Below are 123,303 nucleotides of genomic sequence, written 5' to 3'. Positions count from 1 at the left end.
AAAGCTAAGCAACTGACAAAAACATGTGTTGGTCACTGCTTTCATAGTAAAGTTAATTTAAAACGCATTGCCAGGGATAGACTAAGTTAGCGTCTCTCTTGGTCGAGTAAATTTGTTAATTACTACACCATGCCAGGCAGTTTGATTTGTTCTCAGTCACTGCAAGGTTTTTTATTCCATCCAATACGACTTGGTTTTGAATAGCGTTCAATAAGTAGGTTATTATGTTTTTGAATACTTTACACTAGAACTTAAGTGTGGTGGTAAATTGCTGTTTGTCATTAATCTACCAATCAACAAATTAGTCAGTCTTCGTCGTCTGTTATTTATAATTTTTTGTACTCGTTGCGCTACCTAGCGGATGAATTTTTTTATTCTTATACTCGCTTGTATTTTTTACTTTGATAGTTTTCTATTCATTCCAAATATTACTAGAGAATATTAATGTGTGGGTATAACTCCACAAAAATGGAAAACTATGTTTCAGTTCAAGTCAGGGCTGCGAAGTCGGACTCGGGGATTGACGGAGTCAAATTCAAAAATCCGGACTCGAGTAAGACCACTTAAAACTATCCAAATATGACGTGCGCATGCGCATTACCAAATTTCGAAACTATGGCCTCAAACCGCAAACTCTAAATGCGTAACAGCATATGGTGGAATATTTTCCAACCATATTGTGCGTGGTTGAGACATATGTCACCCCTATAAGTGGACTCCTAAAAATCTATTTTATTTAGAGACGTAAATTGGCGGAATACAGACTGTAGAGTCCGAGCCGGACTGGGGATTCGACGAAATCGCATATTTGGCCGGAGTCGGACTCGGGTTTATTTTTTTGGCTGGAGTCGAACTCGTGTTATTTTTAATCGACTCCGCAGTAAAAAATTCTCAATTATCTTGAAATCCTGGAAATGTTTTTTTTTTTTTTTTGTTTTTTTATTGATTTAACGACAATCAGTTGGCAGTCTTACGATTGAAGAAAATCCTGGAAATGTTTTTTTTTTTTTTTGTTTTTTTATTGATTTAACGACAATCAGTTGGCAGTCTTACGATTGAAGAAAATCCTGGAAATGTTTTGTTGCAGTCAACTGATTGCAGGTATATTTTCTTATTGGATACAAAATTAAATTTAAAACGTCTAACTTAACTCATTTTTAAATAAAACTACCATCTCCGATAATAGAAACCAAAAAAGAAAAACAAAGCTATAAATGCCTTCAATTTAAAATGGCAAACACGTTTTTAACATAGGTATAAGAAGTCGTTATCACTCATTAAAGAGATTTATTTTACTTGTTACGGATGTTAGGCTTAGTTTAATGATTTGCCGCACACGGGCGCTCGTGAGCTTTTTTGTACCGTTCGAGTAACGTAAAAAAACGGCGAATTTTGTGCTTTAAATTTATGAGTCGGCAACCTTTTGCTAGTCGCGGGCCAAAACCAAACTCAGCTTTCAGCGGGCAGTTACATTTTGACTAACAATTTTGTTTTTAAAACGTTTAGTTTAACGGGTGTTATTGAAACAACGGTTAATCAAGGGTGGTACCTAGCATTTTTTTTTGGACATTAAAAATAGCTTTAATTAAGTTTAAAAAAAAAACGAAGCACAACAAATTTATATTAAAAATTTTGTAATTTAAAATGTGTGTTTATCAGGCGTTTATTAACAAGATTATTTTGATTATTACAACAGTTGACACTTTTTTTTTCTTTTTTTTTTTAAGTTTTTTAAGGTTTAGTAATAACTTGGAAATGGCAAACGTATAACATCTTGCAAGTGTCTAACATTAAGTTGTGTGTTCAACTTGCTCTTGTTAAATTTTATTGACGAAAACTGCTGTTCGCACACATAAGTGCTACCAAAATCAAAGCCATCTTTTGTTTACTAAGTTAGGACGATATTTCTTACAATTAGGATATATTTAAAAAAAAGTCAAGCAATGATACATCTTGATTGTAAAAGTTTGATTTGTATTCTGCGCTGCACTGCAGCTCAACTAACTTTATGAATTAAAGCCACAACGGTATTTTTTTCTACCTTTGATGGTGCTCCATCAGTTGTTATTGGCACAAGTTTCAAGTGATTCACCTTCTTGGCTTTAAGGCGTTGAAATAATATCTTCAAAATATCTCCACCTATATAGTGGAGTTCTTCATAGGATTCAGTTCTACAAACTCTTCGAAAACATGAAAATATTTTCATATTCCGCGCAAGAATACTACCAGCTGACTGTATCGTGCCTGTGCTCTCATTTATATCCATTGAATAGATTTTATATTCTCGGAAATTTTCTCAATTCGCCGGGTAACGTTTCTTGCAGAAAAATTACGTCTAAAAATACATCTTTTTTATCAGGACATATGGCCACAACAGATATAACACATATTTTTCGCTAATTTACCATCGATAAACCCTCTATTACCTACTGATTTCCCGATGCTATCCTGTGGCTAGCCAGACAATTATTTCCCGATTTAGCCGTTTGTTTTTTAAACGCTAAACTCTGCTGTTTTAAATTGTTTTAAGTCGATTCATTTTGTCTATTCTCGCCTGTCCCGTATCCCGTAAACTTGCACAAACTTGGATGCTTGGTGCCATAATGACGCTTTATATTACACTCCTCGTTGACAGCAACAGAAATGTTGCAAATCAAACATGTTGGCTTTCCAAAATGGTTCATAAAAAATACTTGCTTTTCAATTCCTCATTAAAAACTCAATTCCTCATTAAAGGTCTAGAATCTTGCCACAACGCACATGCGGGTTAGCGTTTAGGTTTGGGAAGGTTGAGCAATTTTATTAAATAATAATACTTAACCCACCCACACCCAAACGCTAACGCACCCTAACCCAAATATTGTGCGTTGATTTAATAACTCTTAATTAACAAAAATGCTGATATGGTTGCTATATGTTATCAAGTACAAAATGGCGAACTCCACTATCTTCTTAATAACGCGCAACCGTTCTCTATTACATCACAATGGTTTAGGGTCGTGAACTTTGAATGATCGAAGCATAATCACAACGATTAAAGCGAAATCGTCGAGCGTATTAAGTAGTTAACTAATGCATGATTGACTGGTTGTGATAGTTTATACCAGTCAACTGATACAGGACTGTGATAGTTTATACCAGTCTATACCAACTGATGCAGAATTGTGATAGTTATTATTAGTCAGCTAATGCCGGATGATTTTCGTTGGCGGGCCTGGCCGTAGGTTGCCGACCCCTGTTTAAATGCTCTCGTTTGGCTATCATTAAAATCCTTACTGGAATAGTTAGGCATTGGGTTTGGCGATTTCAAGGACGCACTTTTCTTGTAATTTTCAAGGACGCACTTTATTTGTAATTTAACCGTGTTTCGCCCATTTCGATAAATAGAAATATTTTAAGATTTGCTGACAGTGTTTTTTTTATTTACTACCTATAAGCAAATCTGACAATTACCAGCTCATATTTAGGTGATATTGGTTTACTGGAGACGCTTACAGGCAAATATTTTTCAATTATATTTCCTGTGTTTGATATGAGATTTAGTTTTACAAAACAACATTCATATAGCCAATATTGTCATGTATAATAAAAATGTGATAGTTGATCAATTATTAATGTGAAAGCTTGCTTGTCAGGTTACTGAAAAAGCTGGGTATTATTTTTCTAACGGTAATTCCACAACAAACGCCGTAATAACAAAGACGTATTTTAATAAGATAATATTAATAGATGTTGTTTTAGTTTGTTAATCTCTGGTGATAATTTGGAATTGGCCAAAGGCATAACATCTTGCAAGTGTCCATGATTAGGTTGTGTTCTTCACTTACTCTTGTTAGATTTCATTGGCGAAAACAGCTGTTCGCACACAAAAGTGCTACTAAATTTGATGCCATATTTTTGTCGTGATTTGTTAAGTTAGGACAGTGTGGTCCAACTGCAGGCTCGCGGGCCAAAGTTGGCCCGCGAGCTCCGCTTTTTTGGCCCGCGAACTGATAGTCAGTTTGCTTCTATCTAGCAATATCCCTTCAATTTTTGTTATTGTAATTAACAAAAAAACTTCGTAAATGATCCTTTGTGATTTCATAACTACCGTAGCTGAACAAAGGTGTACATTTCATAAAATTAGTATATATGCCATAGGCCAGCGGTTCGTAACCTGGTGATCTTTTGAAACAAGATAACGTACTGTTTAAATCAATGTGTCGAGCACGAGCAATTTGTTGTGTGGCCAATGCGAAAAGCCTCCTGAATTTACAGTTTAGCGCCAATTCAACCAATTAAACTAAAAAAAATTTTCGACCAACAACACGCTTTACTATTTTCAAATTGTCTAAGTGATATTTAATTAAAAATTCCGAATTGCTTTTTGTAGGGGGTGAAAGGCATTGGAAAATTACCAAAGGAGGTGCGGCTGAAAAAAGGTTAACCACTGCCATAGGCTATGTATAATTTGTCAGCAATAAGCCTAAGAATCGCTATTTAAAAACATTGGCCTGCAAGATAAAAAAAAATTGTTTTTGGCCCGCGATGAAAAGAAGTTGGACCACGCTGAGTTAGGATATTGCTTACAACAAAGATACCTTTTAGAAAAGTCAAGCAACAATACTTTTGCAACCGAAGTCGCGAAAACGGTTTTGTGCGAAATCCCCAAGGTAGGCTATTCAAATCCTCTCCGTTGACTTACGTGTAATTGCCCTCGTTAAACATCCCTGTTATATGAGCATTGTCAATTGTCATTACCTTGGCGCCCCTTGAGATTAAGCGCCCAGGATCCCGCGAAGCGCTTCCGATGTTATTGTTTTTGCCACGAGCGACAGAGTTGGGTTCGAAATTGAGAAAAGAAAAAGTGGGTCATGCACGGTCACGGTTGCGTGACCACACCAACGCCTGGTCGGCCAGAAGTTGAGGCACCCAAAGCCAAAGCAGTCTTGTTGTCTCGCACCACATCTTAGGCTTATAGCAAACAGCCTTTCAGTTTTTCTACTTTAGCCGGTCAATGCGAATAGCATGAGTAGATACGGATAGGTTAGAGAGGTATTAAGACACTTACTGTGATAGTCGTGGCAAACATTTGTTTACTTTCGCCGGCGTTAGCGAATAGCATGAGAAGACATGGATACTGGATAGGTTAGATAGGTGTTAGAATACCTACTTGGGTGATAGTGACAACAAGGGCGCTTTAGGGCAAAGGAAGTATACGGTTTTATATATATTACTTTTTTAATGTAATATTTAATACTTTATTAGAATAGCATGAGTTTTAAATTACGACATATAAAGTATAAAGCAAATATTTAGCACGAGAATAGACTTCATTTAATACATATTATTATTACTATGTAGCGTTAAAAGATGTCGTAAAAAATAAAAAAAGCTACAGGAAGTGTACATGTCCTGATAAATACCATTAAGACAGAGTTAAAATATCATTAGGGGCAAAATAGTAGAATTGTTTCATAATTCGTACATTTATTTGGTCCCAAAAATAGAGCAAACAAAATGCAGTTTATCCTTGATTTCTCGTAAAGTTATAGGCTACTGTTGAGCAAGATAAGTCAATGGGACTTACTTCTAGCTCTAGTTAAGCGCAGTCATTTAAAGGCTTTAGCGAGGATTTATGTGTAAGCAGGTTTCAAGTCGGAACCCTTGAGGTGCATTCAGAACGTTTAAGAGATAAGAGCCGCGTTACAACTGAGATTAAGTCTATAATCTTCTGTATGTAGATAAGAACTGAGCACCTGCCGCGTACGAATGAGTAAAGAGTGCTGCCCAAAGCTAACCATTAAAAATGCGAAAATTAGTATATTTCCTCAGCAAGATACTGTACATAATAACGTAGTTGTCCAGTAGTGTAACAAATTTAATGAAGCGGAGGCGCAATTAGACGTTGCATTAGGGATGAATAAAGATTTTTCAACGTATAAACTGTTGCTATATAAAACTCTTGCTACCAGTCATAGTAATAATTCTGGAAAACAGCTCCGCTGGTGAAATGAATTCCGCCACTGTGAGAAGTCGTTTTGAATAGGTTGCCGAAACGTTGGTTGACAACTACAATAACCAGAGAAGCTGTTTTTGATTACAAACACTAATTGTATGTGGTGTTGATTGGGTATACCCCTAGAATAAAAAGGTTGCCTTGGGTCTTTAACTGATTGTTGTAGCACCTTCATCTTACTTACATACTCAGCTCATCAATATTTTAGCGTGACAAAAATAGAGTTGTAGTGCAGCAATTTGCGGTGTGCAACAGGGGTGAAAATTGAGCGAAGAACGAACAAGATGGGGACAATTGATAAAATAATATTATTAATATGTTTATTTATATTGGGATCTAAGCCTGTTCCGACACTTCTAGTTGTTGATATTTTATCCATATCGTAAAATCCAAACAGAACCACAAAGGTTTATATAAATAAAATCTAAACAAAAAGCAGCAGCATATTATAGTTCCGCATCATCAGTTCTGTGATGCATTTTGCGTTGCCTAAAGTTGTTTTGGATCTTTTCTATAACCTTTTGCTTTGTGGTTCTGTTTGGAAGATTAGGACAACTTTCGAGTCATGCTTTCGGGCCATTTAAGAAGTGTCTTCAAGCGTAGGACGCCAGACAAACAAAACTAATCTTTATGTGTTTTTTAATTTCGCAGCAAACATGGAAGTTTTGCTTTTACTGTGCTTTGCTGCAATTTCGTCGATTGGCGTCGGAGGTAACGCGTTTTAATTTATTATTGTTGAACAACTGTCGCGTTCTATACTTAGGACCGAGAAGTTTATTTCGTAAAATATGTAACTTGACCAGATAATTGTACAGTGTTCTCACATTTTTTGTTATCCTTTTACTTGAGTTACAGATAATAATGTAAATAGGACCGATGCTGTTACAACGTTAATCATTTCGTATTTTCTCAAGGTTTTGAGAAGCTTTTTGAGGGTTTTAAAATGCCGTTGTACGTTTTTTATTTTTAAAGCAAAACGCTTTAAAAAACATTTATTAAACGACAAATAGTAAGTTGCTTGCTATTGAAGGTTACGTGGTTAAGTTCGAATTATTTTAAACTTTTAGACACTTTTATGTGATTAACGGTGAAGTTGAGCGGAGCCTTCGCGCGCATATTTACGGGGCACCTTTTAAAAAAATATTTCGCTTAGTTTAAAATGGAATGTTATTTTTTCCGTTTCAATTTAAACAGAACAACATTTAAATCTTACAAATCTGTGCGATTCATAAATCGGACAACATTTTGTTCCAATTTAGGTTAAATTAGACAGTATTTAAATTAGAAAATAATTCTGTCTGATGTACGTTAAATCAAAATATAATTTGACGCTCTAAATTAATTCGGAAAATTTATTTGACCCTCTAAATTACATCGGATAGATTTACATTCCTATATAACTTCAACTTCAGTGGTTAACAGGGCGCATTGAAATTAGTCAGCGCAGCTTGAGTTTAGTCTTCGCGTTTATTCCTATTGATTTAATAACGAGTGTTGGCGTTTGGACAACAAGCAATGTTTTAATGCTGAGCGTTATCGACCCATTGTGCTTAAAAGATCGGCCTTTGGGAACGCCCCTGTCATAATGATGACGTAAATGCGGGCAGGGGGCGTCACGCACCGTCTGCCTCGCTCACCCGTTTTGCCAAGGGCCCGATTTTTTTTAGGCAAATTGATTTGTTTCGGCCGAAAATTCTAAGTGAAAGGGCGAGTTTGAATGATTACGCGCGAAATGTCACTGAACAGCTCTGGCCCAAGAAATACTTCAGCGCGAATAATTTTTGGTCATTGGGCATGACGGTTGGAGGTTGGAGTATGTCCGACGCTTTGTGCTTTATTCCCATATCGATCCGTGATATCTTGGGCAAAAGATACGACCCGAGCCAAATTAGCTGATGTTTCTTTTAAAGCTTCTCGTGTCCGAGGCATATAACAAAGTCCTTCCTAAATATCGCTATCAATATCTTTGGAGCATAATGGTTGGAGGTTGTGGTAAGACTCAATAAGAATATCCAAGCCTATACAGAAGTAGGTATTTTTCGAAACGTTCAAAAGATACTTTTGTATGGGCTTTGATATTCTTATTACGTCTTATTCGTAGACATGTTTGAAGGAATGCCACGTTTCACGATGTGTACAACATTTAAACATTACCAGACATCGCCCACGCAAAATCGGTCAAAAAATGCAGCATGTGAACCATTGGTGTTGCAGTTTGATAAGATGGGAGGTGGTGACATTCTATAACCGTCATCTAAGAACGTAAATTTGCCCAGGTCACGACCAGTTTATTTCCTAACGTCTTTGCGCCAACCCGGGCGGGTTTCGTTCCCCAATTCTTGTGTATTTAGGCCGCTTGAGTATTTACGCGACTTCCTTTTTGTTTAAACTTGCACATTCAAACACTTACGAGGCCTCTTTTTGACGCGCAGCCGTTTTCGTCAACAAGGAAGAGGCGAGTCAGTTCCTCCGACCTCACCGCGTTGCCAGGAGCAACAGGGCGAACATCTTCGAGGAACTGAAACCGGGGAATACGGAGAGGGAATGTATTGAGGAAGATTGCAACTATGAGGAGGCCTTCGAGATTTCCGACAATACCAACACAGCGGTGAGTGATAAACAATATTTCCTCAAGTGTTGTTGACCGAAGTCAATGACTGGGATTTAGTGCACTTACGTCACTGTTTCAACTGACTTGACTTGACTTGAGTCATTTGGGCAAAATGGCTTGACTTGACTTGAGTCATTTGGGCAAAATGGCTTGACTTGACTTGAGTCATTTGGACAATATGACGTGACTTGACTAAAGTCTTTTGGACAATATGACGTGACTTGACTTGACTTGAGTCATTTGGGAAAATGGCTTGACTTGACTTAAGTCTTTCGGACAAATGGCTTAAGTGTTTTCTTTAAGTATTTTTAATAAAATTAAGCCATTTATCCAAATGTTTGCACATAAATCAAATCGCTTGCTATATATCCTTTGAGAAATTTCATACTAAGCGAACGTTTCTTTTGGTGAGAATAAATATTTGAAGGTTAAGTTTGTAAACTTCAACATGAATATTAAAATTTGTGAATTAGTAATATCGGTATTGTTTACCAAAATACAAATCTAGGCAATTTCACTGCGCAGTCTGCTTGGCAGGTGTGGCTAAACCACGGATTCTAAACGTTTAGGTTTTATTCAAGTTTTTGATATGTCCGGTGAGAATTTTGCATGTACTTAAGTTTGTATTGAATTCCTTAGGTTGAATATTTATGTATTTATGTTGGGCCGTCCGAATTCACTTGGTGTGATGCCGTATCTGTGCCGTGTTGGTTTTCAGCACAACATAAAAAAGGCCAGCTCACAGATACATATATGTGTATAAAATATTCGACTAAAAATTTTCTACCTCACGCGAGTGTTGTTTAAACGAGAGAATTGGTTCAAAACACTAGATTATGCAAAAAAAAACTAATTAATATTTCAACAATTTAATGTTCAACCGTTCCTTGAAATTAACACTTATTTCTTTTGTTTCCAGCAAACTTTCTGGCTAAAGTACAAAGGTAAGATTGTTGGATTTCTTTTTAGCATGCAAGTTCGATCAAGGCAACTATAAATTCTGTACCAACTACAAAGACCGATCGATAAATGTTTGCGCTTACCGAATAAAAACAATTTAATCCCTACATCATTAAAAAATCGATATAAACCTTATCGCAGGTTGAAATTTTCTAATACAGTCCCTTTGGCGCCTGTAAAACGCAATTTGTTGCAAATTTTATAGTTTCCACCAGTGAATTAACTTGAAATGAGATCGTAAACTATATTTTAAAGCAGTGTTTCGCAACCTTTTTTTGCTTGTGGTACCCTACAGAAATTGTAAATCGTTCGCGACACCCTTGCTCGTGTTTTTGCTCAGTGGTTAACTGTAACGTTACAATAAACGATATTGAAACAGCACTTTAGCTGTGAAACAATGTTGAAATTTTTTTTTTTAATTTTTGCACTTTTATCGTACACAAAAATTGTATCAAGAAGCTTAGGAATAGAGCAAAAACAGGAATCCTTAAGAATTTGAAACATCTCTAGGCACCCCTAAGCGTTAAAAATGACACACTAGAGTGCCGCGGCACCCCGGTTAAGAATCATTGTTTTAAAGGTAATCTGTAAAGTGAAAGCATTCTGCGTGTGAGAATATATTGGTGACTGGAAAACTAATGAAAGTGATCATTCATCTGATGAATGCAAACTTTCCTAAATACGATGTTGTACTTAAACAATTATGCACTAAAACAATGCGTAATGAGTCTAATTGATCAAGTGGCAACTGACAGTGTATTTCGTTAAATTTAACAACACGTGTATTACGTACGATGTCTTTCGGTGTACTAATTATACGTAAGCCGTAATTGTTGGTAAAAAAGCAGCTTTATAAGGGCTAGATCACAGTGGTTAACACACATGTATGTGTTTGTAACTTTCGCTGCACGTGTATTACGTTATGAATTGACCGTTCCATTTCCTTTTATCGTTAGAGCACTGGAATGTATCCGCTTTAATGTATCTGCACTTTGTAGGGTGCAATAAAAGGGTTTTCTCCCCTAAAAGACGAGGAAGGGGCGCAACGCCGAAAGACCAGAAAGACAGGCTTCGACTTTGCCTTGCAGGTGCATATCAGAACAGCGATTTTATAATTTTTTCTTGCTGAATTTATTTATAGCATGAAACAGTGGGTTCTGTACGTTGAATGTATAAAGTGGATGTTTGCGCATCAAAAAACTACGTAAAGCGTAAATAAAATAATATACTATTAGCCGAACTATATTTCTTTGTAGATTGCCAAATTAGGTGGAACTGTATATATAAAGACAAATTGTATTGTATTCTCGACAAGCTTTCCCACAACCGTGTTTTATCAGGTCAAAGTATAAATGCCGATAAATACGGTTGCGCGAAAGCTTGTCGAGAATACAATCCAATTTACTCAGAGTTCCACAACCAGAGTAAAAACAGGATCAGACATTTTTTTAAGTAATCTATATTTCGCCTATACTGGCATCGTCAGTTCCTTGATTAATTATTAATAAGGGACTGACGATGCCATTATGAGCGAAATATATATTCCTTAAAAATGTCTGATCCTGTTTTTCCCCAGAATTTTAGACTTCGAGTTTTATTGTTGATATAAGCGTCAGCGGATCAGTGATCGACAAGCAGAAACCTGCTGCTAATGGTTTTGGATTCAATGAAGTTACGCCCTTTTGTATATATTAACCTTCCTGGTATACGCAGATGTTAACCAGTGCGAGCCGGCGCCCTGTGTGAGCGGCAACACGATGGTGTGCAACGATCTGTTTGGTGATTTCTACTGCGATTGTCGGCCAGGATTCGAAGGGAAAACTTGCGAAAGGAGTAAATGCCAAACATCACATTTGTAACCAAAGGGACTCGAAATTTTATCTTGTAATATCTCCTGAAGTAAACAAGATATCGATTTGAAATTTGTACACATTACTCAAAGCAACCTAACTTAGCCATCAGACTTCTTTCGAGATATCTTGTTTACTTCTGGATATATTACACGATGAAATTTTGAGCTGCGGGCTTCCCTTCGCTAGATTTTTACGGACTGTGGCCTGAACTGGCCTTAGTTGGGTTACCATATTTTGGAAGCAGTCAGCGGATCCAATATGTTTTTGTATGAGTACTTAGACATGGCGTAACAATAATTTGTTACAGGGTGACGTTCAAATTATGCAAATTAAGTAAGCCTATCATACCTGTGCGCCATGTGCAATTCAAAGTTAATATCAGTGTTTTTGGTTGGTTATTTTTCGGTGGATTAACTTGGACATCTGGCCAAATCCTTGAAATCCGAAACTGACCACTTCGGAAATAGCCACATTACTTTTTAAGTATTGGTTTGGCGGCACCACTAGAATCTTGAAAAAAACTCTCATTTTTCTTAAGGAATCGACCGCTGCGCCTCAAATCCGTGCGATGCCATCGGGACAAGTCGATGTGAAAATAACAACGATGCCTACCGTTGCGTGTGCAATCCCGGTTTCACTGGAGACATATGCCAGACGGGTAAAAAGCGTGATAATAATCGTATCATCGCCAAATCTTTCCTTTGTAACGAATCAAGAATCGATAGCGCGAAGCATGCGCCACGGGCCTAATGGAATTGCAAATTTATTTTAATCCTGATAAAGTTTCGGTGGAGATAGTGACAATGTGCTTTTTGTCGTCTGAAAGTTTTGGAGCCTAATGGTTGTAATAAAAGATAGTAAGAATATCAAAGCCCATACAGAAGTAGGTGGCATTTTGTGAACGTTTTGAATAATTCTATTCATTTTCAGCATCTGAGGAAACTTTCAAAATGGTACCTACTTTTGTATGGGCTTTGATATTCTTACTACGTCTTACTGCAACCTTTAACCATTATGCACAACCGAATGGAATTGCAAATTTATTTTAATCGCGATAAAGTTTCGGTGGATTTATTGACTTAGTGCGTTTCTCGTCTGAAAGTTTTGGAGCATAATGGTTATCACCGCCCATTTTAAACGTTTTAAATAACTCTATATTCATTTTTAACATCTGATGAAGCGTTTACAGTGATATCTACTTCTGTAGGGGCTTTGATATTCTTACAACGTCGTCTGAAATTTTTTTCAAGCGTTAACGAATATATGCCTAAATTATACGGAACGTGTTTTTCATTTTTTTACAGCCATGGATCGGTGCTTGCAGGAGCCCTGCAATGCTGAAGGTACCAGTCAATGCATAAGCGTGCAAAGCTCTTTCCAGTGCGAATGCAAGCCGGGGTTCAAAGGATCACTTTGTCAAATAGGTAAACAGAAATTACAGGAAACAAAGTAATACAAAAAACAAATGAATTATTTATGCCAAAGCGCGTCATTAATGTATATGTGTAGATTTCATTCTAAACGGCTAAAATGTTGGTGTACCTTACAATTAAATTGCGTTCTTAAAAAAAAAAATTTTCGTTTCCAATGGTATGCCAATAATGCGTTTTTATTTGTGTTTATCAAAAAGAAGACTCTCAAAGCACAAAAGGCCAGAAAGGCCATTTTTGTGGCGATACTACTGTTGTAGATTCGTCACAACAGAAGTGCTTGCTTTGCTTTAGAACGCAGTAGAATTTATTCATGACTTAGAATTGATCTAATGAAAAAAACTTTTTGTGTACTTATGGAAAAACACTTGAAACACTTCTACTATCTAGTATAAAGTGTTTCGTAAACCTACGTTTCAACTTCCCATACAGATATAGACGAATGTGCGAGCTCACCCTGTCAAAACGGTGGTACATGCCTCAATATGGTGAACCGCTTCCTGTGCGTTTGCGACGAGATTTACTTCGGCGCGCTGTGCGAACAAGGTAAGGGAGCGTTTCAGCATGCGATATGCTTATTGTTCGGCGGCTGTAGTAGTTTTGTATGTTGCACTAAATATGTGATAATAGAAATTACCCTGATCCTTGCAAGATAAATGGCGACCTTGATTCCTCATCTCATCAGTAACAGCAGGATACTCAAGCAAAGCTAGAAAAATTAAGTCTTTGCTTGCCAAATGTATTATATATATATATATCTTTTAAAATCTTTTAATTGTGTCTGACTTGAATTGTTAGCTTTGCTAGATTATTCTGCTGTGAAGATTTATATGGTTATACTTATTGAGATTGGTTCTGAGACAAATTTCACTAAAACTTGAAAAGATTTCAGAAGCACTACTTAGACATGGCTCATATTGATTAAGCTTGCCCTTATTAATGCTGCTTTCTCGTGTTTGTTTTGCTTACAAAACGTTCAGTGAAGAAAATTGATTCGCCAAAGCTTTATTGTTGCACACCTTTTGGTTTTTTGGTCGCCCCACATAAAATGGAGAAACACTGTTTTAATTGAAACGACAGAAGCAAGCGAATCTACTAAATAAAAATAGAGGTAGTAAACGAAAGCAACAAATTATCAAATATTTAAGCAAAATTTGTGCACAACATCTGTTTTACTAACAATCACTTGAGAATGAATATCAAAGCACATATATAAGTATAGGTAGTATTTGGTGAACGTTTCAAATGCTGTTTTTATTTTTTTCAACAAATGCTACGCCTATACTTCTTTATAGGCGTTGATATTCATTCTACGTCTAATTATAACCACCAGCCTTTATGCTCTAATAGACGGTTTGACAAGTTACTGATTTTTGTAGCCGTGGACGATTGCCGATCAAAGGGTTGCAACGAAAACGGCAGATGTGCCGCTAGTGAAACTGACGAAGGGGTATTTTCGTGCATTTGCGACAAAGGACTGACAGGTCCCGATTGCGACATTGGTAAGTGTTTTACTTGAAACAAAGTTGAGTTGAGTTGAATGGGGAATCAAATAATATTCGTGGCCGACTGAAAATAGAAGGTTTGACTAATAAACTAAAAACATAGTTCCGATGGGGTTCGAACCCATGACCTTCTGCGTGTAAAGCAGACGTGATAACCACTACACTACGGAACTACGCAAGCCCTGGTAGTTATACGCTTTTAAATGTGGTTCTTCGTTGGCTTTTACCTTAACGCAGCGTTTCTCAACCGGTGCGCCATGAAAGGCTGCTAAGTGCGCCGCGAAAGAAACAAAATGTCGAATAAATCCAACATTAATAGATTAGATTCTATTTGAATAAGGAACTGATGATGCCACTTGGCGAAATATATTTTCCTTTTAAACAAAACATCTGATCCTGTTTTTACTCATGTTTTTAACTATGAGTTTTACTTGTTAATATACGCGTCAGCGGAGCAGTGATCGACTGGCTAAAACCTGCTGCCGATGGTTTTGGATTCTATAAAGATACACCCTATTGAATTATATTTCAGTGATGTCACTATAAATTGACTTGCTTAAATCCTTATTTGAACTTTAACGTATCTTTTAATTAATATGTGCAAATCTTTGAGTCCGATTGAAATATCGCGGCTGTTATTTGCAGCCACACGCTTATGTTGTCCCCCCAAATCTCGATTTTATAAAGTACAAAAGGCCTTATCAACACTGTACCTGTCCAACACCCGAAGGTGCTAAATAATGGCCCAACTTTCGAAACTCAGACTATTAACAATTTCGTCCCATCTCTTATAAGTGATGCTTGAAATGCTTCTCAGTCACATTAACTAAAGATAATACAAGCTCGTATCGAAACGTCTTAATCAAGGTGCTGTCGATCTACTCGACCTTTTTGGCTTTGCCATTTATTATCAAGCTACATTACAGATCCGTGCATAGTGTACACAACAGAATTTGTTTTAATATTTAACACGACTTTAAAAATCTCGCCAAATATTTTCGCGCAGACATCGACGAGTGCGCTCTGTCGCCACCTTGCGAGCACAACTGCACCAACACATTCGGAAGTTTCCGGTGCTTCTGCCAGGATGGTTACTTGGTCGACATACCGAACCTGAACGCCTGCCGAGATATTGACGAATGCCATGGCGCTCACGGCTGCGATTACCAATGTATCAATTCGCCCGGAAGCTTCAAGTGTACCTGTAAGGCGGGATATGAGGTCGACGACGCGTTTAAGTGAGTGTGGGGAAAAGGGGCCGCTCTCGTTTCGAAACTATTGAGCAGTGATCCCCAACTGTGTGCCTCGAAAGATTGTTAAGTAAGCTGCGAACTTTTTGTAAATTTGGAAAATAAGTTATTTTTATTACCAAGATTCATACACGCAAGCATTTTAGACTTAAATACGCCCTATTCATTACAAATTATTAACATTGATATATTTACATATATATTGTCGTGTGTCAAGTGCGATTGTAAAATTACTCTATTGTTGTTCTGTTTAAAGTGTGCCGCAAGGTAAAAAAGTTTGGGAACCACTGCAATAGAACTTCCACGAATGTCTTGCTAAAAGTTGTGATCTAGAGTTGAGTTTATAAAAAAATTAATTTTGTAAAACATAAAGATATTTTCACGCCCTGACACGTAAATAATGACAATCACTTCAAATGGAGCCAATATTATTTAGAATTTCCTGTCTTAGTAAAAGTCAGTTATTAATAAGTTCTAGTCATTTAAAGAGAAATATATTTTTTCGCCACAAAATAATGAGTTTTTAACAAGTTTCATTAAAAAAGTCATATTTAAAATTAGAAAAAAAAATCTGTAGGGTAGTTATTTAGCCCTTTTTTGATATCTGTCGACATTTTTTTTTACAAAATGGTATTGTCGGGTGATTTTTTTCAGGCGACACTGCGTCGATATCAACAAGTGCAAGACTAACAGCCTTTTTTAATATCTGTCGATAAAGTACTTTTCTGGCTTTTGCCCATCTGGCACTTAATGTATGTTCATACTCAGTTAAGCATCATTTTAGGTTTTCGCAAATAATACTTGTTAACGATAGTTGCAAAAAAGAAAAATAATTACACTTGTATGCATTTTCTTTTGGAAAAATTTTGGTAATAACACAAAACATTATTTTTGGAGTTAAGAAAATTGTCTAAACTAAGCGTTATTAAATAGGAAATATTAACATATTGTCGGGTAATTTTTTCCAGGCGATACTGTGTCGACATCAACGAGTGCAAGACTAACAACGGAGGATGTGATGCTAAGTGTCTCAACAACGAAGGATCGTTCGCCTGCTACTGCCACAAAGGCTACGAATCGCGCGACAATGGGAGAACATGCGATGTGAGTTTGGTGTATTTTTATGTGCTCTTTGATTGTAAGTTTGACAGAATTGATTGTATATTAAAAAATGATAATATATCGTAATGTTCTTAACAATATGATATTGCAATTATCTCAAGAATATGGTATCGAAACTATTTTTCTTGTTAGTGAATGTTTTACATTTTTTTACTTTTTTTAGTTATGCGATATCTTTTAGTTGACAATATTTCGTATAACATACACGTTGCAATGGTTTATTAAAATTCGATTACTAGACGCCGACTTTCTTGCCTGGGTTATTAATGAAAATGTTTTTATTCAGACTTCGCTTTATACTGATAAACAATTAACATGATTAATGCCCCAATCAACGTAAGTCTACGCTTTTATTAAACTTGATATAGTGGGTTTTGAACCGGATACTATTCACTTTTTAAGAAATATCATTATTTAGGGGGTCTGAGCACCCCAAGTTTCTGCTGGCCCAAAATCGACGTTCATACTTCCTACCTATATAAGCTGCGTAAATAAAGTATTTTAGCATTAAGTAATAAACACACTTTCCATGTGGACTCGTTGTCATTGAATGCCTATCAACCTGGAAATATACTTTTAATAATTTATATTTCAAACCAAAGTATAAGGTTTATTTCATGGGTGCCATGTGGTATGATTTTTTGGTATTAACTTTATATCATTCTTTCAGGATATTGACGAATGCACTGGTTACCATGGGTGTCAGTACGATTGCATAAATTCCCCAGGAAGCTACAAATGCAGTTGTCCAGAAGGATTTCTGATTAACTACGATAAAAAGACTTGCAGAGGTTCGGCAACAATTTATGCTAATAAAGTTAAAGCATCACCTATAAAACCAATCTTCCAATCGGATAAGGGCAGCTACGTTACGGTGTCAAGAGGATTGTAAACAAGTCATTTCTAAAATAACTTGAGTCCACGTCAAGTATTTTCCAAAAACAGCAAGTCGAGTCCGAGTCAAGTCATTATTAGAGCAAGTCAACACAAGTTAAGTCATTGACATAAAAAAGCGCAAAACTATTAAAATTGGTGACTCTTCCAAATATAAACCCTTAGCTCAACTAAAAAAAAAATACTAATATACAGCAGCCTAATTGTTTTATGTGCAAAATTTTATATCTTAATTCTAATAACAAATATTTGAAACAATGACTTGAGTCCAAGTCCAGTAATTTGCCAAAAAACTTGAATCGAGTCAAGTCATTCTGGTCAAGAGACTTAAGTCCAGTTACTTAAGTGCACTTAAGTCAAGTCATTGCAACACTGCAAAGAGTAAGTGAAGTTCATGTAAGAAACACTACCTGTTTTTGTTTAAAACGTGCTAGTGTGTAAGAACATATTTTGTTTTGTGTATCGTTTTTTTGCTATTTTGTTGTCGTTGTTTGACAGGAACGAAATCGGAAGGGTGTTGTGTTTGTTGATACCGTGCGTGTGCTGCAGACAGAAAAACTTCAGTTTCTGGCAACTTCTCAGTAAACGTATATCTGTATAAATGTTGCCTTTGGCTACCCGCAGATGTGAACGAGTGCTTTTTGAGCGACCCTCCTTGCGACCAAAAGTGCTTTAACTCACCTGGAAGCTACAAGTGCTCATGTAACAAGGGATACGTTCGCGACGAGGTAGAAGCGAACAGTGTATTTACTTCATTTAAGATAAAAGATAAAGTACTCTTTTTAAACGATAATGTACTGTTAAAATGTTGGCGGATGCAATTCCGTATTATTTTTTTATAAAACTGAACAACAATTTGTTAAGGCTTATAACAGTTTTTGTAGCAATTGTCTTCGTTTTGACAATATTCAAGTTGATAAAGTTTGACCAAAAATTTTACACCCGGCCCGCGATGGTCAGGGTTTTGCAGTTATCCAGACCTTTATATAAAAAGCTTTAATCGATTAAGTCATAGAAAAACCTGCAGCCAAAAAAATGTATAACTATTTTCATTATCACTTCAACTGTTTTCATTAGCTGATAACTGTATAATGTTGCATTTAACGTAAAAAACTTAAGCATTGTTGATAAATCGGCCTTGAAACATTGCCCAAACGTTTCGAATGAAACATTTTTCAATTTTAGTATCAGCTAATCCTACACATTATAAGTTACGGATAAATCGCTGTTCAATATCGTAAACTGTCAACCCTGGTTGGTCAGAAACACATTCAGTGACGACAATAAACTTTGGAGCATAATCCTTAAAGGTTGTAGTAAGACGTAATAAGAATATCAAAGCCTTATGGACTACGTTGAAAATGAACAAGGAGTTCTTCGAAGCGTTTAAAATAATACCTACTGGTATGGGCTTTGCTATTCTCATTACGACATTCAAGGATGATTAGTCAGAATCACATTCAGTGATGTTTAACTCATTCATTTGCTATTTTGTTTCACTCTTTCTTCAATTCCCCGTTTTATACTTATAGGAGCTGAACAGTTGCGAGGATATTGACGAATGTACGGATAAACCGTGTTCGAGTTCTTGTGTCAACACTGATGGCTCGTTCAGGTGCGAGTGCGATGCCGGGTTTGAAATCATCGGGACCAAGTGCTTTAGTAAGTGAAATTTCTAAGATTTTTTCGTTGTTTTCTTATGTTTGCTTGTTTAAAATAAAACTGCGGCTTAGCTTTAAATGTTTTTACCGTTAGCGTAGCGATGTTACCTCTCGTTAAAATTGCATTTTCTCTCTTATAGTTGGCCTTGTTTCGTACAAAACGGGATAAAATGTGCAGGACTAGCATGCATAAAATGAAAATCACAGTTTCCAAGTTATCAAAGCTTCTTTTTGTCTGAACAAAAAGAAGCTCAAAAACATATTTATAGCATACCCAAATATAGCAGCAAAAATGACATAATGCCCAAAATATAGCGGCAAAAATAACATAATGCCCAAATATAGCGGCACGTGTGAACAAACTACTTATCTAAAAGTTTATCGCTTGATTAAAGTTTGTTATCCTTAGAAGTGTTATGATGATTTGTGCAGCAGTCTGTTACAGTGTAACAGTGTTGTAAACAAGTTATTTAGAAAGGACTTACAGTCCAAGTCAAGTCTTTGCAAAATAATTTAAGTCCAAGTCTTTGTCAACAAATCACAAGGCAACCTCAAGTTATAAAAATTAAGCGTTAAAATGCTAAAATTTGTAAATTAACTCAATTATGAGCAACAACTGAGCTAAAAAATACCAAAAACGCAACATATAGCAAGCCGATTGTTTTATGTAGAAAGTCATTACCACACTGCCGTCTAACTTGAACGGATCCTACCGCGTTGCTCTAACCACCATTACATAATCCAAATACTAGACATCAACGAATGCCGCAGCAATCCCTGTCAGAACGGGAGGTGCTTGGACGGAATCAACCAATTTTCCTGCTCGTGTTATTACGGCTACAGTGGCGACATGTGCGATGTTCACGGGGACGTCTGTTCCAGTAACCCCTGCGTCAACGGCCAATGCCAGGCCGTGGACGAAACGTATGTATTAACTGCGTAGCACTGAATAGGTGATATTCGAACTCATCTTGACCCATGCAAGATAAATGTCGACCTTAATTCCTAAATAGTAACAGAAGCATACTCTAGCAAAGCTAGCAAGGTAATACACTATGAAAAGATCTTAATGATATATATATATATATTTTGCCAGCAAAGGCATGGTCGGTATACCTTAATTCGAATGAAACATTAATAGTGTCTGACATGAATTTCTAGCTTTGCTCTGCTGTTCTTAACTGCGTAAAGTCTATTTATAGTAAGCGCGACGTTGCAGTTTGCGCGTATGTCAAATCGGCCTGAGTCTGTTTTTCTCGAAATACGCGTGGTATGACACAAATATGTCGCTGGCTTGTTTGACATTTTAATGAACCTGTGTCGATCAGAGACAGTTAACTTGGTACAAAGTATCAAATTTGATTCTTCATTTTTATGCAATTGTTTTTTTTTTGAACAAATATATGTAAGAGGCTTAAATATATGCTAAAATATGTATTCTTCGTTATAATGCGGGAGAACACAACCATCCAATATTTTACTTTTTAGCCTGTTCAACTAGAATTTTAGGATTTCATTATGACGTCAGAGACCTGCCTTGTCACGTTCCGTGACGTATTTTTCCAAAAGGTTAAGGGGGTGGGCACTGGGCAACACGTCTTAAAATAATCCAAAGAAGAGGGTCACCACCCATGAAAGGTTGTGAACCACTCGGCTGCCCGATTGCATTCCAGTGCCTTCCCGTCGGAGATTTTTGGCGTAGGATTTCAAACGAAAAAAAAGTTTGGCACCAATCTGTGGCGGGCACAAATTATTATGGAATGCAGTCAGGCTGGGCTTAAGCTTATGTTTATTTTTACAGGTACTCATGTAACTGCGATCCTGGTTATACCGGTCAAGACTGCGATTCAGACATCAATGAGTGTGAGCACAACAACGGAAACTGTAGCGATGTGTGTCAAAATACGGAAGGTTGGTAAATAAAAACTATGTTTTGGTTATTTAGTTTTGTGCTGTTATTTAGTTCTATTTTTTTGGTATTTAGTTATGTGCGTTACAAAGGTGACAAATGTTATGAACCATGGATAATAAATTTATTAAACACTATAGCAGCCATCCAGTATTACTGTAAAGACATTGCTAATAAATCGATAGAAGCGTAGTCCCGATGGGGCTCGAACCCATGACCTTCTGCGTGTAAAGCAGACGTGATAACCGCTACACTACGGGACTGGTATTCAAACCATACAAATATTTGTTCCTCTTGGCTATTCGTAACATTCTGAAGTGCAGGGAGAGCGATTGGTCGATCGATGATCCAAATCAGCGTGGCCAACTACAGGCCCGCTGGTCAAATTATACAGGGAACTCTTTTTATTGACCTGCGTCATTATTTTTATTGACCGGTCATAGAATCAAAATCAAAAAAGTAATAGATTAAAATTATTTTTTTTATTAGCCCGCCACTATATCGATAACGACTTTTCGCTATTAATTTCGCTGTTGTGAGTGCTGTTGGTTAGAACCACAATAAAAGAAATATTTACTGCTAATGAACAAACGGTAAATTTGTACTTAGGCCTACAGATTTACATATGATAAGTTTAATAATTAATTTCAACTTAGAAAACGTGCGCGACCAAACTCCACGCACTTGAACTGTAAACTGAAAAGGTGGAAATATCTCCCCTCACGAGTGGATAAATTTGTATGCCCCTGAGTTCTATTTTCCGTAAACCACCCAAAGGTAACGTTCTAACCTTCAGGGTGGATAATACTGTTTACACCCTATTATAATCAACCCCAAAAGGGTAAGAATTGTACGAATCCACCGTGCACTGCTAACTTAAAAGGTGGAAATATCTACCTTTGCTAGTGGATCAATTTTTATGCCCCTGGGTTCTATTTTCCGTAAACCACACAAAGGTAACGTTCTAACCTTCAAGGCGGATAACGCCGGTTACACCCTATGGTAATCCACCCCAAATGGGAGGAATTGTACGAATCCACAGTGTGAATAGTATGTTGCTGCTGATTTTATGATGCAATTGTAAGCGCCTAATACTTATACCAGATGGCGGTGACTAGTATTTCGTAACAGCGCGATTAAACACAAAACAGGAAACTCTGGACAAATGACAAAGCGCGCCCAGAAGACAGTTAGGATAATACAGATAGGCAGACGTCATGTCGTTACAACCGGCTATGCTATTGACCAAATTCTTCAAGCAGCTACACTGCCGCCCAAATCTTATTTTGGTCAACTTTAACTGGCTACGGAAAGGCATAATTTCGAATATTCCACGATTTTATGGAGTTTTACATTATGGCATGCCAAAGTTTTCAGCATTAAGGTACGTTATATAAAATTTTCACATTTTCTATGTGTCCACAGGCTGTGTGGACTAAAACTCTATATAAATGCATTTCTGTCAAATTATCTCGTTAATGCATTTTTACAATAACATTGCATCGTCAGTAACAGCTATCCAACCTGTAAACCAAAATAATCACAGTGTAATAGCGCTTAGTACGAAAAAAAAACATTTAACGTAATTTCGGTGCTGGGATTCAGGCGTGGAAATAATACTGTTCTTTTCTTTTATATGCGCCTATTTAATATTGAGTCAAGTTTATTTATAAGGCAAACGTTTTGCTAACTGAAATAAAATAGACGCATTTTTTCAACGTATATATAATTTAATCGCACACAAGGTTGTTGGAGAAGGTTCGAGAGGGGGTAACAAGGTGACACTGTATTTTCGTCCCAAAACGTATCGTGGCACTGTCTAACTCTAAAATGTCAGTTTTGCAAAATAAACGATAGAAAGGTGCTTTTTTGTCATGCGAGCAAATTGTACCATAACAATAACAAAACCATCTTGCTATAAGTATCATTATACCGACTAATCTGTGGATCTTTTGTTCTTCGCGTCACCTTCCTAATTAAAAGTTTGCCGATTTTATTCAAATGCGAGATCAAACAAAAATCTTAAAATCATTCTATGCGCTACTGCACGTCGCTTTATGTATAGGCAAATATCCTACGACGATAATTATTTTAGATTAGCCTAATAAATTTGTTTACCAACCTTAGGTACACTATGCACGGATCTGTAATGTAGCTTGACAATGGATGATGTCGACCTACTCGACCTTTTTGGCTTTGCAATTCATTATCAAGTTATTTACCACAAGTTTCCAAATAAAAAAACATGTACACAAACACGAAAATACTAAATTAGAAGCAATTAGTTGGAACCAATAAATATCCAAATGAAAGATTGATACTATTACGTTATTCGGGAAAAAACGTGTAAATGTTCTGCTAAACTGTTACATCCATTCCAATACTCAGACAGTCCTTCCAAATGCATTTCAGACCCTTTCCACCGCTAACTGCATTCCATAGATGTGGCCGCCAAATATTCACGCCAACATTTTTTCAACTGAAATTCATTAGGCCCGCGATACTGTATGCCAAGTGTCGACACTGGCGTGATTTTTTGCAAGCATTCCACGTGGAATGCCATCGTGTTTCCGCCAAAGATCTTTGTGGCGTGAAATGCTATCGTCACTGACGTCTTTAGCCTACAGCAGTGGTCGGCAAACTTTTTTTGTCGCTGCCCAAAGTACTCCTTTCAGAGCTATTGAAGGCCCACTACGTAAAACCAGTAGGCCTACAAAAACAGTGGTGGATTCAGGATAGGATCTTAAGTTGAAATATTACACGGCGAATTGATGACCAAAACACGACCATGCCATATTGTAAAACATACTATAAAACAAAAACAATAGCGCGGAAAATTGTACATTTACACAAAGTTAAAGTTGGCAAAAAAAAATTCGACAGGCACTCTCATGACCACATTTGTCACGTGGGCCTTTCCAAGTTGAGCCAATTTAAAAATTCTATGCCACACTAACTTTTAAAATAAGGAGCATTGAATTTACGGCTATCGCGCGGCCCGCAACTACATAACACTTAGCTATTCAAAATTAACTCGCGGCCCACTGAAAATGGCTCTGCGGCCCACAGTTTGCCGACCACTGGCCTACAGCATGGTGATTTTACAATATTTAAAATAATTTTGCCGTGGGATTTACAAACTTTTGGTGAGTCAATCTTTTGGCCAATTTCTAGAATGCAGTAGGGGCACACAGTAGAAAACTAGCAATAATATTGAAATATCGCCCACTGTAAAAAGCGTTTAAAGCGACGTTTTGACGAGTGCAGATTTGTCGATGAGATTCCGATTTAATAAAAAATATTTATAAAAGCTTATACGAATCCATATGTCATTTTTCTAATATTCTGAGTGACGGTCTATGAATACGAAAATGCAGTTATCCGTTACTTTAGTTAAAACTCGTAAAATTTGCGAAATGTAAAATCTTAATTTTATACTATTTAAACTCGTGCGTAATAAGCTCAATAATGATTTATTAAGAACCGTTAAAGAACAGCATAAACAGCAAAAACCTTAGGCAACAACTCCCCATAATATTATACACACGACAACGATGTTTAAAAAAACGTAGTTCCGATGGGGTTCGAACCCATGACCTTCTGCGTGTAAAGCAGACGTGATAACCACTACACTACGGAACTCCACGTGGCAATCGTGCGAAAAGCGCTTATTTGAATGGCAACAGTCTAAGTATATACGCCTTAAAGAATGTTTGCACCAAAATATGCAGTAAGATAGTGTTCTCCACTTTGAAAAATTCTAAGCAAATAATATATGGTTAGGTAATTTTGCTTTAAGAACAGCCAGACAAAGCGCATAGTAGAAACACAATATTTGCTTCGCCGCCTATATCTTGCGTAGCAAACTTAGTAGCGCGATTATCTCGCTAAGAGTAAAACCGTTGGTTAAAATTTCACAGCAGTTATGTTTTCTCGCGTATTTTTTAGAGCCGCTAACGAAATACAAATTTGCCAACTGGTGAAACTAGCAAAAACGAAGCATTCATTTTATTAAAAAGCTTCTTTTCGTTCTGCTTTTCCAATATGTTACACCTTGCCCAAAATCATTGTTAAATCTAGTTAAATAGCCTACCGGTACCTTATTTACCTTATTTTATTAATTGTGATTTTACTGTGTTGCCTACTTGGGGTTTTAGAGGAAACACTGCATGTGTATCAGGCGTGACTTTTCTACTTTTTGCCTTGCCTTCGTTTTGATTCCACTGGATTAAACATTGATGAAATAAATTTTTGCTTATTTTTTCAGGTACCGCTATCATCGTAAACCTCTTTATATTTTCCATTAATATATTGTGTGGTTTCTTGTGCTTTAAATCAGGGGTCGGCAACCTTTTTTGCACTGCGGACCGGTTTAAAACTAAAATTTTGTCGCGGACCGGCCTTTAAAAACAACAAATGTGCAGGAAAGGAAATTTATTACAACTTTCAATGCGAACTTTATGGTTGTTTTGTCGCAAAGTGAGGCTCCCATCTCATAGGCGTAGCCAGGGGTCGGCCTGAGGGGCCATGCCCCCCCCCAAAATTTATAAATATTTTACTCTTAATAATTTGTTTTGTAGCATTTATGAGCAGTACCACAACATTTGATCACATCAGAGGCATGCCACGCCTTTAATTGTCAGGCATTGTTACGTCACAAACGATGTAGTTAATATAACATTTACTATACATTAATGTACTTTTACTACTTTCAGACAGTTTTTGCTCATTGACTGTTTTTTGAGTATTGCGTTAACACTCAGTCAGTTGCTGCTTAATTATTTTTGACTTTTTACCAGGTTTTTACGTAGCCTACAGTTCGTGTTTAAACAAAATTTTAATCTGACAACCCTGCTACGTACCGGTAACCAACTCCTCGCGGACCGGTGTTTGCCGACCACTGCTTTAAATGACACATATAGGGCACCAAAGTCTTAAGTGATTAGGGCAGGGCCTCAAAAAAGCATAATTCGTCCCTGTCATTACACAATAATCGAGATTAACGCCAATCATCATTTTGTATACAGGTTCTTTTATCTGTGTTTGTGGAGAAGGATTCACTTCGATGGGCGCGTTGTGCTCGGATATTGACGAATGCTCGATAGCCAACCAATGTGAACATAACTGCACCAACACGATTGGCTCTTTCCATTGTTCTTGCCAGTAAGCATAATGTAAATACCCGTTTGCTAGGGTGTAGCCTAATTGCATTCCAATGCCTTCCCGCCAGAGATCTTTGGCGTGAATGCTTTGCAAAATCACGCCAGTGGCCCATTTGGCGTGAAACATGGCTGGCCTAGTGAGTTTACCAAAAAAAATTGTCGTTTTTGACGTATATATCGTCCCATTTTGGCTTAAGATTTCTGGAGAAAACTATTTTGGCGTATATCTTTGGTGGCCACAAATTATGGAACGCAGTCAGGGGCCGTTTAACGTCTCGGCCCAATACCATGTTTCGACCTTGATTGGCCCCTGTAACTACCCACTATTGTTTAGGGACGGATATTCCGGTGAGCCACCCAACTGTGTGGATATAGACGAATGCGCACATCAACAAGGTGCTCAATGTCAACAGGTAACGTAAAAGGCAGCTAAAACTCGTTTGAAGTAGCTGTGTTATACACCAGTTAATTGGACAGTCTTGCGATACGAAACTAAAAACTTTTATATTTTTTCTTGAATATTTAGAAGCAAGCCCCCCTCTGCAGAATTTTATATTTTACGTCCATAATATTTTATACGCTTAGTTTTTTTTTTTAAACGACTAGTAGTGTGACTTGACTTGTTATTTTTGTAAATATTTGACTTGGACTTAAGTTATATTGCAAATGACTTGACTGGTAATTAAGTCACTTCAATGATACTTGTTTACAACACTGCTAATAACTGACAATTACAATATTTGCAGAACTGTGTTAACACCCCTGGTTCCTTTCACTGCGGTTGTTCGTCGGGATTTCGTCTCCATGGAGATGGCATAGCTTGCACGCCCCTGGCACCTCTGGCCCCTGTGGAACCCATGGAATCCTTGGAACCTGTTGAACCCCTGGCACACCTGGAACCCTCAGCACCCTCGGCGCCTTTGGTGTCGTGCAGCGGCAACAGAAACGTGAGCTTCGGAGGTCACAAACATCTTTTGCTTGGGGCCAGAAGCGACGATTATATTACGATCAAGTTTGCCAAAAAATCACGTAAAAAGTAAGTGTTTAATATAAATATGCACAGTATAGTTAATGAAAAGGCAGTCTACATTCATGGATATATATATATATATATGTTTTTTGAAGGGACTCATAGGACTAACACCTAATAGTCGTAATGCCGTCTAAATCGGTAAGTCCTAAACCCGTCGGAATACGACCTAAATGGCCAGAATCATGCCTATAAACAACACTTTACCTAACCCCAAACCCCACTCCTAATTAACTACAGCCCTAACCCATTTTCTACCCCCATCACCCATTACCTACCAATAACCGCACGTATAGGACCAAATCCAGTGCCAAAACAGCAGCGCCTTAACCACGCCATTTAAACTTTAAATGGCGCCCAAACGTCGACACCAAAACGGCAATTGCCGAACCATTCGCCCAATACCCCCTATCTCTACCGTTTCAAGCGTTATATTTGCCCTTTAGACGGATTTTAGATTTATTCTGTTGTGGTTACTGCGTACTTGGCTATTTTCACATCATCGGTCCTAATACTATATGTATTAAAGATTATCCTGCCTTAGATACTGTTGCTCTGTAGGTCTCATTGTTTGTTCCTTTCACAGGTTTTACTTTTCGGTCCGCCTGCGTGGTTGGTCACGTGACGGAGTGATCATGGCGTTAGATGATGGTGGCGAGGAGCGAAGTTACAGATACGTGTTCATCAGGGACGGCTTGATCTCGTACGAGTACAGAGCAGAGCAGTACGCCGAGACCTGGACACAGTCGGCCTCAGATGGACCAGATCTCGGCGACGGCGCTTGGCATGAGGTTAAACTTTAGCAACTAACTGGGGGGTCGCCGATTTTTTTTCATAAAATGCCGGATCGGTATTTTTCACATAAAAAGTCGCGATTTTTTTTTCACATAAATAGCGGCAGATTTTTTTTGATCAAGAGCCGGAAAATTGTTTTTCCATAAAAATCTGGAATATTTGTTTTTTTTCAAAAAAATGCGTAATTTATTTTTAATATAAAACCGGACTTTTTTTTCTCGTAATAAGTCGGATAATTTTTTTCGTAAAAAATCGTTTTTTCTCACAAAAAGCTGGATAATTTTTGTTTATATAAAAACCTGCATTATTTTTTTGATCAAAAGTATCAACAATCGCGGATCAGAATTAAATTGTTGTCTAAAAAACTAAGGAAATGTCAATAACTGCTTTCAACAATTCTTTAATAAGCCATAGTTTGGTGACTCCTGAACTAAAAGATTGACGTTTTATTTTGATTGATGAAACTTATAGCGTTTTTATTTACTCTTCTATTTTGCTGCGTTAATGCATTGGAGTACTCGTTAAGAAAAAATATTTCAAAACGTTTTTTTAAATTGTTCTAAAGGTATTGCCTTATTTTTATTATAGGTAAACTTACGGATTTCGCCCAAGAACCTGAGGTTGATTGTTGACGGAAAAACTGTTTATCGCGGCGTACAACCGGGGAACACAACCCTGCCTAAAGGAACCGAAATCTACGTTGGCGGAGTTCCTACAAACCGTACCTTTATGGCGGTTCAGGTAAATTGCACAAATTTATAATTTGGCTACTACTGACATTATGGGAAATATATCGTCCTGTGCGTGGCCGAAAGAATATAAAATAGATAATCGCATTTTTTAAATCTCAATACTAACGCGCTGTTGGGGAGTTTTTTTTTTTAGTCTTTTCGGACTAAAAACTGTTATATTTCTACTTTAGACAAAACTTTTTGTTTGGCGGTCTGTCACTGACCGGATGTCACACTCAAATTGGACATTAGTGTTTATTGTCAGAATGGCGAGCGCGTACGCCAGCTCGCTCGCTCATAAAACCAACTGCACTGTACCACACAACGCCCAAAACCGCAGGCTGCCGGGGTTCTTTAGTTTCAGCAATTTGCAAAAACTAAGGAATTGTCCTTTAGCAAACAAAGGCGAAAAAGAAATTAGTGGCAAAAGTAGAAAGGCAAAGTGAAATAAAGCAAAGTAAAATATATATTTTTGCATTACAAATACACCATGCCTATAGTATACTTTGTTTTAGGGGTTGGATGCGCACTTCAAGGGGTGCATGTCGCATTTGAGATTAAAAGCAGGCAAGATTTCCTGGCTGCCGTCCAAGCGGAAGGTCAAGCAAGGTCACTCCGGCTGCCTCAAGTCTCCCGACAATAGCGGAGCTTATTTCTACGGCACCGGATATGCAGTGTTTGGTAAGTGGATTTTATTTTAACGTGGTAAAAGTAAATATGTTTGTCTACCCATTAGGTATCCATATGTACCTTATGTGAGTTCTTTTTGACACCAGCACTCTTGGTAGCTTATTCTCGCCATTTGTTTAAACGGCTTATGATGATTATGACTTGCAGAAGGCGATTTAATCAAGATTAGCCACACCTATTACGTTGGCGTATTCCGCTTAGTTAAGTCTCATTCAGACGGTTTTATATCTAATTCTGTTGTGGTTAATACTGCGCAGACTTCATGGCTTTTTTAAATCGTCGTTCCTAACTAATACTATAGGTATAATAGATTATTCTGCTTTTGATATTTATTTAAAATTAGGCACACGTATTACTGTGACTTATTCAGTCAGGTTTAAGTCTTATTCAGGCGGTTTTAGATCTTATTCTGTTGTGGTTATTATTGCGTTAAATCGTCGTTCCTAATACCAGGTATTATAGATTGTTCTGCTTTAGATATTTATTCAAAATAATCCACACCTAATACGTTGTTTAAGGTCTGTGCCTTGAAACTGTGTGTGACAACATTTAAAAATTACTTGCAGCGAGAATTGTAACTTTACAATTAATTTTAACATTAACATGTTACCTCTTTTTGGTACTTTATTCCATCAGAAAGGTTTATCTCAAAAGTTAAAAATGTCGTTTTAAGGTTCCGACCAGTACGGCCAAAGCAGGGATCTTACGATTAGAACTCACCTTAGAAGCAGTTACTCTGAAGGCTTGGTCTTGTTTGGATCAACACGGGGCGGTGGATCGTTCAGCCTAGCCCTGGAAAATGGAAAGGTAAAAATTAAGGGGTTTTCAACCTTGATGCACAGTTAATGCATGTTGTTTCAATCTGTTTTTTGTAACGTTACATTTAACCATTAGCAAAAATACGAGAAATGGTGCCGCGAACTATTTCTAATTTATATGGGGTGCCGCAAGCCCAAAAGGTTGGGAACCACTGTAAGTAGGTGGTACTTTTTACTCGAAGTAGGAACAATCTTTATTCAGTTAACGTTTTGCATAATACTTGATTTGTGACAAGATTTTTTTTTTCATCCAAAACTAATTTGACTTTCTTTGAAGTAAACCGGAACGCACGGAAACTTTCAGAGATAACGCCATTCTAGAAAATGACGGCACACCCTGGTAAAAAAGGATCACGACCAGGGAAAAAATAACATTGTTTTTCGGTACTCGGGCTCGAGTAAGACCACGTAAAACTAGCCGAGTCCCGAGTCTGACGTGCGCATGCCCAGTGCTAAATTTTAAAACTAATATGGCCGCAAACTGTAAATTGTAAAGGTGAAATAGCATATGGTGGAAAATTTTCCAACCATGTATTGTGGGTGAATGAATTATATAACACACCTATAAATGGATTGCTGAATATCCACCTTATTTTATTTTCGTAAACTGGTAAAATACAGGCTGTAGAGTCAGGGCCGGACTCGGGACTCGACGAAATCTCATATTTGGTCGGGGTCGGACTCGGGTGTATTTTGAACCGACTCCGCAGCCCTGTTTTCACAACCGAGTCATTGTGTTGAAAAGCTAAGACTCTTAAACTTATGATACTTAATAATATTGTTTTCTCTTCTTCTTGCTTCAGCTGGTTGCCAAAGTGTTGGATAGTTCTGGTGACGTGATACAGCTTGCGGAGTATTTCAATGGCGACAACCCTCTGTGCGACGGTCTGTGGATGACCATATACTGCAAAATGTCCAAGGGAAAGGTAATTGTAACAAGAATACCAAACGCCATACAGAAGTAGGTATCATTGTGAACGTTTCGAATAAAATTTTCTACAGAAAAGGAATAAAGAGTTATTCGAAACGTTTAAAATGCTACCTACCTCTGTATGGACTTCGATATTCCTACTACATCTTACTTGAACCCCCAAGCATTATGCTCCAAAGGTGATTGACATAGTTGTAGGGTTTATGTAAGGGGTAAAATGAGACGAAGGTCTCGCGATTTAAATGGCACATAAGGCTTTTAAACGGAAGAATAAAACATCGGGCATAAACCAATTGGATTTTAGTCTACTTTTCTTTTCTATTGATGATTTTCAGTAAAAACACCAGTTTAGTATTTTATCTATTATCTTATATTAGTTTTTTTGCCGACGGCCAAGAAACCGTTTATAACATATTTTACTGTCCTTGGTAAATGATCTTGAGTTTAAATTTAACAATAATTATAACTTTTTTCTCCCTGTAAATTTTTTTTTTAAATAACAAATGTACCGACCATTCCATAACCTGTACAGTAAATTTTCACCAGGGTGATCTTGCAACTGGGAGAAAGACATAAGTACATTTATTAATAAAAATATATCCGGAAGAACAATTTTAAAATAGGTGCAATGCCTGGCGGAAACAGTCTATTCATTAAATTTAACATACGCTTATCTTACCAAACAAAAATTCAATAATGTGTTCTCCCAAATTTTGCGCAGATAACGATGTACGTGAACGGAAAGCGATCTCAAGTTGTTCGATCTGGGGAAAAAGTGCGATTCGACTCCGGATTGAAAATCTCCATTGGGGGAATTAAAGGTCAAACAAGCGTTGATTATATTGACATATATAAGCGATTACATTGTATAATATACTTTAGCGGTTAAGTATTCAGTTTTGTAACGACGTAAGTCAATGACTTGAATGCACTACGCGATGTTTCTAGATATCTGAAAACACTGCCTGCGTAAGTACGCTAATCAACGTGGCTATGAAAATGAAACATAGTTTTCGCATAGGGCGGCCCGCAGTTTCCATTAGTCAAGGGGGGCGCTGCACCGAAAGTTTAAGAACTCCATGATTCAAACCAACGATTTAAACCAATATTACTTCAATAAACTGTAATTAAGGCGGTCTGTGTAATACCTGATCGGGACGACATGACCGGGAATTTTTTTTTACCAGAACAGCGAACCAGAACCAATACTCGACGAAGTCGGTTTCTTTTGCTGGAGTCGGACTCGGGTGTCCAGTAAGACTGCGTAAAACTACCCGAGTCCGATGTGCGAATGCTCAATACCAAATTTCAAAATTGATAAGGTTGTAAACTGTAAATTGTTAAGGAGGAACAGCATATATGGTTGAATATTTTCCAACCATGTATTGCGTGAATGAACAATATGACACCCTTATGAGTGTACCCATCCCTGTTTCATTAGCTGTGGTAACTATTTTTGTGATTTATCTTGTGCAGGTTTGCCCTCCACTCCTCGTTTCCACGGAAGCATTAAAAACATGAAGATAAACAACGTTGCAATCGAAATGCAACGATCGAGGGACTACTCGGGAGTAAATGTGTTCAGTATTCCGCTATGAACAAAATATCGATGTAACTTTTTTATGAACGTACCTGAAATCTTCAGATATTTTGCGTTTCTTTCACGATTTTACTTCGACTTTATGAAGTTTATTTTTTGTTGTTCTCTTATTTGTTTCTGAGGTGTGAAAACAATATACACAATGCATATATTTGCGCTCGTAAAAAGTTGAACACGCGTTAAAATTGCTGCTTTTTGATACAATAAAATGTGTACGATTTAACCGGTAGTTCTCTTAAAAAATTTGCAAGTATATTTTTTTACCTCATCCTGGTTGCTTTATCTTTAAATAACTGTGGAATCAATGAGATAAGCCGAAAATGAATGTAAAACAAAACAAAAAATATAAAGTATAGTAGCCTACCTTTTTTTGTATGTGTAGTATTTACTGAGGTAATTTATTGCAATTATTAATAAACCCAAGGGAACTTGCAAAAACATGATTTATTGGGCTACATTGGATGGTTTCAAAAAAATAATTCCCCTCTGATCTCTGACTTACATCTTCACTAGATTGCTTGTGGCATTTGTAACAATTAAATCCAGGAGCAACACGTACGCCGCTGATTACTGCAACAATCAGCATTCCGACGTTTCGTCTCACGTTTATAAAGCTTTTAACTTTGCAAGCACCTATTTCTTGGATTGCGTTGCTGTTAAGTTTGTGATTTTTTGTTACTTTAGTTATTTTCAGTTAGTTTCCTTTTCGTTCGTTAGTTTATTTCAACTCCCCTTAATTTCAATATGAAGCTTCAATTTTATTTATGGTAAGTTCTGATCTCCGTTTGTATTGGCCTATTACCATAAATAGGCGATTTTTCCTGTATTTGGTTATTCATATAAATAGGCGATTTTTAGCCTGGTATGAGTTTATTGAGTTATTCGTAAAATGGCCGATTTTTAAGCTAGTGCAGTTCGTATAAAAAGGCGACGTTTAGCCTGGTAGGAGATATTCGCATATTAGCATAAATATCCGTTTTGTTTACTTGGTATGTTGCAGGTTTTTCGTGTTGGCTTCGCTTGTAGCAACAGGTAGGTCAGATGATGCTGCTTCGGAGGGTTCTGCTAACGAGGAAACCGCGATTTGCGAACCAGAGTGCGATGAAAACAAGTCTTGCGTCGCTGTGTAAGTTTTACTTCCTTTGTGCTCGACTAACCACAATACACTACAGCCAATTAGTTGCTCCCTAGTTCTGTTTCTGACAAGATGCCATTGTACGCCCTCCGTTCTCTAGCATTGCTTAAAAGTCGGTGTCATAATGACTGAAATCGATAACTTGAATTAATTTACTGACTTCAAATGACTTGACTTGCCTTGGATTTTAGATAATGACTGCAGATGACAAACGTCTTGACTTGCTCTAATTATGACTCGTCTGGGTCTTTATTGCGATTCCATCAATGTTAAAAAGTATTCGAAGAGAACTGTATTCGCAACAGTACCAGAGCTGCGTAGCGTACGTGATCATAAATTTGTCTTTGAGCAGCAACGGCACTGGTACATGTCTGCCCAAAATACCTACACCGGACGGCAAGGCTGGTAGAATGTTCGCCATAGAAGAAGAAGTCATTAGCGACGCCTGCTCGCCGAACCCTTGTGCTGGAGACTGCGCTTGCCAGCCCTCTTGTAAACACGAGCTCGGCTACCAGTGTGTCAGTGAAGCCGGATACATTGGGAAGAACTGCGATATTGGTGAGCAAGTGTTGCTGATTTCCTGGGTTCCCGTATAAAGGGATAGGTACGCTTTGAACAACTCTGTGCGGTTCCAGGATTTTGTTTGGGTATTTTCTAAGACACTGCGATCAAAAATAAGCACAAATCTTAGAAAGAAGACGATATGGTAATCCTGGGTATAAACGAATTTTTGCAACTACTTTTATCTTTATATGCAGCTATTCCTATTGTGAGCTGTGGCCAATCTGTTATTTCCATCTCTGTCTCGGAGAGGTTCTACGCAGAATTCGACGGCGGTGTCGGCAACAGCGTGTTCTACGTGTCGCCAAATTTCGACAGCAATGATAAATGCATGGGTAAGCAAGGCTATATAGGAAATTGATGTGTGGCTATACCTATGACAGCAATAACGGCGAACCGAAAGTTAATAATTACTGTTATCTAGAAGCTGTTTTTGATTATTATTGTTTCCTGTTGTATTGCATCTACTTCCAGCACGGTCTACTCTTTTTTTTTTGTACAGGTGCGGTAACTTTGTCTGGCAGCTACAGTGTTGAGATCGCCCTGCCATTCGTCGACTGTGGCACTTTCATCAGCAGCGACCCGACCCTTAGAGAACAGGGAATCCCCTTCGAGAATAAGCTGTGGATAAACCGCGACACTTTTGGCGCATCGTTCAACATGCCAGTCCCGGTTATTAACTTCACTTGTGTCTACGCGCGGGATTACGCCGTCACCACAGCTCTGCAACCAATGTATGACCTAATAAAAAAAATCACTAACATAATTATGTTTAGGTATTTATTGAACGGCCAAATCGCTATTTACTTCTGTATGGGCTTTGACATTCTTATAACGTTTGGCTACAACCTTTAACCATTATGCTTCAAATCACTAAACTATGACCGAATTAAGACTGTCTTTCTTTAGGTGTTATCAATCAATCTTGTGCTGTGCGGTTGTTTCAAATTGAATAGAAAATAAATGTGAAAGGCGCTATTCAGGGGTCAAATATGTTTCTTGGCCTAGAATTAAGCCCTATTTCTGTTCAAATTTTTGTTTTGCATTTTCTTCGCAGCATTCAGCAAGACCCTGTCCGTATAGGACGCTCCGGCAAGTTCTCGGTTGAATTCAGCTTGTGCAAGATCAACTCTTGTCCCGCCAAATGCCCCTCTCACCTTACCGTAAAGGAATACGGGATGTACACCATCGGTCAAGTCATCCACGTCAATGTGAAAGTTGTCACTGGGCAGGTGAAAAAAAAAAAAAAAAAAAATTAGTGATCAGTAGGGCGATAATTTTTTGTCATAATTCACACGCTCGATCAAAATTTGTAAATCATTTGAAAATGAAGTAAACGTGCACAAATCGTTGAATCTCTGAACACATCAACGTGTGGTCAATCCATGTACGTCAGGTCACAATTTTGTCTAAAACAAATGTGTATAGATCAAAAAATAATCGCTCTATCTATAGTGATCACTCTAGCTAAACATTAACACAAAAAATTACAGACGAAACCGGACTTCGTGGCCACTTTGGAACAGATGTTTCTGTCGTGCAGCAGCGATCCGTTCAGTACAAAAGACATTCTCACCACCATGGCGAGCAGAGGGTAAGGCGATAATCCGCAATAAAATTTCAGACATTTATAACCGTTGAATATGCTGCCAGGCATTGTTTGAATTGTAAAATTGATCAATCTTCTTCAGGGCAATATATAGTTGCAACTAAAGGCGCAAACATGTATATACATACCACGCAAACAATAACAGAAAGAAAAAACAACAATGAGCCACTTTCTAAACCACGAGGCGCGAACAAAAAGATGTTAAACACCGGACAATGCGAAACAACCAGGCTGCAGCAAATTATATAATTATGTTGCCCTCAAGAAAATACCCGAATAGATGATCGAAATTGTGTCACTTTTAAAAATTTGCCGGAACAAAATTCTTAATTTCGAACCGTTTTTCTGCAGTTGCCAGCGTCCAGTTCAGTTGTTTAAATTTGGAATGCGCTCGGGTGACCAGTCTTCGCCGGAATCGGTTTGCGCCAACTTCCAAGTGCCGAAGGCCGCCAGCTGTGCGACCATTTTCATTCACGTAAAAGTGCTGCTGTGCATGTCCGACAACCTCGACGTAAGTATGCGAGGCAAACGCGTAGAAAGTGCAATCGTGATTTTAAAGCAGTAAAAGCTACACACATGCCTGTTCAACAAAAAACAGCCCTTTTGAAGCTTCTTGATCACAATGAATCTTAAATGGCCACAAAGGGGAAGAAATCACACCTCGATTTTACAAAACAGTAAAAGTGCAATACTTTTAGATTACTTTAAATTTAGTAAATATTCCGTTTATCATTTACAAACAATTACTTAACACGTTTACATAAACACTGGGATACTCACTTTACCAGTTTTTTTTCAAATATGAACAATGTCCAATCCATTCAAGAAATGACACGTTTTTTTTTATTTCTCGAATGTAGCCGGCCACCACATTTACTATACTTAGAGCAGATTAGGCAACCATTATTCTTCCAACCACCAGAGTTGTCGCGACGGCAGTCCCAACTACTTCTGCTCTTCGGCCGGTCGCAAGAAAAGATCCCTGCACGGAGAGAACGTGGCCTTCGCCACCTTAGGTCCCATCACCATCATTAAGGGCTCGCCTGGACGGAGAATCGAGCAACTTTACCTGGAGGGAACCACCCAAGGCGGCTTCACCTTCCAGGAGGATCAACTAGCACCGATTTTAACCGTTTTGCCTGGAAAAGCTACTGCCTCGACACCAAAGAACGCGATTGTGACGGGTATTAACTACATAACATACTACATTTTCGAATAACCTTGTTTGCAAAGTTATTGCATCGGTACCCTACTGCAAAACTGAGCGAAGCATTTAAAGAAAAACAATTCATAAATTTTGCACGTAGGACTGACATTTTTTTATATCAGGCCGCCAAACTTTTTCCTAAAATCTGATATCCGTATAAACAACAAAATTTTTTGAAACGCCTTGTTTTATTTTGCAGATTACTCTGTCGTAGTTCTGTGGACGGGGATCGCAGCTCTCGCAGTTTGTTGCGCCACCGTTCTTGCCATTATTTTCTCGCGTGTCTTTTGTTCCAACTCTAGTCAGTCGGTTGCAAAGCTAGGCGACCAGAATCCATTGTAACTTTTGTGTAATGCACAAACGCTTTCCGTTGAATAAACTTAATTTATAGAAATGAGAGTGTGCAGTTCTTGACAGTTAACCAATTCCCGGATTTTGACCATTTTGAAAAAGCCAGTAGGCTACTGTGATCTATGTTGAACTATACCAAACAAACATTAAAAAGAAGCTATAAAGCTCAATGAAAAGCTAAAGCCATTTACCCAACCACTTTTGGATACTCGAAATGTGTCAGGGTTGCAATATCTGATTAACTTAAACTGGGGTCCATGGATCCCTTGGGGGGGGTCCGTGAAATAGTTTTAGGGGGTCCATGAAGGCCTAATTAAAGAACTAGTGTATACTTAAGAAGTTATTATTTTTCAAAGAAAACACTTAAAAAATTAAACGGTTTTGCACTGAATGTATAGTTAGACTCCATTTAACTTTCATATTTTTCGGACCGAAATAAACAGAGTTATGAAGTCTTTTTGTATTATGACGTCATATTATGACGCCATTTTGGAGCGTTCTTGCCTACCGGGGTCCATGCAAAGGAAAAAAAAATTTAGGGGTCCACGGTAAAAAAAGTTTTAAGAACCCCTGGTCTACAGTATTTGAAGCGACCTGCTCCTTCGGGAGTCCCACTTACCCACAATCCCAATCGGTCGACTGGTCTCTGTACCGACCTCGCTAAAATAGGCGATACATGTTATCGTTTATATATTGGGCGTTTGAACCCCCCGTTTGCTATGTCGTGTTTAAAAGACACAAAAAATGGCGTAAAGAGCTAAAAATGCGTTTCATAAATTTGAATATTATAAAGTAGGCTGCCATGATACGCGCGGCTTTGAGCTGTAAATACTACTTAAACGGGTTTTGTATTCGTTCGTAAGCTATTACCACAATATTATATTCGTTTCGCACTTTTCAACTAGTTTGTTTGGTGAAGAAAACAGGGTTATGTGTTACGACTCACGCGGTGTACGTTATGTGGCTGTGGCTTTCAAGGCCAGAATTATGATGCGCGCCAATATAAATAACATTTAGTTTGTCATCGTATGCCAACGACTATACCTACAACTGAAAATCAGTATGACGTAAAACTTAGCAAGTTTGGAGAATTGCTTGACTGTACTCTGCCAACCTACATCCAACTTTAGCTGTCTTGCCTTGAACTAGCTTTAAAGAAAAGATTGTAAAAGAATAAACAGTCACATTGAACACAAACTAAGTAGAATAATTTTGTTATTTGAGCGATGAAAAATGTTCTAAACGGAAGGCATGAAAATTTAGGAGATGACGTCACAAAGTTACGCTATAACGGAAGTTTAAAACAAAAAATGTAACCTTAGAAAACCTTTTGCACAAGTATGCAACTAAAGTCTGAAATTAAATACATTCAAGAATATGGGGGATGACCTGGTGAAAAAAGGACATGGCCTGGTAAAAAAGAACATTTTTTAAAGAGTTGCCGTCGGAACATCGTTTCGGTAAAATAACTTCGGAAGTACGCCGTGTTGATAAATAATGTTTTTTGGCCAGGGACGTTCCGGTTTACTTTCAATCTTTATTCTTTCTGATGCACTCGCAATGTCACATAACATTCTTATCTTAAAGATAGTATAAACAATTCTTTGGTATAAATTAGTATATATTTTAGGCGAAATAATATGCTCTAGTGGTCTGGATTAATATGCCATGCAACTTAAAAAACCTTAAGTAAGAAAACAGCTTCTGGCAAATAATTTTTTGTAAAATTGATTGCTTACGTTTTTCAATCTCTTACCTATAAGGTAACTTGACAATGGTAAGTCAGTAGGGTGATATTTTTATTTAAAGGCCAGCCAATCAAATTTCTTATTTATCTTTCCAGCCACGTCGTAGCAAGAAGCCTTTCATTGACAAGAAAAAGTCTGTCACCTTTCAGCTAGTTCATAGGTAAATTGACAGCTTATAATAAAGTGTATTTAACTCTGCTCTTTAGTATTTAAAGGAGTGCCATACTTTTATTGTTCGATCAAGTGATTTATATCATTAAATGTATTTGGTAATATTTTCAATGTCAAGTAATTCAATTTTAGGTATTTTCTTTGAATATTCCGAAAATTTATTTGAAAATGTAAGATTTGAATTTTGTTATAAAAGTGAGTGTCAATCTTGTAAAACATTCACTATATCAATCAACATTGAAAACAAACTATACCAATAATAATTGGAAAGAATGCCATTTCTTAAAAATGATCTTAAAAGCACTAATCATCTAGAACACATAATTGTTAGACTAATTCAGTACTTCTTCATAATTTCATTACTATTCTCAGGAGTCAAAAAGATCCCCTGGCTGCAGATGAAGATGCTCCGCAAAGGGTCCTCGTCCCAATGGAAGGGCAACATCCCTCCGAAAACAGAAATTTTGAAGAAGTTAGTCATATATCATAAAGATATACAACAATCTTTAGAATAAAGGAATTAATCCTTCTCTTTGTAGCGATAGGGAGTAGTTTTCCTTAACTTACCACTGTGTTACCCAACTTGACATCACCATAACTTGTGTACACTAAGGTGTTGCCAACGCCCAGGCGAGTGTGGTGTTTAGCGATTCATTCTACTTTTATACTAGCAGTATCGGAATCACTGTGTTATCTTATCGTTTGTACTGCGATTTGTGAATATATACTTAACGAGCAATACCAACTGAGTGAAGTGGCTCTGTCGAGTTCAAGAAGTTAAGGACAGGTCTTTTAGCGGCTCCTTAGAGGTGTAACTAGGAACGAATAAAAAACTTATGCAGCCGCCGGCTTGCACCCTAAGAGCCAATGCCTACTTACCCGTATCAACTACACAGCTTTTAATCCCTAAATCTTACACCTTTTTTATTTCTGTAAGACGCCGATTGAAAGAGAAGAACGTTGGAGTGAGCAGAGAATTTATGGAGTTCAGTTTGATGACGATTACAACTATATGCAACATATGAGGGCACCACAGGATAAAGAAATAGCAATTTTGGTACCAAAAGAAGATCATAGAGGTAGTGTTATTAATTAAATACATGTTGTTACTTTTTATTGTGTTGTTACAAGGGTCTTTTTCTTGCATTTTTACCTCTGTGTGTTTTCCATATATTGTACTATGAGCTTTTGGTGTCATTCACCCTGAAGAAGGCGACTTGCATAGGTTGCCGAAATGTCAGTAAAGAATTACAATTACCAGAGGAGCTGTTTTTGAATTATATTACTATGCCTGGTAGCAACAGTTTTTTTAGAGGGAGTGTTTTCCGTGAATATTCATGTATGTAATATCTGTCTTTAGACATTTTTTCGTCACTTATCACACATAATAAATTAATAAGCACTGTTATCTGGAGCAACTGTATTTTATTTCAGTCAGCTTTGAAATGCAACCAATGGATGGAAATGAAGAAGTGACTGAGATTACAAGAGAAGACGACACCATTCTGAGGTTACCTTCAGTAGTCTTCGGTTCAACAACAGAGGAGAAAATTGGAATGTTACATCGCGCCATACCACCGAAAGGTAACAAAACATTAAATTTTCTTTCTTAATTGTGATTGAAAGTTGATGTCTTTATCAGTTAACGGTCAATAAACACAATGATGGTTACAACAACTAAGTTACTTAATTCGAAAGTATACAATAAACAAAGGTTACCACGCTATATTCAACACAAAACAAAAAAACTTACGCCGCAACAAAAGTACCTCTGTTTACACTCAACAAATCACATCTAAAATGAAGGACATAAACAAGATACGTTTTTGCTTGAGGCGAAGTGCGACACTAGACACAGTGTTTATTCAAATAATACACTAATCCTTCTTAAAGCCGCACACCCTGGTTTAGATAGTGTATGTCTCCTTGTTTCCTTCTATCTGAAGTCTGCCTCCGCATTATAATATACACTTCTAATCAGTGCCTTCTCTCTATGTTGAAAATGAAAAGAGTTATTCGAAACGTTCAAAATGATACATACTTCTGGGCTTTGAGATATTCTTATTAAGTCTTACTACAACCTTTATGCTCCAAAAACTATAAGGTTGCGATTTATGACTATGTATTTTTTCAGGTCCGCAGCCAAGTTGGGATCCTGACATCGTTGCAGGATTGGAAGAAGATTTCAACTTTGAAGACCCAGACAACCTCCTTGAGGATAATTTCATTATTCAAGCCAGTCAGCCACAACATAGGTGAACTTTACTGTGCGGTTAATGCCAAACATTAGATTTTTTAACAATTCCAATAAAAAATATATGTAGGGATTTTGGAAATGACTTAAGTCCAGTCATTAGTAAAAATAACTAGTCAAGTCAAAGTTCAAGTCATCATTTGCCCTAGTCATGTCAATTGTAAAAAAATAAGTTAAACTATTAAAATTGGTAAACTTGAAGATAATGAGCAATACCTAAACTAAAATAACCTATATAACCAGCTAATTGAAAATTGAAAGAGATGTTAAATCAAGTTATTTAACCTAATGACTCAATCATACTTAAGTCAAGTCATAGACTTAACACAAGTAATTTGTCCCAGAGACTTTTTGTACTGAATTTACTGAAAGTTATTTTAACACAGTGACTTAAGTCAATTCATTACAGCACTGATAAATGCATATCTAGGTTACAAAGTTTTAAGCTTAAAAGCCATATATGAAATAACTGTCATATTGATGGGCTTCCATTCGATGAAAAGAAAGGGTAGTTGCTTACCATTAGTGCGATACATTTACCACTGTGTCAATGTTTTTTTTATACTTTTTAAAGCTTCAATACAAAAACCATTCTACAATGAAATTAACAAAAGTTGAAAATGTTGCCATTGACATGTGTTATACCAGTTAGGTTTATTAAATAATTACTCAGAATATCCAATTGTTTGTTTTAATCCCATTAGAAAATCATTTACATACTAAAACTGAATAGTTACTCCTAAATCAGATTCTGTGTTTCATTATCATTAACTTTTTGTTGTAAATCATTTCTTCCCTGAGGAATCTAATAGGTAGCAGGATTTATTGAGCTCTATCAATTGTGTAGCAATATAAGAACTAAACAGGTAGCACTTTTATTTATTTTCGATGAAATAGTTTTACTATTTCAGAACAACCCCAGAAGAAGAAACAGATGGTGAAAGTGAAGATGACTTTTCCAGTGAGTTTGGTGACGATGATGATGAAAGTTACTTTTCCGAGGAAGAAACCAAGTCTCGTTTCACCAGCTACTCGATGACGTCATCCGTAATGAGAAGAAATGAGAATTTAAGTCACCTGGATGACCGGTTTGAGAAGGTACGACAACTTTAACATAGTTCGGCCATTTTACTTTAAGAGTCTACTGCTGCAGCATGCACATGTTGCGTCCCTATGGTGCAGTAATTATTGGTTTGAGTTGGAATTGTCATTGTATTCTTCCCATTAAACCTTGTGTGCTTTTCATTTATGTGTACAACTGAACTTTAACGCCCATGAATAATAAACCTTCTAAATAAGAGGAACACAATAGACGAGTTTTGCTAGTGCCCAAATTAAAAGTAAACAACTTTTTCGCCTTATGTTTTTTTTTGGTAAACTAATGTTTTATTTTTTTGCTTAACTCCTTTTTTGTTAACCAAGTGATGAAAAAATCGTCAGGAAAATGTTTTTTTAATATTAATTATTGATTGTTCATGTAGTTTTTTGAGAGCTATGATGACGAATGTATTGGTGATCTCGCCCAAGTTGAAATCGATGGGAACATTCCGGTTGATGAATTGGAACAAAAGCAGGAAATCAAAATGCTCTTGGGGATCATTGAAGAAAATGAGTAAGTGGTTTTTGCAAAATAATTATTTCTATTAAGCGATTACTTTAAAATAATAATATCACAGAATTTTGGAGTTTTTGTCACCCCAAATAAAGGCCCTTAGGGGGGCAGACCCCAGAAACCCAAAACTGCATCTACATTATGCCCACCCTGCGTCTTGCCTGAAATTTTAAAACTTTTTACTAAATCTACAAAACTAAATTTGTCATGAAAACAGTAATTTAACATAGTTATTTAACATAAAAATTTAAAACTGACTAATTTTGAAAAAAAATCCTAAATGTTTAAATAACGATTTAATTTAGGGAGCCGGAAGACATGCCAGAAAAGGAAAAGTGTCTACTCTTGCATACCGCCACAAATGAAGATGACATGGTTCCAATTGTAAAAGAGGTTGAAAAGGAAAAATGGGATTGTGAATCAATTTTAAGTGAGCTCCTTTTATTTTGCCCTACCATTATTATTGGAAGTTTATTTGAGATTTAAATTCGTTTTTGCTCACCCAGGTACGTATTCAACGCTGTACAATCACCCAAGACTAATTGAGGAACCGAAAGTAAGTGTATTTTGTTCTGTTGATAAGTTAAGTAGTTTTTTTCTTTTAGAGAGTTATTCTTGTAACAATTCACAAGGTGTGACATAGTGCAATTAGGTTAATAATTTAAAAATTTTGATGTAAACGTTTTTTCGCGGGTCTTAAGAATTCAATATTGTTCCGAAACTCGCTAATAACTTATCACACGGTATTGTCACTGTAATGATATTTACTTATATGAAGTGTTTGTTGATGAAGACAATAAACCGTTTCTTATTAGTGATTTGTGATGCAAACTAACTATGTCACTCCACTTACCGGAAATAATGTCCGATTTATAAACCTTGAGGCGTATCTGATGCTCTAACTAGCTAGTTCTAAGCATGATTAGTTTCTTAAAATGCCAAAAATTACCACAAAACCACAATGAAAGGCCTTGGACGCTTGGAGCCTTTTTTACTCAACATTGCTCTAACTAACTCAGAGGTGGGCAATTATTTTTGACAGCGGGTCGCACAAGAAACAGAAAATGTCTAGGTTCGCCTGGCAAAGAGGAATTTCGCATACACTTAATACAAAGTATAATTCCCTTTAAAATATACTTTAAATATGCTTGTTTAGACAAGCTGGTAAGAGTAGGAATAGGTGAGGACTGAGGATGCCTTACAAGAGTAATGTATTTAATAAAATATTCACAAATCAAGGTAAAAAATCTTAAAGCTTAATTTGCATAAAAAAAACTATATCTAACAAGTTAAATTGTTTCAGAAAATTAAAATTTCCGAACGAACGGGGATGCCAGTACAAGAAAAGCGAAGACTGACTAAAAAACAGGTAACTTGTTTTCCTGAACGTGGGTTTGCCATCATACAACACCAAATTGCTTTTTAATCTCTATTGTTTGCCTGATAAAGCTTGCTCAACTAAACGAGCCAGAAGAACCCGATGAAAGCGAAGAAACTCCTGCAATTCACATACGAAATAAAGACGAAAGCAAAGAGGAAAAATCATTGAGAAAGAAGGCAGTAAAAGAGGCTCGGAAGGTTGTGATATATAATTTGATACACAATAATACTAAAATATTTTCTGGCGTTTTCTTAACGACGAAACCGAATATAGTGTTAAAAAAGAATAATGCCTTTTTTTAATTTGCACGAAACTATGGATTTAAAAAATGTTGTACTTTTAGCTATAATTTGCAACGACCTTCAATTATAACACGTTGTCGGGTTCACAAATATGTTTACGAGATCACAAAATAGTAACGGTTTAATACATAGTTAAACCCAATAAACTCACTAATTATGTTTTCGAGATTCCAAGTACGAAAGCTTTAATACATAGATAAACCCAATGCACTCCTTAATTATGTTTGCGAGATTCCAATTATTGAAGGTTTATAATACCTAATAACCCCCCCAAATCGATCCAGGCAGTAACGACCCAAACTGATACAGTCCTGCGGTTCGCATACACCCCAGGCCGTTATCCCAACACACTTGTGTATTTTGCGACGCGCAACAAAAAAAAACAACCATAAAAAAACGCAACAGGAACGTCGACAAGAGAAGAAGGCTACGAAACAAGCTTTCCAGACGGAAAAGACTCGACAAAACAAAGAGGCGCTCAACCTCCGTCAGAACCTGAGCGGCCTTCGTATCACGTGATCACGACGGAGCTGCGAGCCACTCTTGCGCCGCCTGGTGGACGCGCGTGGTGGCCGTTCCGTCGATTTGCGACTTGAGAAAGAGCGAGATGTTGTCGATCGCGATCTCCAGCCCGTTCTGCACGCCCATCATCATGCTCGTGTTGTTCTGCGAATAGCATCGAGACACCGCGTTGTTATACGCCAAATAAAAGGAAAGGGTCTCACACGCGCTGGTGATTTATATTGTGGGCTTATACGACTGCTACGTTCATAGATTTGAAAATATGTCATTTTACTTGGTATTTTGACATTGAAAGTGTTATTGGCTGGACCAGGGTGGTTTAAACCCAGGCATGCGAAGCTGTTCGACGGGACGCTACGAACAACGTTGACTGTCATAATCCAGCCCAGAAAGGAATGCCTTTGATTTCTAGTGCAGCCCACGGCGGTAAGTCCATAGTGGGGAGGTTTGAGACTGCGTAAATGCGAATTTCTTTTGCCTTTTTAAGTATGCTTAAGATTTGGGTGATTATGTTCAGAAGACGGACTTCTCTTATGCTGCTTCTTGGTTCGACTTCCAGTTTGACATACAAATTAGCAGCTCTATAATACCATGCTTTGCAGGTGTTGTTTACTTATGACTGACCCTAGTTTTTCACACCCTAGTGAGTTTCGTCATATATATAGTGTTTGGTCACCCTCCAGGTCGTTTCGTAAAAAAACAAACAACGACGCAATTTGGGGTAGCTTCTGACCCTTTAACCACTGTTGAAGTTTAAACCTAGTGCACATTAAGTATTCGCAGATTCACCGGGCAAGTGCCTGCCCTGCTTGCATCATTGATCGACCGATTCGGTGAAGTCTGCGATGGCTTACGGTGTACTAATTATACGTAAGCCGTAATCGTTGGTCAAAAATCAACCTCAGAAGGACTAGGTCACAGTTAAACACATAGGTGTGTGTATCTAGCGCCCCCCAGTTTGACTTATTAGGTGCTAATATAAGAAGGTTTTGCTACATCTTGGAGTAGTTACTGTTTAATATTATATTATTATCGAACTGCAAACAGTAAAACAATAAAACTCAATAGAGCAGATTTCATTTGATCACCCAATTTCTATATGTTTGGCTGATTTCTATCTTGTTTTAATCTACTTACCTGTGACTGAACGTAGAACTTGGTCAACCCCGCTTGGTTGAATTCTCCGCGATCGTGGTAGTATTGCCGCAAAGCCGCGTTTAACTTTTCCTGGAGTTTCAGCAGCTAAAATAAAAATAATTCAATTGCAGTATTGTTTAAGTTAACGCACGAAAAAATATGCCGTGTAGGGCTGCGGAGTCGGTTAAAAATAACCCCGAGTCTGGCCAAATGTGCAATTTAATCGATTCGTCGAGTCCCGAGTCCGGCTCCGCCTGTATTCCACCACTTAGATAACTAAATACGGTGGCTATTCAGAAATTCACTTATAAGGTTTGATACAACTCATCCACTTAAAACATTGTTGGAAAATATCCACCATATGCTATTCCGCCTTTACAATTTGCGTCCATATTAGTTTTAAAACTTGGTAATACGAACGTGGGAATCGGGTAGTTTTGCTCGAGTCCAGAGTTCGACTCCAGCAAAACAAACTGACTTCGTCGAGTCCCAAGTCCGAGTTCGACCCCACAGCTTGTAAGGCTTTGGATAGCGAAATTCAGATACATATGTTCAGTTGTTCACATAGGCGTGCGATTTTCAGTAAAGTGCACAAGATGACCAAAAATTGTATTCCAAACAACTATTACCTGTTTGTGGTCTTTGATACTTGCTTCTAACTTGACTTTGACGTCGTACATGTTCATAAACCGGTTCTTGAGATCGATCTGCTGGCTCTGCAGTTCCCTGAAACAATTGGTGTTATCTGATATTTTATTTTGTTACTAGTTCCCAACGGTAACTGCTGTTTGATACAGTTGGGTAAATAACGTTAAGAAATACCAAGGCTCGAACCTGCTACACAAGTATAGCACTTTACATATATTATTTTATCATTCATAGCCTACTGCAAATTTGTATATTTTTTTTGCTGGCACCCAGTTAAAAACCACTGCGTTGGACCAGGGTCGCTGATAGTGATACAAATCCTGTACCATTTAATACATGTTTTTGCTTAAAACAAATGACTGAGTTACTTTTTGTAGCTTTGTTCTCTAGTAAACAAAACAGACTTTGTCCAACAGTACCCTTAATTTGGCCCTGCGTTAAGGCTGGTTTACACTAGACGCGTCTAGTGTTAACGTAAAACGTTTTTTGAAAAACGCTTTCTGTTGCGGAAAGTTATAATAATTCAACTTTGACGCTTTCGAAAATTTACCGTTAATGCTGGCAACGTGTTATAATGTGTGAACTGGACGACGCTGTGAACCAGCCTTTAGGCTTACCACATACGAAGAAAAAATACCCTCTGGCTACTAGTCAACATACCCTCTGGCTACAAGTCAAAATTCACCTGTACTTTTGTGCGACCATGATATTGGTTGCTACTTCCTTCTGGACATTTTTTTCTAGATTCCTTCTAATCTTTATCCTTTTCTCCATCAAATTTCCGTGCTCTTTCTTGCGGTCTTCCAGGCGTGCTAGTACCAGAAAACAAACAATTTTTCCCTCGCACCTATATAGAAACTTTGTTCTGTTCTTTTAAATGTAATAAGAAGAATATCAAAGCCCATACAGAAGTTGGTATCATTTTGAATTTTTAACATTTTTTTAGATGCTTGTTCATTAAAGAATGAACCCCGCCTTAGTCTACGTAGAGCCAAAACAGTTCTAGGGATGTCCGATAATATCGGATCGGAGCCGATACCTGATGCCAAGTGGAAGTATCGATACTCGTTCGATAATAATAGGGTGGTATCGTAACCGATCCGATACCAATATTGATATAGTAATTTCAGCAATAATTTTTGATCGAAAGCAGCGATTCTACGTTGAAAGATCAGTACAAAGTTTGGACCGGTTAACAGCTGGACCTAACTAGACTTCTTTACGCTAAAGCAAGTTTTTTAAAACCTGGAAAACTTGGCCTTATAACGTTTCATTTTATTATTAACGTTCTTGTTTGAGCAGAGTAATGACGTCATTTGGTATCGGAAAAAAAAGTCCAGTATCATTCTTAGCATTGTCATAGAAATACTCGGTTAATAACGAACTAAAACCTGCGGATTACCAGTAGCTTCTTCGAGCTGTTGCTGTAACTTTTTGTTCGTTTTTTCGCTGGTCTCAAGTTGAATGTCGAGCTCACCCAAATCCTCCCTGAAAAAATGCAACCGGGCCTTGGCATGCTTTCTCAACAATAAGGAGAAGCTAGTTAATTTCGCTTCTCAGAAATACCAAAGGATTGTATATAAGACAAAATAATACACTAAAACCGGCGCACGTGAAAAAGGTTGTAAAAAACACGATTAATAGATACGCAAGTGACCACGATTTTAAAGGTGCCTCAGTATTTAATGGAATAATTCCAGTTGATCAGAAGACTCCGACCTCAATAGTGGCCTGTTTTTTTCTTTCTTAATGTTGGTTTTGATTAATTTCGACGAAAAATATCTTGTGTGGTTATTGTTTATATTTTGAACGGCACATATAAGGCCAGAGGCGTAGCTACATATGTCCCTGGGCGCCAAGGTACAGGGGCGCCAAATGAGGCTTACAAATGCCAAAATGAGGCTGCTTCTTCTTTAAATAGAATGTTCTATTAAAATTTTAACTCTTTTTCCAGATAAAGAAAGGTATATTATGTTAATGTAATAGAAAATGTGATTCAACATGGAGGAGGGGCGCCAATTTTATAATTTGCCCCCGGCCGCAAAATACCCTGGCTACGCCTCTGTATAGGGCACCAAATTCTTAAATTCTTAGGGCCTTTTAAAGGCTTGGTCCGCCCCTGGCTAAAGACATAAGCCTAACAACAGACTTTTTTGTTGTTACTTTAATTTTGCGATGTTGGCCTCAGCAGTTGTGATTCGCTTTTGCATCGCATTCTGCGACACAGTCATGTCCCTCAGCTTCTGCGTCATCTGAGATTCCTCCATTTCCATTTCCTTGATCTTTTCCTTCAGCGCCATTTGCTCTTCCTAACAAAAATATCACAATTACATTTCACCGAGCATTCGCCAATCAAACAAGCCTCTTCATAATGGTGCACGACCAAATTTTCCTGTCAAAATATTCCATGCTGATAAACACCTAAATTGTTTGGATACGAAATGTGTACGGCCAGTGTTGTAAACAAGTCATTTTTAAATTAATAAAGTCCTAGTCAAGTCATTTGTTATGTAACTTAAGTTCAAGTAGAGTCTATTTAAATAAAAAATAAGTCCCAGTCAAGTAATTATTAGAGCAAGTTATTCCAAGTAAGGTCCTTTTTATAAAAATTAAACGTCAAACTATTAAAATTGGTAAACTCGTTCAAATATATGTATAATAAGTAACCTACCAAAACGCTACATAAAGCAAGCAATTTATTCGAAGTGCAAAAATTGAGATAAGTTACCCAGCAGTCTTATAAAAATAATGTCAATAAATCGCTTCATTTTTCCCAAGTCAATTGTGCAAAAAACTTAAGTCAAGTCAAGTCATTTGAAAAGATTGATTAAGTGCAGTTAATTCAAGTCATTGACTTAAGTCGTGAGTCGTGACAAAAAATGGTACGTGCACTAAACGATAACACAAATCTATATACCGTATAAAGACTCAATCCCTCTCAAATCTTAAATACGACACTTACTGTTTTCACGGCGTCAAAATTCGTAACCCTTACCTGCAACTTTCTTTCGACGGGTTCTATTTCGTGTTTTTCTTGGGACAGTGTTTTCTCGACTTCCTCGTGTTCGACGTTCAGGGCGGTGAGTTTAGAGTTGAGGTCAGCAACAATCTGCCAAGGTGCAAAATACCTTAAATAAACCAAGCAACTTTTATCGCTCGATGTAGTTTACAAATATGCACCTGAAATCTTACATTAAATACATCCAAAAAAATAGCGAAACAGCCTGTTGCAAAATTATTTTTCCGGAGCCCAGTGTTGCCTTATTTTCACCACTTTTCTCGTTATAAATGAATTCAGAAAAAAAGGTAAAGCGTCCAACCACGGATGGTTGAAGCAAGATACAAACCTGGCACAGTTGTATGCGTTATGCAACTTATCTAGCTCCGCATAGATTTAATGGCAACTATATTTGCAAAGCCGAAACATCGGCGATAATATTATTTCTTTGCTGGAGAAGTCGCCTTAACCAAGTAGTATATTTTTATCTCCTTTTTTCTTTGTGTGATTTTACTTTGCGCCCTGATGGCTTTGTGTGTTAGTCCCTGACGAAGGCTTGCCGGATAGTAAGCCGAAACGTTGGTTAAAGAAATGTAAGCCAGAGGAACTTATTTTAAATATACTATGACTGGTAGCAACAGCATATTTACAAACAAGTAGTCTAGGTATAAGATTGCTCCGAACCAAAGTGAGTCGGACTCGGGACTCGAGGAGTCGGTTTGTTTTGCTGGAGTCGGACCGCGACTCGAGTAAGACCACGTAAGACTACCTGAACCTCGAGTCTGATGTGCGCATGCGCAGTAGGCCTACCCAGTTTTAAACCTGATATTGCCGCCAAATGTAAATTGCCAAGGCGGGATTGCATATGGTGGATATTTTCCAACCATGTATTGTGAGTGGATGAATATATAACCCCTATATAACATTTTCATGCAACGTAACGTTGTAACAAAACGCCATATCACAAAAGGATTTAGTATTTGCAATTTTCAAGAGCACGACCCTGCGACTGGCCAGAATAATGTTTCATCGGCGCAGAATAATGTTTATCGCAGTTTAAACAGAGGACAAATATTTCACTGGCTTGGCAGCAATGAAAGCCATAAAAAGACTTACCACTTGAGTTTTTGCGTGCTCCATCTGAAGAGCACCTACTTCATTCGAAGCTTTATCCACCGCGTTCTGGGTTTCCTCCAAAGTCTTCTCAACCTTGAGTTTCTTTTTCTTGTTTTCTATGAAAAAGGCAAAGAGCTTTCATAACCCGTGTGTTGCAATCAGAATACTCTACTTTCTTTTAAAATCATCTACTTACTTAGAAAAAAACATGAGATATTTGGCTTTGTAAGATACATGAGCTATGTTGATTCAAGAAAAGCATTGTAAACAAGTCATTTGAGAAATAACTTTAGTCCAAGTCAATTTTTTTAACTAAATAACAATTTGTCATAAAAAATGAACGTTAAGGTTAAACTATTAAAATTTCCAAACTTGTTCGATTATTAGAAGTAACTCAACTTAAAAAAACAATAACAAAAACAATAAACTGTTTTTTGACGTTTAATTACGGTTTTCATATTGATGCACAATGAGTGATATTATCTAACGTTATTACAAGTAATAATCTAATGTTCTAGAACCTGTGACAAAACTTTGTAATCTCTATGCGCTTACCCGTTTTTCCTTTAACGAGTGCGTTCGAGTTTTGTACTCGTTTCGACTCTAGGGCAGTTCGCTGTCTCATTTCATCGTTTACTTGTTTCCGCAGGCTCTCCGAAGATTGCTGTGAAAAGCGTATTTCGATTATTTGTGGTTAAACTCTTAAGTAGACATATGTATCTACTTGTGTATATGGTTTTGGTAATTAATGTCTTACTACAAGCAAGTAACGATTTGTCGGATACCCCTTTTTCTAGTGTTTAGTAGTGCACAAAAACGTGATACACCAATATTGTAAAAAGTTTATATTAAAATATATTACGACCAACTTTTAAATGCTTTTAACCCGCAAAATATGAACACGAAGTAAATCGACAAATTGCGAAACGCAGTAGACCACTACAAATTAGAATTTCTTAAACTTTTTTACCCAATTATTTTGATCGTGTGGACCAGGGTCGGCATGAAATTATTTGTGATTATGTCATAAATTTACGACATAAAACAAGTGGACTTAAGAAACCTGCTATTTTCGGTCCAAAATGCGAAACTGAAATGAAGTCTGAATACATTTAAGCATAAGGAGAAGGCGCTTTTTCGAATTCAACTATTTTCTTTTGAAAATATTTGTCGATTTCTCAAATTACATAACAAGGTTTGAATTAAGCTCTCACGGAGCCCTTAATCAGTAGGCCTTCGTGGACCCCTAGGGGCCAACAGTTTAAAGAAACCCCTACCACAGTTTAAGAAAACTTAAATATAGGGATGTACCGTCGTCAGACAAGGACATTTTTTCATCAAAGAAAACCTACATGGGTAAACTTTTATCATGGATGTATTCATATTGCCACAGCTTATAGTTTAAAATCTGCTGACAAACCTTCAGGGCGTCCTCCAAGGCCTGTGATTTCGATTCTTCTTTTTCCAGTTGAGCTGTATAACAGAAAGGTATAGACGGCACATTTAAAGCAATATTAATCCAAATGGAGGACCACAATGTAAGCTTTTTTATCATTCGTATTTAAAAAAAAAACGAAATAACCGGAAGCAGAAAGATTAACACATACAGTACAGACATTTTTGACCGGTGGAAAAATGTATTCAATTTCCACATCATAATGTTCTCTACTGTCACATATGTATTATTACATTATTACACGGCGGGTTTCCTTTAAAAGGTTTTTTTGATGCTAACGTATCTGCGCTACCTGCCCTTTACCCACGCTTTAATTACCGTGTGTGGAACAAGCAAGGCGATAAGTTCTTCGTGGTAAGCTTGCTTAGTGACAAGACAGCAACTACCATACAGGGATGAAAAAAACGTTTAAAATCTAATAAACAGTACCAACTACCTTCATACCACACTAAATTATTAACCGTAAAAATAATGTATCAATCTGCTATCAATAGTAATATGAGCGTACTAAACTTTAAAACTCGGGCTGAAAGAACGTGTTAAATTTGAATGTCATTAATTAGACATCAATTTACAAAATGTTTACTCACTATTGAGCTCAATGTTGATCATTGCGATGTTGGTGACTTCGTCGCTGGCGCTTTTCAGCTGAACTTCGCACTTTTCCGACTCTTTGATGTAACGTTCGATCTCACGCTCTGACTTGGCCACAGCTTTGTCGCTGCACAACCGAAGGAGGTTATTAAATATGCTGTTGCTACCAGACATTGTATATACTGAAAAGAAGTTCTTGTGGTATTTATTGGTTAACCGAAATAAATACCAGATGAACTTATTTTACGAACTTATATAGGCCCAACTCGTCGTATACTAATCAACTCTGGAAGTATCGCCAACTCATGGTCATTCTACTAGATACGGCTTATAAACCACCGGCTTGAATCACTGTGCTATTATATCGTGTGTTCTGAGATTTGTGAATATACACCTAACGAGCAATATCGACTAAGTTAAGTGACTTCAATAAGTTAAGGACAGGTATTTTAGCGGCTTGTCCTATGAAGTCCGATATACAAGAAACTTGTAAAAGCAGGCGCCAACGGCTCACTTAGGAGCCAGCGCCTACTTACCCGTAGCAAATACAGCTCTTAATCACACCCTCATTCGCCAAAACACTCACCAAGTCTTAATGTCCTCGTTCATGTCCTCGATGTCGTACTTCATATCGCGGTTGGTCTCCTGAATTTGCCGAAGCTCGCGTAAGCTGTCCTTGTACTTGGACTCCAGGTCGTTGATCTTGTCGCGCATTTGCCTGTGCTGGAAGCGAAATCGGTCGACGTTACTTACTAGTTTGAAGGCCATAATCGCCAATGAAACACATTATATTCGAGACTGCCAACACAGTGTAAGACCCAACACAGTGTGCGGCTCCTATAGCACTTCGGACACTTCCAAAGACATGTTTATATATTTAATTTCATTTTTTTGAATCACGAAAAATAGCCGCTTTACTAAACTAACATGGTTACCCTTTAACAATTGTCCATGACTGGACTTTTTTTTTCATTATTGCATAAAATTTCCGTTAAACCAAAGAACACAGCCCTTTGTTCAAAATCACTTAATAAGTACCCGAGTGAAGGACTCCACTAGGTTTAGGTACTTATTTTTTAAATGTTAATAACCGGTATTGTTACTTAAATTAGCTATATATATACATGTATATGAGAAAAGTTGTGGACAGCGCAATATGTATGGAAGGGAGTTGCATTTCTTGCAACACTTCGGATACTCCACATTTTATTTTACATTTTTGAGAATTAAACTTATAACAAGACAATCAGTTAGGCCTACATACCGGAATTGTCATCTAAGAGACAAGAATAACAAACAAAAACAAATATGTGGTACATCTTGTCCGGACTCGAACACAGTTTTCTAACAAAAATATATTACAAAGTAGAAGTAAATCGCCAACCGTGACTTGAATTACTACATTGATTGTGTAGGTATCGTATGGGCGCCGACACTTAAACAATATCCGACAAAAAGCGTTGCAACAGCCTGTCATTTAGCATCTGCTCAGACCTATTAATACTGCACATCCCTTACAAACGATGAGTACTCACCATTTCCTCCATCTCGGCTTCAAGCTGCATCTTCTGCTTGGTCACCTCTCCCGTCTCGTACTCCGCCTGTTTCACCTCATCACGCAACTCCTCGATGCGGTAGATCTCGCGCTGTTCGGCCTCACGTACATCTTCAGTCTTTCTCTGAAGCACAATCAACTCTTGTTCCTGCTGCGCCAACTTTTCCCGGCTCTGGTCGGCCTTCTTTAGGTAGGCCTGGTGCATCGCCTGTGAGTGGTGCAGGTCCTTTCTGCACGATAACAGGAAAGTGAGAGGTAAAACCATAGCAGGGTTTCTTCAAATTTTTCACCGCAGGCGCCTTAAAAAAATATTTTTGCTTGGCGTGGACTAGTGTGGGCAAGGAATTTTATAGATGACCTCGTAAATTGACGTCACAGTACAAATAGACTTCAAAAATCTGATGTTTCCGGTTTAAAAAATGCGAAAGCGTGAGGGAGTCTAAATATACCTTCAGTGCAAAAACGTTTTATTTTGAATTCAACAGTTTTCTTTGAAAAAATGAATTATTTTTAAATATACACTAATATTTTAATTAGGGCACCATGGACCCCCTTGGACTAGTTCACGTACCCCAAAGGGGTCCATGGACCCCAGTTAAAGAACCCCTGAACGATAATGCCGTTTTTCTACCAGTCAATATCCCTCTTTAACCGGACCGTCCTGTTACTTCTTAAATTTGTATGTAAACTGATATTTCAGTTGCATATTTGTGACGATGACCTCCAGTTTCCTAAGATAATTGTTTTAGATGTTTTGTTATGACGTAACCTTGTGACGTAAATCTTAAAAAATTTCTTGCGTTCCAGGAAAAAAATTATCGTTCCGGTAAGAAAACTGTTCTACCTTCACCCCTGATCTGAACCAATATACTATGCCAGTTGTTGTTATCGGTATATGTGTGATGCTATAGGCCGCTATTCACTGCCGACACGATACTAAATTAATCTTAGCCTATTAGCTATGGTTTGCGTTTAAACTTTATGTTTGCAAGTTTGACATATTTTGCTTATTAGACCGCAGTAATGACAAAACGTGGTATTTGATCGACACATTAATGATTTTGCTAGTACCGGGTATCATAAAAAAAGTATCGATCCTCCCTATTAAAGACAGAAGCTTTATTTTTTATTTATTATCTCTGAAATGCCCAGTATATACAGTATTCCCTTACCTTACGGATAATGCACCCAAACAATACCCTAGTAAAAGTGAGTAGATTGGTTATTATGAAATATAATCAGTTTGCTGTTTAACATGTCATTTTCCTATATAGTGTTTTTTAACAGAATTGACTTTGATCATTATTCTAGAATAGATAATTCATCCGCCGATTTGAGGATTTGCGTACTTATATAAATGTCATATTGCAATGCAAAGTTTATAGCACATTTAAAAAAATAATTATAACTTACTTTAGTAATGTCAGTTGGTGTCTGACAGCATTTAGATCATCCTGGGTTTTCCGTTTCTCTTGTTCAGCAGCCTCTTGTGCTTCTTCAAACTTCTGTTCTGCCTTGTCTAGGATTATTTTCGCATCAGACAATTCCTTTAATGGAAAAGTAGTTGCAATGGTATCCTTCAATAGTATTAAGCACTTTTAAGCTAGCTGCCTGCCTATTGTTATTTGTCTAAATTTTTAGAATGCTGAATTTGACATGTGGTCAATGATAATAGCAAAGTGTTTGTCTTTTTTGTAATTGAATTCAACTCTATCTAGGAATTAAAAATGACAAAATATTTCTTAATGGAATGATAATAATTAATCATTCTTAGTATTAGACGTAGTATAGTTGGCTATTAACGTCTGCTTTACAAATCACAACTCACAACATCAGTGCCTTTCTGCAATGTCTTAATTTTCTTCATTGCTTCTTTCTCCATTGTCAGTTTTTCCTCCACTAGGGGGCTTAACACAGAGCAAAAAAATTAACACAAATCACAACCAACCCTTAAAAACAGCCTTACTGCCAGAAAGCAATTTTTGTTATAACATAAATTGCAACATGATTTGACCTTTAGGTGGGGTGTTGAGAAACTATATAGTTTAATTAAAGTCTGCCTATTGTTAATCAATTAGCTTTGTTGTGAATTTAATTTAAGCAAACAAAAGCTCTTTTATGTGAAACAGAAATCATCAAATAGAACAATAAAGAAAAATTGAAGCATTGGTTTGTGACAAAAATACTAGTTTTCTCAGGTTCATGACAAAGGAATAAAAAAAGAACCTAATTTAAAATAATAAACATTAAATCTATGTCTAGCTAACACAATATAACAATACTATTCATCCAAAGCTTCCCAATGTTTTACATGGAACAATTTTTGAATGGAATTTTCTTCTTTTATATAGCATTGAAATGTGTTCTTTTTTATTGACTAGAAATAATATGGGACCACTGATTTTTTTGGGTGCTGATCTAGAGTCCTACCATATTTTTGTCCGGGGGTTTGAATGGCTAACATTATTTGGGTTAGGGTGTGAGTTTGTGTTGTGGTTGGTCAAATCTTTTTATTATTATATTTATTCTCCATATTCGTTTATTGCTTGCAACTTTAAACTCGTTTAATTTCTGTAAAAAGATTGGTAGGATTGGTACATATAGTGAATAACAAAGAATTAAACTGTATAAAAACATTTAATTTTTTATCAAATAGACAACACAGTTAAAGGTTAACATCAGTAAGTAAATCCAATGTAAGTTGTTTAAATTAACATCACAACTAACCAATGCTTTTTGACAAATTTGATGTCCTCCTTAAGGCTAGAATTAAGAACTTGTGCAGCTGCAACTTAGTCCTTGGCCCTTTTTAGCTGCCTTTCCGTAAAGGACACATGCCATTGCAGCTCACTGATATCAAATGCACAAGCATCATGCTCTGCCAATAAATGCGTTGATCATTGTATAAATCATGTTTTTTTTATTTAGTTTTATTGTAATATTTCTTGCTATACTTGACTTCAAATGGTAACAATATACTTTAGACTTTTTTGTCTGAGTCAAAATCAGTCATTTATAAGTTCTAGTTTTAGTTTACACTTATCACTTGAATAATAACTAGAACTTATAAATGACTGATTTTGACTCAGACAAGAAAGTTTAAAGTATATATAGTAAATATGTACACATAAGTTTAGTAGGACTGTTGTGTACCTCAAGGCTAGTTTGGGAAAACAATAATTTTAAGATGCATTTAAAAATGTTAGTGCAAACAAAGATTGGAGGTTTAAATAAATGACCACAACCCCACATGGGTAATCTTTGAATAGACCTAACTCTTATTAGCTGGCATTCGAGAATTAACTCAAAATAAAGACATTGGTCACCATAAAGTAACAACTATCAGTGAGAAAATTATGGCGCTACTTCACTTTTGTGGAAAGTTATGCAAAAAAAAAAAAAAAAATACTGCACACCACAATGCACGTTATTTGGGTTAGGGTGCGGGTTAGCGTTTGGGCGAGAGTGGTTAAGTGTTATTATATTTATTATTAATAATAACACTTGACCCACCCTAACCCAAACAATGTGCGATGCGGTATTTGTATACCATTTTTTTTGGTAATTTTCTACGTACAAAATTATTGTAATTACCTTTTTGGACTGCTGCAGGAAGACAAACCACTCTGCGCTGTGACATTAAATCTATCTTCTGAGATAGATTTTTTAATCTATTCCGTTCTTGCAAAAGAGCTTTTTCTGTTTTAGTTCTGTCATCTTCCAGTCTCCGTAAGAGATCACCAACCTGGTGTAAACATTATAAGGTATATGGGGTGATAATATGTAATACAAAATTGTTTTAGTGTGAAGTATGTGATCTTGGGTAATGGCAAGAAGACCTTTTACGTGAGTTACCTGAATAAGAACTTGCTGTGCAGTAAGTTGGTTCTTGTAGAGACCTTGTGTGTCTTCTTCAGGTTCATCTGAATTGGTATATTCCCAATTTAATCATCATTATATCAAATAAATATACACCATGCTTAAAGTTTTGTATTCTTAAAAATACATTATGCATTTTGTAATCAAAAAGCGGCTTGTGCAGCCTTAGGCTTGGCACTTTACTAACTTTTTAAGTAAAATGGGTAACTTACTTGGAACAAGGGCATTTCCAGAAACAGACAATTGTGCTTCACTATCTGTGTCTTTTTCACTTGTTGGTGAATATTCAATCACGGGTGTTAAAAAACGAAGGTGCTTTTTCACTGATTTTTCTAATAACAAGTAGACACAAAAATATATAATTACATTTTTCAATATTAGTATTAAAAACAAAGTATTAAGAATTTAGTTATTTAAAGAACACATATAACTGCCTAATATTTATATCATAGTTTTCTGATTTAAAAAACATACCCCCGCCTTCCAATTTCAGAATAGGGTGAGTTTGAAGAAGTGTGCCAGAGTCTGTTTCACTAGTTTTGTTGATAGTTCTCTCTTTTATAAGGAGCTGTAAACATACAAAACCGGAATGTTGAGTTGAAACTCTTATAAAAAAATGAAATTATGTATCTTTTGGTCATTTACTTGTATTCTTTGAAGATGAAAAAGTGCCTTTTTAACGCATGGTGATGTCGTGTTGACCAATTCGCAACTTCGTCTCTTTGTAAGTTGGCGTTCCTCATTTTTAGAGTTTTCGTGTATGCCATGATTGTAGGGAACTAAAGTACTATCCGGCATACCGACATATACGCTAAAGGTATTTTATTTCAAGTTTAAATAACATTTAAATAATAAATACGAAGTATAGAAATTTTGTGAAGACAGTTAAGTATATACAGCTTGATTTAATGCCAAATCATGATTGCTTTCATAGCAACCATGTAGCTCTCTGGCGCTCCCCGAGACGTAACGCAAATTTAATTAAACATATTATAATTCCAATACGCAACATGCTTTATGATATACCTTATGTTTGTAGTAATTCTCAAAATCCTTAAATCCGTAGTCCAATTCTTCTAAACTTTTCCATTTCTGATAATATTTAATTTTTCTTTAATATGCAAACACTCAAAAATGTTTACATTTTGTTCTCTAAATACTGCAAATTAAACAGCAAACTACTATTCAAATCCACATATAAAATTAGCTCTTCTAAAGGCCTCTTTCTGGAAACTATTCTCTTCACTGTATAACAGCGGTTGGGACAAGTTATATATTCCAGAAATAATTCTTGCATTCAAGTTCGTTTCATTCCAACGTAGGCTTAAATATTGCATCATACGCATTTATCTTGTTGACCTGAATTTTCGCATTAAACAATTTTGGCGGTCACTTTTTTTAATAAATCAGGCCTAAGTTCACAAGTCAAGTTTAGTTGATTACAGAGCTTTATAAAAGCTTAAAAAATGGCCCACTGGACAAGGATCGCTCCTGCAATGGGGTACCAAGTTATGCCCACAAAAAACAATATTTTGCTATCATTAATTCGGTAAAAACAAACATTTTGACTCTTCGCGCGAACATCTATCTGTACGTTTTTACTAGATTTTTGTCAGTAAATTTATGTAGTCTAAAAGTCATAAGCTCTACAAGGGCAGACTCGTTTAAATTAAACATACTTCTTTTATTTTAAGCAATATATGCGAATCTCTTGTATGGGCTGCGTCAGGCATCGTTCAATATTTAATTTTTTGCAATTTTACTCCAAAAAGTGCTATTTTTTCGCGCTTGGCGTGCCTAGACTGAATTTCATGTATATTTTGCGCAAGAATTAACTTTGCAATGTCATGTCTAAATAAAAGTCGGTGGAGTTTTACGCGATAAAACCATTTTATACTGTTCTCTCAAAAGTGACCACATTTCAAACTAGCTTATTACATACAAGTTGTCGTGTTTTGGGTCGCGAGATGATCACAGAACTCATACAAACATTTATAAGCTTGGTATCGCCCTTTTTAAACGATTGTACTTAAATGCTTTGTTCATAGCAAAACCGACTTATCAAGAATGGTTTAATTTATTCGAAATAGCCTAAAACAGCAGCAAAAAAGTTGCGCGATAGTGGATCAAAGATGTTGTTCCATTGTGTGGTCGGCTATCGTCAATTGATCGTCGCATTCGGCAGTTAAAATGTCGCTATGCCCAGTCATCAAACCGTGGGACATGCTCTTTTGTAGAGAAACGGTAGCGGAGACTATTTCCTCTTCGGGCGACATGATTAGCGGTTGATGTGCAGCATCCACCTTTTTTAGATGTTCAAAACATTTCATTAAAAATAATACTGCACGTAAAATGTCGCTTATACTCCTCAGAATGTACTATTGTTTAATATAGACTAAGGGTTATCAAACTTTTGATTTTTTATGTGGCGGACACCTTGTAATTGTTAATTCGCGAAAAAATAACCTGATAGGAAAATACTTACAATAAAAACTGGAGTAAAATGAAAAAAAAATCCCACGGGCCTCGATTGGGAGAACTGCTGATATACACACCAAAAACTATGATTTTAATTTTATATTCTAGACATGACATATTAATTCGCGATCCCTTACAATAAAAATAACCGGATAGGTAATAAATTACAATAAAAACTCATATTGGCATTCTCTGAAATGTTTTGCTAAGATTCCGGCAATTTTTGAGACTTTTTATCTATTGTAAATGTAAAAATGATTACAAGAGATGTAAATAACAGCTAAAATAAACCAAAATATAAAATTATTATAAGAAAACATTTCAGGTTCACTTTTGGTCCTAAACAGTCGGCTTAGTTTAATGACATTAACACTTACATCAGTCTCGTTAATATCTTGTGGTTTGACCAGAATATTTCCATCGACCATCACTGCTATAGAGTGACCTTGTGATACCAAATGTGCGAGGTCATTCATCTAAAAATACATAAGTATACGATAGAAAAACTGTAACATACACTTTTGACATAAAATCATTTTTCTCAAAAGAACAACTTAACTATAATAAAGTTAGTTCAAGTATTCTATTTGGAAAGATTATGATGAAGATACTCACTTTAATAACTGAATTATCAGAAAACTTAGAACTTCTCGATGTACCCTGGAATAAAACTTGATGTTAATACGACATAACATAATTGTGAAAGAAAATTGTATAATAGTATTTAATTAGGGATTGTTAAAGTTTTGGATAAAATTTTAGCCCTCGGGGTAGTTATGTATTTACCTGAGCAAGTTTTTTTTCGTGGTTTCTTAAATGAACTTTAAAGTTTCCACGATGATTGAAATACCTTCCACAATGTTCACAGGGACCAAACAAATTTCCTTCAGAAAGAAATAAAAAACATTTGTAACTTTACATTGCAAGGTTAAACTGATTATAACCAAACAAAACTACTTAAAATGTCAAATTTAACCAAAATTAAACTGTACAAGTAAGAAAAATTGTGGAGCCAACCATCTATTTCTAACCAACCTGTGTGCTCACGGAGATGACAATTTAAATCACACTTGTAGGCAAAGGTTCTATCACAATGTTGACATTTAAATGGACGTTCTTTAGTGTGGGTTTTCATATGTTCCCTGTAAAATATTGTGAACATGTACAAACCAATGTAGCTTGAGCAAACCAATGTTGGTTAAGCAAGGCTAATATTATGGTTTTAACTTTGCAGATATTTTAGTGGATAACATGCCATAGTAAGAATATCAAAGCCCATACAGAAGTAGTTTTCATTTACACTTTGAAATGATGCGCACAACTATTAAAAATAAGTTGTTCTGGTTTAATCCAAAACCAAATATATAGAATTTTTTCTTCAACTTACCTAACTTGGGCTGTTGTCATGAACGACCGCTCACACACAGAGCATTTCTTGCGCTTTATGCCGGCATGCCAGAGTTTATGCTTGCTTAATGTTGAAGGGTCGGAGAAGGTTTTGTCGCAAATCTTGCACTTAAACGGCCTCTCGCCTAAACAAACAAACAATTTGGTGAAGACTAAAAACAGAAAATTGTGCCATGCTTATTGTTTAAGAAAAAAAAAAGAAAATTGAACTATATTTATTATTGAATGCCTTTAATACTTAATTTTAGGTTAAGTTTTACTAGTATACCATTATAAGCTAAATTTAATTTAATGTTAACAAAAAGATATATCTATTATAAGGTGATGGAATAAAATTATCTATAAAGGGTTATACAGCAAAAACTAAATTGTCTAAAAAAACAATAAACATGATGATATTCAGAATATCTGTGGAGCATAAGGCAAAACTTGAAAAAATTTTTACCTGTGTGAGACCTTTCGTGGATGCGCAAATTATACACGTTGGCAAAGGTGCTTCCACAAACACGACATTGAATTGGTTTATCATTAGTGCTATGCATTTTGATGTGATTCTTTAAGCGTTGTTTGGTGAGCTGCTTGTTGCAGATGGGGCATCGGAACCTTTGTACATGCTGGTCTGTCCTATTTTCTTCAGTCGGCAGCTGTTTGTCACAGATTACAAAAGAAAGTGTGAATTTTTTTACAAAGAGTATATATATATTTAATGAGAAGTACTTACAGCTTCTTCTTCAGCAGTTGATTCCTCGCTAAAATAATACAAATTTTGCTATTGATTACTTCGAAATAGATCAGGCATAACAAACATTCTTTCTTATTACAGTTTTGGATTTCTCTAAAATGCTCTACTTTTTAAAATCTTTGACTTTTCCTTCTTAATAAATTACTTTAATATGAAAAAGAAAGCAAATTCTAAAAAATTGAATTATGAATGGACCCCCTCTCCCCCAGATGCCCTCAAAACTCATTATGTAATATTTTAATGAAGGCCCAAACCTTGATTAAAAAATTAGGTCAAAAACGAATTGTCATGAAATATATTTTTATAAAATTACTTGTTCTCCAGTTCTTCCATATTTATTTCAATAGGAAAATCACATTGAGTTACTTCAACTTCAATCTAAATAAGAAAAATATAAAGGAAATTGATTTAATGATTTTATACAAACTCTGTTTTTTTTCAAACAAATCATTTGGTAAAATAAGCAGAAACAACCTTTTCATCAAGTGTGGTTGGCCTGCTTTCAAAATTTTCCTGTTGGTTATATTGATCACTCGGCTTCACAATAGTGATATTAGATGCTTTGTCCGAATCAAGGGATTTGTTTTCTAAAAACAGTCAAAATTTACTAAATAAAAAGGCAGCATGTATGTAGGTAGCATATCATTTTGTATATATATATTAAAGTCAATTAAGTCATTAAAAGCTTTGTGCTGCTGCATTTTTAGTATGGTACCTTCAATATATAAAAAAACTATACTCCTTATAAATAAACATATAAACATGCTTACCTGTAACTGTCATAATGGAACTTGAATCTAGTTTGCGATTGGCTTCTGTAAATTTTTCGCATAAATCTACAACAGAGGACACTTGTAGAAATGAAGCTGTTGCTTTAACTTGGTCAACATTTCCCATAGTAACACTCAATTTGGATGTATAAATAAAATCAAGAAGAATTTCAAAGTAGGAAGTTTCCACCCCATCAAGATTAATGTTCGGAGTATTGTCCTGAAAAAGTTAAACCTTGTAAAAATGTCACAATAAGCTTAGTTGGTGTAAATATTGGGCAATAACTTACAAATGACAATGAAGAGCCCTCTAAAACAGATCGAAACACTGGGCTATGTGCTGCAAGTAATGCTCTGTGGGCAGGAAATTTTTGGTCTACAACGTAAACATGAAATAATACCACTTTAATGCACTTTTAGGAATCTCTGTACTAATAATTTACCAAAAACCAAGATATTGATGTCTGTGAAAATCCCAAAGTTCCTTTGCTTATTCAGCTCATCCAACGTCCGTGTTGGATGCACCAACGATTGTAAAACCATTCTCGTACTTATATATAATAGTGTCCGTCCTTCAGCGCAATACAATTAGCAATGGCTCGCAACTTAAAATTTATTCAAGAATCGAGATGACAACATAGTAAAGGGAAAATCACTCAAGCGTTACGAATTACACATGTTTCGCGCTTCATTGGTTTCAAAATAGCTGAATTGTTGAAAATTTTGATTTAACAAAATTCTTTCGTTAAAACAACATAGCTTTGAAACTTAATATAGTCGTGTAAACGTTATGTAATGGATTCCGACGACTGGGAAGTAGCAGGAAGTGATCCTGAGGATGATGAACACTACACTCCAAAACCCGAACGAATAATAGAACTATTTGGTGATTTATCAAAGGGAAAGGTAATTTTGGCTTGAAAAAAAAAAGTTGGAAGTGGCATTTGACCGGATTGCTCATCTAAGCTTGTACCAATACGTGATTCTTTTTTGACTTGGTTTAGGGTTGGGGTTAGCGTTTGGGTAGTGGTAGTATTAGATGTAATTTTCTGAGTTTTGCATAATTTCAATTATTTTTTTAGAAGTTGATGTACATTAAGTCGTTAGCTTGTCAAATAGCCTCAGGAAGGGATCGCTTTTACGCTTGCACCCGTTAGCAATTACATGTCGACTTGAACTACTTTGGTGTCCAGGTGAATAGCCCCTTCCAAAATTTGTGACTATTTTTCAACTTTTACCCAGATACCCCAGTTGGAAGTAGAAATTGTTCCGAGAAGACCCCCAAGTGTGGAACTACCTTCGAGTTTAAAGCTTCCACATCCAGTAATAGCTGAAGTACCCGAAGCAACTGAGTTTGCTCCAGTGGATGAACCAAATGAATTTGACTTTGACTCACAAGCAGTGGATAATGTCAAGAGGTTATTATTTGTGTTTAAAACTGCTGGCAAAAGAAATGCGGTTGAATTGTATACTAAAAGGTTCAAAACTTGGTTTGTCAACATTGGACCTAGTACTGTTCTTTAAACAGCAGTCTTACTCAGTCATTTTTTTATTTGCAAAATCAGTGTTTCTCAACCGGGGTGCCGCGGCAATGCTTAAGTGTGGATAGGTAATTTTTTAGGGACCTGATTTTGCTCAATTTGTAGGCTTTTTGACACAACTATTTGTGATTGATTATATCAAATGACATTTTCTTACATATTTTAAGTTGATTTTGTCGTTCCAGTTCCATTTATAGTGACATTTTAGTAAAATACTCAAAAAAATTCCATTCGGGTGCCAAATATCTATTTATTATTTTTTGAGGGGTGCCATGAGCCATGAAAGGTTGATAATCACTATATTAAACCCTTACCTTTGTAGCTTTATTAATCGTTCAAACTTTCACTGAAAGAACATCATGCAGGATTACACTACTCCTTTTCAAACACTAATCTAACTTACCATATTATGTAACTAGTTTGATAAAACGAAAGTAGTAAATAACTGTATAATAGCCCTGGAAGCTTAATAACCTATCATCGACCACATTACCAGACTACATTCTTTAGTTTTTGACCAATAAAAAGGCACTCCTCTATCCAAACATAACAGCTCAAAAATGTTATGGTGGGAAATATTTTAAGCACTATTACTTAACAAGAAGTGCAGCATATACAGTTCAATAACGAATTACAAATGGTGAGATTTACAAGTTTTATTATTTTCTCACCTGTTTATTTATGCTGCAGATTTACTCCTAAGCGAGCCCCTAACAAAGCACAAGTAAAAAAAGTTGCAAGAATGGATAAAGTGTGCTCAAACATCATCAAGTATCAGAAATTGGATGCCGAACAGTTGGAAAAATCAGATCAGAAATCTTGAAATCAATACCAATAATGGAGGGCTGCTCAACTGGCGGACCGTGGTTGAAATGCGGACCTTTTCAGTGTTGAATCCGGACCTTATCTGTCTCAGTATTTTCTTAGCAATGTGATTTATTCAAACAATTGCCGCTGTTCATTGAAAATCCTTTTCTATAGTAAGGGACATGACAGAATTCTCAGTTGAAGCGAAGTACAAATGTACAATATTCCGAATTACATTTTGCATGACTGTAAATTATTTAATGAGAGTTATAACGGATCCTAGCAAATTTTTAACTTTACCTTTGCTAAAAATAGTTGAGTAGCCCTGCTATAGTGGTTCTAAATCTCAAAATATTTAAGTAGAAGTTGCAGCTGGGCAGCTTTTTACATTTTAGCTGTCCAGTTTGTCCTATCATTTCAATGAACAAGGATGCTTTTTCAAGTAAACTAGAATGAATTCAAGTTTAAACTACTAATGATGAAGAACAAGTGGTATACACCTGAATTAGTGTCTTTTGTGTTTGATTCCAGATACTGATAATGCCCTCCTGCAAAATACTGATATCTAATTTTGTATTTTACATATTTTATCATGAGTTAAGATGGTTTCAGTAAAATATATTCTGGTCTGCACTAAACTTATTGTTTTTTCCAAAAATTGACAACAGACAACATTTTATAAATATATATATTTCATTTATTTATATAGATACAAAATAAACAAATTTTGGTGCACAATACCTTTCGAAAAAAACAAACAATAAGGTAAACAGTGATTAACTTGAGTTTAACGTATCCCAGCAAAGCGAGTATTGGTACATGGTCATCACCGAGTCAATAGGTGCTTGAACAGCTTTTGGTTCCGGAGGAATGTAGCATCTACTATCTAGGAACAACTTTTCCCTGACCAAGTTACTTGGAAACATGGAGAATATATTTGGTTCTACACTGGATCCTACCTGTAAAGCAAAATACAGTCAATATTACAATACTATTTGTTTACTGCAGTGGTTTTCCATGCTACGCTTGGTGTAAATTCTGCTGTTATGCTGCTTTATGTTTTATATCATAATTACACACATGGAGTTATTTTTTTGTTGCTTGAGCCCTTCTATTTATGTTTGTCACTGTAAATTACTGAAATAGGGTTGTCATATAATTCATCCACTAACAATACATGTAACTGGTAACTATCCATCATATGCTATTCGGGCTTACAACTTACAGTTGACGGCTATATCAGTTTCAAAATTTAGTACTGCACATTTCTGACTTGGGACTCCGTAGTTTTAAATGGTCCTACTAGAGTCCCGAGTCAGACTCAGCATCCCTGATTAGCATTAACCATTAGGAAGCATTTACTTTTGTGTGATGCCGACGGACTCTCTTGAAATCAGATGATCCCATACTATCAGACAGAGGAATGTCCAAACTGATTAGGTTGGAAAAAAGCTGTTCTTCAGGATCAATGTTGGTGCCAGTTGCAGATTTAACTGAAACGTGCGTCTGAAATTATAAATAATTGCTGATCAGTTTTAATCGAATTAATTTTTTCTGAGGTTTTATCATTCTGGCCTGTACAGTTTGTATAACTAAACAATATAACACTTATTGGTTTATAAGAGGTCACCAAACTTTTCCGTAAATGGCCCAGATATATTTTTCATAAAGGACTGACCATCGCGGGCTGGATGGCTTTTAGAATGTATAAACACCGGTTATAATTTATTTTGTCAAATAAGTTATCATTAAACAAATGAAATTTCAATAACTATACGCTAAAACAGTAATGAGCCTTGGTAAATTGTTCATATTTAAATTTCATAAAAATTTGTTTTTAGTCACATATAACAACATTTTAATAGTACTTAATCTTTGTTGAGGAAATTAACAGCGGACCGGATTATAGCCCGTCGGGCCGCAGTTTAATGACCCCTAGTTTATAAAGTATATACCCGTAATTCCTCATCGTCTTTAATCTTTTTTTTAACAGCAGTCACTGCATCAAAGCCTTCATCTTTCAGGCACTGTTGACAAAATCGAAATGTCAACATTAAGGGTTATAATATATATGAGTTGAACATTGAAAGAGAATGGAAATTTACCTGAAGGGACTGGCCAGCTGAAACAGAAGAGTTGTATTTTGGTTGTCTAAGATTGCAGGGTGGACTGCCCTCTACCTTATCACTGTAGGTCACGGAATGTTCATGCCGTTGCAGGCCTGATTTTTTCTTTAAAAATGTCCCGATTTTTACTCCAGACTTCAAATTATCCGTATGTGGTGTTGTGTCATCTGCTGTGATTTCGTTAATTTTGTTTTGAGCTGGAGTGATTTTCCGGTGTCCAACTTTAGTAGAAAGTTTTGTCTTGTAGATTGGGAGATTTTTCTGAGCAGAAACATCAATTATGTTGGATTTATTTGCTGGAAGTCTTTTAACATCCACTTGATTTCTGAGATCCACCACTTTTACAGGGTCTGTTTGCTTTGTATCTAAGCAAGGTATAGATGCCATTGAACCAAGAGTAAGGTTACTACTGGAACTGTCTGTTGTTGATAACTCAAAGGTTTGATTTGAACCATCTGTAATGTCAGCTAAGGGATTTCTCCTAGTGTAAAGTGCAGCCTTTGTTGAAAAGTCAAGAGTATCATCAGTAAATGTTGTTGATGAGCCTTCTTCAATCTCATTACTTGTCGATGTAAAATCTGCGCCGGAATTCGCATTTGAGTTTAAGTAGGAATCACTGGTGTCATCGCTTGAATCAGGAACATTAAACCGAACCTTGTTTTTTGTATGGGCTTTATCAACAACTTCATTACTTTGTTTTCTATTCTTTAACAAAGATATTGGCTTTTCTGGTGTTACTAGCAATGCAGGATCAAGGGGTAGTAGGTGACTGTCGTCTTTATGCATTTTCACATCTTCTTCGGGAACAGATTGTAAATGGTGCATATTAGGAACTGCTATGTTTGGTTGTGTCTTGCTTAGTAGCTTGTTTTTCAAAAGTGAAGGAGGCTTTTCTGGAGTAATCATCAACAGAGGATCTGGTTCCAGCGAAGATATCCGAGTTGGAACCAAATCTAAATCCATGGTTGCTAAACTATTACCAAGATCAAAATTTTATTAAAATAATTTTTCTAAGAAAACATATGGTAGACATTAACTGACAATCTGCCAACCAGAATCATTAATATACTGGCATAGTAAAGCAGAGTTAACTTGTTTGGCTGTAAGTAATATGCTGGGAAACCATAAATACAGCATAATGCAACCAAAGTTAAATTTAAAAAACAATACCGGTATTAATATGTGTTTTAAAATGAGACGTTTAGGACCACAGTTCCAATTTATGAAACAATGAAGGTATAAAGAGGTGTTACACAGCAAAACAGACATTTGGTCTAATTTATTAATACTGAGATTTTTGTTTTAGTGTCTTAGGTAAGTGTTGTAAACATAAATTGGCGCTCTTTCACTTATGTACGTAAAAATTAATAAAAAAAAACTCTCTTCAAATGGCGCATACCACAACGCATATTGTTTGGGTTAGGGTTCGTGTTTGGTTGAGGGTGGGTCAAGTTATTATTAATAATAAACATAATATTACTTGACCCACCCTCACCCAAACGCTAACCCTAACCCAAACAATCCAAACAATATGCGTTGTGGTACGCGGTATTATTTTGTTTTGTTTTTTTGCATAACTTTTCAGGTACATAAGTGAAAAAGCGCCCAGAAATTCATAATGATTTGACTTGGGCTTAGTCATTTATACTGATAACTTGTCTGTTCTTTTAAAAAGGTGTCTCATTAACCCTAACTTTGTACGTGAATCAGTTGTTCTGATTTATGCTCAGTTTTCAGCATTTTCTTTGCTAAGCATTGTTTTCAGCATTTTCTTTGCTAACTATTCATGTATAATCACATTATTAGTTTGATTAAATTTATTTTTTGATAAAAACCAATTGACTTTATTTGAAAACGACTCAATTTAGACTGCCTTTTAAATGTGACTTGTTTGTAACACCGGAATGTTTAAGCGTTATATTTATCGAGTTGTAGGGCTGATTCAGTAAACAACAGTAAAATAAGAAACGTAATTAATAAGATACGACATTAATACCAACAGCATTGCCATTGCACCAAGCAACGCCAAACAAAAATTAAACTTACCCGCTGCATGTGGTGGCGCTATAGAGCACACTTAAAAGTTGGTTACCGCACCACACTCTTAAAAACGACCAAGAAACTTAGATAATTTCTAATATGAAAAAGTCATCTAACGATAAGCTAACAAGCTTTATACTGATTAGGCGATATTGTTGTACGACTATAGTTAAGTTTAAGCGCTTACTGGTGTTACGTAATCCCACCGAACTTCACAATAGGCTCCTATTGTAATTCAATTCACAGCACATTAGGGTTAAATAAGTTTAAATTTTTGTTTAGCAAGAACGGAAACAGCTAAGAAAGCACTGCTTTTCAACATAAACCAGAAAAACGATGTACTGTAGCCCAATACGCCTTTTCTGCGTCGCAATACCGGAGAAACTTTAATTCAATCTGAAATAGTTAAAGTTTTTAAAAGGGTTAAGAAAATGGAACAATTTGTAGTTGTAGGCCTACGTGTAAATTGTTAGATATTGGTTGTCCTAATTCATCGACTTTAAGCTACCGGTACCTATAAATCAAAACTGCCTTAATTTAAACTACGTAAACTAGGTCAAATCAGGAATATCGCAAAAAATCTCTGAGTAGTGGGTGCCAGGGCCGATAAAGGTATGTTTGAAGGGATGCATATTTTTTTTCACAAATTGTGCAAATGAAACGAGCCCATACATACTCAAAGTGATCGCATAAATAACGTATGCTGAACGCGCGAAACGTAATGTATTCGCAAACTTTTGGATGTATGCTTTTGAACTTTAAACAAATGTTAGGCTCAGCACGTCTGTATCCATAGCAGTGTTGTAATGACTTGTTAAATATTTCCGGCCATAGTTTAGTAACTAGACTCTAGTTTATAGCCACAAAGACTGCGTGGAATACGATAGAGTCAACTTGCTTAGACCAGTGGTTATTTACTTCCCTGTATGTGATTCGGCGAACCCTTTATTTTCGCTCAGTAGTTGTTCCTTTCTTCTGTATTTGTCATCAAAACAGGGCGCATCCAGGATTTTTGTTTTGAGGGAACATGAAAGTTTTCAAGGATAAAATGACGTCATAAAACAATTACTCTTAAAAACACCTGTTGTTCTCTGGCGAACCCATTTGCAAGCATGCAGCTGAATCCTCAATTTATAAATTCGCGTTTATTTGGATTAAATTCGCAAAACTTTCAATTCAAAAGCATACATGACTCCCTGACGCACATAAAGAAGATTCACAATTAGTTTAAAATAACGTCATTTATAATGTGACTTAACAGAAGTTGTCAGATCCTAAGCCGTATAAAGTGAGCACGTACTTCGCATTAGTGAAAAGCTATTTTAGTGAATTTACTTAACATGCTGAGATGCAATAGCACAACTAGCACTAATTAAACGTTTCTGGCAAGGTAGGCTACCATGGGGGCGATTGCATGTCATTTGATTAGGGATATCTAGCGACGTCACAAAATTTATAACCTGACGTCATAACATAGGTAACCTTAAGAAACGTTCTGTACCTATTGAATTTACACTTTTATTGCGATTAAATATAGTATCTTTGATGCAACGGTCTTATAGTCAGCATAACGTTTTTATCAGTTTTTGCGTAGAATGCCTAACTTAATTCAGTCGGCAAAAGTTGTTTGTTAAAAGCAGTGTTGGTCCCCCTGGCGCTAGCCTTATAGTCACGAAAATATGTATCTATAAACACTACAGGGATGGTTCAAGTTATTATTTGTCTGCGTAAAGCTGTCAAAAAGTGTGGGCGACTTTAAATATAAAGCCGGTTGACTCTCGAAGCTGTACGTTGACATTCAATAGTCATAAAACATTATCGCGACTGCAGTATTGTATAGTTTGTGTTTTCATAACATTCGCTACGCAAGGGGTTCGGAAAAAAAAAATGGATTCCGTCAAGGCGGGCTAAAACATGGGCCTACTACTTAAAAGACAAATGAACTAGCGTCAAGCCTGGAAAAGTTCTAGCGCCTTTGAGAGTTAGAAAAAAAAAGCGGTTCATGCTACCGGGTCGGTTTTCAAGACAGAACAAAAGTGAACATTTTTGCTTTAATTAGTACGGGCTTTTGCGGCAAAAGAGTTGGTCTGCTGTTACGGCTTGTGCTTAACGAACACTTCTTGGTGAAAACTTGGAAACAATGTTGAACATTGCGGTGGACTGGAAGACTAGTATTAGAAATACATGTAGTCGCCTGAAAAACCGCGTGAAATTTAAGCTTTAATTGTGGCCCAGGAAGTTTCTTGAATCTTGGACCTTTAGTGGTTGAATATATTCTCGAAAGTTTTCGGGACATTTAACTTTTCTCCCTAATTAAAGAAGGATTTACGAGAGAATGTATGTAACAAAGGCGCCAAGAAGGGGTTAACTCATATTGGTATAAAAACAGCATTCCTTGACCAGCTAAATCCAAATCACACGAAATTCCCAAGCAAGCATTTTATTGTCCTGCACGAAATTGGACTAGTAAAAAACAATCAAAAGAACACCAACGATTTGACACAGAAGGAATTTAAAAGCTTCCACCGAATGAAACACATTTACAAAACAGTAAAACCAGGACTTAGAAAAACCCAAAAAATCTCAGGAACATTGGTGTGGAATGTTGTCAGGAACATATAAAATTGCTTCTTGAAATCAGTAAAATATACACAGGAAATTGTAAAAAGGCAGTGATAATCATTCTACCGTAAATTAAAATTATTTTGGCAGGTGTACAAAAGACTACAAAAACATACTGTGAACTATATACTGAGACGGAGTGGTTTTTTTCTTGTGTAGCAGTGAACCAAAACTGGAGAACTGAACAATTGCAAGATTGCTAAAAAAGAGCAACAAGAAAACAGAAGCATAAAATACAATTTTACCAGCAATAGTAAATTGAAAAGCCCATTCACAGGATTATGTGCACAATGATAGTGTGAGGATGGAAACTCTTGTGTGGGTAAAGGTATCGCCGATGTTTAACTGAAGTCAGCTTGGCCAAAGTCGAGGTGTGTCTGTACAAGTTCTGCTTAAATTCATTCTTCCTTTTTCTCTTCGCTGGCTGCCTCTGGCTTGTCAGTACATTCCTCCTCTGTTTTCTGTTTTTTCACTTCTTCTTTAGCCTGGGTGAGACAAAAAGGTATAAAACGACAGCCCTTTTAAATGAAACTCAGATTTAAAGTCATTTGACAGGTTTTAAAATTGTTTTAATTATTATGCCATACTCCATGTAATCAGCAAAGGGTGTACAGTCAAAAGAAATGTTTATAAATAAAACACCAACCTAAAACTGCCAGATTTTCTAAACTGGACTAAACCCTTTAACATTCAATAGTATTTGCAAACCATAACAAATCCTCAATATCATTGTGAGTTTTAATTTTTCAACCACCAAAAAATTATTTTTAAAATCTAAAAAAACTAACTATCAACCTCATCAGCTTCCTCTGCAGCTCTCTTTGTAGCTGCTTTTTCTTCGCTATCCCCGTTTTCTTTTTGCTCTTCCACACTTTTGTTCAGCTCAGCTTCTTGTGCCCTGGTTTTAGCGTCGGCGTTTACACCCCCTTGTTTCTCAAGAAATTCTTGCCCTTCCTATAAAACAAAAGTACAAATATAGGTTACAAAACTGCTGCCTATTTACTGTACTTAAAAAAGCACAATATTGTTATTTCAAACTAGTAAAGCTAGAAAATTATTTTTTTACTATGCTTGAAATTTTTTTAAAACAATGCTTTACTGGTTAATACCTGTGCTGTTGTCACCATTGTGTTGTCTCTGACTAATTTTACATCTCCATTTTCTGGTGCGGCAGGCGCATCACCAGCACCGTTTTCACCGTCACCGTTCGACTTTGCCTCTTCGGTAACAGCTTTGCATTCCTCTGCCAACTTGGGGTCTTCCTTTTCCAGAAACTTTATACCTTCCTGTATTGCAACAACATTTGCAGTGAATTAGAAAAAAAATTGTTGACAATATATTTGAAAAGCTTTTAATCAGAGCCATTGCTAGAGGTGGTTACTTTTATCATTCTATAACAGTGTTTCATTTTAACAAATGGGATAATGAATAACTAACATTTTCATTCTACGGTTTATATTGCTAACATTGTTTTGGCTAAGGATTATTATCGGCGCTCGTCTAGAATCCTACCACAACGAACATTATTTGGGTTAGGGTGCCGGTTAGCGTTTGGGTTTGGGTTTGGGTGAGTCCAGTAATAGTGTTAAACAATATTACTTGACCTACCCACACCCAAACACTAACCGACACCCTAACCCACGTATTATGCATTGCTTAATAATCATTTCAACGTTGTGGTAGGATTCTAGACCAGCGCCTTATTATCATATATTTTTTTCCATATTTACGATTCTTTTCGTTACTGTAAAAATGGTGGTAGAATTCTAGACCAGTGCCGGTTTCCTTAACTATTCTCTAACAGTGTTTCATTTAAAAAAAATGTGTTAATGAATAACTAGTGTACGTTAAAAGTAGAAAGTACCGTCACAAAGACAGAGTTTCGTTTCTGTAACAACATTTATTTTAAATATAAGGTTTCGTTAATATAATAACTTAGTGTTAAACAACAGTGGACAGTCACTACACAACTGAATAACTCGTGAAAACGTCTAGTCTGCTAACAGACGGCGAGACAACATGAACGTCTTGCGGCTGGTCTCGTCTTAAAAACTAACATTTCACAACTTTTAAATTACCTTTGCCGTTGCTTGCATGGTGTTGTCGCGGACAAGTTTCGGTGCTTCGGCTGCCATTTCACTTTTTAACTTTTACAAAGACTCGAAATGCAAGTTAAAACAAGTGCAAAGTTGATTTCAAGCAAGGAAACTACAAAACTGATGCTGTCAAGGCAAAGCACGCTCAGGAACAAAAGAGAGGCGCCATGCGGAAGCGCGGATATTAAACCACGTGACGCGTTTGACAAATCACAAAGAAGGAGTGAAAGACGTCACAATACTAAAGAGAATAGCGAAGAAAAAGCGCAACTTACTGAATTAAGCAAACGAGGCGGGAAGAAAGCAAGGTTCAAACTCACTCGCCGGTGTCTTGAAGCGAAAGGAAAAAAGCAACGAATATCGTCACTGTGTCACGCATGAGCAAGTTTTTTCAGGACTCTGGCTAACTAGGCTTCTCGCTGATTTTCCTACGCTTTTCAGCTGCCTTATCTACACACGTTTTTTATGCGCTAATGTCTGACTGTCAGGAAAAAAACACGAATTTTGTTGTTCGCGTTCCCCCAATATGCTTTTTTCCGATTTTTCACGAAACTTCTGAACTGTATAAAAAATACAATTTACTTTTTCCGAAAGACGAAATATCAACCCTAGTCGTTGAAAACTATATTTGCCTCATAATCTTAATAGCCTGTAATTTGTCATAAAGTTGCAAATACTTTACTGATACTCGAATAATTTCAAAATTACTTGTTAATATGACTAACAACGGTACACAATAAATTAATCCCGATTAAAGTTTAATCTCACATAGCTCCCTTAAAAAACCGTTTTTTAAAGGTGGCAGCCCAGACTGATTGCGTCTATCGTCAAACTTCAAGGTTTTGCGTTTTACGTTAAGCGTCAGGGGTGGCCGAAATAAAAACGAACGCAAAACGCAAGCGATTTAGACGTTCTATAGCAGTGGATCACAACCGGGTGTCTCGGCAGTCGGCACCCTGGGGTGCCATTTCTAATGCTCGAGGGTGCCGAGAGATATTTGAGAATCTATAAGAATCTGATTTTTGCTCAACTCTTACAACTTTTTTGTGAGATAGTACTGGAATAAATCGAATTGTAACTTCCTACGTTGTGTTATTGTGTAGAATTGATGTTTGTTGTTCCAGTTCCGTTTATTGCAACATTCTAGTGAAAAAGTCGTGTATGGGTGCCGCAATCCATTTATTATTTCTGAGCGGTGCCTCTGGCCGTAAAAGGCTGAGAAACACGGGACTATAGCGACAAGTGGTCGGGTTGGATTTCATTTAACTTTTGCGCTAGGCTAGACGCAAAGAACAATGCGATGTTTTTGTATAGTATTCACCCAAGCTTAGCAATAAACCGTATATAAATTCATAAAAATGTTGTTATCCGTGATTATTATACCGCATAAACTACTACTATCTGTAATACGTTGTAGCCTCAACTATATGGAGTGTGAAGTGGAGAAGTCGTGTTTTGTGAGTTGAACTTTAATATATGTATTTTTTTTATATTTAGGAAACATTTAAAAAACATATTCAATGAGCTCGTTATTGAAAAGTGTGCGAGAATGGCCATGTTTGTACAATTCCAAACACAACTAATACTACAAAAATATAATGGTAAAGAACAACAACTGGGCAGCATATGCCCATCAACTCGGATAGCCAGGCCCAGGTATGACATTTGAGTTTTAAATTTAATTAGGAAGAAGCATGATTATGGCAAAGTAAATATGACTTGAATATATGTTTTTTTTATACCACGAAAACGGATTTTACACCACGAAAAGCCAGTCTACACATAGTAGTTTAATTCTATACCAAAGTTCTACACCAAGTAACTATACACTCATTACTTATTATTATACTACATATTTTTGGAAGGTGCCATTTATAGTTATACAAGTTATTTTAGGCTGATTTAATGTATGCAGTGAGTCGAGTCATTTACAAAAAATCTGTCCAAGTCCAATATTTTACATCAGGGGTGTGCAACCTTTTATACAGCCGGGCCAAATATGTGTATTCGGATTAGACCACAGGCCACTTGCATATATATCGTCGACTACCTGTTTTAGTGACTAGCACGAAAAGAAAACCGTTTCGTTTTTAGTTTATTGAGATTGAACGGAAAAGCTTCAAATTCACTTTAATGAAAGCTGTGAATGGCTTGCTTTCCCAACCTCAAACCACCCTATCCAGGTTCACTTAAATTCAAGTGCTGGCAAATCGAGGTCTATTCTCCAGGTGTACTTCAGTCAGTTCTGAGCGATAAGAGGATTTCATGAACCCCAGTTAGAAAAAAATTGTTCACACACATACGTTGAACCGAACAATGCAATCTTTGAAGTAACAAATTTTCTCAGCTGTGGAAACTTATTTAGATCGAGATGATTGCGGGAAAAAAATACTTTTTAGCTGCGCAGAGAGAAATTGTTTGTTTTTTTACAACTCACATGAACATTGAAATTGATTGAAAAACAATTACATTTGAAATGAGTTAAAACGATTAAGCTGCCATTCTTTATTATGCTTTTGCTATATGGGCCACAATATTAAAATCATTTCAAGAACAAACAAATTTGCAGCGCTTAGGGCAATCCATACATTCAACTTTCACACAACTTGTACACTTTCCACAACAGCATCCAAACACCTTTTTTTTGTTTATCTTGTTAACAGGCCACATTACTTTGGAATTACTATCATTTTTTGCTTCCGCCAACCAAGGAATTTTGCTATAAAGTTTGACTCAAAATTGTAAACAAACTATAGTAATTAACTGTTACAGCTACTGCAGCGATAATTCCATGGTTGTTTTAAAACAATAGCACTACAAAAGGATATCGTTTTAGGCGATTTTATTCGTGGAGGAGATTTAAATTGCTTTACGGTTAAAATGACTGTTGGCGGTCACTCTATGAAAACTTAAGGAAGTCGCAGTCATGTAATTTGAAAATGCTAACTTGAGTGCACTTGCTATGAATTCTTTAAAGAGCCATTCCAACACGTTTGAGAAAGCATTTAGTTTATTCAATAAATAGTGTATATATACTATTTGATTTAGCATTCTAGTTAGCTCTTGGCATATATTTAGGTTCGGGTAGTGTCAGGTTAAAAACCACCCTCACAAAAAAATCTATTTGATAAAAGTTGGATATATAATTTTTTAACTTTCTGCTGAAGTATGCTGCAAGCGCTGGTCCCGAGATAAATCTAGTAGAGAAAAAAGTTAGAAAACAAAAAGAATGGAGAAGCTTAGAAAAAAAAAGAATGGAGTCTAGTTCAGCCTATGTGTGGGAACATTTAGAAGAAATGAGGTTTTTTGACCATCACCTTAGGCACAGAATGTACACTTTGTATAGTATACATACACACACACACACAAATATATATTTATATGACTTTGTTTTATATGATGATCTATTTATTACGGTTAAGGTGGATATATAATAATTTAGGTATAAATGACAACATTGTCTTACTCTTACTAACCCAACCTTGTTCTAAAAGAGCTGCTCAAAATATTCTAAAATTGTTTATTCTTTGCAGAACCATTTTCAAATTTGACTTACAAAAAAGACAAAGGATTTTTCTGTGAATAAGAGTATGTAATTAACTATTTATATTTTGTCTAGATGTTTCCTGACACACACATATATCTTTAAATATATTTAAATTATATATGTATATATATATAATATATAGTTGTATATATTTTTTATTTAATTGTGTATTGCAATAAAAATATTGTTTAAGTAGTGATCTTTATAAAATAAAAACGTTATCTGTACATGTTTACTACCCAAAATCATTTAAGTAAAAACCTTTATAATGCTTTTTTTATTGCTTTTTTTTTGCATCATTGCTTTATAATTACAGCAACTTGAGATGGATCGACTAATATAGATCATCAGCCTGAAGTTAACACTTCAACCCTCAAACAAGAGACACGAAGGCAAAAAAACAAAATTCTGATATCCAGGTAAACCTAATCTGTTGGTGAACAGATGAACATTTTCCCCTTTTTCCCTGTAGTATAAAAAACATGGCCCGAACTTTTTTCCAACGTTGGTAAATTAGTTATGCCCAAAGTGTAAGATAATGTCCTATTGTTTCTTTTGGTACTATTCTCAACATATTTTAACCAGGTACTTTTCAGTACTTAGCGAAAACCGAAGTGTAACTGTAAAAATCTAATAGCAAGCTGTAGAACAGGGGTCGGCAACCTTTCGTATACAGTGTGCCAGTTTGTGAATAAATTTAAAATATCAACAACACCCGTGCCAAACATTTTTCTATGTTTGGTTTTGCACTGGCAACCACGGCTACGGACTCGGTTAAAAACAACCCGAGTCCGACTTCGGCCAAATGTGCAATTTCATAGACTCCGGCTCAGACTCTACAGACTGTATTCACACATTAACGTAACTAAAATGAGATGGGTATTCAGCAATCCACTCATAGGGGTCATACAAAATATGCCATCATGTGCCTTATCAGTTTCGAAATTTGGTACTGCGCATGCGCACACGTCGGACTCTTTTTGCCTAGTCTTACTCGAGTCCCGAGTTGACTCCGCAGCCCTCCTGTGACTCTGACATGTAATTTACGAATCTTGGGAGAGACGTCATTAAACCTAATTTTATAAGTTAAATTCTGTAAAGATACTAAAAAAACGAACTGTCACGAACACAATACTGTGCCGCTATTTTAGATATACTTTACGCTTTTCAGCCGATACCTAGAAGTGTTAACTATCAGTTTCACTTTTAGCTTGGTTTCTCATTCGCACAAAAACACACGTGCTTAATTACTTTTAATGTAGAATGCCCTGCTTTAACGCAGTAAACATCCCGCCAAATTTAGGGCATTGTGACGTATTACGAACGGTTCGTCGTAAACAACAAGTTTAAGGCCCACAAAAAATAACGTTAAATACAACAGTTAAAACACTAATTTGTGACACGAACACGGCCGAATCATTTGGCGTGCCCTGCACAATCATCCCGCGTGCCACTTTTGGCACGCGTGCCAGGGGTTGCCGACCCCTGCTGTAGAATTACCAATACAATGTTTATCATGAAATTATTGAAGAAAGTAATCTGTTTTTTTAGGAAAAATTGCTTAAGATCCTGGAGTCCAAGTCCGAAGCCATCAACTCCATGTTGGCCGGTTGCAGTACTAAGTCAGCATTTTCCTCCTTTGGTGAAATTGTGGCCAAGCGATTGGACGATATTGGTGGTCGAAAGGCTTGTAGAACCTTGTCCGAAATTTTGTGTCTGGTAAACGATTCAGAAAGTGACTAAATAAAGTTCCCAAAAAAACCTTACCTTCTGTTAACTGCGTTTACTTGACAGGATGAGGGACCAATATCAGATAAGAAAGTAATCTTTTAGCTGGTCGCGTAAACTAGAAGCAGCCTGTGCATGCATATTAATACCAATTCTTGTAATATTCTGGTAAACGATTCAGAAAGTGACTAAATAAAGTTCCCAAAAAAACCTTACCTTCTGTTAACTGCGTTTACTTGACAGGATGAGGGACCAATATCAGATAAGAAAGTAATCTTTTAGCTGGTCGCGTAAACTAGAAGCAGCCTGTGCATGCATATTAATACCAATTCTTGTAATATTCTGGTAAACGATTCAGAAAGTGACTAAATAAAGTTCCCAAAAAAACCTTACCTTCTGTTAACTGCGTTTACTTGACAGGATGAGGGACCAATATCAGATAAGAAAGTAATCTTTTAGCTGGTCGCGTAAACTAGAAGCAGCCTGTGCATGCATATTAAAACCAATTCTTGTAATATTAGCAAGGTTGTCCGTAGGACCAACCTCCGATCGCCACTGCCCGCTATTACATTCCCACTTTCGTCCTCAAAATCGATGTCAGAAAGATCAGTACAGTGTAATGATTTTTGTAGGAAATTATGGATGTAGCATGTTGCGATTTCTACTGCAGCGGCCTTTTTCGCGTCTGCGATTTTATAGGTCCTTTAAAAATGCGCCATCGGAATCCTAAACGTATTTTTGATGCTTCTTCTTGCTTTAGAGCAGTGATTCTCAACCTTCTTTCTTGTTGCACCAAACAATTCCAAATCACCAAACAATTCTCGCATTGCCTTTTAAAATTGCTTAAATAACAAAATCATTGTACTTTTTTTATATACACGTAACAGATAACTGAAAAAGTCGTCAAAATATGAGCCATAACTCGTATAGCAATCAAATTGTTTATGTGCAAATATTAGGATAAATATTTATAACCCAAGTTAAAAACAATGCCTACTTGAAAAACTTTCCGAAAGACTCCAGTCAACTCATTTTCCCAAAGTACTTAATTCAAAGCAGTTTGACCAAAAGTATAGTCATTTAAAAATAGTGTCATTGCAAGAATGGGCGATAGTTAAATATTATTTTAATCTTTTGGCAAATTTTTCCGGGATAAGGACGCATTATTGTCGTCTTAAAGGGAATGCTTCTTCTGCAACCATACAGAACGGGAATATTTGGTTAGTCCCAGGAAGATACCCATGTGGGGGCAAAGGGCATTTTGTGTTAACTTTTTGCCGAATTCGGAATGCGCTACTATGCACTCGTCACTCTGTCTTTCAAAGTCACCGACATCAGATGCAGGGAACACCGATCGGCACCGCAAGTGTGGGTCTTAACCAGTGCTGCGGAGTCGGACTTAAAATTTGGAACGCCTTTCAATTTACAAGGAGACGTGACGCATTTGGCAAATACAAAATAAAATGTTAACATATTTTATGTACTCTTTTTTTTGATAATGTTTTTCATAAAATAATAAATCAACAAATTAATTTGCAGAAAATTGCATTTTAGAGAGTTTCAAGCTACGCAAAATTTCCTACTTAGAGTTGTCATGCGCACGTCACCTTTGGTCTGAGAAGATTCCATCAAAACGCAAATATAATTCAAAGTCAACTCGATACGCGCGGGACGCGAACATTTTGTGCATTTTCGCATAGTTAACATGGCCTTGTCTATAGTTTTTGCGGGCCGGATGATTTTCACTGGACCCGACCCCCCCAAATAAAATATATATTTCCGCAAACTTAAAGATTCGGGTAAAGCGTGATAGCTTCTTAATATCGTTAAAGTTCGTGGAAAACTGCATAACCTGGTTAAGCAAAATAAGTATTTATCTAATCTAAGTTTGCATATTTTAAATCTAAGAGAATAACGTGCTCACGACTAAAAAGTTGTGACAAAGAGTTTTTTAAAACACATGCTATAGGAAGTGAACCCAGATTCAGGCTCAGCAGATCAGTTTGGTGTTTCGTGAATGGCCTAAGCCCTAAATAGTGTTAGAAGCGCTTTTTCCCTCACCTGGATCGAACGAAGGTCTCAAAACATTTTACGGGTCGTATATATTTTCCGCGTGACAAATACTAGTCGCTCAAAGTAAGACGGCTCTCTTAAATAGAATTCAGTGTACTAATGGAAACAATTCAAAAAATTCCAAATATAGACTGTTATTAAAATATGTTCAGGCTTTCGCGACCCAAACTGAATGGTCCTGCGACCCAAATTGGGGTCGCGACCCCCTATTTGCCGACCCCTGGGCTAGAGCACCATACTGACGATATGGACATCTTCACATATTCTATGTAGGTATCTTTAGATACCCTCCTCATATGCTGCACCAGATTTTCATCCCCTTTTTGTGCCATGAGCTAATTTAAAATATTGGGCGGACAAACCACCTTAAAAAAAGTGATGTTAAAAAATATTCAAATTGATGGAAAACCATTCTATTTTTACGAAAAAATACATATTAGCATTACTTTATGTCACTCATTATAACAGTCATATTTATATAGCCTTTGTTAGTCTACTTGTGACGATATCCTGCTGGAGCCAGCAGCTTGGTTGAGGAGTACTCCTGTCCACTAACGACGCATTTAAGGCAAATTTTCAAGCAGCTTACTATAGAGCCATTGTAATTTAGCCTTCCGAAATTGGTTTTCTAGGGCACAAAATATCTAAAGACGGTGCACGGCCGCTTCCCGACAAAGTTGAGGCTGTATTCTGAAGTTTCCACGGCCAACGATCATCAAGGGCCTCCAGCAGTTCGCATCATCGTTTTTTTTCCCGACTCTGCAAAAATGATGGCCCCGATATTCAGCATTTTAGGGAAAACCAAAAACCTTGTTTGGAACAAATCTCTAGATTTAGCTTTTCGACATGCAAAACTGGCTCTAGCTAACGGAACTCTTCTGCGCCACCCGTTAGCCTACCTAAGGCTTAGACTGTACCCACCACGGACGCATCGGAATATGCCGCTGGCCGCGGTTTGCAGCAAACAGGGAGGACGGGTCCTAACACATTTTCACCTCTCCCTGGTCTGTCTAAAATCGAATCAGCCTGATTCTTGTCGAAAAACGTTCTTTCGACGATAGTCACTGTCGGGTAAAGAAATATTAACGCTGGAAATTTTCGTTTACTACAGTTGTGAGGGAATCGTTTTGCACCGCCTTCCCTATATATTCATATTGAATAAGACCTGAACCTGTCGGAAAACGTCATAAATTCATCGGAATAAAACCTAAATTGACAAAATAACGCCTGGAACTGTAGGCAGAGGGTATGGGACTATCAGCGACCGTCAGTTTAACATCGGCTGTTCTTGACGTGTGGAAGCTTAAGTTTGAACGGCACAGTTAGGGCGCCGCTGTCTTGACACCAGATTACCCCTTTTCGGGCTTATTGGGGGGAAATGGTAGTGGTGAGAAATTTGGTTTGGTGTGTGTGTTTGTGTAAAAGGTTGTATAGGCCTGGTTTTGATTCTGATCATTTAGGGCAGGTCTTATTCCGACGGATTTAGCACTTATTCTGATTTAGACGTTATTGCGATTATTAGGTAGTTGTCCTATTTTGATCTTAAAAAAATGATATTTATTCCGACGTTGATGTTGCTCTTATTTTCGGTCTTATAGCTTACCGTAGCGGCCCTGTAACTTCCCATAAACGTGAACTCTACGAAGTGAAACTTTTTTCTTCCACGAAGTGAACCTTTTTCTCTTTTCTCTTCTCTCGTTTTTCAGGCTCGCTGTCGCTCGTTTACGCATTCGACACTTGGTTGCCGAATGAACTGGCGCTACATTTGCAGTATTTTGTTAGTAGCCACTCGAAAAATTCGCACACATGTGATTTGTTGTCATGAGTGTTGTGGAAATGGACATATTTTGGCTGCTGTTTTGGCTTCTCATATTAATATGCATTTTTCTCCATGTTATATCAAAACAGAAGCTACCCTCCATTGAAAAATATGATAAATATCAAGATTTTCAAAGAACGTATTTGGTAGTTTTTGTTCTTGCAATGGGTAAGTCATTTCTGCAGCTAAAAAAACGGCGCTGGTCTAGAATCCTACCACAGTTCTAAAATCAACGCACAAAATTTGAGTTTGGATGCGGGTTAGCGTTTGGGTGTGGGTGGGTCAAGTAATATTATATTCCTAATTTAATAATAATACTTGAACCACCTTAACCCAAACGCTAACCTGCACCCTAACCCAAATGGTGTTTCGTTGTGGTAGGATTCTAGACCAGCGCCAAAAAACTAATATCATGTAAACATTACTAAAAAAATTGTCTTTTAAAGGGGCTGATTGGCTTCAAGGTCCATATGTTTATGCTTTGTATCAGCATTACGGAATGACATCTCAACAAATTGACTATTTGTTTGTAATTGGTTTTGGATCAAGCTTAGTTTTCGGAACATTTGCCGGAACTTTAGCTGATAAGTAGTAAGTAGTGCAGTAAAAATAGTTTGCTGTTTTTCTTCCGAATATTTTTCTTATAACCTAATGCTACTCAAAAATAGCTATGTTTTACCATAAACTATGGCGCTGGTCTAGAATCCTACCACAATTAACATTATTTGGGTGCGGGTTAGCATTTTCGGTTAGGGTGGGTCAGGTATTATCATTAAATAATGAATATAATAATACTTGACCTCTGATTGCATTCCACTGCCTTCCCGCCAGAGATCTTTGGTGTGGAATACTTGCTCAAAATCACGCCAGTGACAACATTTGGCGCGGAATATTGTCGGCCTAGTAAATTTACCAAAATAAATTGTCGCTTTTGGCATATATATCGTCCTAGTTTGGCGTAAGATTTGAGCCGAAAAAATTCTGGCGTAAATCTTTGGCGGCAACAAATTGTGGAATGCAGTCAAGACTTGACCCACCCACACTCAAGCGCTAACTCGCACTCTAACCCAAATGTTGTGCGTTGATTTAATAATTGTGGTAGGATTCTAGAACAGCGCCTAAACTATAATCTATTATAAATTAAATTCAAACATTCTGTGTTATTTTACAGTGGTCGAAGGTTAAATTGTATTGCGTATGCTGTGCTTTACATTTGTTCCTGCTTGACAAAGGTATGCTAAAGTTTTTAAACAATTAGTTTTGTAAAAAAAATGTATTTTTAACAATCTGGAAGGCAATGTTTTCTTTAGCATTTTACCAACTTTTGGGTATTAGCTGCTGGTCGTTTATTTGGTGGCATTGCAACTTCTATACTTTTCAGTGCATTCGAATCCTGGGCTGTCTGTGAACATCATAAGGTGGGAACTCAGTTATGTTTTGTGCATTTGCTTTGTCAGTTAAACAATTATAAGTAAAATTTGTCCTTAAATCATATTTACTGTGTTTAAATTTTTTGTATTATCAACCCACTCAGTTTTGTGAGAATCTTAATTAAGTTGACAAATAAGTTCATGGCTTTAAGTAGTTACCAGGCTGGCAGAATCTTGTCAGCCTTCTGGTGGCGAGCATTTTTGGGCTAAATTCTTCGTTTGTTTTGCACCCTAAACTTGAATGATGTGTTCGCCTAAGAAATGTATCAACCTTGCTATGTTTAGACGATAAACAAGACTGTTAAAAAGTAAATGAATAAGTAAAAAGTTGCGATATTACGATTGGAATGTTATACCTGTCTATTTAACAGGAATGGCAACAATCTTATTTGCTTATTTAACTCAATAAAGAAGTACTTGTCAAATCAAAGTACTGCAAATACACAACAATTTAGTACTTTTTAAACTAATAAACAATCAATATGCTTAACACTGGCTTTTCCCTGCTAAACAATGTGCTTCGTACTTTCGTAACTTTTTTTCAGAATGGCACAAAAAAAGTAATTATTGCCAATTTTAGTGCATAATGTTCCTACATATAAAGCAATTTGAAAACACATTTGATTGTATATGTGTAGAACAAGCGCAAGTTCTTAAAAAAAAAAAAAAAAAAAATTTTTTTTGGCCAATTTCTTCGGTTTTCGGTCTGATTGTTCGGCTGACATAGTCCCCAAGCCAGCTTTCTGCCATACTGGTAGTTACCTGTACAGTAAATTATTATTTGACTAATTTCAGAGAGGATTCGGAAGTGACCTTAGTTTACTATTCTCTCAAGCTACGCTTTGCAATTCAGTTGTTTCTATTGCAGCTGGCCAGCTCGCACAGGTAAATACAAACCAACCAGAGCCCGACTTCGACTAAAAATGACCCTGAGATGGAATCTACTCTACAGCCTGTGTTTTACCCATTTACGAATGTAAAAATAGGATTTTTAGCAATCCACTTATAGTGGTGTCATATAATTCAACCACCCACAATACATGGTTGGAAATATTTCACCATATGCTATTAGCCTTTTCAACAGTTTCCATCAACATCAGTTTCAAAATTTGGTCATGCATGTATGCAGGGTTTTACCGCTGAGTAGTTTTAAGAGACCGCAAGTGTTTCATTTAAATACCAAAAAGTTGCAAGTCCAAAATTTGGGAAACCGCTGGAGAAATACCTTAAAAAAAACACTGCACGTATGCAGATGATGGACTGTGGTAGTTTTATGTAGCCTTACTAAGTTTTGAGTCCCACTCAGCAAAACAAAATGACTCGAGTCCAGAGTCAGACTCCCGACTCTGCAGCCGTTATACAAACTAGATGTTTTTTTTTCAGGGTACCTTAAACTTTTCTTACATCGTTGTGCAGCTTGTCGAAAAATTTAACAAGTGTGTTTTTTAACTTGTATTTTAATAGCAACCCACACTCCTATGTTTATCCATTTAAAGTAAATTTTTTGCTGTTTTAAGGTTGCCGCTGATCATTTTGGGTTTGTTTCGCCATTTGACTTGTCCATTTTTGTTCTGCTCGTACTAATTGTTACCCTTTCCCTCACTTGGAATGAAAACTATGGTGACACCGACATCAAAATGACTTCTTCCTTGTCAACTGTTTTGAAACATATACTCAATGGTAATTTAATGGAGTTTTAGTCGTGTTATATTTGTAAATTTCAATATTTACACTATTTGGGTACACTAATCACGGATCTGTAATGTAGCTTGATAATGATTTACAATGCTTTATAACTGAATTACACATCAACTGAAGATGACACAAGTTCAAATCAAAACATCTCAATCAAGATGATGTTGTTGATATATATATACAACTTTTTGGCTTTGCAATTCATGATTAAGCTGCACTATTTGTATTTAATACATTTTAAATAAATACTGCTTCTTCTTACTAATGTTTATCTAGCGGATGTGCTCAACTGTCTTATGCTGGGTACTTGAAACTATTTTGTCCACATACTAAAGCTAAAAAAAAATCTTGCTCAGGTTCGGTAACTGTGAATAACCTCTCATGAATTTTTTTTTTAGACATTTTGTTATATTTTTACAAATTTCTACAAATTTGCTTTTTTGCGGTTATTTAATTTTTATAAAATAGACATTTGGTGTGAATGTTAACACTTCATAAAGGTCCTGATGTGGACTGCATTCTTCAGTTGAGTAACCCTTGGCTAAACTGTTATGGCTGTGTCCTGCATGTTTGACATATTTCTATACTGGGCTAACGTAAATTACAAGTTCATCATAATATGTTCATAACAGTGGCAGAACTTTAATAATTTACCGTTTGATTGAATTTTAGCCAACATTTAAAAAGTGTCTTGTTTTCTGGTTGATTATTTTTGAATTAATGGCATTCACAGTTTAAACTAATTTACTACTTTCTACTTCTATAAGCGATTAACATTTATAAACGAAAATTTAACAACATTTTTGCAAAACCTTCTTTTAAAAATGTTCTAGCGGTGCTGTTTGAAAAACTAATGTTTTTTAGACAAGACTATTCTTATGCTTGGCTTAGTGCAATCCTTGTTTGAAAGTAGCATGTACATTTTTGTGTTGAAATGGACGCCGCTTCTTTCTTTGGACGGAGAACATTACCCTCCAATTCCCCATGGACTAATCTTTTCAAGTTTCATGGTACGAGAAATAGTGATAGGACAAGAGCCACTTGTCAATGTGTAAATCAGCACAAGTGACACCTTTTTTAATTAATAGGCTGAGTCGAGAGATTTCTAAATACCTATTACTGCTTCTTTATAAAGCAGATTTTTGTTACTTTGTTTTGAACCTTAGAGTAATTCAATGGCTACTGGCAAGAAAATTTTCTATTCTTAGTTTCACCAAGAATCAATAAATCCATTGTTTCACCCTAACTGCACAAATCACATTTTGTCTATTTTTAAAGAAAATATTATTCTCGACTCATAGTAACTTCCTTGGCTATAGGCTTAAAAGGTTACAATAACTCTAGCTGTAGCCTACTGGTTTTAAACTTATGATGTTTTGTTGTCCAACAACCATTCAAAAGTCTATCCACACAGACAATATATATATGATGGATTATTTTTAATATGCACAAATATTTTACTAAGTTTGGTTGCTTTGCAGGTTTGTGTCACAATCGGTTCATCGCTTTTCAAAATTATGTTGACTTACACAACAATCGAAAGTTTTATGCGCTATATTTTGCTATTGGCTGGAATGTCACTTCTGGTGCCAGTTTTGGTTCCACAGGTAGATATTAAAACACAAATATTAGTAATATTTTGGCTTTCATCCACTGACTAACTTTTGTCAATCTAGCCTTAATGTTCTATTGGTTTGTAGTTTGGTGTAATGGTTCTTTCACTTTTTAGCTTTGTAAAATCATTTAAAATCGTTTCTAGAAAACAATGCTGTACAGCAGGGGCTCCCAACCTGATGGTCCCCTAGGGAGCCATGAAAAAAATTAAAAAATGCAATTTGTTTTAGTTTATTATCTACTACACTATAACCATAAAATAAACTAAAATTTAATGAACTCTTGAAGCTGCAAGAAGAGGTGGCAACCCAACTGAGCTTTGACAAAGATAGTTTGACCACATTTTGGGTAAAACTAACCAATTCATACCCTAAGCTAAGTGAAATGGTCATGCCATTGTTGTTGCCTTTCGTGAATGTGGGTTTTTAACAAAGTTACCTACAAAGCAGCGCAGTGTCTTGGATATTCAATATGACATGCGGCTGGCTCTTTCCACCACTAAACCATTATTTAAGACATTGTCAGAGCAAAAACAAACTCTACATTAAATGAAAATATAATAACTAATTAATGTACTATCTTGTTTATTGTGTTTTGTATAAATTATATCATTTTATCATTCTAACTGTCGGTCACTGTATGTTTAAAAGGTTGAAAAAAATAAGGGCCATTGATTTCTCAAAATTACTAAAGGGGGCCACAATGTTAAAAAGGTTGGGAACCCCTGCTGAACAGACTATAGAATATTGATTTCAAGCCAAAGTTTTTCAAGTTTGGTATAGGCTACCTAACGCTCCAGCTGGATTGGATACCATTTCACAGATTTATCACTACTTATGTTAAAAATGGCTCCGGATTCCAAATGCTGCTCTAATAAATAGTAAAAATGGCGCGAGCTCTGGCCAACAAATGCAATAAAAGTGGCTCTTAACTGGAGAAAATGCTTGTCTATAACTCCTGAGCCCTTTGTAAAATAACTACTTTCAAATCACTTCACATACAAGATACTTTAAATATCCAAGCTGACAAATTATTTATTGTCAATAAAACTTAGTTATCTGTCAGTGATTAAATTAAAAAATGTTGTGTCATTTAAACGTTGTTACAGATACTGTTTGAAAACCTTTGGTGTAAAAAAAAAATATTTTTAGAAAAAAATCCTCGTTCTTCTTGCTTTGTTTATTTTTGAAGTGTGTGTTGGAATTTTTTGGCCATCCATCGGCACTATGAGAGGCGTCTACATTCCGGATAATGGTACATTTACAATGTGATAGTTGCCAACATATCAATGTTTTTGTGTATTCGTCACAAGGATTATGATTTTTTTACTTTTACTTAATTTTTTTATGTGCTGTCTTTGTGTGTTTTTACTAAAAATAAATGTGTTTAATATTATCTTTACTGCTATTTTCAGTTCGGTCAACCGTCATGAATGTCTTCCGTATCCCACTGAATCTGTTGGTTATAATAGTTTTGTTACAGGTATGGACATTATCTTTTTTAAGTAATTTTTACAGCTGTAAATAGGCTATGGCTAAGCAAGCTGCAACCGAAGTCCTTAATGATAACAATCAAATATTAGGTATTTTGTGTAATTCTACAAGGAAGATTATAATGCAAAAACCTAACAAAAAAAAGTAAACTTACACACTGGCTTACTTTAGAAAGGCTTGTTAATTGTAGTTATGCCCGTGTTTTTTTTCCATTTTAAAAGAGTAATTTTTGTCCGATGAAATTATAAGAACTTATAACATTGACATATCAAAACTAAGTGTTTAAAAAATAAAAACTCTTAAAAATTCTCAGTGCTATTAATTAATTGGCTTAAGGGTCATTGTAGTTAAAATGAAATATGTAGAAAGGCTATGGTTCCTTTAAGAATTAAAAAAAAAACATATATATATATATATAATATATACTGTTTATAATATATACTTTTTCATAGTGGTTTGCATAGCATGTTAGTGTTACTACCATACAACTATTTGAGAAATATAGATTGTTATACTTGTAAATGTTAACATTTTTGTATTTACTTTCACCCTTAATTTGCAGGATTTTGATATCAAGGTTGTCTTTGTGTGCAGTGTGTTAGGCCTGATTTTAGCTTCTTTGGCCCAGAGTTCAATTTTTAAGTAAGTGTTATTTAATATGTTACTGGTTGTGGTGCAACCTTGGTTATTAATTTCAATAAAAAAACATATGTATAAGTATAATGACAGTTGGCACATAATCATTTATAAACACTACAAAACAACTTAGTTCCAGAACCTCAATTAAAGAAGAGCCTATTGACAAGAAATTCAATGGAGATGTTCAAATGCTAAACATTGTCTGATCTCAAATGATTTGAATTAGAGAAAGACTGATATTCCAAAGTCTAAACTGTTTCCGTAAAAGCAAATTTCCTTAGGAACTTCGGAATTTGTCATTTGTCGTTCTTTTTATGTCTGACTAGTTTTACATAGAATGTGGTCTGTGGTGTTGAACATTGCCATCCAAAGTCAATATGCAAAATAATATGTGTAATTTTATGTATAAATATACCTAGATAAAATGAATATAATTCGTTATAGTTGAAAACTAATAGGCTATCATCATCTGTCCAAATAAGTTTTATTGGCTGATCTCCAGTTTAATTGTTTTACTTCTTTATCACTCTTTTTATGTAACTGTGTTCATATTTATACAAAACCATTGATGTTTACTAATACAATTGGTACTAACAATTTGTATTGCGGTACTATATTTATTGCTGTGCTATATTTGCTCAAGTTCAATGGTACTAACGTTTTTTTCTCTTTAGTGCACTTTGATTGTGTTAAATGTACACTTTTTACCTAGTTATGTCTTTTCATTATGTTTTTAGTACTGTCAAAAGTTCTACACTGCCATAAATCGAATCCTACATAGTAAACGCTGTATGCTTTTATATTGCAGTTGATTTGTTTTTCAGATTTCCTGATGTGTCTGCCATTTTATTGTTGAAAATTTCTGTTTACTGGTTAAGACCAATTTTAAGTTATATTTTGAGGTATTTTATTTCCTTGTTAGCCATATATTTAATCTTCGTTGCACTTTATCAGGTATAGAGCCTAATAAAGTGGTTTGCTTAACAACCTCTCTGTTGCCTTGAATTCTGTAAATGGATTTTGCTGCAGTTTTGCAGGCTGAAGTGGATAGAAAAAGGAAGCACATTGAAGGAAAGAACATTTTAGATGTAAATATTGTTTTGATTTTACTGTTTAAATCAGACATATATCGCTTGATTTTGGTTGCACATAGATGAAAAAAGAGTTTTTGAGATAGAAGCGAAATATGTTTGTTGTGTAACATCAAAACAAACTGTCGTTCGTTTTTCTAAGTTATGCACTTTATTTTACTGTTCTGTGGATCACAATACACATTTTGTTTAGTAATTTTAATAATAATTACAAATCAATAATATTGTGAAATGTCGACTTTATCGAATATTATGGCTTTCATATTTTTATTAAAGTTACTGTTTTATTTGGGTACACTATGCGCGGATCTGTAATGTAGCTTAATAATAAATTTCAAAGCCAAAAAGGTCGAGTGAAGTTGATACAAGTTCGTATTGAAACGTCTTAATCAAGATGCTGTTGATCTACTCGACCTTTTTGGCTTTGAAATTTATTATTTAGCTACATTACTGTTTTATGTTTTAGGGAAAAAAGAAATATTTTAAGCGGGGCGACTTGGCTAGCAAAGAACGGGAAGAGTATGAAAAGACACATAATCTGAAGCGTGCAAAAGAGGAAGATGCCAGTACATCGACGAGTGCTGAATTGGAAGACCTCAGTGGAATTGGCCCTGATGAGGATAAACTGCCAATGACTTTGTCAAGACAGGAGGTGTAGATTTTATTTAATGATTAAGATTTGGCCGTAATAAAATCTAAATCATAGTGTACCGTTGATTAGGTTCACTAATAAAGCAATAGGTTATCCTGTTTTTGTGCATCTTAATAAACTGTGATAATATATATAACATTAGCAATGTAGGCCTCAAATATATCAAGTGTTAAATATGTGTCAATTTTTACCAAAGTGTGCCATTATTGTTAGTTAGGAAAGTTGACATAAATCTTTCCCTATGCTCAAGTCAAATAAAGGGATACGTTTGTTCATGAGAAATTAATATATATAATATTTTATCAAATGGTTGATTTTTATGCCCCATGAGCTTTGAATCATTGCATTTGTGATTTATGTTAAGAAAATATCCCATTCTTTTATTGTAGGTCATTCGAAGATTACGAGATCGCAACGAACCCATCACACTCTTTGCAGAATCGCACTACGAAGCATTTCAGAGATTGCGAAAGCTTGAAATCATGGCTCCTGACATAAACAAGGGTCTAAGAAATGACTTCAAGGTTTGGTCTTTTTTAAGTTTTCATAATTGTATGAAGTTTCTAGTGTGAAACATATGTACACACATATATGTGTGTACATATGTTTCATTGTATTATGATATGATACTGGCGATCCCTTTCATTATGAAGTTGCTTGTACTAACAGATTGAGCAAGCATTGGCGTATGGTTGTTTCTCGACTCGTTCCCTTCTGAGCCTGCATAGCTCAGTTGGTAGAGCGACGGTCCCGGCTTGACCGGAGGTCGTGAGTTCGAACCTCACTGCAGGCTAGTTGTTTTTCTAGTCTGCTCTGCTTGCATCATTGATCGACAGATTCGGTGAGTCTGCAATGGCTTTTCGGTGTACTAAGTTTCTAGTGTATGTTGAATATTATCGGATCAAAGCCAATACCAGATATCAAGTAGAAGTTAATCAGTACTTACCTGACACTAGGGTGGTGTGTGTGCTAGTAGTATACGCCCTAACACTAAAGTTGTTTTTCCCAAAAACCCTAAAAAGCATAGTCTTTTTATGTTAATTAGATCGGATTACCAGACTTGTTGCCCAAAATATAAAATGACAACTATTAGACATTCTTAGTAGTCAAGTTAAAACTCACAATGTACTCAAGAGCCTATAAACTTTATTTAAAACAATGCTTACTCAAAATTAACGAAAACTATATGTTTATTTGTTAAGTAAGTGTATCTGTTTTTAGCCACTTTGTTTTTTTTGTTTGGCATTCCAACCAGGATGGCTGAAAAAACCAAAGATATATTTGTTTTTTGAATATTGCTGTAGGCTGCCATGGACGAATTAGAGCAAGAAAACCTTGACAACCTTTTCAATGAACATAAAAACAATAAACTCAGTGCAAGTTCAACTCTGGATGTTCAGGATGATGGAATTACAATGGACTCTCTACAAGTATGTTTAAGCTTCTGATTTTAATGATTACTACCTTACATCCGGCGTATCATGACTCATTTTATTTTTGAATAATAAATATTGCATTTAAAGGGGTCCCAATAGTCAAAAAAACACATTTGATTGCATACTGCTGCGGAGAGGTTTCTTATTAAATAAATTTGGTTTATAAGTTTGTTACCACCTTACATCCGACGTATCATGACTCATTTTAGTTTTGAATAGTCGTTTTAAATCCTGTATTCAAATGGTAATATCCAGTCTTGCAAAACCTAGATGAAGCAACACAGTGCATTTAAAGTTGTCACAATAGTAAAAAAAAAACTTTTGATTCTATGCAGCTACAGAGAGATTTATATTTAATAAATTGTGTTTATAAGTTTGTAGTTTTACCAAAAAGTACTCCCAAACTAGTTGGTATTAATTGTCATACAACAAAAATATGCCTAAATAAGTCGCCAATGTATCATATATCAAGTTTAGTATTTTATTGTGTTCCAATTATTTATTTGAAGATATTGTAACCTGTTGTGTCGCGTGGCATTGAATGCAAGGTCATTTGATTAAACTTCGCGCTGCTGAGAACTTGTGTGCAGACTTGGACAACTAGATTTATTTTGGCTTTTGAAAATTAGATTAGAATTAAAATTAGACCGTTTTGAGTTTTCTCAAATTAGATTGGAATTAGAATTACCAAATTCCTAAAAAATCAAATTTGAACTAGAATTTGAACTAGAATCACATTTAGTTATTTACAATCAATTTAATTTAATCGCAATTTATTCTTATAAGAACGCGAATGGTAAAAATGTGTGTGCTAATTGTTATGCCTTTTTATGCTTTTTAGACTGTAAAAATACATACAAGTCGTTCAAACCAAAGAATCTAAATTGAAATTATGTGTTTTAACTGAGAGACTAAAAATGCCGTTGGACAAAGTAGCATTTTTGGTAAAAATCCGAATTAGATCCGAATTAGAATTAGCCGTATTTTGCTCTAATTCAAAGAATTAGAAAACTAGAATTATCTAGTTGTCCAAGTCTGCTTGTGTGAACCTACAAATGGTGACCATTGACGCCATCGAATACCTTCTTGGCGGACTCTTACGCAACGTTTAGCAATGGCAGAAGATACTATAACAGTAGTTGCATTAAAAATACCACCGTTTTGGCCACAAGACCCAGAACTGTGGTTTCTACAAGACGAGGCGCAATTTGGCGTAAAAGGTGTGACGCAATCTCCTACAAAATTTAACCACGTGGTTGCCGCTATCTCACCTGGCATTGTTGTGAGAGACAATATAAAGCACCTTTCATGTGATGGAATTATGAAGACTAAAAGAAGCACTAATTAGAAGAATCGGCATATCGCAAGACCAAAGACTTCCAAAACATGAGTACCTCGGTGACAAGCCGTCACAAACCTTCTCTCTACTCGGTGGCGTCGAAGCCAAGCAAATTTTGAGCGAGTTATTTGCAAAGTCTTTCCGCTAATTTAGGAACCGTTTTGTCAACCCTGGATTTAGATTAAGAAGAGCTCGCTGAAAAAGCAGATAACATCTTTGTTTATCAGATTCGCAACCAACGCTGGCAGTAGTCGATCAAATTTAACACGACGTTGCAGCATTTAAAAGGAGTGCAACGTTAATTTTAAAAGGAGTGCAACAGTCACCAGCCACCTTTCGCGCGTAAGGTTAAATTTTAAAGTAGTGTTAGTAAACACTGTCGCTTCGGGGGCAACTCCAAGAATGCGTTCCACCGTGTAGCTTTGCGGGAAAGGCTTCAACCAGCCCCAATGGCGGCTAGTACCTCTGGTCATTCTCGCCGCCTCTTGCATATAATAGACTACGCAGGTGGTCGGTCATACTTGGTTGATTCCGGTGCATCTGTCAGCTTTATGCCAGTGACACGAATGAATCACATTGTCTGTCCGACGAACCTCCAGCTTGTTGCGGCAAATGGAAGTAAGCAAGATACTTATGGCACCCGGAAAATTAACCTTGATTTAGGGTTAGTTCAAAAGTTTTCGTGGGATTCTATACTCGCCAATGTCACACATCCAATCTTCGGCGCTGGTTTATTTCTGAATTCTGGAATTCTCATTGACATCTCATTTCTTTAATCCAGAATTAATCTGCCAATTTAAATTGGGCTACCATTTTTAGCAAAATTGATTTAGAAAGAGCAAACCATGAAATTCCAATTGCGGAAAAAGGTATCCCCAGAACGGCGATAATTACACCGTTTGGTTTATTTGAATACACACGAATACCGTTTGGCCTTTGCAATGCTGTCCAAACTTTTCAACGATTTATGAACGAGGTTTGTAGGACATTTACGTTTACGTTTGTTTATCTTGACGATATTTTAGTTTTCACCTTCTATAGCTGCCCACCGCAAGGTTTTATGCCCCCTTCCCGTTGGTTTTACATTCACACGCAATCAGTATCGATCGTTTTATTCAATGGTCTGAAGCTTTACCTACGACGGGTGCCACAGCGTCGTGTGCTAGACTGCTAGTTCGTTATTGTCGTGGGTGTCACGATACGGCCAGTACCATAACTTTTGATATGGGTCGGCAATTCGAATCAAATCTCATAGCCTTAACCAATTGTTAGGTTCTCATCGACAGCGTACAACACTTCCTACCATCCACAATCGAACGGAATTGTTAAATGCATATTCAAGTCAAGTTAGCGTTAAAGGCACGTCTTGCAGACCGCAACTTGGTCGGCCAACTTTTTAGTATTGCTTGGAATTAGATCAGCGCCAAAAGAAGATATGGGATGTTCGGCAGCAGAGTTGATGTATGGAACCACATTGAAACTCCCAAGAGAATTATTTTCACCACTAGAAAAAAATCAAGAATGTCAAGACCCGATTAAGCTCGTCTCTACGTAATATGCAATGCGAAGATTGCGTACTATACCAACATCTTTGCGTTTGCGTCTTATCGCAACATCCTATGCCCTTATGATGACCTTTCAAGGTCGTATCAAAAACAACAAAGTATTTTCGACTCGAAATTAACGGTCGGCAAGACACAATTTCCTTAGACCGTCTTAAACCTGCAAATATCGAACAAACTTTTGTGCCAACAGGTTTATGCTCATGGGCACCTCAAGTGCCCCCCTCTAGAATTTCAAAATTTGATATGTACAATGCATATTAATATCATAGGAACTGAAGTTGAAATATGTGTACATATTCATATTGGAAAATTTTCTGCGGGGGTCTCTATTCATGCTACCTGACTTCAGTCGACAACGAGTCCAGTAATTATCCGACACGCAGTGGTCGCGTGATAAATTTACTAATTCGTTTTTGTGTGTAACACTGGTGTATTGCAGCGTGTCGTTAATTTATTGTATTCGATACACGCGACTTGTGCATCGTTGTGCCTCGTGGAGCTAAATGTAAGGCCACTCAATTAAGTTATACGCGCTTCTAAGAGGTTGTTGTGTTTTGTGTGAGCCTACATCATTAAGAGTGTTAAATAATGCTCTGCTCTACTGATCAAGCAGTTCAGGTCAACTGGGTGCTGTATTGAACTTTCAATGTTTTTTATTTTTATTCTTTTATTTTTTTTAATTTTCTAATATAGGATTGACATTTATCAGCCTTTAAAGCATTGGTTCTTGACCGGGGTGCCGCGACACACATATTTTGGAATCTTTAAATATATGATTTCTGCTCAACTCTTACAACTTTTTGTGTAAAATTATAGTGGATTAAATTCAATAATAACTTCCTAGGTTGTGTAGATTTGGTGTGTTGTCCCAGTTCCGTTTATTGCGACATTCGAGTGAATAACCTACGAAAAAAGTCTTTAAAACACTGCTTTAAAGGTTCGCATTCTGACCGCAATCCGCCAATTAACCGTAGCCCTTCTCTAGACTTTCGTTTGAAATTCATTATTAAAAAGTCACAATAAGCACTTAAAGTCGTGACCTTTTTACGATTTTTAAGACTCAGCTTAAATAAATAAAAAAAAATTTCCCCTTTTTACGATTTTTAAGGCTTAAGTTAAATAAACAAAAATAATGTTGAAAACTTTAATATTTTAAGGAACGAAGAAAGGCTCTTGGAAAAGGCAAGGAAGACCATGACTGCGATCTCATTCTCGACACAATGCAGGTTATCATCATTTAACTCAGTGCTCCTCAACCTTTTTTGGTTTGGTGAACCCCTAATGTTGTTGTGACGAACTCATGTACCCTGTTTACTTAAAAGGTAAACTGAGGTAAAAAGCGACATGAAAAATCAATATCATCATGTCCATTAAACCGAGCGGAGCCGACGAAGTTTTACGGACTGTCGGTGAGAGTTTCATTATGGCTGCAGGTTGCCTGCGAGTACTATATGCAGAGAGGATTATTAACTATACATGAGTTGCAAACTACATGTATTTTTTAATATCCTGAATGTCAAATAATACTGGTTTAATAAAAGTTTGTTATGCACCCTTGTATACCTTTTGGTACTGGTGCACCCCATGCATAATTTGGTGTTCCCTATGGTGCACCGTGCACATTGGTTGAAGAGCATTGCTTTAACTCACTCACTTATTAATCCTTGGCATTGGCTGTATATATTTATTAGGGTTGTTAAAAAAAACACTTTTTTGTCAAATTTCAGTGGGGACCCCCTGGAATTGTTAGGTTGCGTCTAAAAACCCCACAAACCAAATCTGAGCACGTTTGGTTCAGTATTGACCGTGCTACGACAATTTGAAAATTCAGATTTGGGCTAAAATTAAAAAAAAAAATTATCCTCCCCCTGAAAATTTTTTTTTTCTTCTTTTTTTACATTGCTTTGCAATTGAATAGCCATAAATAAATCTGTTTTGCAGTAAAAAAGTGAGTAGTCATGGTACAAATGTCACATTTCAACAACATTTGTTAGGCTGTTACAGGCCGTGTAATAGGAGCTGGGAATCTACTACAGAGTCGGTTTATTTGCATAAAGTCGGATTTTAGTTTTTTTTTCTAGGTCGGAGTCGAGTTGTTCTATATATTGGTTAATTTTGATTTACAGTAGTTTATCAATTTGTCATAATTTTGATTTACAGTAGTTTATCAACTTTTTTTAACACGTTGTCACTATTTCAGTTTCTTATGAAATGCTGGGCGAAGGAATTGAACGAATTCCCCGCCGAAAAAAAGAAGCACATCCAGTGGAAAACGCAGTCGGCCATTCACCGTCAAACCAAAGCCTACCTTTCGCCTCTGTTTAAGAAGCTGAAGAGGCGAACCGTTGCTCAAGATATCCTCGAATACCTGTCAGGTATCATCGGTCTTACCTTGGATCGAGATTACGTTAAGGTAAAGGTTACGTTTGCTATATTAATAGAAATACTTTCAAAGTATTTTTTCTTATCAAAGTATCTTGTGTCGTATTTTTTATATTATAAAATTCCCGGCAGCAAATAATAGTTAAAATAGCTCAAAGTACGACCTAACCCAGAATGATAACAGAATCACCGCCATGATTATTCATATTTACAAATCAACCACACCTGTTGACCTACAGAGACGTCAAAAGTCTCAAGTCCGGTTCTGGTTCAGTAGATTTCGGTTTACATCCCGCAAAATCTCTCCTAACTTTTTTTCCAAAATACGTTATATCTTTTCCCCCAAGAGTATGCCACCTAAAGTGTACAGAGTGGTTTTACACTACGTTTAGGTGCCTTCAACTTCTCCTGTTTACAATTTTGGCAAGTCGAGTTTTTGACATATTTAACGTTCCCTAAAGCAAAAATGATCGTTGTTTTTTTAATAAAATGACAGTTCTTTTTTTATGCGGTTAAGAAATCATTGTTTTAGAATATTAGTATTTTTTAGCAGAGTATGCTAGTTATATAGTGTGTGTGGTATTTTAAAGTATTGTAAACGCCTATGCTCTGATAAAGCTGCCAAATATCTATGGTAGTTCTTAAATTGGTATCTGTCTTTCAAAGACATTTTGGTAGTCAAACAAGCCAAGCCTTATAAAACATTCCGCGATCTTTATTAATTAGCACCATACTTCAACTTGCAAAGAGATGCAGTCTATATACTCGACTTTTTTCGTGCATAGTGTACCTATAGGTTTGGACAAAAATACATTTTTTCTCAACTCTTTGTGTAAGATTAGAGTGTAATAAACCAATTCTAACTTTCTACGTTGTGTAGAGTTCATGTGTGTTGTTTCATTTCAGTTTATTGTGACATCCTAGTGAATTTAAATCGTACTGGGATGCCGCAATCTATTTATTATTTCTAAGGGGGTGCCGCAAGCCAGGCTGAGAAACACTGCCTTAAAAAAACACTCCGTGATCTTTATTAATTAGCACTATACCTCAACTTGCAACTCTTGCAGGCGAGCGCTATCTACTTACAAATGGCGATCGGCAACGCGCCGTGGCCTATCGGCGTTACGATGGTGGGAATCCACGCTCGAACAGGTCGCGAGAAGATCTTCTCCCAGCAGATTGCGCACGTGCTCAACGACGAGACGCAGCGCAAGTTCATCCAGGGTCTCAAGCGCATCATGACTGTGTGTCAGCGCCTCTACCCAACCGATCCTTCCAAGTCTCTGGAGTTTCAAGCTATCAAGCCTATTTGAGGAGTGTTCACTGCTCGAAAAATCGTCAATGTGTCACCGAAATGGGGAGAGGACTGTTGTGGAAAACTCCTTCGCAGAGCGGTCGGAGTTGGCAGCGTGAAAGAAACGTTTTGCCGACATGTTGTTACTATAGTATAAGAATATCAAAGCCCATGCAGAAGTAGGAATCATTTTTGATGTTAAAAATGAATTACGATTTATTGGAAACGTTCAAAATGATATCTTCTTCTGTATGGGCTTTGGTATTCTTACTACGTCTTACTACAACCTTCAACCATTATGCTCCAATGTATTTATTATGTTTTTATGAAGCATGCAATGTGGTGTACACTTTGCTGTGCGCTTTTTTTATCGTGATCTCGCAAACCAAACAATAAGTAACTTAATTCTCGATGCAACAGTAGTACCAGGTTTTTACTCAACATTTAACACGATGGCTTTATTAGATATGTAGCTAAGAAAATATGTCGCTGGCAAATATACTTTGAAAATATATATGGTATCAAGCAGCTTCAGCAAATACTTAAAAATCGACTAGCTTTTGATGGTTTTAGTTAAATAAATCCACGAAAGCAAATTGTATAATACTGTAGCAGTTTAATTTATGCTTTTACTACGTCAATTTCGCGCAAAATGTAGGGGTATTAAATATTTTATTGCTCACGTTTTCCTTTTTTTCGGAAAAATATTTTAGATGGAAATTAACAAACTTAAACATCGTTTTAAAATTTCGTCACAAAACAGAATTTCAACGGAAGGTCTGAACTTGATTGTTAATCTAAAGAATTCGTTCGTTAGTAACTCCTGGAACTTTGTGGGCACAAAAACGATATACATAACTCCAGCTAAATGAACTATTTCTTTAAAGGGTTGTCAAAACCTAAATCGCACCAGGTAACGTACATCATCACATACATTGTACAAACTAACATTTTTGTTAAAACTTTAAATTCGTTGCATAAGTTCAAAAAGATTTAGTTGAAACAGAAGTCAGGTTTCCGTCGTTTATTTAACAATTCGTTAGTTAGGCTGTACGACGGGGGTTCTTAAACTTTTTTTACCCCGGACCCCTTGAATTTTATTTCATCTCACGTGGACCACTGTAGGCGAAAAAATTTACAAAATGATTTCATAAATTGACTTCTCAATACAAATAGACTTCATAAATTTGCTGATTTTGGTCCAAAAATGTAAAAGTGAAGTGGAGTCTAAACATTCCGTGCAAAACCGTTTTATTTTTGATTAAATTATTTTTTTTAATAATCTGATTACCGTACTTCCGAAATATACACTATTATTTCAAATATACCTTCATGGACCCCCAAAAACTAGTTCACCCGACCCCCAAGGGGTCCATGGACCCCAGTTTAACAACCCCTGCCGTAAGATAACCAGAGTTAGGCCAACTGGTTTTAAATAGAGTTAGTCCGCGTTACATGTCATTAATTTAAATTGTGTTTATTTAACAGACAAAAAACTAAAATGTGAAATAAATATAGATTTTAGGCGCGGGGCCTACATAGCGCTTGCGCACTAATTTGCGAATGACGAGTCTACCCAGGTCCGGTGACTTTTTTCGGACGTAGCAAACTATACCACCTGGCAGGTACGCGATTCCATAGCAGGTTGACTGCTATTAAACTGTGGCGTTTTAATAGTGGCGGCTTGCCATTCGCCGTTCTGTAAGTAGCAGCGCTTGTGGTAACAACGGTGACCATCAAGTTGCAACTATAGAGAGCGAGCATCTGTATTTGTCATTTAGCGTGTTTGTTTAGTCTGTTTAAAATTGTTCTGACTATTTCCTTTTTCCGTTGACATCCTGTCTGACGCATTCGGTTTTACAGGACGCTAGTTTTATTCGAATTAAACTCCAAACCAGACACAACGAATTGCACGCCTTACTGGCGAGATGTGTTTTTACTGCGCTGTAAGCTGTTTTATTGCAAGCGGAGTTACAATAAATTTATATGCGACCTGACAGTATTCCCTTTAAAATGCAGTGACAGTTCGTTTTAGTTTCCATTTAGTTGAGTTCAGATAGAACGGTGGTTAATTTCTCACCTTGAAAATAATATACACATGTTGCAACTTGCAAGTAGGGTTTTTTATGTTCGCTCGATTTATTTGCTACATTTTCATCCAGGTAAAGAAATCGGATGATTTAGACAAGGTGCGATTAGTGAGCGTAAAATCGTTTTGGTTGAGTACTAAGATAGATCCATAGACATATAAGGGATTGAGAAAATCCCCGCCATGTTATGGACATTGACCGCAACCCGCATTGCGGAGTTCTGTTAGCGCCCGGCATAGTATTCGTTGTTTTGCTGTTAAGGTCATTTGGCAGTCTAACTCTAAACATGCTGCTTGTTGACGAGTCGTCATATTATTGTTAAGCTGACACTATTTCTTTACGTGTTGTAATTTCTACTCTAGATGCAAACTAGGTTTCTAAAAAAGTTTTGTGAAGAACCAAATCATACACACTTGTAACGTTTAGCCAGGCTATTATATAGTAAAGGTCAAGAAATCCGAGATGTTACAAATCAATGATTCACCCAAAACTTAATTGAATTTTTACAAAATATTTAGTAATTCAGAATTTCTTTTTGCAAGGCTAAACCTTTACAGACGTTGTCTGTTAGAGTTACTTCAAAATGTAGTGTGGTTAGTTCAGGATTTGAACTAGGTCTGAGTTAACATTATGTTCTGATTCAGTCATACAGAACCCACTGGCGGCGTGTTTGCTTGATTGCTAAAGCTAAAACGTGTGTGAAAATTTTAAATCTTTAACATAAATATTAGATGCATGTTAGAGAAATCGAAAGGCAACATGTTGAACTTGAGCAATTATGATTGAGAGTATTCCTGTAGTTTATACCAGGCAGCGAGAAAGCTCGGAAATTAGGTGTTAATATGGCCGAATATTAATATTCATAAAAATGAAAGGTGTAACCAATGTAAGGTGTGTAAAAATTTCAACTCTATATCGTCACAACCTTTGGAGATATTGCCCAAAAACAATCTCGGCGCGCCAAGTTCGCCTAGGTTGCTATGCCAAAGACAGTGAATTAAGTGTGCTTTCAATTTAATAGTGACCAACTATCAGCATGCCTTGTTAGTAATTGCAGTTAAACAGATCCTAATGCATAGAATATGTAGATTTGTTTTGACATTTATGTACAATTTTATGATATTCGATTGTCAAAATATCAACACCAACTTACATACCTTGTGGTTTACTATTTTTTTGCAGGAGTTAGTTTGTAAAATAAAGTTGCTCCAAGATGGGATTTGCTGGGGCCATTGCAGATGCAGTTGGTGCTCCAGAGGCAGGAGTTAAACTGTTACTAATTGTTTATTCAGGTGAGGTGACCTGAATATTGGTAGAAAGGCAAATTTGTTATCTTCTTTTTAATTTTCAGGATATATTATGGCAATGATCCATCGCCAGTTTCCCTACAAGCATTATCTCAACCTACAATACGCATTTTTCACTTTGTCCAGTCTGAGTTTAATGTATTGGAGTTATGGTATGTAACAAAGTTAAATTTATTGTTGTTGTTAACATTTACCTCTAAACTCTTTTGTTTTTAGGCCTGAATGTGTATCACTCAATCCTATGTGTTTTTGTACAATGGATGGTTTTTCAACTACTTGGAGCTAGTTACGTGGCTGTTAGCGTTTCTTTCCTATTTCAGTTGGTGTGTATATCCTTATATATGAAGTTTGCAAAATGCATAAAAATGCTTTACGATCTGTATATTTGTTTATTTTAGACTTACTTAATTATGGGCTATTATTTGTTTGACTCACAAACCGACTATGCAATATCCTGGACAATGCCACATTGCTGTTTGACACTTAAAATGATTGGTAAGGGACATTGTTCAAGGTTAAAGAAAGTACAAATAAAACAAAATTATGCATTTTAACTTTATTGCTATGTTTTTAATGTAGGTTTAGCCTTTGATGTGTATGATGGCCACCAGAAAGAGGTAACAGACCCACTGAATTTTTGGAGCTATATTTCAATGTTTATTGCTTTAACCTATTTCCTGTTCCATTTGTAGGAAAAGCTTAATGCTGACCAGAAAGAAAGGGGCATAAAAGGATTCCCATCTATTTTAGAGATTTTTGGCTTTGCCTATTTTTACCCTGGATTTATTGTTGGTCCACAGGTACGATACATTAAAATAATTTACTATTGGGTTCCAATTCATGCTCTTATTGCTAAACCTGGTATGGCCTCACTGACATATTGTTTATTGTTGGTCCACAGGTATCCAACAGAATGAAATCAACATGCCGATGATAAAAGTTTTTTGAAATAAATATTAACTATTAAAAAGTGTGAATTTTAAAAACCAAACACAATTTAATTAGTATGTGTTTCCACAGCACAATCTTGCCCTCCAACAGAACACATAATTCTGACAATAAATATTCTAAAACGTTATAATACATTAAAAAGCGAACCGCTTCGAATAACGATCAGTCAGTAAGGTCTTGATACGTATTTATAAAAAATGCCTTTTGCCAAGTAAATGGCGCCTTTAGTTATACTCTTATTGCTCAACCTGGTATGGTAACTTTAAGCTTTTATTTGTATTAAACAAAAAACAATATGTCAGTGAGGTATGTTTGTATTCAGTAAAAAACATTGAAATTTACACACCACTACATCTTTTGAATAGAAGCTATGCGTTTTTATTGTTTCGGTGAAGTACATTGTTTTTCTACTAATTGTATATGTTTATGGTAAAACTTTGCACTCATGTCAATGTTGTTTGTTTCAGTTTCCGTTGAGCAGATTTCGCTCTCTCTTCAATGGTGAACTAACTGATGTTCCTGGAAGTAAACCAAACAGGTGATGCACAAATCTATAAACTTTAGGATTTATTTCAGGTTTTTTGTGTTCAGTAATTAAAATCTCAATTTAATACTGATGCGCAAAAGGGTAATTTAGTGTGAACCATTTTTCCAAATGAAAGCTGAACGTCTATAGTTCTCCTGCCTAAAATTTGACATAAAAAAAATGTTTACTGATTCATAATACAAAATAATGCTTTTTTATTAAAAAATCATCCCAATAGTGTGTGAATTGTCATTCCAGTGTTGTTGCTGGTTTTCGAAGGGGCTTGTCAGGAACGATTATGCTTGGTATTCAAACATATCTGGCTGCAACATTTAGTCCACAATTTTACACTACTAAAGCATTTCAGGTAAATAACCAACAGAGCGAAGTCACTTTTCAATTATATTATATCATCCATTTAATCTTGTTTTGTTTTTCAGTCTTCTGGATTTTTCTACAAGTACAGTTATGTGGCCATAACAGGACATGTGACCCTGCTTCAGTATATATCAATTTGGATTATAAATGTAAGTGGAAATATGGGTTAGTTTTTTACAAATATAACTGTTTTAGTATATATATTAATTTAGAATATAAATGTAAGTGGAAATATGGGTTACTTTTTACAAATATAACTGTTTCAGTATATATCAATTTGATTTATAAATTAAACTCGAAATATAAGTTAGTTTTTACAAAGATCACTGGTTTTGTCAACTCCACCTCCCAAAAAAATTATATTATAATAAGTAATAAGTGAATACTTTATTACAAACAGGAAGGCTCCTGTATTCTGTGTGGCCTTGGCTACACTAAAGATAAAGAGACGGGCAAGGTGCGATGGGACACCTTGCGAAACGTCACTTTACACAACTTCCTTTTGGCCTGCAGCTTCCAGGATCTTATTGAAGCTTTTAACATCAACACAAATGGATGGGTGCTCAGGTACACTTCATTGTTATAATTCCATATAAAGACTCTATTTGTTTTGATATATTATAACTTAGATCCTCACAAAGACTCTATTTGTCATCTATGTGAGGATCTAAGTTATAGTATTATCATTGGTAACTTCAAGTTAAACAAATACGTTTAAAATTTATTAATTTAAGTCGACTTTTATTACATACCTTAAGTAAAATAAGGAAAACTGAGTTTGGACAAGCTGATCAAGGGCAATAGTATATTGGTTGTTCGTTCTATATGTCATAAAGGGATGACGGTTGTTGTTAAACGACCTAAAGGCTGACGGTTGTTGTTAAACGTAGAATGAATAGCACTGCCCATTGATAAGCAGGTAGCGTATTTTGAACGTGAAATAAAAGGATTTATTCGAAACAGTAAAATATGCCACCTACTTATGTACGGGCTTCGATATTTGTTCTATACGTGTAATTATTTTTGTTGTTCAAAATCGGTTGTTATTGCTTCATTAACTTTCGCTTATTACGGCTGTCATTGTATAACGAGAATCGCGAATTTTAACGCTTTGTTAAATGCTGATTCACGTCACACTCGAAAAAGCAGCCGGCTCCGTTCACTAGCGCCACTTTCTGAATAGACTATAGGTTTTCCACAAAAATCAACGCGAAATTGGCGTAAACAGATGGACGATGGCAAGCTGTCCTATTCTCGCCCTGATTTTTTACCAAAGCAAAGCACACAGCTCGAAATTTAATCGTGCAATATCTCTGGAAGTAAATAACATATCGATTAAAAATTTTTACACATTAGTCAAAGCAAGCTAACTTAGTCCGCAATCGTGGTTTTATCCAAAATATTAAAATTTTAAAATTTATATTTACAAATATATATATTCAGTCATATTTGGCCGTAAAATTTAAACGTGCCTTTGACTCACATAGGTCGATACGTACGACTGGTACGAATCTACTCTTCATAAAGAGCCATGACTCCACCGCCAGTTGCTCGGGAACAGGATATTAATATTCGTTTTTCTGCAGGTACGTGTTCAAGCGACTGAGGTTCGTCGGTATTCGGGCCGTATCCCAGGGCGCCACCCTTCTTTTCCTGGCCATATGGCACGGTGTCCACATCGGCTACTTCACCTGTTTCGCCTACGAGTTCCTCACTATGTCGGTTGAAAAGCCGGTAAGTTTTCTGACAAACCACCGAAATAAGCACTTTAGTTTGGTTCGATTTACCGTGGATTAGCAAATCGTGCACACATACAAAAATAGGACATACACAGGTAAACAGACACTCCAGCTATAAAACCGAAATTGCAAAACATCATCGTTGGTTCAAGAATCAAGACTTTTAACATAGGGCTAGTAGCTAATTGTCATATAACATCCAAAACAGAGTAAAACCAAAATGGCCAGATCAGGGTCTGAATTACCGTTAAACTACCCCGAAACCCCACCCTAAACTTCCAAATTAATTTTAACACCAAATTAATTTTAACTTCATTGTCCCGCTTTACCACTGTTCACAGGTTTAGAACAATTGTTTGCTTCGTTTGTTAACCCCTACTGCTATATTTCCACTTGATATAGCAATATACTGAAAATGCGTTATTCAGGTATTTATTTGTTTGTCCGACGTTTGGGCTACCTTGTTATAATTAACTACTTATTTTTATGTATGTGAGCCCAATTAGGTTGGAAACTACCGGCTTAAGCTGCAAATTAGCATTTTATAAACAAAATTGTAAATAATATTAATATTCCATTACTTTACAATCAGATGAAATGACAGAAATCTGTTTTATTGGGTAGTTTCAAGCGCGCCAACAACTATAAATTCTTCAACAAAGAGTTCAAGCAAATGCACTGTTTTTCGTATAGTTTTATTTTGGGTGCTGACAAAGGGCGGTTAGAGTCAGAATTGTTCTTAAAGCAAGCCTAACATTATATTTTCTCTTTTGAATTTAAATAAGCACTGGACGGCCGTATGTTCCGCAATTGACTACCAAGCTGTTTTCCGAGAAAAACTGCTTCATTAGCGCTATAGCAGCCCTCGCAGGGGCGCATTGTTAACAAACGTTCAATATACTTCTTGTTCGTAAGCTAATTTTTATCTAGTAGACGATGTGCAATTCGGGTGTTAAACATGGTTGCCATTGTCTGTATCGACCGGCACTTCATGCATCATCAGGGATCGTGATGTAACGCATATTGATGTCTATTTCTCCCAACCAACAAAATTACCCAACACTACTATGTAGGGTGAAAAGAAAAATACAATTACTATATTGGTAAATCTACTTTAATGCGATTCAATGGAAAATGCCAATATGACCTGGTATCGAGTTCAGAAGAGTTGTTTTCGTCCCTCATATAGGCGCCAGTACACTACACAATCCTAAACCCCACTACATATTCAAGCTTTAAGCCAGTGGTTCTCAACCGTTTTCTTTCGTGGCCCATTTACGTTGCAAAAAAATTCTGTGGCCCAATACATTTTTATGAAAGAAAAAACTGTAAAATAGGTTTAGAACGAAACACAGCAGAACATATTTCAAAACAGATTATTTATTCGACCGTGCATTAATGAGATACTTGCGGATGAACAATAAATTTACATTCCTTTTTAATTCCTCTCCAAATTATTATTCCTGTAAAATTAAATATAGTGACACAAATGAAACTAAATCTAGCTTTTTAAATTGATCTGTGGCCCACCTCAAATGTTCTTATGGCCCACCAGTAAGCCATGGCCCACCGGTTGAGAACCGCTGCTTTAAGCCATTGTTTACTTCGCTTTCACATTCAAGCTGAAGCCATTGATACCATTGATACTACGCGTCATCTAAAGTTACGTTGGAGTTTCCATTTCACGCCCGTTTCCTGAACTTTTTTTTCACGTCCGTTTCCTGAACTTTTTTATATTACGCTGAAACAACAACATAGAAAGACGGACGAGAATAAAAAATAGCACCTATCAAAAAGCGACAGGTTGGACTGGCCTACTACTTTTCTTTATGAATTGCGAGTTTACAGAATTTAAAGCACAGATATACTCAAGAGTGTTTTATAGACTTGATCGTAAAAAAACAAACTTAAAAATCGTCGGTGATGTCTTTGCATACTTACAACGGTATATAACGAAGCAAACACACAGCAGTAAGTAATTCATTAAATCATTGTCAAAACAAATTCCAAAAAGTAGAGTTTTACACGGTCGTTTGTAAGGAAATTAAAAGTTTTTCGTTTCGTTTCTTCACAGCTTATAGCGACCCTGAGCGGCTCGGCGTTTGTGGCTCGATTGCGTGCCAATCCTGCGCTTTGGTGGATTCCCAAGGCGGTAGGCTTCATCTATCTGCACTCACTGCTCGGCTACTGTCTCATCGATTTCTCACTGCTCAAATGGAATCGCTACCTGCCAGTGAGTGACAGCTTGGTTAATATTATTTTTGTTGCGTCGTATTAGTCGCCTGGCATCTATGCATCGTAGTAAGTTAATGGGTTGATGATAGGGCTTGTTGTTTGGCCATCTACCTATAATCGTGTATGTTTTATATTTTGGGTAAAATTTTAATACAGGTAATAGCAAATGATTATGACTACGAGTCTTTGTAAAGTAATTAAAGAAATATTTTTGAAAATTCTTTACCAAGTGTTTAATGTCGTTTGACGTACCAAAAAATCACCGTACCAACAATAAGCCAATTCGGAAATAACCCATTACAAATGGTCCTTAATTAAGGTATATGGTGTTAAGGGAGACGGAAAAATCTGCAGTTAAAACATAAAGCAGTGTTTCTTAACCTTTTTAGCGCTCGTACCCTTTGAGCTTTCATGAATTTTTTCTCGTACCCCCTGTCTACAATGGCCGACGATAGTAAATAAAATTGTAATAATAGGAATTAAACTCAGTGTATTTATAATTACGTATTGAATGCATGCATCAAAAACAGTCTTGCAAGTTCAACAATATTTACAACAAACAAACAATCAGTCCATTTAATAATGATTTTTTTGTTGTTGCTTTTCGTAAGTACGCATTCTTCACAAATATGCCTAAATAACGCATCATTCACACATATTTCACACATGTCGTACCCCCTGATTTGGTGCTTCGTACCACCAAGTGGTACATGTACCCCTGGTTAAGAAACGCTGACCTAAAGGTATGTATAAGCGACTATTTATTGTAAGTGGGCTGTAGTAGTATCTACTGGCAGGGCACGTAACACACCACGGCGTATTAGAATACAAGTAATGAATCCCGCTCTATTGCGAGAGTACACAACAATACGTCATAAAGGTCGCACACACAACAATCCTATACAACACAGTATCAAATAAAATTACTGGTTTTCATACAAACTGTCGTGACTGATATTTAATGCTAAAAACAATGCTTTTGTTCGCCAGGTCTATCAGTCGATCTACTTCAGCGGTCACGTGTTTTACGGCTCGCTTTGGGTGATGTTGAAAGTGTACAAGCACACCAGCAGACGCAAACCCGAAGGAAAGTCCATCTAATCTCCGATCATCAAATTGATTTGAACTTCAACTCCCGTGTAGACCTGTGTGTAGTTTTTAGTTTTACCATGTTGTGGCGTTATTGTTGTTTTTACCAAAGAAGTGGCATTTCGACTCGCCGCTTTTTCGATGTAGTCTGAATTTCGTGACAGTCTCCCGCGGCAAAAATCGCTTTTAGTCAATTGAAACCGTTTTGTAAGACCTGTAGCAAAAGTTGACCTTGTCGAACCCCGATATTTACGGCCGCTGTTGCGCTATCCATACATCGCACACGCTTTTCTTAACACCTTCCGAATATGCAGCAAACAACGAAACAACTGCTCTGCGATGCTGACCTACTATATTAGGTTTGCCATATTTTATTCCGCATAATCCCTGACCATTAGAATTTATGTTTTGGGGACCATCGCGCAAAGAATGTTTCGCACATTACTTGATAAGAGTGATGGGCAATTATTTCTGACTGGGGCCGCATGACAAACAGAATATTTTATGGCGGACCGTAGCATAAACAAGAACTAAATCAGAGTTATGATTTCCTGAAATTTAGGTTACACAAAAAGTATTGCACAATTATAAACAAATTTTCTGATTTCAAAAAATGGGAAACAATATGTGTGGAACTTTTGCCTTTATATTTTGAATACTCGAATCTAAACACATTTTAGCGTTTCTCCTTGACGTAGATTTCAACACTTAATTCCCGGACATTTTAAGGAAAATCCTAACGTATGGCAACACTAACCTAGATGAGCCGATAAGGTTTGTCGATATTTACTGGAAATGTATTGCATGCGAATAGGACAATATTGCATCATTTACAACACACACCGACCGACAAAACAAGGGCACCATTGTGCTTTCGAACTGCCAGGTGATGAAACTCTTCAAGATCAGCTTCGTTGCTCATTTCGAGCGCCAGCGTAGATGACTTTCCAAAAGCTTAGTAACTTTTTGAAATCGTAAAGTCAATGTCTGGCTTGTATGCTAAACGGGACCCGACCGTCTCTCATATTGCTAGGAAAGTTCTTTTGTTTTTTAAAGGAACGTGTGACTGCTGTTTCAAAATTTAAAACTTGCATTCGATAATTTGGTGTTTTTTGCAGGGCTCGTCTAACTTTGTTAAATGTCTTTAAACCGTGACTTGCTGCCTCACACCAACACCAAACGTAAAGCGTGTTTCTTAATTTTTATTTTCTTCATGTGTATTGTGTATTTATGTAAGTGTATTATACCTTGTGGTATATACCTGCTGATTCAATGTTTCGTTACACGGTACTTAAAAACTATTAAAATATAATTGATTCTAAAAGTCTGTTTCCTAACGAGGATATCTTTTTATAGTAATCTATAGTTTTGATTTCAAAAAAGCATTCCTTTCCGTAACAGGCCGTTATTGCCTAAAGTTTTTTTAAACATTTTTCTGCTTATTTAGAAAAGTAGTTTTTTCGCTTTAGTTCAAGACTGCAATGTTTCCCTGAAATGCTTACATATATAGACGAAGCCGCATAAAGCAATGTACGGTCGTACGCCTTTCGTGTTGGGTTATGTACTACTTAAATGTTGTTACCAGGGTAAAGCTATTGCCATAAGCTGCCGTAACCCTTTTATTTTTAAACCAGTATAAAATCCTTTAACTGCTTACGCAAAATTCTTTACCCCTAATTATGCCAAGGCTAAAATGCACGTAGGCTAGCTGTCGTAGCTACACACAGGCATATCTAATCTATACGCATTTCTTAATATATTAACTTAATTTAAAATTTAACAGATATAACAAGAACGTCCCTTTTTAAAATAAAATATTCTAAAATACATTGCGCAACTTACCTTAATAATTGTGCAAACATTAGATGGAGTAAAAAAGTTTTGTGACGTGTCAATCGAAAGTTGTTCGAGAAGGATCGACAAATATTAAGACGGTAGGTGCATTTTTTTGTAGGGATGCCAGGGCTAGGTTTTCCACCTAGATCTAGTTTTTTGGAGTTAATCTAGGTTTCCAGGGTTTTTTCTTTAAAATAGAAAGAAAATCTACGTTTAGTTACAATTAAATGTTTTACAATAATAGTATTGTATGTAGAATATTAAAGGACATGTAAAAAGTGAGAACATAAAAAGCACGTAGGCTACTTAACATCAATGAAGCCCGTCGCTCTACAGTTATATTTCTTAAGGTAGGCTGGACTGAAGTCAAATTTTTCTCATAGACTTTAATTTTCTTCAGGGACACTTTTGATAAGCTAGCAATATTTTAACATGTTGACGCTGGATTAGAATCCTACCACAACGAACATTATTTGGGTTAAGGTGCGGGTTAACGTTTAGGCTTGAGTAGGTAAGCAATTACCGGTATATTACATAATAATACTTTTTGACCAACCCTCACTCTAACCCAAATGTTGTGCATTGCTTTAAGAACTGTTTTAACGCTGTTGTAGGATTCTAGATCAGCGCCGAAAAGTTTAAACAATAGCTTAGAAAAAGTCACTGTGAATAATCAGTAGTTAGGTGATGTATAGGCTACTAAGCTTATTAATGTATGAAGAAGCCAGTGGTGACAGATAAATGACATAATTATTTTATAGTTTACATTAGATAGGTGACAAGAAAGAAATACTTTAAGATAAAATATTTAATATATGTAGTCTAGGTTTATTCTGTAAAACTAGGATTTTCAATAAATTTTCACTGACAACCCTGCTTTTTGGCGAGTCCAGTTGATGTATCACATTTGATTGCATATAATATCATTTAGCAGCGATGGAGTTACTGTTAAACCAAGTTGTTTTTTTACAGTTGTGCGATATTATAGGCTTCAGTAAGTGCAAAGTGCAAAGTGCAGCCATTTTTGGAGTCATGCTGCGCGGGAAAGACAAGTGTGCGTTTGAAGGAGTTCAAGTAATAAAGCAGGCGACAATCGCCCAAATATGTCAGGAAACATCTTGAAGATAAGCTTAAAAACGTGGACCTTGACTGACTAACTGTGGATTACGATTGCAACCAAGTTATGAATTTGGTATGTGGCTTTTAGCACAGGTTTTTAAAACTTTACAGACTGTTTGAGTGTTTGTAATACAGCAGCAGATCTGTAGTTAACAAGTTGATAGGCCAACAACTTTGTCTCTTATATAACAATGGAATTCAATTAAGGCAAGTTATTTGAAGCCCAATTACGTTATTTGGCATGTCAAGTAAACTGGTTTTTGAAATTTATAGCTGATGATCGAATTAAGAATCTTTACTAGTAGGTTATTGAGGTTAGTAGCAAGAATCGAGTAGAAATCTTGTCCAAAAGAAGAATACCAGCACAGTTGTAATGTTCACCTCTTCACGAATCACGATGGCCTATTAGTGCTTGCACCAAATGTGCAATACAATTTTATTAAAAATGTACCGGTATCCAAGATTCGGACATCAATTTCCAATTTTTTAAATTTATTATACATAAACTTGCAGATTTGGGAAGCTGGTGACTTTATGACACATGTCAAGCACGGAAGCAAAGCACAACAGAATAACACTGGGCGGCCCAAAAGACCAAGTGATAAGGTATTAAATAGGCTAAATTTCAAAGGTAAAAGTAAGCCTCTACCTCCTTGAATGTGTTTAAACTATAGGTATCGGTTGCACATATGTGCGCTACATCAAGTGATAACCAGGTTTCCTAAGATTCAAGCAAAACCACAAAGGTTGTAAAAAAGATCCAAAACAACTTTATTCAACAAAAGCAGAATACTATAGTTACGCAGAAAGCATCGTCAGTTCTGCTAAGATTCTTAATTCGAATGAATCGAATATTAGCAGAACTGACGATGCTTTTTGCGTAACTATAGTATTCTGCTTTTGTTGAATAAAGTTGTTTTGGATCTTTTTTACAACCTTTGTGGTTTTGCTTGAATTTTACGATATGGAGAAGAGATCAACAACTAGCAATGTTGGAGCAGGCTTAGATCCTAAAATTAACAAAAATAATAATAATACTATTATTATTTCATCAATCAGGTTTCCTAAGGTTACTTGTTCGAGATGTCCCGTTATGAAGGAACAATCTATCGTCAGCTCTGAAAATTTTGATACGTTTGAGTAAGAAATTTTTTTATCATTCCGTAAGGAAAGTTATTTTACTTTTACACCTGGACTACAATTGTATAAGAAACCGGAATACTTTACTTTTTACCTCATATGGCGTTCTCGAAAAAGAAAACTGCTAAACAGGTACAACAAACAAAAGCCAATAATTTGTTAAACGTGCAAAAACATTTTTTTCATTTCGTTGCGCTTTATGCAACGCTAAAGATTGGAGGCTGTGGGGCAAAAATAAAAAGGGTCAAACACTTTTTTAATTTGTCTACATCTTTATCGCAAATGCCGTATAAATAATAGAGTATGTGATGTTTAACAAATCGTTTAAACCAATCATTTTAGTTGTTCACTTAGCACTTAAATTTGTAATTTTATTGCATCATGAGTTGTTAAAGTGTCACTCCCGTAATTAGCGAACCCTCCATAAAGGGTTTATACCACGCAAACGTTTTGTTTGTAAGCATTTAAGGCTTGGTAAGCAAAGTCCTGAATCAATTACAAAGAACACACATTTGATTTACTTGTTTTTTGAGGTTTTTGCTGTTTATACAATTCGTCCAGCTTTATCGCTGAATGTTGATAGACAGCTGATTCTTCAAATGAGTAAAAAATTAGTTTACCGATGGGCAATTCGTCTGGTAATGCGCAAAACGGTTGCGTACCTTTGAGGAAATTTTCTTGTAATACAGTCGGGTGTCGGTAAAGCTATGTAAAGTGGACACGAATTCACTGTTTAGGCGGCACCCTTGCGGCAACCTGTTGTTTTGGTTAATTGATCACGTCGTTTAAAGCGATTTTACCTTGGCGTAATTGGTGTAGAGAAATCTAGGCAAACGAAAAAAGTTTTTCTGGTGTAGAAAAAGAAGTTTGTACACGAACTAAAATTGAAACCAAGCGTTAGTCCATTCAAATTTAGCCTTAGTAAGACACGAGAGAGTAAATCTTATAATGTCAGTTATTTTTTTGTGTTGTAGCAATGTACTGTTAGATGAGATTTATGTCAATGAAAAAGAGCCCAATTTGCTTCTTTAAATATTCTGTTGCGTGTGATATATTTATGATTCTAAAGCGTTTTCGTTTGCGACATTAATGGTGGATCATTTTCATAAAATTATTAAAAATAAAGGTTGTTTATTTTTTGAGAATTCGACGTGGAGAGAAGGCCAAAAGATGAAGATGGTGAAGTCAAGCAATGGTCGGTGTTATTCGAGGTAAGACTAAAACTACAGTTAAATCGGAGTAATCAGGTGACACTATATAAAAACAAAAAAATTTCTACCTTGACCTAATAAAGCACGGTTGTGCGAAAGCTTGTCGAGAGTCAATACAATTTGTCTTTATATAGAGCCACCTGATTAACCTAATTTGAAAATAGTTTGATGTTACACAAAAATATTATACAAAACACACTAGGTCTCTTAAAATTTGCTGGCTATAAGTCAATAATAATTTGTATTTCGGTTTTAGAAGAGCAGCACGGCAACAGGACAACACGCCGCGGAACAGAGAAAGAAGGACTTCCAAGCGTTTTGACCTCGAGATTTAACAATAGGTGATTAAATTAAATAACTGGCAAAAATACTTTAAAATCCTCTTCATGTGTAAAGTAGTCTGGTATATGGTTGTTCCCGACACCCAAATTTTGGCACTCTTTGAAAACGTTGTAATTTTCAAAAAAACATGTTTTTGTTAATTTTTTAATCGGGCATGACAAGCGCTGCTGTCTAACAATCTATTGTGGATTTCCCACGTTATATATATTTCCTTATATACCCAAAATTTTCGCTGCGTTATAATTATAAACATCTGGATGGACTGCACACAGTAATTTCATAAATTCGGTCCGGTTGCGATAAACCTAATCGTTTTGTAGAAATACGATATTTTTATTTAACCGGTAGACACACCGCCAGCTTAAGCTATTTGTTAAAACAATTTTCTATAAGTGATGTTTAAAAAGCTGGTGTTTAGCAGTGTGAACTTATTGCGCCAAAAATAAGTATTTCGTAAACTAATTATTGTGAGCCAAGATGCATGTACCTTATCGAACCGCCCTTAATCACAAATACAATATTTGTTTCTATTTAAAATTATCAATTTAATTTTACTACAGAAATTTCATCCATCGCATCACTTCGCTTTCAAATGATCTTTCGACTCTACAAAGGCTTCTGCAGATTCCATCGTCATAAAAATCCAAGTGATATAGTATAATATATTAATGGCTGTGGTGCGTGCCAACTTCGATTGTCGGTTTTCCACAAATATTGTTAGGCTGCTTTTTGGCTTGACAAGTTATTTACTTTAAACCGCGGGATTATATTACACCTATGAATAATGGTGGCAAACTGTTTAAATTTAAAATCGCGGTTTCCGTAACGTCGCGACGTCGCATTTCGCTGAATATACGGTTTAAGGTTCGCTTATTCGGTGTTGCGAACGTTTTAAGCTTATAGGTGTTCGATAAAGCTCATTTTTGCGCCAAATTATTAGTTTTTCAGGTCAGAGAGGTTAAACGACGCTACAGCTGTTTCTATTCGCGCGCAACATTAACACCTTAAATATCCGTGTTTTTGTTTTTTTCAATATAACCGTCAATCGAAGTTGGCTAACAATTAAACTTCTTTATTATTTGTTGACAAAAAGCATGACAGCAATGCAATATTTGCTGAAATTGTTATAATTCTGAATTTGGAATAATAGCCCACGATAGCCCTGTAATTGTGAATAATTTCAACTACAAAGCGTGCTCTACAGCCATCTGTTTTATCTATGTAATATGTTACCATACATTTTTGGTTCAGGATTCAGGTTTTTAAGACGACTCCGTATTGCGAAAATAGCAATTTAGACCATATAACCCAAAATTTTACTTTTTGATAAAGTAAATCCACAGATAGACAAAATTTGGTAAGTAAAAGATAAGTATACGCTAGAAATAGGCAACGGAGTTTAGCACAAAAGCCAAGAAACGTTTAGATCCGAGAATGAATAGGTAAAAGTAAAGAATAAGATGAGAGAACCGGTAAAAAATAATAGTAAGGCAGTTTCAACCGATGAATTTGGAGCAAAGGCTGAGAAGATTCTGGAAAAAAGTCAAGAAGAACTTCTGCAAAAAGGGACGCCTTTGTAAAGTTACAGGTAAATGAGATTTTCTGTTTTGTTTAAGTGGGTTTCACATATCTTGCCATTTTGTTCATGCTTTGCAGGACGATGATCTGTCACTACACATCCCATCAACAATTCATCTTTACAAGGAATACACCTGCCAATTATAAGGAATACACCTGCTCGGTTAGTAAAATAATTAATTTTTTTGACTCCACAATCATCTTGGTCGTTTCTTATAGTATTAAATTTGTGTAAGTATTGTATAGAGATTAAGTGACTTTTATGTTCGCTAATGTACTTTATTCAATGTTTTTTCAAAACTGATATTAGGACTACTACTATATTCACATTTATAAACGTTTAATGTCATTATGACAGCTCCTCTGGTATTTGTAATTATTTACCAACGTTTCGGCAACCTGCAAATTGCCTACGTTCGGTCATTCACCCTGACGAATGCGACTTACATAGGTTGTCAAAACATTGGTCAACAATTAAAATTACCAGAAGTGCTGTTTTTTGATTAATACTAATATTTATATATCGTAGTCCACAGCCTACCTTGGATCAGTGATTTGAAACTTTGTTTTTTATAGGGAATCTCCTGTCAGAAGACGAGGCAAGCAACGACACCAGAAAACAAGGTTTCGGCGGTATCAGGTTAGTTCACATCGGTTTTATTTCCAGTGTGTTGCATTGAGACTTGAAACAATTCGAAAGGACTTAATATTCCAAGGCAAAGGCCAACTTATGTCATTGAATATTTTCGTTTGGTCATTTGTATGTTTTGCTATTTTGAGTTTAACGAGTCGCAAAAATGGCATTAAAAATAATGTCAATAAAACATGTTTCGAAATTAATAGTAGGGCACTACTGCTATATGCACATTAACTTTCAATGTCATTATGCCTAAACTGCGTTTAGGCTTGATTTATGTATTGGTCAGACCTAATTTCGGCAACCTATGCAAATTGCCTACGTTCGGTCATTCACCTTGACAAGGGTGACTTGCATAGGTTGCCGAAACGTTTGTAAGAATTACAATTACCAGAAGTGCTGTTTTCCGATTAAGACTAATTTATATACCGTAGTCCACAGCCTACCTGGGACAAATTATTTAAACGTGGATTTTTTTATAGGGAATCTCCTGTAAGAAGGCGAAGGAACCAACGACACCAGAAAACAAGGTTTTGGAGGCAGCAGGTTAGTTCACATTTGTCTCGTCATTACTATTGGGAATATCTATATTTGCTAATTAATTTGAGTTAAAGGGTCACAAAAATAATGACTAATGACTATCTAAATCAGGGTTTCCCAAACTTTTTTGGACCACGGACCACTATTTGTAAATCTGTTTTTTCGCGGACCTCTATACAAAGCAAAAACTAAATAAAACCAAATTTTATATATTTACAAAACTGACAACATCAATAATGGGACGGATGGGATTGCTTCCCTCTGCTTAAATCATCAATTCGTCATAAATTCAATGCGCAACAAGTAATATTTACGATACTGAATTATCTTTGAAAGAGTACACATACTGTAGAACAGTTGTCGGCAACCTTTTTCTCGTCGTGGGCTAAAACCAAACTCAGAAAGGATCTGCGGGCCGCACAAAACTTTAACTAAGAATTATGTTATTAAAATGTTAGAACAACTGTAAATTAGGCGGGCTTCGGATATGTTTTTGCACTTAAAAACGTGTTTAGTTACTTTTAAGGAGGCAGTAAAGTGTTGGCGCAAAGCGTTTGTTTGGTTTAAAATTCGAGTCCACGCGTTGTTATTCATATTCAAAAGTGTAATAAAACACTTTGAGAAAACGCGATAACCTTAATGGTTAATCTAGTTCAGTGATTATTAACCTATTTAAGTTCGAGCGCACCTGGTGAGCGAAGCGAGCGCGATTTTTTTTTTTGGCGGAGTATACCGGCATTTCTTTCAAATTTCTTGCAAGTTTTTATTACATTTCAAAAATAAAAATGTATGTCCAATATTTTTGAATACGTTTTCCGTTTCTACGCGACGTACTTTGGCACTTGGCAGTCAGTCTTCCACAGCGCCAGAAGCTCTAATCTAGTTCAAATGACAGCATCATATAACGTAAACAAACCTGATGTATAAAGATAGTTAAGGTTTTTCGCACTTACATAGTTAAAATCAGGGCTGCGGAGCCCGAGTCCGACTTCCGACTTTCCTAGTCCCGAGTCCGACTCGGCCAAATGTAAGATTTTGTCGAGTCCCGAGTCCGACTCGGCCAAATGTAAGATTTTGTCGAGTTCAGAGTCCAGCTCGGACTCTACAGCCTGTATTTTACCCATTTACGCAACTAAATTAAGGTGGATTTTCTGCAAACCACTCATATTGGTGTCATAATTGATCCACCCACATTAAATGGTTTAAAAATATCTCACATTTGCTATTACACTTTTACAACTTGCCGCCTTTACAGTTTTAAAATTTGATGCTGCGCATGCGCTCGTCGGACTTAGGACTCGAGTCCAGAGTCCAGCTCCGGCAAAACAAACCGACTCCGTCGAGTCCCGAGTCCGACTCCGACTTGTCAGCCCTCGTTAAAATAGTCAAAAAGTATGAGAAATGGACTCGTGTCTAGTTTGTCAAATAGGCTGCGGGTCAGATAAATTACTTTCGCAGGCCTGATCCGGCCCGCGGGCCGTAGGTTGTCGACCCCTGCTGTACAACGTATATGCGTAACTTTTTAATTTATTGTTATATTGTCACGGACCTGTACAGTCGTCGCGGACCACCAATGGTCCGCGGGCCACAGTTTGGGAAATCCTGATCTACATCACTAGCCCGGTTATTTTTTGGCAAAAAACTGGACTTAATTATACTATTTGTGATTAATAGAAACAGTCACTTGTGCAACGTAAACCTAGTTAAGGCACTAAATACTGTTATCATATTCTAAATATCACCAACACTTAATATATTATCGTATATTCGCTGCTATGTTTACACCTACAATGTACATATCAATTCATTTTGCTGCCAAATAAAAAGCTCAACTTAACTTAATTTTCCCTTTTCTGGGTTAGTCGACTCGAATGTCATTTTAAACCATCGCTGTTTCAAAAAATACTTATCGGTTTTTACATAATTAACCTGCCATTTCGCGTATACTTTTATTTTTTCCAAATTTATAATTTTTGTATTAATTAGCGCAAATAGCAAATCGGCATTACGCAATTAACTTATTTATAATGGTACATGTTGTTTTTTCAGGTCCTCTGATGAAAGGAATGGATGCAAGTAGCAACGGGGCATCTCAAACTTACGGAACCTACTCCAGGTGTGTATGATGACACATAGAATGTTGCGTGTGAAGTTGCTAGGGCAGGGATGGCGAACCTTTTCATCGCGCGGGTCACAAACGCATTCTCAATCCTTGCAAAACGCACAAGTGGGGCATAAATTGTAAGATATGCTAATTTTATGCGAGACTTTGTTGCTGCGTCGTTGTAAGTGTATTTGTCTTGGGTTGATAATTCAAGGTTTTTGGGCGATTTCTAAATTCGGATTCCAACGAAAGGTAAAACTAAATAGTTAACAAATGCTTCAGCATTTTTATGGTAATACCAGGAGTTTAGCACAAAGCTTCAGTATGGTTTAACCAGGGTTTTTAGCATTTTGGGGCTGCAAACTCTTAATTTCCCTAAAATTATCGCCACCTACGTTTTACAGCGATAAACAAAATGCTTTTGGGCTGTTCTGCACACATTTTCGATTTTTTTACATTGACAACATTTCGATCTTTCTAGTAAGGCAAGTGGGTCATTAAAAATCTGTGGTGGGTCACTTTGTGACCCGCGGGTCAATGGTTCGCAATCCCTGTGCTAGGGGTTGGTTATCATTGATTGTGAGATATGCAAACTAAGACGCATGTTGTGTTCTCCGTTGTTTAAAGCAGTGGTCGGCAAACTGTGGGCCGCGGCCCAAATGTGGGCCGCAGAGCCATTTTTAGTGGGCTGCGAGTTACTTTTGTAGAGCTTAGTGTTGTCATGTAGTTGTGGGCCGCGTGATAGCCGCACATTCCATGTACTTTTAATAGTTCGTTTGGCATAACATTTTTAAATTGGCTCCGCTTATATAAAGGCCTACGAGCCGATGTGACCTTGAGTGCCTGACGAGCTATATTTTTTTGCCACT

The 123,303-nt window shown here is 36.3% G+C and overlaps 11 protein-coding genes, 1 long non-coding RNA gene and 4 other non-coding genes across 18 annotated transcripts; 9 read left to right on the top strand and 7 right to left on the bottom strand.

Moving 5' to 3' along the window:
• Positions 1 to 6,583: 6,583 nt before the first annotated feature.
• Positions 6,584 to 33,396, top strand: LOC146157492 (uncharacterized). Its single transcript, XM_083386774.1, has 26 exons — positions 6,584 to 6,709; positions 8,431 to 8,606; positions 9,529 to 9,553; positions 10,568 to 10,657; positions 11,283 to 11,402; positions 11,961 to 12,080; positions 12,727 to 12,846; positions 13,285 to 13,398; positions 14,232 to 14,354; positions 15,364 to 15,595; positions 16,576 to 16,711; positions 17,400 to 17,520; positions 18,248 to 18,351; positions 19,156 to 19,285; positions 20,037 to 20,208; positions 21,086 to 21,195; positions 26,221 to 26,356; positions 26,690 to 26,768; positions 27,102 to 27,391; positions 27,972 to 28,176; positions 28,769 to 28,921; positions 29,427 to 29,592; positions 30,275 to 30,408; positions 31,223 to 31,345; positions 32,072 to 32,171; positions 32,827 to 33,396. The coding sequence occupies exons 1-26, from the start codon at positions 6,655 to 6,657 to the stop codon at positions 32,946 to 32,948; spliced, it is 3,456 nt and encodes a 1,151-aa protein (XP_083242900.1). The 5' UTR covers positions 6,584 to 6,654; the 3' UTR covers positions 32,949 to 33,396.
• On the bottom strand, positions 14,458 to 14,530 carry Trnav-uac (transfer RNA valine (anticodon UAC)). Its single transcript has one exon. It is a non-coding gene; the product is annotated as a tRNA-Val (tRNA).
• Trnav-uac (transfer RNA valine (anticodon UAC)) lies at positions 21,384 to 21,456 on the bottom strand. Its single transcript has one exon. It is a non-coding gene; the product is annotated as a tRNA-Val (tRNA).
• Positions 24,763 to 24,835, bottom strand: Trnav-uac (transfer RNA valine (anticodon UAC)). Its single transcript has one exon. It is a non-coding gene; the product is annotated as a tRNA-Val (tRNA).
• Positions 33,397 to 33,694: 298 nt separating the features above from the next.
• LOC146157491 (uncharacterized) lies at positions 33,695 to 37,804 on the top strand. Its single transcript, XM_083388227.1, has 10 exons — positions 33,695 to 33,717; positions 33,951 to 34,076; positions 34,438 to 34,643; positions 34,844 to 34,981; positions 35,149 to 35,380; positions 35,704 to 35,878; positions 36,134 to 36,240; positions 36,607 to 36,766; positions 37,178 to 37,439; positions 37,662 to 37,804. Exons 1-10 carry the CDS (start codon positions 33,695 to 33,697, stop codon positions 37,802 to 37,804), a joined length of 1,572 nt encoding a protein of 523 aa, XP_083244353.1.
• A 1,665-nt stretch (positions 37,805 to 39,469) lies between these two features.
• On the top strand, positions 39,470 to 46,774 carry LOC146157490 (protein LTV1 homolog). Its single transcript, XM_083386784.1, has 13 exons — positions 39,470 to 39,590; positions 39,657 to 39,721; positions 40,105 to 40,204; positions 40,670 to 40,811; positions 41,167 to 41,316; positions 41,867 to 41,987; positions 42,898 to 43,084; positions 43,468 to 43,598; positions 43,904 to 44,028; positions 44,105 to 44,154; positions 44,902 to 44,967; positions 45,048 to 45,176; positions 45,687 to 46,774. The coding sequence occupies exons 1-13, from the start codon at positions 39,588 to 39,590 to the stop codon at positions 45,798 to 45,800; spliced, it is 1,383 nt and encodes a 460-aa protein (XP_083242910.1). The 5' UTR covers positions 39,470 to 39,587; the 3' UTR covers positions 45,801 to 46,774.
• Positions 44,930 to 60,070, bottom strand: LOC146157489 (uncharacterized). The gene is given in 21 exon segments (XM_083386775.1): positions 44,930 to 45,947; positions 46,941 to 47,045; positions 47,570 to 47,666; positions 48,274 to 48,400; positions 48,991 to 49,076; positions 49,752 to 49,897; positions 50,584 to 50,697; positions 51,703 to 51,818; positions 52,258 to 52,366; positions 53,123 to 53,175; positions 53,749 to 53,879; positions 54,339 to 54,475; positions 55,288 to 55,537; positions 56,721 to 56,854; positions 57,136 to 57,214; positions 58,035 to 58,185; positions 58,902 to 59,052; positions 59,163 to 59,230; positions 59,399 to 59,518; positions 59,661 to 59,754; positions 59,832 to 60,070. Coding segments are annotated over 21 exon segments (2,568 nt in total). The 5' UTR covers positions 59,985 to 60,070; the 3' UTR covers positions 44,930 to 45,800.
• Positions 60,071 to 61,306: 1,236 nt separating this feature from the next.
• Positions 61,307 to 65,199, bottom strand: LOC146157488 (uncharacterized). Of its 2 annotated transcripts, none has more exons than XM_083386781.1 (13): positions 65,027 to 65,199; positions 64,874 to 64,959; positions 64,584 to 64,803; positions 64,288 to 64,400; positions 64,127 to 64,191; positions 63,793 to 63,820; positions 63,517 to 63,715; positions 63,052 to 63,196; positions 62,700 to 62,806; positions 62,451 to 62,548; positions 62,280 to 62,324; positions 62,042 to 62,140; positions 61,307 to 61,489 (listed from the first exon to the last, which is right to left on the bottom strand). In XM_083386781.1, the coding sequence occupies exons 1-13, from the start codon at positions 65,124 to 65,126 to the stop codon at positions 61,313 to 61,315; spliced, it is 1,482 nt and encodes a 493-aa protein (XP_083242907.1). In that variant the 5' UTR covers positions 65,127 to 65,199; the 3' UTR covers positions 61,307 to 61,312. The 2 variants fall into 2 exon arrangements, with proteins under 2 accessions (XP_083242907.1, XP_083242908.1); XM_083386782.1 differs by having other exon boundaries at positions 64,874 to 64,935.
• Positions 65,200 to 65,294: 95 nt separating this feature from the next.
• LOC146157487 (uncharacterized) lies at positions 65,295 to 68,019 on the top strand. Its single transcript, XM_083386791.1, has 3 exons — positions 65,295 to 65,489; positions 65,826 to 66,001; positions 66,815 to 68,019. The coding sequence occupies exons 1-3, from the start codon at positions 65,379 to 65,381 to the stop codon at positions 66,945 to 66,947; spliced, it is 420 nt and encodes a 139-aa protein (XP_083242917.1). The 5' UTR covers positions 65,295 to 65,378; the 3' UTR covers positions 66,948 to 68,019.
• Positions 67,612 to 70,059, bottom strand: LOC146157486 (uncharacterized). Its single transcript, XM_083386785.1, has 4 exons — positions 69,037 to 70,059; positions 68,887 to 68,958; positions 68,294 to 68,437; positions 67,612 to 67,890 (listed from the first exon to the last, which is right to left on the bottom strand). Exons 1-4 carry the CDS (start codon positions 70,018 to 70,020, stop codon positions 67,708 to 67,710), a joined length of 1,383 nt encoding a protein of 460 aa, XP_083242911.1. The 5' UTR covers positions 70,021 to 70,059; the 3' UTR covers positions 67,612 to 67,707.
• A 3,462-nt stretch (positions 70,060 to 73,521) lies between these two features.
• LOC146157485 (uncharacterized) lies at positions 73,522 to 75,988 on the bottom strand. The gene is made up of 4 exons (XM_083386790.1): positions 75,798 to 75,988; positions 74,829 to 75,005; positions 74,515 to 74,673; positions 73,522 to 74,204 (listed from the first exon to the last, which is right to left on the bottom strand). The coding sequence occupies exons 1-4, from the start codon at positions 75,852 to 75,854 to the stop codon at positions 74,118 to 74,120; spliced, it is 480 nt and encodes a 159-aa protein (XP_083242916.1). The 5' UTR covers positions 75,855 to 75,988; the 3' UTR covers positions 73,522 to 74,117.
• Positions 75,989 to 79,353: 3,365 nt separating this feature from the next.
• On the top strand, positions 79,354 to 81,075 carry LOC146157484 (uncharacterized). The gene is made up of 3 exons (XR_014494780.1): positions 79,354 to 79,403; positions 79,679 to 79,781; positions 80,914 to 81,075. It is a non-coding gene; the product is annotated as an uncharacterized LOC146157484 (long non-coding RNA).
• A 3,841-nt stretch (positions 81,076 to 84,916) lies between these two features.
• LOC146157483 (solute carrier family 61 member 1-like) lies at positions 84,917 to 92,807 on the top strand. Of its 2 annotated transcripts, none has more exons than XM_083386787.1 (12): positions 84,917 to 85,150; positions 85,429 to 85,573; positions 86,154 to 86,214; positions 86,293 to 86,400; positions 87,208 to 87,297; positions 87,930 to 88,092; positions 88,972 to 89,117; positions 89,589 to 89,714; positions 90,873 to 90,975; positions 91,136 to 91,203; positions 91,777 to 91,856; positions 91,990 to 92,807. In XM_083386787.1, exons 1-12 carry the CDS (start codon positions 84,985 to 84,987, stop codon positions 92,057 to 92,059), a joined length of 1,326 nt encoding a protein of 441 aa, XP_083242913.1. In that variant the 5' UTR covers positions 84,917 to 84,984; the 3' UTR covers positions 92,060 to 92,807. The 2 variants fall into 2 exon arrangements, with proteins under 2 accessions (XP_083242913.1, XP_083242912.1); XM_083386786.1 differs by having other exon boundaries at positions 91,984 to 92,807.
• Positions 92,806 to 102,094, top strand: LOC146157481 (pre-mRNA-splicing factor 18-like). The gene is made up of 7 exons (XM_083386788.1): positions 92,806 to 92,941; positions 93,411 to 93,596; positions 93,986 to 94,120; positions 94,901 to 95,026; positions 99,094 to 99,162; positions 100,137 to 100,349; positions 101,386 to 102,094. Exons 1-7 carry the CDS (start codon positions 92,867 to 92,869, stop codon positions 101,629 to 101,631), a joined length of 1,050 nt encoding a protein of 349 aa, XP_083242914.1. The 5' UTR covers positions 92,806 to 92,866; the 3' UTR covers positions 101,632 to 102,094.
• On the top strand, positions 94,315 to 94,389 carry Trnaa-ggc (transfer RNA alanine (anticodon GGC)). Its single transcript has one exon. It is a non-coding gene; the product is annotated as a tRNA-Ala (tRNA).
• A 2,788-nt stretch (positions 102,095 to 104,882) lies between the features above and the next one.
• LOC146157480 (lysophospholipid acyltransferase 5-like) lies at positions 104,883 to 113,236 on the top strand. Its single transcript, XM_083386783.1, has 13 exons — positions 104,883 to 104,994; positions 105,054 to 105,161; positions 105,226 to 105,332; positions 105,408 to 105,504; positions 105,589 to 105,626; positions 105,702 to 105,809; positions 106,428 to 106,498; positions 106,745 to 106,853; positions 106,927 to 107,013; positions 107,265 to 107,431; positions 108,451 to 108,598; positions 110,678 to 110,836; positions 111,829 to 113,236. The coding sequence occupies exons 1-13, from the start codon at positions 104,916 to 104,918 to the stop codon at positions 111,937 to 111,939; spliced, it is 1,389 nt and encodes a 462-aa protein (XP_083242909.1). The 5' UTR covers positions 104,883 to 104,915; the 3' UTR covers positions 111,940 to 113,236.
• The last annotated feature ends 10,067 nt before the right edge of the window (positions 113,237 to 123,303 follow it).

The sequence above is a fragment of the Ascidiella aspersa genome, chromosome 4 (genome assembly GCF_963924565.1).
Source record: "Ascidiella aspersa chromosome 4, kaAscAspe10.2, whole genome shotgun sequence".
Taxonomy (NCBI): domain Eukaryota; kingdom Metazoa; phylum Chordata; class Ascidiacea; order Phlebobranchia; family Ascidiidae; genus Ascidiella; species Ascidiella aspersa.
Note: the sequence above shows the minus strand (reverse complement) of the source record. Positions and strands in the feature narration are given on the sequence as shown.

Coding starts and splice junctions, on each gene's coding strand:
- LOC146157492 (XM_083386774.1), top strand. CDS start 6,655: ATGGAAGTTTTGCTTTTACTGTGCTTTGCTGCAATTTCGTCGATTGGC. Junction 18,352..19,155: donor AGGGATACGTTCGCGACGAG/GTAGAAGCGAAC, acceptor TTATACTTATAG/GAGCTGAACAGTTGCGAGGA. Junction 29,593..30,274: donor CACCGGATATGCAGTGTTTG/GTAAGTGGATTT, acceptor TGTCGTTTTAAG/GTTCCGACCAGTACGGCCAA.
- LOC146157491 (XM_083388227.1), top strand. CDS start 33,695: ATGAAGCTTCAATTTTATTTATG. Junction 35,381..35,703: donor ACCACAGCTCTGCAACCAAT/GTATGACCTAAT, acceptor TTTTCTTCGCAG/CATTCAGCAAGACCCTGTCC. Junction 36,241..36,606: donor ACCACCATGGCGAGCAGAGG/GTAAGGCGATAA, acceptor GTTTTTCTGCAG/TTGCCAGCGTCCAGTTCAGT.
- LOC146157490 (XM_083386784.1), top strand. Junction 44,968..45,047: donor GAAGACTGACTAAAAAACAG/GTAACTTGTTTT, acceptor TGCCTGATAAAG/CTTGCTCAACTAAACGAGCC. Junction 45,177..45,686: donor CAGTAAAAGAGGCTCGGAAG/GTTGTGATATAT, acceptor AAAACGCAACAG/GAACGTCGACAAGAGAAGAA.
- LOC146157488 (XM_083386781.1), bottom strand. CDS start 65,126: ATGGTTTTACAATCGTTGGTGCATCCAACACGGACGTTGGATGAGCTG. Junction 63,821..64,126: donor ATGGAAGAACTGGAGAACAA/GTAATTTTATAA, acceptor GTATTATTTTAG/CGAGGAATCAACTGCTGAAG. Junction 61,490..62,041: donor AAGATATTAACGAGACTGAT/GTAAGTGTTAAT, acceptor CATCTAAAAAAG/GTGGATGCTGCACATCAACC.
- LOC146157487 (XM_083386791.1), top strand. CDS start 65,379: ATGGATTCCGACGACTGGGAAGTAGCAGGAAGTGATCCTGAGGATGAT. Junction 65,490..65,825: donor GTGATTTATCAAAGGGAAAG/GTAATTTTGGCT, acceptor ACTTTTACCCAG/ATACCCCAGTTGGAAGTAGA. Junction 66,002..66,814: donor GCAGTGGATAATGTCAAGAG/GTTATTATTTGT, acceptor TTTATGCTGCAG/ATTTACTCCTAAGCGAGCCC.
- LOC146157486 (XM_083386785.1), bottom strand. CDS start 70,020: ATGGATTTAGATTTGGTTCCAACTCGGATATCTTCGCTGGAACCAGAT. Junction 68,959..69,036: donor CAGCTGGCCAGTCCCTTCAG/GTAAATTTCCAT, acceptor TTTTGTCAACAG/TGCCTGAAAGATGAAGGCTT. Junction 67,891..68,293: donor TCCGTCGGCATCACACAAAA/GTAAATGCTTCC, acceptor TTTGCTTTACAG/GTAGGATCCAGTGTAGAACC.
- LOC146157485 (XM_083386790.1), bottom strand. CDS start 75,854: ATGGCAGCCGAAGCACCGAAACTTGTCCGCGACAACACCATGCAAGCA. Junction 75,006..75,797: donor CCATGCAAGCAACGGCAAAG/GTAATTTAAAAG, acceptor GTTGCAATACAG/GAAGGTATAAAGTTTCTGGA. Junction 74,674..74,828: donor CAATGGTGACAACAGCACAG/GTATTAACCAGT, acceptor TTTGTTTTATAG/GAAGGGCAAGAATTTCTTGA.
- LOC146157483 (XM_083386786.1), top strand. CDS start 84,985: ATGAGTGTTGTGGAAATGGACATATTTTGGCTGCTGTTTTGGCTTCTC. Junction 86,401..87,207: donor CTGTCTGTGAACATCATAAG/GTGGGAACTCAG, acceptor GACTAATTTCAG/AGAGGATTCGGAAGTGACCT. Junction 89,118..89,588: donor TAATCTTTTCAAGTTTCATG/GTACGAGAAATA, acceptor GTTGCTTTGCAG/GTTTGTGTCACAATCGGTTC.
- LOC146157481 (XM_083386788.1), top strand. CDS start 92,867: ATGGATTTTGCTGCAGTTTTGCAGGCTGAAGTGGATAGAAAAAGGAAG. Junction 99,163..100,136: donor TCATTCTCGACACAATGCAG/GTTATCATCATT, acceptor TCACTATTTCAG/TTTCTTATGAAATGCTGGGC. Junction 100,350..101,385: donor TGGATCGAGATTACGTTAAG/GTAAAGGTTACG, acceptor CAACTCTTGCAG/GCGAGCGCTATCTACTTACA.
- LOC146157480 (XM_083386783.1), top strand. CDS start 104,916: ATGGGATTTGCTGGGGCCATTGCAGATGCAGTTGGTGCTCCAGAGGCA. Junction 105,505..105,588: donor TTTGACACTTAAAATGATTG/GTAAGGGACATT, acceptor TTTTTAATGTAG/GTTTAGCCTTTGATGTGTAT. Junction 105,810..106,427: donor GATTTATTGTTGGTCCACAG/GTACGATACATT, acceptor TGTTTGTTTCAG/TTTCCGTTGAGCAGATTTCG.